This window comes from Cololabis saira, chromosome 4 (assembly GCF_033807715.1).
Source record: "Cololabis saira isolate AMF1-May2022 chromosome 4, fColSai1.1, whole genome shotgun sequence".
Classification (NCBI taxonomy): Eukaryota; Metazoa; Chordata; class Actinopteri; order Beloniformes; family Belonidae; genus Cololabis; species Cololabis saira.
Window position 1 is genome coordinate 52,654,924 of NC_084590.1, and position 135,000 is coordinate 52,789,923.

The 135,000-nt window shown below is 43.5% G+C and overlaps 3 protein-coding genes and 1 long non-coding RNA gene across 6 annotated transcripts in view; 2 read left to right on the forward strand and 2 right to left on the reverse strand.

Annotated features, from left to right (window-relative positions):
• LOC133442613 (SH3KBP1-binding protein 1-like) overlaps positions 1-1,356 on the forward strand; it is a 28,241-nt gene extending 26,885 nt beyond the window's left edge. The window contains exons 13-17 of the mRNA XM_061720620.1: positions 735-743; positions 1,006-1,014; positions 1,069-1,077; positions 1,161-1,238; positions 1,343-1,356. Coding sequence (XP_061576604.1) covers positions 735-743; positions 1,006-1,014; positions 1,069-1,077; positions 1,161-1,238; positions 1,343-1,356 — 119 coding nt within the window. The remainder of the gene's footprint in view (positions 1-734; positions 744-1,005; positions 1,015-1,068; positions 1,078-1,160; positions 1,239-1,342) is intronic.
• Positions 1,357-11,198: 9,842 nt separating this feature from the next.
• On the forward strand, positions 11,199-61,698 carry LOC133442481 (secretory phospholipase A2 receptor-like). 3 transcript variants are annotated; one of them, XM_061720490.1, is made up of 6 exons: positions 11,199-11,237; positions 11,359-11,748; positions 11,825-12,175; positions 59,608-59,705; positions 60,557-60,689; positions 61,190-61,698. In XM_061720490.1, exons 1-5 carry the CDS (start codon positions 11,201-11,203, stop codon positions 60,653-60,655), a joined length of 975 nt encoding a protein of 324 aa, XP_061576474.1. In that variant the 5' UTR covers positions 11,199-11,200; the 3' UTR covers positions 60,656-60,689; positions 61,190-61,698. The 3 variants fall into 3 exon arrangements, with proteins under 3 accessions (XP_061576474.1, XP_061576473.1, XP_061576475.1); XM_061720489.1 differs by lacking the exon at positions 61,190-61,698 and having other exon boundaries at positions 60,557-60,869; XM_061720491.1 differs by lacking the exons at positions 59,608-59,705; positions 60,557-60,689; positions 61,190-61,698 and adding exons at positions 12,293-12,390; positions 12,487-12,692.
• On the reverse strand, positions 21,264-22,244 carry LOC133442480 (uncharacterized). The gene is made up of 3 exons (XR_009782558.1): positions 22,175-22,244; positions 21,558-22,048; positions 21,264-21,378 (listed from the first exon to the last, which is right to left on the reverse strand). It is a non-coding gene; the product is annotated as an uncharacterized LOC133442480 (long non-coding RNA).
• Positions 61,699-105,834: 44,136 nt separating the features above from the next.
• On the reverse strand, positions 105,835-134,459 carry LOC133442482 (NACHT, LRR and PYD domains-containing protein 12-like; the record flags this gene model as incomplete). Its single annotated transcript, XM_061720492.1, has 12 exons — positions 134,227-134,459; positions 133,467-133,586; positions 131,009-131,070; positions 116,732-118,523; positions 115,569-115,742; positions 109,656-109,726; positions 109,484-109,589; positions 109,164-109,337; positions 106,790-106,966; positions 106,470-106,643; positions 106,150-106,323; positions 105,835-106,003 (listed from the first exon to the last, which is right to left on the reverse strand). Coding segments are annotated over exons 1-12 (3,342 nt in total), but the record flags the coding sequence as incomplete, so codon positions are not given.
• Positions 134,460-135,000: the final 541 nt, after the last annotated feature.

Sequence of the window (135,000 nt, forward strand, 5' to 3'; positions counted from 1 at the left end):
GCGTCCCCCTGAAACCCGTCCCAGACCGGTGAGAACACTCCCACACACATCCACAAAGTCCTGATGTTTGTCTGTTGGTTGGTTTTATTGGTTTCACTCGTAAAAAGGAACATTACACAGACGAGAAAAGATGAGCAGGAGAGTCATAAAAACCTGACGGGCTTATAAGTGACTTCTCCCTCCTAAAAACAACAAAAAATAAAAAAACAATAATTTACAAAACCATATCAGCACAAGCCATAGGCCTAGGAGTTATACGATACTTCAGAGTACAATTAAATAGCTTAAAAATATATTTGAATAATACGGAAGAGTGTTAGGACCAGGCAGGAGAAAATAAAAAAAAATTTAGAGGAGAAAGATATTTTTTATCATGCACATCGGGAAAAAAGTCGAAATGTCAAGAAAAAAGTCGAAAAGTCGCGAAAAAGTCTAAATGTATTTCATCTTTATTCCTGAAATTTCGACTTTATTCATGAACTTTCGACTTTATTCTTGCATGGCCCTAATACTTCCGTAAAATTGTGAGGAAGGGACTAAATCAGCGTTCTGCTTCCTCCTGTTCCCTCTACAACACATTATTTTGCTGTTGTTCTTTATTTCTGGATGAGACTGTTACATTGTTTTGCTTTTTTGACATTTTGAAGCTTTAGGTTCGCAGGTTTAATCAGGATTCCTGAATAATCCCTGTCCCTTGTCTGCAGGTTCTTTAATCCCTGTCCCTTGTCTTGCAGGTTTCTCAGGTGCTTTAATCCCTGTCCCTTGTCTTGGAGTTTAATTAAACCCTGTCCCTTGTCTTGCAGGTTTCCCGGTGTAATCCCTGTCCCTTGTCTGCAGGTTCATTAATCCCTGTCCCTTGTCTTGCAGGTTTCCCTGTCTAATCCCTGTCCCTTGTCTTGCAGGTTTTCCTGTCTAAACCCTGTCCCTTGTCTTGCAGGTTTGCCGGGTTATTTAATCCCTGTCCCTTGTCTGCAAATTCCTTAATCCCTGTCCCTTGTCTTGCAGGTTTCCGGTGTAATCCCTGTCCCCTGTCTGCAGGTTCATTAATCCCTGTCCTTTGTCTTGCAGGTTCCCGGTGTAATCCCTGTCCCTTGTCTGCAGGTTCCTTAATCCCTGTCCCTTGTCTGCATGTTCTTTAATCCCTGTCCCTTGTCTTGCAGGTTTCCGGGATTCTTTAATCCCTGTCCCTTGTCTTGCAGGTTTCCCGGGTTCTTTAATCCCTGTCCCTTGTCTTGCAGGTTTCCCGGGTTCTTTAACCCCTGTCCCTTGTCTTGCTGGTTACCCGGGTGTAATCCCTGTCCCTTGTCTGCAGGTTCCTTAATCCCTGTCCCTTGTCTTGCAGGTTTCCCAGTGTAATCCCTGTCCCTTGTCTTGCAGGTTTCCCAGTGTAATCCCTGTACCTTGTCTTTCAGGTTTCCCAGGTTCTTTAATCCCTGTCCCTTGTCTGCAGGTTCTTTAACCCCTGTCCCTTGTCTTGCTGGTTTCCCGGTGTAATCCCTGTCCCTTGTCTGCAGGTTCCTTAATCCCTGTCCCTTGTCTTGCAGGTTCCCCGGGTACCTGTACAACCAGACTCTGTGGTGGGGTGTGTGTCTGGAACCCGGGTCGGTGGTTCTGTGGAACCTGGTTCTGTTCAGTGTGATGGGGACGGCCGGGTTCCTGCAGACCGTCCTGTGTGGGTCCAACGTCCTGAACGCCCTGCTGGGCCTGGTCTTGGGCCGGGGGTTCTGCCAGAACCAGGTCAGTGGATCCGGGTCAGGCCCCTTACTCTGGACCACGTTCGTGCGTTTTTTCGTGCGTGCGTTTTGCGTTTTTTCGTGCGTTTTTGCGTGCGTGCGTTCGTTTTGCGTGCGTTTTTTTCGTGCATTTTTGCGTGCGTGCGTTTTGCGTGCGTGCGTTTTGCGTTTTGTCGTGCGTTTTTTCGTGCGTTCGTGCATTTTTGCGTGCGTGCGTTCGTTTTTGCGTGCGTTTTTTCATGCGTTCATGCGTTTTTTCGTGCGTGCGTGCGTGCGTGCGTGCTTGCGTTCGTTTTGCGTGCATTTTGTGTGTGTTTTTTCGTACGTGCGTGCGTTTTGTGTGCGTTCGTGCGTTTTTTCGTGCGTTTTTTCCGTGCGTTCGTGAGTTTCTGTGTGCGTGCGTTTGGCATGCGTTTTGTGTGCGAGCGTGCGTTTTTTTCGTGCGTTCGTTCTTTCGTGCGTTTTCGACATTTCCACTTTTTTCTCAAAATTTCAATTATTTCCTTCCGTCCTTACTCTGGACTACGTCCTTACTCTGGACCACGTCCCCTTACTCTGGACCACGTCCTTACTCTGGACGACGCCCCTTACTGCACTGAGTGGTAAAAACAGCTGCAACTAGTGTGTTGGACGGGATAACAGACGATTATGGGCTTAAATTAGCGTCAGTTGGACTTGACAGTGACCCGTACAGTTACCCCAAGAACCAGTGGTCCATAGACATTAATATTTGGTACAGTTACCAAGAACCAGTGGTCCATGGACATTAATATTTGGTACAGTTACCAAGAACCAGTGGTCCATGGATATTAATATTTGGTACAGTTACCAAGAACCAGTGGTCCATGGACATTAATATTTGGTACAGTTACCAAGAACCAGTGGTCCATGGACATTAATATTTGGTACAGTTACCAAGAACCAGTGGTCCATGGATATTAATATTTGGTACAGTTACCCCAAGAACCAGTGGTCCATGGACATTAATATTTGGTACAGTTACCCCAAGAACCAGTGGTCCATGGACATTAATATTTGGTACAGTTACCAAGAACCAGTGGTCCATGGACATTAATATTTGGTACAGTTACCCCAAGAACCAGTGGTCCATGGACATTAATATTTGGTACAGTTACCCCAAGAACCAGTGGTCCATGGACATTAATATTTGGTACAGTTACAAAGAACCAGTGGTCCATGGACATTAATATTTGGTACAGTTACCAAGAACCAGTGGTCCATGGACATTATATTTGGTACAGTTACCCCAAGAACCAGTGGTCCATGGACATTAATATTTGGTACAGTTACCCCAAGAACCAGTGGTCCATGGACATTTATATTTGGTACAGTTACCAAGAACCAGTGGTCCATGGACATTAATATTTGGTACAGTTACCAAGAACCAGTGGTCCATGGACATTAATATTTGGTACAGTTACCCCAAGAACCAGTGGTCCATGGACATTAATATTTGGTACAGTTACCAAGAACCAGTGGTCCATGGACATTAATATTTGGTACAGTTACCAAGAACCAGTGGTCCATGGACATTAATATTGGTACAGTTACCAAGAACCAGTGGTCCATGGACATTAATATTTGGTACAGTTACCAAGAACCAGTGGTCCATGGATATTAATATTTGGTACAGTTACCAAGAACCAGTGGTCCATGGACATATATATTTGGTACAGTTACCAAGAACCAGTGGTCCATGGACATTAATATTTGGTACAGTTACCAAGAACCAGTGGTCCATGGACATTAATATTTGGTACAGTTACCAAGAACCAGTGGTCCATGGACATTAATATTTGGTACAGTTACCAAGAACCAGTGGTCCATGGACATTAATATTTGGTACAGTTACCAAGAACCAGTGGTCCATGGACATTAATATTTGGTACAGTTACCAAGAACCAGTGGTCCATGGACATTAATATTTGGACACCAATCCAGTTTCCTGATATTTATATGAACTTAATTTCTACGCCGGGGAAATACACAAAGCAAAGCTTGAAGGCTTACAAAAGTCTTGACGCTTGGTTCTACTTCAAGGCAGGATTTGTTGGTGAAATTAAAGTGATGAGGACACCGAACTTTATGATTTGACCGTTTAACGTTAGCTACACAAAAATCCAACATTACCTGATACAAAATGGGAACCACAAATCCACGTTTATGTCCTGGAATCCAGTTGTTTCTGTGAATTGCAACGATCCATTTGTCTCTCTTAAGCTTATTTTTCGGCAGTCTGTAAAACGATAACTCCGATTTCTTGCTAAATCTATGAGTTCAGTCGATCCCACAACAGCTCTTTCCCATTTTAGATGTTTTCCAGTTGCTCAAACTGAAAGTTAACGCTGACACTCAGTCTTTCTGTCACTCAGTCTTTCTGCCACTCAGTCTTTCTGTCACTCAGTCTTTCTGTCACTCAGTCTTTCTGCCACTCAGTGGATTAACCCGCTGTAACGTCATGCACGTTCCCTCTGTTGCAGGTTCATCCAGAGTCTCGGTGAAACCAGCAGTTCTGGTTCCCAGAAACCACCTGGGAGGATTCAGAAGGAAGGAAGGGAAGAAGGCTCTCAGGATTCAGAAGGAAGGAAGGGAAGAAGACTCAGGAAACTTCAGCTCGTCAAAGACTTTCAGACCAACTGGACTCACCTGAGGCTGCTAAACTGCTAAACTGCTAAACTGCTAATCGGTTCACATCCATCCATCCAAGAGTTTGATGGGTTCTTTGTTTACATCAATGCAGAACCTGACCTAAGCGTAGATTTAAAGGTTCTCATTCATTTTCATTTTCCATCCGTCTAAAATCCTTCCAGCTCCAGCTCCAGCTCCAGCAGTGTAACCACCAGACCTGTCAAGTTTAGCTTGAAACTACCGTGTTTGAACCCTAACCTCTTTCCTGACATCCTCCTCTATTAGTATTTTACCATAAATTTCCCCTTTTGTAATATAATAATTTCTAAAAAGCATTCATGTGCTTCAGGAATCCAGACTCAAAACTTCTCTGTTTCAAACTGCACACAATTTATAACCTCTTCATTTTATTTATATATTGTTCTCTGTCTGTTTTTATTTATTTTTTATGTTCTCATTTAGCTGTAAAGTGTCTTTGAGTACCTTGTAAGACAATGTTAAATAAAATGTGTTATTGATATTGGTATTGCATCAACTACAATCATTTATGGATTTAAACCCTCCCTAGAGGTTTCGTGCGTGCGTGCGTTTTTTAGTGCGAGCATGCGTTTTTTCATGTGGTGCGTGCGTTTTTTGCGTGCGAGCATGCGTTTTTTCATGTGTGCGTGCGTTTTTTGCGTACGAGCGTGCGTTTCGGCGTGCGAGCGTGTGTTTTTGCGTGCGAGCGTGTGTTTTTTCCTGCGAGCGTGTGTTTTTTCGTGCGAGCGTGCGTTTTTGCGTGCGAGCGTGCGTTTTTTCGTGTGTGCGTGCGTTTTTTCGTGCATGCATGTGTTTCTGCGTGCGAGCGTGCGTTTTTTAGTGCGAGCGTGCGTTTTTTCGTGCATGCGTGCGTTTTTGTGTGCTAGCGTGCGTTTTTGCGTGCGAGCGTGCATTTTTTCGTGCGTGCATGCGTTTTTGCATGCGAGCGTGCGTTTTTTCGTGCGAGCGTGCGTTTTTTTTGTGCGTGCGTGCGTTTTTGCATGCGTTTTTGCGTGCAAGCGTGCGTTTTTGCGTGCGAGCGTGCGTTTTTTCGTGCGTGCATGCGTCTTTGCGTGCAAGCGTGCGTTTTTTCGTGCGTCCATGCGTTTTTGCATGCGAGCGTGTGTTTTTTCGTGCATGCGTGCGTTTTTGCATGCGTTTTTGCGTGCGAGCGTGCGTTTTTTCGTGCAAGCGTGCGTTTTTGCGTGCGAGCATGCGTTTTTTCGTGTGTGCGTGCGTTTTTTGCGTACGAGCGTGCGTTTCGGCGTGCGAGCGTGTGTTTTTTCGTGCGTGCATGCGTTTTTGCATGCGAGCGTGCGTTTTTTCGTGCATGCGTGCGTTTTTGCGTGCGTTTTTGCGTGCGAGCGTGCGTTTTTTCATGCGAGCGTGCGTTTTTGCGTGCGAGGGTTGGCACTTAACGATGACGTCAGTGCTGCTTCTGCTCCACCCTGGAGGTTTGTGGTCCTCCATAAACCATTCAACCATAAACATGTGGTTTTCAGCATTTACACATCATGCCGATGTTTGTCTTACAAGAAAAAAGAGTAGACGAGATAACATGAGACCAGGTTGGAATGTATATGTCAAAGAACAGCATGCCGAGGCTAAATAAGCTTTTAAATGTTGGGTATTAGTAGGAAAGCCTAGGCCTGGCCCTGAGTGTGAACGCAAGAAGGCTGCAAATTCTAGATATAAGTACGCTCTGCGGTATATTAAAAGAGATGAACAAGCCATGAGGGCGAACTCTATGGCTGAAAAGCTACAGAAAAACAATGTTGTTGAGTTCTGGAAGATGCCGATGGGAAAAGACCCCCGGGAGCCTGAAGCCGATGGCCGCATAAACAATCCCTCTTAGACGGTCGGAGTTTATTCCCCAATTTAAATATAATTACTCTCTCAAATTTGTTTAATCGACGATGGAAGGGGAAAAGCAGACGAAAGGCAGGAGTAAACAGTCCGGGAAAGTGGAGAGGAGCGATGAACTAACCCTATATATAAGTTTATAGAAAATATAAATATTACATAAATATTATATCAATATATAGAAAATACAAATATTATATAAATCTATATAAATATACACGATATAAACTACATAAATATCACTATAAATATATATATATATATATATATATATATATGCTACATACATAATACATTTATTACATAATTATAACTATCCCTCTCAACATATAATATAAACATAAACTGTTAGTACAAAAGGGGAAAGTTAAGAAGCATGGACAACTACAGACCAATTCCCCTGGCGAGCATTATGTTCAAGGTACTGGAGGGAATTCTTATGGACAGGCTCAAAGAGTAGACAGCAACCACCCACAACCAATTTGGTTTCCAGAAAACATGGCACGGACCTATGTATTTATACACTTTAATGTGTTGTCTGTGTCTGTCTGTGCTGCAGCTTTGTGGCCTCTACTCCGAGACCAAGTAAACCTTGACCTTGACACTTAAGGAAATTGTCAGCCAGTACAGGAGTCATAATAGTACAATATTTATGTGTTTTCTGGATGCCTCACGTGCCTTTGATCATATTCACCACGGTAAACTGTTCTTAAAACTAAAAGAGAGAGGTTTCCCCTCATATCTTATAAGGATCCTACAGTTTTGGTATTCTCACAGACTCTGCAGGCTGGGTGGGGAAGGAGAACACCCACACCCTTTCTGGTGTCCAAGGGCGTGCACTGGGGGGGATTTTATCACCTTTATTATTTAATTTATACATGGATGATTTATCCAAACAGCTCAGTGAGTGTAAAACAGGTTGAATGGTGGGCAACCTTATCAATCATAGATCTATACAGATGATCTAGTGGTATTGTCTCCGTACAGCGCTGGCCTATCAACCTTATCAATCATAGATCTATACAGATGATCTAGTGGTATTGTCTCCGTACAGCGCTGGCCAATCAACCTTATCAATCACAGATCTATACAGATGATCTAGTGGTATTGTCTCCGTACAGCGCTGGCCAATCAACCTTATCAATCATAGATCTATACAGATGATCTAGTGCTATTGTCTCCGTACAGCGCTGGCCAATCAACCTTATCAATCATAGATCTATACAGATGATCTAGTGGTATTGTCTCCGTACAGCGCTGGCCAATCAACCTTATCAATCATAGATCTATACAGATGATCTAGTGGTATTGTCTCCGTACAGCGCTGGCCAATCAACCTTATCAATCATAGATCTATACAGATGATCTAGTGGTATTGTCTCCGTACAGCGCTGGCCTATCAACCTTATCAATCATAGATCTATACAGATGATCTAGTGGTATTGTCTCCGTACAGCGCTGGCCAATCAACCTTATCAACCTTATCAATCACAGATCTATAAAGATGATCTAGTGGTATTGTCTCCGTACAGCGCTGGCCTATCAACCTTATCAACCTTATCAATCACAGATCTATACAGATGATCTAGTGGTATTGTCTCCGTACAGCGCTGGCCTATCAACCTTATCAACCTTATCAATCATAGATCTATACAGATGATCTAGTGGTATTGTCTCCGTACAGCGCTGGCCAATCAACCTTATCAACCTTATCAATCATAGATCTATACAGATGATCTAGTGGTATTGTCTCCGTACAGCGCTGGCCAATCAACCTTATCAATCATAGATCTATACAGGTGATCTAGTGGTATTGTCTCCGTACAGCGCTGGCCTGCAGCAGCTGCTACGGGTCTGGACTAAACATGGTTTTTATTTTGATTTATTGTTCAATTCTAAAAAGAGTGTTGTCATGATCTGCAAAACAAAGTACGATCAGAAGCTTATACCTTTCCCTCTCTTTCTTTGGCAGGAGTATTAGAGGTTGTAAAGAAGTTTTAAATACCTGGGCCACATAATCAGGGAGGATTTCAGTGACGATGATGATTTGCAGCGTCAGAGCTGTAAACTATACGGCCAAGTTAAAATGCTGTAAGTTTCACATGTACGGATAATGTTAAAACAGCACTGTTTAAAACATATTACACTCCGCTATACACCGCTCACTTGTGCTGCCGTTATACCAGAGCTAAAATGAAAAAGCTACAGGGGACAGACAACGATGCCCTTAGAATGTTTCTAAAACTCACTAGACCAGCGGTCGGCAACACAAAATGTTTTAGAGCCTTATTGGACCAAAAACACAAAAAACAAATGTGTCTGGAGCTGCAAAAAATGAAAAGTCTTGTATCAGAATTAGAATGAAGAAACACATGCTGCATGTTTCTATATTAGTTAGAACTGGGGGAGATTTATTTTTCAAAATGTCGAGATTAATGTTGAAGTACAATCTTGAGAAAAAAGTTGAAATGTCGAGAAAAAAGTCGAAATGTCGAGAAAAAAGTCAAAATTTAAACTCGGGAGAGGTGTTTTAAAGTTAAATAATTATAATAGAATAACATTTAAACTAGGTGGAAGTGTCTGGAAGTAAAGTAATTAAAATAAAATCAAATGTAACTGAGGTAGAGATCTCTGAAGGTTCATCTCTACCTCATTTCAATCTCATGAACGCCCCAGTGAGTCATCAACACCGTAAACCAGAGTTTCTAAGAGTTGGTGTTTGATTCAGCTGAAATTATGCAAATGTTGCTGTTTCTGGATTCTGAGGCACAAATGCAAAAGAGTTCTCGGTCAGATAAGCCAAAAGTATTTTGGAAGGTTTTTGCATAGGTTTACTTCCTTGAGGCATCAAACGCAAGTGATACAATAATCTTAGTTTATAGTTATAGTTTTTATTTTGAACGATATCCAAATAAAAGTTAGTGTTGCACATGTGAAGAAAATATGTCGTTTACTGCAGTACCGGTATCAAGGTGTCAGGAGGTCAGAGATGGATGGACTCACATCCAGACCTGGGGCCGACCGGGCCGACCGGTGAGACAGTTCGGGGGGTGGGGGGCCGCCCTCGGGGCCGACCGGAGAGACAGTTCCGGGGGGGGGGGGGGGGGGGGGGGTTCGCCCTCGGGGCCGACCGGTGAGAAAGTTGGGGGGGGGGGGGGGGGGGGGGGGGGTCGGCCTCGGGGCCGACCGGTGAGACAGTTCGGGGGGGGGGGGGGGTCGCCCTCGGGGCCGACCGGTGAGACAGTTCGGGGGGGGGGGGTCGCCCTCGGGGCCGACCGGTGAGACAGTTCGGGGGGGGGGGGGTCGGCCTCGGGGCCGACCGGTGAGAAAGTTCAGGGGGGGGGGGGGGTCGCCCTCGGGGCCGACCGGTGAGACAGTTCGGGGGGTTCAGCTATTCTCCTACTTTAACATGAGCTTGTAGGGAAAAAGGTTCCTAACATGTTTACAATTACATGCATTGATAGTTCACAATCAATAAAAAGATGTGACTTATAAAAATGACTAAAAAAAGAACTAATATTTATTTCATTTTCTTCTTCTTATACATTTGCTCACATCCTGTCACAAAGTTGTGCAGGGACAACAATCATCCTGTCATTCCCATGAACGCTCCCGTGAGTCAACGTTTCATGACAGAACAGTTAACCCAGAATTGTTTTGGAAGGTTTTTGCATAGTTTACTTCCTTGAGGCATGGCACGCAGCTGATACAATAATCTTAGTTGATAGTTTTAGTTGTGGGGGGGGGTGGAACAATATTCAAATAAAAGTTAGTGTTGCACATGGGGATATGTTGTTTACTGCAGTATCGGTATCACACTGAAAAAACTCAGAATCTTTCCAGGAATATTTGTCTTATTTCTAGTTCAAATGTCTCACTTTTAGTCAAAAAAATCTCATTGGACTTAAAACAAGAGTCATTACCAGATAAATAACTTGTTATTTGACAATTTTCCAGTGGAACAAGATTTATCTTCTCATTACAAGCAAAAAAATCTTGTTCCACTGGCAGATTTTTCTACTTATTTTAAGTGGAAATCTACTTGAAACAGGTGGAAATTGTTGTTCTTTTTCCAGTTTTCCACATTTTAACTAGAAATAAGACAAATATTCTTGTTAAGATTTTGAGTTTTTGCAGTGCAGAAGGTCAGAGATGGATGGAGTCACATCCACATCCAGACCTACTGATACAGAGATGGATGGAGTCACATCCACATCCAGACCTACTGATACAGAGATGGATGGAGTCACATCCACATCCAGACCTACTGATACAGAGATGGATGGAGTCACATCCACATCCAGACCTACTGATACAGAGATGGATGGAGTCACATCCACATCCAGACCTACTGATACAGAGATGGATGGAGTCACATCCAGACCTACTGATACAGAGATGGATGGAGTCACATCCACATCCAGACCTACTGATACAGAGATGGATGGAGTCACATCCACATCCAGACCTACTGATACAGAGATGGATGGAGTCACATCCCGGGGAGACATTTCGGGGGGGGGGGGGTCAGGGGGTCGGTCTCGGGGACGGGTCGACCGGTGAGACTGTTCAGGGGAAACTCCCCCAAAACTGGGGGAAATGTCAGACCCTAACACACCGGTCCGCACAGACCACCAGCGTCTTCATCAGTGCTCTGTTGAAAGTGCCCTCGTATACTCAGTTAGTGCATGATACGTGACGGTTACACAAGATAACACAAGATAACAACACATGCAGACAGGTTAAACAACAGGTTTATGTAATGACGGCCAACATGAAACATTTTGCATAAAGATGCAAAAATGAAGGTTTTATTAAAAAGCCTGGAGGCTACTGGAACTTCTGACTGGAACCTCCCACTGAAACCTCCCACTGGAACCTCCCACAAGCGTTGATGATAAAACTTCTCCTTTCACCGTCCAACGAGCATCATCACCATGGAGAAGATCTTGTTGGGTCTCTTATTTCTCTCAGGTCAGTTATTCCTTTATTATTATCTGATGGTGTTTTAAAATTGTGTTATAATAATGGCGGTAGGTAACAATGTTAGTTTAAAGCGACTGTAATTAACAAAGGAGTTGATATTTTCTCTCAGAGTGCTTGGTCCTCTCCACCTGCCTCGTCCGTCGCTACCACTTCGTTGGTCAGAAGTTGACTTGGACCGAAGCTCAGAAATACTGCAGAGAGAAACACACGGACCTGGCCACCATGCAGAACCATGAGGAACAGAACCAACTCAGGAACACACTTTCATCTGCTGGTTCCAGCTCTGACGTCTGGATCGGTCTGAGGCATGAAGTCGACTGGAAGTGGTCTGATGGGTTCAACGGTACCGGAGCTGACTACACGGACTGGAGAAGTGGCTTTCCAATCTTTCACTCATGCCGATGGTTCTGTGTATACATCGTATGGTCATCATCAAGCTATTCATCATCATGGGGGGACTATCCTTGCCAGTCAAGAATACGCTTCTTGTGTTACAAAGGTAAGACTATGGAGCATGTTAGGGTTTTAAGCTGTTTTGAACCCAACTAACCTCCTCTTTATCACTTTATCTGCAGGATCACAGCAGAATCCTGAATATGTTTATGTGAACGAGGCGATGAACTGGTCCAGTGCTCAGAGTTACTGCAGGGAGAACTTCATAGACCTGGCCATTATGAGGAACGATGCAGAGAGAGAGGCGGCCCAGAGGGAAATACCTGATGCATACGGGGTTTGGATGGGCCTGTATAGAGATCCAACCTTTAACTGGTCTGATGGGAGCACCTTCCTCTTTGAAAACTGCGAGGCTGCTGATAATCCCTTGAACTCGATGAGAGTTATTTGTGGTGTTTCTTCAAGCAGCTCAGGACAATGGAAGTTTCGGTCCTGTGAAACCAGATTACCGTTTGTCTGCTACAGTTATGACAGTGAGTGTTTTAGGGAGTAAACATAGAACAACATATACAATTAATGTAGGAAGTAAATATGTACTGATATTTTCTGTTTTCAATAGAAAACCATGTTTTATTTCTCTTCCCATTCAGCACCAGTCGTGAAGAAGACGGTGGTGAAGGTGAAAGTGAAGGTGGACGACTCTGTGGACCTGAATGACCCGGCGGTGCAAGAACAACTCCTGAAACAGGCAAGTGTGGGACGGAAACGCTGTCAATTTATAACAATAAAACAACCACCGTAGGTTGAGTTTGTGTTTGAAAGTGTGTCCTGTTTGTGTCTCCAGCTCCAGGACAAACTGAAGGAGGACGGAGTGGACGGAGTCACCCTGAAGTGGAGAGAGCAGCTGGATGGAGAAGTTTTCCACAAGGAGGACGAGTTGTGAGATAGTTGTGAGATAGAAACACAGATCCAGTGATGAGTGACGGAGGTTTAGTGTAGTTGGAGATAGAAACCCAGATCCAGTGATGAGTGACGGAGGTTTAGTGTAGTTGGAGATAGAAACCCAGATCCAGTGATGAGTGACGGAGGTTTAGTGTAGTTGGAGATATAAACCCAGATCCAGTGATGAGTGACGGAGGTTTAGTGTAGTTGGAGATAGAAACCCAGATCCAGTGATGAGTGACGGAGGTTTAGTGTAGTTAGAGATAGAAACCCAGATCCAGTGATGAGTGACGGAGGTTTAGTGTAGTTAGAGATAGAAACCCAGATCCAGTGATGAGTGACGGAGGTTTAGTGTAGTTGGAGATAGAAACCCAGATCCAGTGATGAGTGACGGAGGTTTAGTGTAGTTGGAGATAGAAACCCAGATCCAGTGATGAGTGACGGAGGTTTAGTGTAGTTGGAGATAGAAACCCAGATCCAGTGATGAGTGCCGGAGGTTTAGTGTAGTTGGAGATAGAAACCCAGATCCAGTGATGAGTGACGGATGTTTAGTGTAGTTAGAGATAGAAACCCAGATCCAGTGATGAGTGATGGAGGTTTAGTGTAGTTGGAGATAGAAACCCAGATCCAGTGATGAGTGACGGAGGTTTAGTGTAGTTGGAGATAGAAACCCAGATCCAGTGATGAGTGACGGAGGTTTAGTGTAGTTGGAGATAGAAACCCAGATCCAGTGATGAGTGACGGAGGTTTAGTGTAGTTGGAGATAGAAACCCAGATCCAGTGATGAGTGACGGATGTTTAGTGTAGTTGGAGATAGAAACCCAGATCTAGTGATGAGTGACGGAGGTTTAGGCCCAATCCCAATACTCCCCCTACTTTCTATCTCTAGCCCTCCCTCACTACCACTAGCCCTCCCTCACTACCACTAGCCCTCCCTCACCACCACTAGCCCTCCCTCACTACCACTAGCCCTCCTCACTACCACTAGCCCTCCCTCACTACCACTAGCCCTCCCTCACTACCACTAGCCCTAAAAAAGAAGGGACAGATTTTAGGGACTCTAAATCTTCCCAGGTTTCTGTCCCAATACTCCCACTACTCCTACTTTCATCACCAGCCCTAAAATCAGGAAGCTGAGAGCCAAAAGCTGTTTTAATTTCTGCTGTAGCGCTGTTAATATGCCACTTTATTAAGTTTTAATATGTTTTCAGGTGTAAAAGTAACCGTTAAGATCCCCAACCTGGACTCAGTTTATCCAAATAACGCCTGTTAAGAGATTTGCTCCGATGTTTTGGGAGATGAGAAGAGCCGCCGGCCCCGGGGAGCAGCAGCAGCAGCTGTTACCATGGTAACAGCAGCAGCAGCAGCAGCAGCTGTTACCATGGTAACAGCAGCTGCAGCAGCAGCAGCTGCAGCAGCAGCAGCTGCAGCAGCAGCCGGAGGAGAAACTGAGAACTGGTGAAAATATTTCCTCGTTCCGAACACTCATCTCATTTTTAGTAAAAAAAAATCTCATTACACTTAAAACAAGAGTCATTACCCAAAAAATAACCTATTTGACAATTTTCACCTGTTTCAAGTAAATGTTCACTTGAAATAAGTAGAAAAATCTGCCAGTGGGACAAGATTTATCTTCTCATTACAAGCAAAAGACATCTTGTTCCACTGGCAGATTTTTCTACTTATTTTAAGTGAAAATCTACTTGAAACAGGTGAAAATTGTTGTTTTTTTCAGTGATGACTCTTGTTTTAAGTGTAATGAGATTATTTTTGACTTAAAATGAGACATTTTAACTAGAAATAAGACAAATATTCTTGTTAAAATTCTGAGTTTTTGCAGTGTGTGTGTGATTTATCCTGATTAAATAGACCGAGCTAATTGATGGTATCACTGCTCCCCCTAGTGGACAGATCCATAAACACATTTGATACAATAACACAAATGGCTCTTACATTTAGTTCATTACTGAAGTTTAGTTCATAAAATCTACACGACTTTATTATATAATCATTAACTGTAACCTGTTGTGATGAATGTTTTTATGTGTCATCTTTAATGTCACTATTTGAAATGTACACATTATAATTGTTTTAACACAAGGAGCATTTCTTAAATATGGTGTGTGAAGTAAAGTAGCAGTTATATATCAGTGTGTCTTTTCATTGTCCGAATATGTTGTACATTTATATATATATATATATATATATATATATATATATATATATATATATATATATATATATATATATATAGGCCTTTTAACGTTACGTTTATGCATAAAAGGAAGAAGACTGGACTATCAACAAGAACGCAGTGATTTGTACATTTGGTAAAAAAAAGAATGTTCCTCTCTGTTCTGCCCTGTGTTCAGGTGCATTTATAAATTATAATATAATAGTAGATTTTGTACAACAGCGCCCCCGTGTGGCCCCCTAGCAGCATTAACTGTAGAGTAATTTCCTCAGAATGAACCAGGCCCAGAAGAGAGCACATGCTGCTGTTTCTCCTGCTGCAGTTTATCTTTAACATTGTTGCCTTGGACACTATTTGTCCGTGAGTATTTTGTTTTGTTGATTTTTAGATATGACTTGCATATTATATTTGCTGAAAGTTTGTTTTGCTGCAAATTCAATCTAAGAGTGACTTAATTGATGGCTAGCATAGCTTTGCCCTATTACTCAACATTTTTTTAGCTTAGTTACATTTCTTAGTCATGTCAGTGAATATTGTTTAGATTCTGATTTGTGTTTGTGTTTTGTTCCTTATTACAGTTTTACTGTAAATTGTGGATCTTCAATAAACGTGCGAGAAAAGTTACGCCTTGTTTTTATTGGAGGACTTCAATTCAATTCAATTCGATTTTATTTATATAGCGTCTAATACAACAGATGTCTCTAGACGCTTTCCAGAGATCCAGAACATGAACATAAACCTCAGAGCAGGGCCGCCGCAAGGGGTGTGCGAACCGTGCGATAAAGGATAAAGGATAAAGGAACGTTGCGTGCAAATCTGCGTGCAAATGATTTTATTGATCCGGATTTTTTTTTGCGCCCGGCATTTTCGGCTTTTGAGTGTACGTGCACTTTTAGTATTGTGGCGTTACGAGGGGCTACTGTTATTTTATAAAGGGCAAAATCTACAAAATTGGAGGACCAACAACGCCACCCTGGGAGTTTCACCCAGGGAATTCTAAATGGCTAAATCTAATAAAGACACACAGGTAAATTATACAAAGGTAATACTAGAGACGTGGTTCACCATTCAACAGGCCATAGACCATTTATTTGTATATTAAACAGATTAAAATTGTAACAAAAGGGCCAACAAAAATAACACCAAGTTGTATTAATAGCTGAGGCTTACCGATGGTGAGGGGGGGCAGGGGTGAGGAATCCAAAATTAAAAAGGAGCACCCCACTCACACACACGCACAGCAAAAGGTGAGGTGCACAAAAACCAAACTCAAGACCACAGCACACGAAGGGAAACCACCACCGGGGATACCACCACCACCACCGGCTCTCAGCAGCTGCACAACAAAAGAAAAACAGTTAGACACAATAACTAATAAACAACTCCTTCAAAAGAAAATATGAAATACTGTTAACACAATAAACAAAAGCTGTTATAGGTACAAAAAGAACTAAAGCAAAAATAATGAGCAATTTATACCAATGGTGTAAAAGAAATAAAGAAAGAGGGGTCTCTGGCCAGAGTTACCAACTCAACACAAAATAAACATGAAACATAAAGATCCAGTTTAATCTCAAAACAAACAAAACAGCCCTATACTAAAAACTCACTCACTCTCATCCACACTGTTGCAGCAACTGCTACAAACTTCTGCCACAAACACCCACACACGCGGCCCAGACAGGGAGACTACAGCCCGGGCCTGCGGATCGGGGAAGAAGTCTGGGACCAGGACTAGAACACCCAGCTCCCGCCAGCAATATGCTCACAGCGGCGTCGGAGTTAAGCCGGGACCGACAGGCAAAGCAAAAAAAGGAAACAGAGCACGGCAAATAAAGTCCACAGCAAACAAATCACACAGATAAAAGAAGGGCATGCGAAGCAGCAGTGTCCCCTGTCCTTATCTTGAGCTCAGTCAGTGGCCACGGGTCTTTTTCTGCAGTTGTCCTCCGGTTATGAGAACCGAGGAGGCTTTACACAGCTCCGTGTTATGGTGCGCTGGCGATGCGTTCAGGAAGCACTTGTCTTTTCAAAGCTTGTGACACACATAGAGAGGATCGCCACCATCCACTAGACCACTATGGACCACTGCACTGAACGCTGCGAAGGAACGCCGGGAAACCGGAAGAGCTTGGAACCAGGAAGTGAGAGGGCGAGGGGAGGGAACAACCGCCTTTTATTCCCTCACCCTCCGTGCTAATAGGCTGAGGCCTGAAATTGAGTGCAGAGCAGCTCACTCGCCTGTTTTCAGTCACAGCAGGACATCATACTGCCACAGTATGACTCCTACGCAGTCCATTTTAAATGAGGCCCCAGGTGTCCTGCTTTTATGTCGGCGCAGATAGCATGTAAGCTAGCTTGTAGGGCGTCCATGGGAGCAGGCACGTTAGCTGCACCTGAATCAACTTCTTCTGTGGCCATATGCTCGTTTTCCTCACCGTTTGGACTCGTTGTGGTCTTAGCATTTCTCAGTTGGTATTTCCCCATAGGAGTTCACAGGTATAAACTCGGTGGGTTCTCTATAACAGGGGAAACGTCGGACCGTTCTGGGAGCTCTCTGACTACACCACCGACCAGCTCGCCGCCATAACCGGAAGTCATTTCTATTTCTATTTCTGAAACAAACATCAGCACACTTGATTGTAATTAATGGTCGTCAGCAGCTTTTCATGGACGTCTGACATTCATTTGTATCACGTGTTCTGAAACAGAAAAACATGCAGGACATGGAGCCCTAAGCACAGGGTTGGTGTTCTTAATGGATATAATGCTTTTATGCCAGCCATGTTATATATAAATAAAGTTTGGTGAAAATAAATATTTAAAAAAACTGCTGTGATTGGACCTTTTTGAACTGTAAATGTTTAATTTCCCAAGGGTTTGTAACTGTAAAACATTCTGGACTGTTCTGCTAATTTCAGAAAGTTCTGTACCAAGCAGAATCAGAATCAGAATCAGAATCAGAAAAAGCTTTATTGCCAAGTCAGACATTATTCAGACAAGAGAACTTGACTCCGGTTCACACCGATGGCTCCATTAATACGGACACCACTTCTTAGAGGAAGGATGACACTGGGATGGAGGGGGGGTCCCGGCACAGTTCATCCAAGTGAAGGCTGCGGCCTTCGTGGAGCTGGAACCCGGAGACTGTTGGGGGGCTGATAAGAGGGGGGGCGGGAAGGAGTTCAAGATTAGCGGGGTGTGGTTATCAGTAAGTGTGTGTGTGAGCGATAAGTCTGTGAAACTTCGCCCCAGAGCTGCTCCTTAGCCAATGTCCTGGGGCCTCATTTGTAAAGCTTGCTTGCGCACAAAACAGGGCTTGAAAAATGTGCAAGCACCTTCTACGTAAAGGTTGGGATTTAAAAAGAAAAAACTAACCGAAAAAATGTGCGTATCTCTACGGCAACCCTGACCGTCCCGTAGGAACTTAAGACACAGGGAACTGGAGACGCAGGCTGTGAGGTGGTGAAATGAAGCTGGTGCTGGTACTGGTACTGGTGCTGGTGCTGGTGCTGGTGCTGGTGCTGGTACTGGTGCTGGTACTGGTACTGGTACTGGTACTGGTGCTGGTACTGGTACTGGTGCTGGTACTGGTACTGGTGTTGGTACTGGTACTGGTGCTGGTGCTGGTACTGGTACTGGTGCTGGTGCTGGTACTGGTGCTGGTGCTGGTACTGGTACTGGTGCTGGTGCTGGTGCTGGTGCTGGTACTGGTACTGGTGCTGGTACTGGTGCTGGTACTGGTACTGGTACTGGTACTGGTGCTGGTGCTGGTACTGGTGCTGGTACTGGTACTGGTGCTGGTACTGGTGCTGGTACTGGTACTGGTGCTGGTACTGGTGCTGGTCCTGGTGCTGGTGCTGGTACTGGTACTGGTACTGGTGCTGGTGCTGGTGCTGGTACTGGTACTGGTGCTGGTACTGGTACTGGTACTGGTGCTGGTGCTGGTACTGGTACTGGTGCTGGTGCTGGTGCTGCTGCTGGTACTGGTACTGGTGCTGGTGCTGGTGTGCAAACTTGACATCACCCGCAAACCAAAGTGCGAGCTGATCTACTAACAGCGTGCAAAGAGGACTGCGTTTCTCAAATGAGCAAAATAGCACACGCTGTTCATTTAGTACTTTTGCCCTGATGAATAATCAATATGGGGCGTACCCGGCAGAAATCCTAAATACTGGGAGGGGAAAATCCAAATTGGTCCATTTACCACACGCAATGAGATTTACCAAGCCTGAAAGTTTTTGCGGGGATTGTGATTGCGTCTGTATTTAATACGTTGGAAAGGAAGGTGCTAATCTCCACATGCAAAAGGAGAAATATTTTATTTGAATGTTAAATCGAGTATTATTCAGCAAAAGGTTGCCACAGGAGGCACATTCATTTGTTTTATTTGTGATAATAAATAAATCACATGTTTTCATGGAGAAAAAAGTGTTTCTCATTGTGCGCCTATACTTGTTCTTTTTTTTTTTTTATTTTGGATCCCCATTAGCGGACGCAAAGCGCCAACTAGTCTTCCTGGGGTCCATTAAAATTGAAATACATTCATATAAAAGCACAATTATACATATACTTAACTAAATACATAAGTAATTACAATTACATCACTCCATTAACCCCCCCCACATCCCACCCACATCATTACACCAGCTACATCACTGTAGTGGTAATCATCACAACCTGCAACTACATTGCAGTATTTTCCACACAATAAATCACAAAATGAATATCACAAAATGTATATCTTCTGCAGTTGTCATACCCCGGTGTTGTGCCGTATTCAGCACCCCTGCCGTGAAAAGCACCCCCTCGTCTGACAAAAATGATATTCTCATTCCGTGTCACGTTCTGTTTAGCGTCCAGTTTTGTGTTAATGATTCATGTTTAAATGCGCTCATGGATTCCACAATAGTCATACTTTCCCACAATCACAGTCACAGATAACAAAAATCAGGTAAATGGTTATTGATGTCATTAATTAATAGCCTGCTTACTGTGTTGTCTTCCATAATATTTGTAAATATATATATATATTATAAACTCCTAAGTATGTGTTTGTGTGAGTGTGTATATATAAATATATTGAAGTGTCAGTGTGTTGTTTTTTTTCTTGGTCTACTTATCATTGAATATACGAGGGGGTGCTTTTCACGGCAGGGGTGCTGAATACGGCACAACAATTTGCCTCTTCCACTAATATCTCTAACTCCAACTCGTCTAATTTCATTTTGTGATTGAGATTCTGTTCAAGAATCACATCCAGCTTACGGCTTTGCTCCCCCAGCGTTAAAGTCTGAGTGTTGATCACCTTGCTTGATCCTTCAGCCACGTCCGGCAGCTCTGAAAGAGCCAGAACAGCTGTCGACGACTTACGCGTTTGTCGATAGGCCAGGAAAATCCCCACTCCAATTAGAAGAAATCCTGCTATCATAAATCCAATTATGAAGCATCTTCAACGTCCTCGACAGACAGAATCACCAAACACAACGGTTTCCAGTGTTTCCAGGAATCCATTGTGTATCCAGTAAAAACATCCCATGGGGGCAGGAGGGCTCCCTTACCCCCTGACTTCTGGTTGTGCTGAGAGACCAGTTAATCAATTTCATGATTGTAGAGTTTGGGAGGAGTGAAAAGAAGAGACTCTGAAGACGGGACAGGACAAAAGCAGCAGCAGGACAGATAGATAAGGGAGAGGAGCAGAAAAACGTCTGCCTTCGCCGAGAGCCGGAAGAAGGTTATATGTCAAATATGTCATTCATTAATTATTTAACCTTCTCCACTGTCCATGACACTATCAGGTGCCCCCTACACACCCAGCTACACCCCGTCTTAGACCCCCTCCTCCTTTCCCCTGAGCCAACCCCAACCCTCCGCCTAAATCCCCCTGTCATTTACAAGATAACGCTTGGTCACAGACTGGTACACAAACATGCTTTTCATATTTGCTTTATTTCATTGCAGTCTTAGCAAACATTTGCTCATCCATTATGCTCAGACTTTTGAAAGAAAATAAAAAAATCAAACATTTAGTCCAAAAGATGCTCTCCAAGTAAAACCTAAAACCCCAAATATTAACTTGTATCATATGGTTGTATACATCAGAACTGTCTGATAATGGCAGAAAACAACCAAAACACAGAGATTAAGTAAAGTGCAGAAAACTAAATTCAGGTTATTAATTAACCCTTTAAAGCCTGACATATGACAGAACACCTCAAAAAATATTTTTTCACAGAAAAAAAGGTCCCAGAAATTAATGTTTCAAATATGAGTTACTCCAAAGTGCCTGATAAATACAGTCTTCTTACTTTCTTGGAGTTACATTTTTGCCGTTCTCTACCACAGTGGCAAGGCTTGAGCTGTTCCAATTTTGCGATTGAGCTCCTTCATGTCATCCTGTGTCACTGGAAAACTAGCCAGCTGCTGAAACTTGTCCTTGTTTTCAAATATGAACTTAATCAGGTCACTGAAGCTTTGGTGAAAAGCTTCAGCAGCGGTGAGGAACTGCGTTATATCTCCTGCGTTCGGGAGCTTCGGCTGCACTTTCCCACCAATCTTGGTCTGAAACCTCTCTGCAATATCGAAAGCTTCCTCAACAGCCTAAATAATCAAAGTAAAAAAGTACATCAGGACTTCAGTGATTAGATTAAAATATTATCTTGAGTAGAGAAATCAGCATGAAAGACTTTGACTGCATTGAGAGTACGTTGAGCAACAAATCAGATGTATATCTCTTGGGTTGAGTGGGATCCAGTACGCCCCGGCACGCCCAGACTCACCTTTGATACTGGAGTCAGATATTTGGCCATGATGGATTCCAGAGGCACGGGATAGGTTTCCAGGGTAATCATGTCATCCTGGTGATCCTTGGTCCAACTCAGCGTCTTCTTGCTTAGGTCAGTTTCACTGTTGATCACACACTTGAGAGCACTAATGATAGTACGTTTCGTTTCCTTTTCTTTAGGAGTTGCATACTTGAGCAGTCTGGTCAGACCAGTACTTACTCCCCAAAAGATGGCACCAATAGCTATATTTCTTGCCAACCATTTTGTTATTGGCCCTATGGCTGATTTTAAATTCTGAAGGATTTCTTTGAAACTCTTTAATTGTTCTGAAAGCTCAGAAAGTGCATTTTTTGCTTCAGCGACTTCCCTTTCTAGTTCTGCCTTTTCTTCTTCTGTCAAGTCTTCTGCAGCCTCGTCTGCCCCGTCAACATAATCTTCAAAAGCCTCAAAAATTCCTTCAATTTCTTCCATTTCTTATGAGGGTTCTGTTGTTAAGAGAAATATTTTGACAAATTAGAATTAGTACAGCAGTAGACTGTTGAATGTTACGTATCTAGATTAAAAACACCATGACATCAGGCTGAGACAACAAGTGATATACAAATACTCACAATGTGAATAGGACAGATAAAGTTGGAGAGGAAGGAAGCAGCAAGAGTCTACGATCAAACTGAAGACAAATAGTTGAACTTCTTCTTTTATAGTCAAAACAGGAGGAGCAAGAAGTACGGAGGAGACACACACACACACACACACACACACACACACACACACACACACACACACACACACACACACACACACACACACACACACACACACACACACTCACTCTGTCAGAGAGAGTGTATTTCCTTCCCCAAACCGCTTGAAAGTTTACATGAAAGAACAGGAAAGAAAAGGCAAGACAGAAGAGAGTCATGGTGGCGAATCTTTATTTCGAACACAAGCACAAAAAAAAAAAAAAATAAAACAGCAAAACAATGAATCAATAAGATAAAAAGAACAACAATAATCACTAAATGATAAATGTACCTTTGTAAACAAAGTTAATGACAAATTAATAAATATAAATTTTAAATGCATTCAGTCTCATGCTCGAAAAGGAGTAGAAAGAAGTAAAAAATGCATTAAATCATACCCCTAGTATATATGCATTTACACAGACACACACACATACACACACACACTATATATATATATATATATATATATATATATATATATATACAAACACGTATACACGTATACATACAAATACATATACGCACATACATACATACATGCTTACACAATACGCACACACCTCTTTCCTTGTTTCCTTCTTCCATTTTTCCTTCCCTATTTCTTTGATATATAAATCTAACCTTTTTGAAGTATATCTATCAATATCAAAAATATACGACAAATACAAGAAAGAGGGAAAAGGAAAACAAACAAAAACAAAAACCTATCCATTTTGGCAAAGCCATTACACCCAAAGCACCCAGATTCTCAACTGATACTCCTGATATAAGCCTGTTTTTTCTTATATTAAAAGAGAACAATAAGGGGTTACATTTAATGGAGGGGGGACTGATATAAATGTATCAAGTACTGTACAGTATTGTGTATCGTATTGTGATGGTCTGATCATGATTGGGAACACCTGAGCCCTGTAAAGAAACCACACGGGGAGCCAATGCAGCGATTCTAAAACTGGTGTAATGTGGGGCCGCCTTCTGGTCTTAGGGTTATGGTTATGGTTAGGGTTAGGGTTAGGGTTATGGTTATGGTTATGGTTAGGGTTAGGGTTATGGTTATGGTTATGGTTAGGGTTAGGGTTAGGGTTAGGGCTAACCCTAACCCTAAGACCAGAAGGGTTACAGTTAGGGTTAACCCTAACCCTTCTGGTCTTAGGGTTAGGGCTAACCCTAACTGTAACCCTTCTGGTCTTAGGGTTAGGGTTAGGGCTAACCCTAAGACCAGAAGGGTTAGGGTTAGGGTTATGGTTAGGGTTAGGGTTAGGGTTAGCCCTAAACCTAACCCTAACCCTTCTGGTCTTCATCAGCACACATGCAGCTGAGTTTTGTAGTAATTGGAGACTAGAGGTCCTCTTTTTGGGAAGACCAGAAAGCAGGGCGTTACAATAATCAATACGACTGGAAATGACATGGTAATTGTTAAAGAAGTTATTGACCAAATTGTAAGCTCTCTGACCTATATATGCAATCTGTCTTTCCAAAAGGGTGTTTCAATAACATGAAAATAGCAAAGGTTATACTAGTATTCAAACATGGAGATAAGCATTGCATTGATAATTATAGACCAGTGTCCCTTCTCCCCCAATTCTCAAAAATATTAGAGAAATTATTTGTTAAACAAATTGATTTTTTTATAGATAAATATAAAATATTGAGCGAACATCAATATGGTTTTAGGGAGAATAGAAATACAGGTGGAGATGGTAGAAGAAATAGCAACAGCAATTGAAAATGATGAATCTTCTGTTGGTATTTATATTGATCTACAGAAGGCATTTGACACTATAGATTATAGTATATTATTACTAAAACTAGAGAAGTCTGGGTTTAGAGGTGTGGCTTATTCTTGGCTTAAGAGCTATTTGGAAAATAGACAGCAATGTGTAAAAATCAATAACACTATGTCACAATTCAGGGAGGTCACCTGTGGCGTACCCCAGGGATCTGTGATTGGTCCAAAACTTTTTTTACTTTATATAAATGATATTTGTAATGTTACTGAATTGTTAAAATGTATTATTTTTGCAGATGATACAAATATGTTACTGTTCTGGGAAAAATTTAAAGGCACTTCTGTCCTCAATTGAAAGGGAATAAAAAAATGTTAAAACTTGGTTTGACGTCAATAAGTTGTCACTTAACATTAAAAAGACAAAATGTATGGTTTTTGGAAACCGAAAACAAATTTATGGGGATATTACATTAAAAATATGTGATTCTGAAATTGAAAGAGTATCTGCTATAAAATTCTTATGGGTTGTTATTGATTGTAAATTAACATGGAAACAACATATTAGATACATAAAAGGAAAGATTACAAAGTCAATAGCAATCCTGTATAAGTCCAGAAATATATTAAATCATAAAGCACTACATTTAATTTATTGTTCACTAATATTACCTTATATATGGTATTGTGTGGGAGTTTGGGGCTCCACGTATAAGACATCAGTAAATGCTATAGTCCTCTATGCGTATTTTTAATATTATTATTATTATTAATAGGGTAGGATATTATGAACATACGAATCCATTGTTTATAAAATCCCATGTTATGACACTTTATGATTTGGTTTATTATAAAATAATGCAAATAATGTATAAAGTTAGATTAAATTTACTCCCTGTCTGTGTACAACGGTTTTTCTAAATACGTGAGTCAAAATATAATTTGCGTGATGTTGGTAAATTTGTAATATAAAAAGCTAGAAAAGAGACTAAAAGGAGATGTATATCCAGTGAGAGTTAAACTATGGAATGGCACTAACCTAGAATTACAAATGTGCAGCTCATTTTCAGTTTACAAAAAAAGATTTGTAGAGCAATCTTTACAAACTACAAAAGTTCATATTTATTTGTTTTTGTTTGTTGCTGTTCTCTCATATTTATATATAGAAAATAGAAAAAAAATGTCTTTCCTATTATCATTTTCCTATTATCAGATCATCCTTTCTTCCATCTTGATCGTCTCTGATCTATAACCTGCAAGTTTTTTCTCTCCCTCCAGCAGCTTCTCTCCTATTGGACACCGCCGAGATGTCGTCACGCACGGTGAGATTAAAAAATGTTCAATTCCCAGCAGCAACTTGCGCTGTCTTGCGCTGTCTTGCGCAGTCTTGCGCAGTCGTGTCTTCTTGCGCCCTTGCTGCCGCGGTAACCCCGGGGCAACCCGGCGGCGTGCGGCCTGTTGTGTGCCACCGACCTCGGTGAAAAGCCCTGCGCCCTTGTGCAGCGGCAGCACATACACAATCAATGGGAAAACGGCGCCAGACCGGAAAAACGTTTTTCCGGTCGCCAAGCAACTTGCAACGAATATGCGCGCTGCTCTGCGCCGAGTCTGCGCCCACTCGCCGCCGACTCTGCGCCACCCCGGCGGTGTTGCCGCGTTCTATGTGAAAGTAGCTTAACCCACCTTCAAATCGCATCTCAAAACTTAATGTGTGATTTGTTTCTAATCGTTTATCGTATCTTTTATCTCATGTTTTTTTTTACCCTGTGGTTTTAATTTTTAATTTTCTTGATCTCTATGTTTTATCTTTGTGTCTTTTGCACCAAGCCAGGCCTGGCGATAAATTTGATATTTCATGGTTTGCATTAATGGGCGTGGCCTAACGGCTCAACAGCGCCCCCTAGAAAACTTTTCTCTGCTATAACTTTTGAATGGTTTGACATAAAGAGTCGTGGGTGGTGTCATGGGACTCGATATTGAGTCCTTTACCATAATTGGGGAAAATTAGCCCCGCCCCTTCTTCTGATTGGTTGTCCCTTTTTTCTGCTATAACTTTTGAATGGTTTGACATAGGAAGTCGTGGGTGGTGTCATTTCTGATATGCTTATGGGGGCGGTGGCTGTGAGTGCGAGGGCCCGTTCATCGCTGCTTGCAGCTTTAATTATTATTATTATTTTATGTGACTGGTGACAATAATGTGTTTTGTTTGTTGGAGAGATGTGTCAGGAGATCGGTTCACATGTAAGGCATTAAACATCCCACCGCACATCCACTTTCATCAAACCAATTGATCAGGATGAACAATGAATAAAATGACCTTTTCTAGTCTGAGTTAGTGTTTTAATTGTAATTTTCAAATCAAACTTGATTTGTAAAGCCTTTTCATACAACTTGTGCAACACAAAGTGCTTTACATAACTAAAAGACAAAAAACATTCAAGTATACACCTGACAGACGTGCACAGTAAATACTTTTTATTTAAGTATAGATTTATGATAAAAACATTAACAATAAAATCCCAATGCCCAACAATTGGAGAAATGAGAAACAATTAACATTTAGACGTTGGCAAAAAGTCACAGGCCATTGTAGACCATTACAAAAGGAAAGAAAGGAATATACTCTCAAATTAAAACAGGAAAAAAAACTAAAACACAAGTAAATTTAAAACAGCACAAGTAAAGCAAGGCCCAAACCAAACTCAGATAAACCAGTTATCAAAATCTAGACCCTGATACCCCTAACTTTATTCTCACAATGTTTCAAAGTTTCTGTAGAGCCAAGGGGGGTTGCTGATGATGATTACATATTTTTAAGACAGCCGGCAGCTGGGCTCTTATTTTACTGAGGACAGGCTTACTTATAGTTGTGATGCTTTAGAAGGGAGAGAACTTTGTCTCCTTCACAACCGAGATCCCCCATCCATTTCTGAACTTCTTTTTCGCTGATTGGAAGAGACATCAATACAGGCACCTTTCCACCATGTTGTTTGCCGTATTCAGCCAGCGACTGGAGTGTTGTCACCACACGGATGATGCCTCTGTGCAGCATCGTCAGCTGTGTGTCTGTCATTGCACGCTTGTTCAAGTTCTGTTTAGAGACGTGCTCTGACAGTCTCTGCAAGGTTGCAATAGCCTGAAAAAGAGTTCAAGGAGAATGTGAGACCACAAATACGCACAGTTTGTTCTCATACATTTTTGAATCTGTTATATATTTTATTCTCGTGGTTAAATTGTTTAATAGATTCACATTTTTTTTTCATGATCTCAATTTGGCCTTGCAATATGAACAGTATTAATGATGAAAGTTTTACCTTCAGCAGTGGTTTCATGAAGCTGCTAAGTACGCCTGATTCCAGAGGGATGTCATAGTTGTCCAGTTTCACAGTGTCTTCTTTATGGTCCTCCAGCCAGTTCATCAACTCCTTCATCTTACTGGTTAGGACTAATAATAAGCTAAGAGATTTATGCAGTCGGTTCCATTTTTCAGCAGCTTCAGGGTCCTGACGGAGAGACTCTAAAACAGCTCTTGCAGCTTTGAAAACAGCATCAATTTCACAAAATTCTTTAATCATTTTGCTGAATTTGGCAACATTTCTCAAAACCCAAGCTGTGGTTTCAGCAGCCGTGTTTCCGGCCTCTGCCGCCTCTGCAGCCGCCTCTGCCGCCCCTTCAGTTGCTGCATCCACTGCTTCTTCTACAACTCCTTCCATTGCAGCGTCTGCAGCCGCCTCTGTAGCCGCCTCTGCAGCTGCCATCACCGCTGACACTGCCACATCCACTACGATTCCAAGAACTATCCCCATGATGTCGGGTGCAGATAGAACAGACACAAGGGAGATGGGGTTGGATGGTTGGATGGTTTTCTCTGTCAGCGGCCGGATGATAGAGGATGCGAGGGCGCTGCCCTGGTTAAAATCATGAAGAGAAAAACTATCAAGCAATATACAAGAAAGTGCCTGTACGTATCATTTAAATGCGTTCCAGTTAAAATTCAATAAATAGGTTGTTGGCACGAGCCTAGCCCTTCAGTTCACCACAAACTGATTCACATTCTAAATCAATTTTCTAAATAACATGCAAACACTGGTAATTGCTGGAACCGATCAGAGGTCTGAAAAATAAATCTGCTTTAGTGGCAGGACGTTCCAAAAAAACTGATAAGTCGCTGTGCTGAGAACGCTGAGATAAGGACTGAACAAGGAGAACAAAGTCAGAGAGAAACTGCAGTGTCATCATCATCATCATCATCATCATCATCATCATCATCATCATCATCATCATCATCATCACCCTCACCCCCCCAGAGCCCACCCAGCACTCCAGGGAGTCAGGAGTCCCCACTTCTGGAATTTACTGACAGGATGAAAAGCCTGGTGAATATTGGATTACAACTAACACCGTGCCAAAATCCTTTATCTAACCCCCCACATCACCCAACCCCTCCCAAACCACCACCCCGGAAACAGCGGCTGACCAAAAGTCACCGCCCCCCCCTCACCTCCTCTGAACTACCGTATCAGTGATCTCTGATATGGGCCGGGTCCAGGTTGTGATGTCAATGTTAACATTGTTCTGTCCCAGGAAAAGTCTGGGCCTCATGGAGTTAAATCAGCTTTCTCTATCCCTGTGATGATAGGTAACATAAAACGTATCAAACTGGTGAGAAATGAAAAAAGTTCAGTTAAATCTGCTAATCTGTTGAGTATAGCATGTCATCCTCGAATCTCACCAGTGTCTCCTGTTAAGGATTTACATTTAGCCCTTTTAAATATCAGGTCTCTGGTTGGCAAATCTTTCTTAATCAATGATTTTATTAACGAGCACAACATTGATTTTATATTTTTAACTGAAACTCGGTTAAGTCAGGATAATAGTGCAGCAGTTCTTATTGAGTCAACGCCGCAGAATTTTTGTTTCTTTAGTGAAGCAAGAATACATAGGAGAGGAGGCGGAGTTGCTTTCAATGCAAGAAAATGTCTTACGGTCAATTTGATTCCTTTGAATATGTTGCCTTTCAGTTAAAATCCCCCTGTCGAGCAATCTTAGTGACCATCTACAGACCACCCAAATATGATGCAAGGTTTTTTGATGAGTTTGACAAACTACTGTCAATTGTGTGCATGGATTTTGATTGTGTTGTTTTAGTGGGTGATTTTAACATTCATGTTGATAATCCCAAAGATGGATGTGCTAAGGAACTTTTAAATATTCTGGATAATTTTGGGCTTTCCCAACATGTCACAGATTCAACGCATAACCGAGGACATGTTTTAGATTTAATTATTTCCAAAGGTCTTAATATCTCAGAGGTTGTGGTGAACGATGTTGCTCTGTCTGATCACTACTGTGTTTTGTTTAAAATGACCACTGTTGCCAACCCTATGAAAGGTGAAGCAGAGGTAATCAGAAAGCGTTATATAAATGATAACACCTGTTCACCCAGGGTTTTACACCATCACCAACCCTTCCCTCAGTTCTAGTTGATGACCTTGTTAACAGTTTCAGTTCCAATGTTATGACTGTTATTGATTCTATCGCCCCAATTAAGACCAAAGTTCTGTCCGGGAGGAAAAAGTCACCCTGGAGAAACGCCACACTGGTTAAAGCACAGAGAAGGATATGTAGACAAGCAGAACGCAAGTGGCGCAAAAACAAACTTCAGGTATATTACAACACTTATAAAGAGAGTCTTCGCAACTATAACCAGAAACTGAATAATGCAAGGCAATCGTATTTTTCAGAGATTATCAATAGAAAAAGTAATAATACTCGCGCACTGTTTTCTGTGGTTGAAAGACTGACAAACCCTGCAGCCTCAAACCCCCTGAACTGATGTCTAAAAAGTCCTGTAATGACTTTGTTGACTTTTTCACAAACAAAATATTACAGATAAGACAAGCAATGTGCAGCTCCCCCTCAGGAATGATAACACTCTGGCCTTCCTATCCTTTAGTAAAGCTGGGACAGTTCAGCGTTTTAAATTACAAAACCCTAACGGAAACAGTTTCAAAATTAAAGCCCACAACATGCTGTCTTGATATTCTGCCTTCAAACTTTTTTAAAACAGTTTTTAACTGCATAGCACCGGATGTATTGCAGATAATAAATAATTCTCTTCAAACAGGCCAGTTTCCCCAGGCGTTGAAAACTGCAGTAATAAAACCTCTTCTAAAAAAATCAAATCTGGATGCTACAACACTTAGTAACTATAGGCCAATATCAAATGTGGCATTTTTAGGGAAAATCATTGAAAAGGTCGTTTTCCAGCAAATCCATGCTTTTATGATGCAAAACAACCTTTTTAACGCATTTCAGTCTGATTTTTCAGCCACACCACAGCACTGAGACTGTACTCATCAAAGTCCTAAATGATATTCATCTGAATAATGATGCAGGCAAATCCTCTGTTCTGGTATTACTGGATCTCAGTGCTGCATTCGACACAGTTGATCATAACATTCTTCTCAGCAGACTGGAAAAGTGGGTGGGACTTACCGGCACTGTGCTTCAATGGTTTAAATCTTACTTACAAGATAGGGCCTTTTTTGTGTCAATAGGAAACCAAGAGTCTAAGAGAACCAAGATCACATGTGGGGTTCCTCAAGGGTCCATTCTCGGACCGCTTCTATTCAACATCTATATGCTACCCCTAGCTCAGATCACAACATTTCCTACCATAATTATGCGGATGACACACAGCTTTATATTTCAGTGTCACCACATGACTACAGTCCCCTACTCTCATTGAGTAACTGTATTCACCAAATCAATGAGTGGATGTGCCAGAATTTTCTCCAGCTAAATGCAGAAAGACAAAGGTGATCATTTTTGGCGCTAAAAATGAAAGGGAAAAGATCAGCGCTCACCTTGGTTCCATGTCATTGACAGCTACAAATCAAGCAAGAAATATGGGTGTAATTATTGACTCAGACCTGAACTTCAACAGCCATCTAAAGTTTATCATTAAATCTGCCTATTACCACCTAAAAAAACATTGCTAGAATTAAGGGGATTCTGTCTAAACAAGACATGGAAAAACTTATTCATGCATTCATTTTCAGTAGGTTGGATTATTGCAATGGCATCTTTACAGGCCTTAACAAGAAATCTATCAGGCAGCTGCAGCTGATCCAGAACGATCCGCCAGAGTCCTTACAAACACCAGGAAACTGGACCACATTACACCAGGAAACTGGACCACATTACACCAGGAAACTGGACCATATTACACCAGGAAACTGGACCATATTACACCAGGAAACTGGACCATATTACACCAGGAAACTGGACCACATTACACCAGGAAACTGGACCACATTACACCAGGAAACTGGACCACATTACACCAGGAAACTGGACCACATTACACCAGGAAACTGGACCATATTACAACAGGAAACTGGACCATATTACACCAGGAAACTGGACCACATTACACCAGGAAACTGGACCACATTACACCAGGAAACTGGACCATATTACACCAGGAAACTGGACCAGGAAACTGGACCATATTACACCAGGAAACTGGACCACATTACACCAGGAAACTGGACCATATTACACCAGGAAACTGGACCATATTACACCAGGAAACTGGACCACATTACACGAGGAAACTGGAACATATTACACCAGGAAACTGGACCACATTACACCAGGAAACTGGACCAGAAAACTGGACCACATTACACCAGGAAACTGGACCATATTACACCAGGAAACTGGACCATAATACACCAGGAAACTGGACCAGGAAACTGGACCACATTACACCAGGAAACTGGACCATATTACACCAGGAAACTGGACCAGGAAACTGGACCACATTACACCAGGAAACTGGACCATATTACACCAGGAAACTGGACCATATTACACCAGGAAACTGGACCATATTACACCAGGAAACTGGACCATATTACACCAGGAAACTGGACTATATTACACCAGGAAACTGGACCACATTACACCAGGAAACTGGACCATATTACACCAGGAAACTGGACTATATTACACCAGGAAACTGGACCACATTACACCAGGAAACTGGACCACATTACACCAGGAAACTGGACCATATTACACCAGGAAACTAGACCATATTACACCAGGAAACTGGACCAGGAAACTGGACCATATTACACAAGGAAACTGGACCATATTACACCAGGAAACTGGACCATATTACACCAGGAAACTGGACCATAATACACCAGGAAACTGGACCATATTACACCAGGAAACTGGACCATAATACACCAGGAAACTGGACCAGGAAACTGGACCACATTACACCAGGAAACTGGACCATATTACACCAGGAAACTGGACCAGGAAACTGGACCACATTACACCAGGAAACTGGACCATATTACACCAGGAAACTGGACCATATTACACCAGGAAACTGGACCATATTACACCAGGAAACTGGACCATATTACACCAGGAAACTGGACTATATTACACCAGGAAACTGGACCACATTACACCAGGAAACTGGACCATATTACACCAGGAAACTGGACTATATTACACCAGGAAACTGGACCACATTACACCAGGAAACTGGACCACATTACACCAGGAAACTGGACCATATTACACCAGGAAACTAGACCATATTACACCAGGAAACTGGACCAGGAAACTGGACCATATTACACAAGGAAACTGGACCATATTACACCAGGAAACTGGACCATATTACACCAGGAAACTGGACTATATTACACCAGGAAACTGGACCACATTACACCAGGAAACTGGACTATATTACACCAGGAAACTGGACCATGTTACACCAGGAAACTGGACCACATTACACCAGGAAACTGGACCATATTACACCAGGAAACTGGACCAGGAAACTGGACCAGGAAACTGGACCATATTACACCAGGAAACTGGACCATATTACACCAGGAAACTGGACTATATTACACCAGGAAACTGGACCACATTACACCAGGAAACTGGACTATATTACACCAGGAAACTGGACCATGTTACACCAGGAAACTGGACCACATTACACCAGGAAACTGGACCATATTACACCAGGAAACTGGACCAGGAAACTGGACCAGGAAACTGGACCAGGATGCTGCACCATATTACACCAGGAAACTGGACCATATTACACCAGGAAACTGGACCATATTACACCAGGAAACTGGACCATATTACACCAGGAAACTGGACCGTATTACACCAGGAAACTGGACCATATTACACCAGGAAACTGGACCACATTACACCAGGAAACTGGACCATATTACACCAGGAAACTGGACCATATTACACCAGGAAACTGGACCATATTACACCAGGAAACTGGACCACATTACACCAGGAAACTGGACCATATTACACCAGGAAACTGGACCACATTACACCAGGAAACTGGACCATATTACACCAGGAAACTGGACCATATTACACCAGGAAACTGGACCATATTACACCAGGAAACTGGACCACATTACACCAGGAAACTGGACCATATTACACCAGGAAACTGGACCATATTACACCAGGAAACTGGACCATATTACACCAGGAAACTGGACCACATTACACCAGGAAACTGGACCATATTACACCAGGAAACTGGACCACATTACACCAGGAAACTGGACCATGTTAGACCGGTCATGAAATCGCTACATTGGCTTCCAGTGAGTCAAAGGGTAGAGTTTAAAATCTTACTGCTGGTCTACAAAGCATTGAATGGTCTTGGACCAAAATACATGCTGGACCTGTTAGTTCCTATGAAGCTCCCAGACCCCTGAGGTTCATCTGGATCTGTTAGTTCCTATGAAGCTCCCAGACCCCTGAGGTTCATCTGGATCTGTTAGTTCCTATGAAGCTCCCAGACCCCTGAGGTTCATATGGATCTGTTAGTTCCCTATGAAGCTCCCAGACCCCTGAGGTTCATCTGGATCTGTTAGTTCCTATGAAGCTCCCAGACCCCTGAGGTTCATCTGGATCTGTTAGTTCCTATGAAGCTCCCAGACCCCTGAGGTTCATCTGGATCTGTTAGTTCCTATGAAGCTCCCAGACCCCTGAGCTTCATCTGGATCTGGTTTGTTGTGTGTCCAGAACCAGAACCAAGCAAGGTGAGGCAGCGTTCAGTTATTCTGCTCCTCACCGGTGGAACAAACTTCCTGTAGACCTGAGGTCTGCTCCAACTGTAGATCCTTTAAATCAGGATAAAAACATTACTGTTTACTGAAGCGTACTCCTAAATTAAACTTACCTGCTGTACTCTACTGCCCTTTTTTTAACAGCTTGTGCTTTTTATTATTTTACTTCTTTTCTTATTCTTACCTATTTGTTATTATGTCTTGCTGCTTTTAATGTCAATGTAAAGCACTTTGAATTACCTTGTGTTGAATTGTGCTATAAAAATAAATTTGCCTTGCCTTGCCTTTAGTGTGTTCACCAAATGTATGTTTTGGAGAGATGGCAGCCAACTAACTTTCATTTCTAGAAGTCTGGACACTTAACCACCTAAAGCCTGAGCACTGAGACAGGAACAGTTACAGTCTAAAGTTCCTCTCTGCATCGGCCTGTCTATAAGTTTGTGTTTGTGCAGATTAAAGAAACAATCAATGAAAGACAAACACATCATGACAGCCTAAAAAGCAAACAAAAAAAAACAACTAAAACAACTGCAGAAAAAACCTGCAAATAATAAATGTGTCTTGTAGACTCTCATGTCTCAAAAAAAGTGGGCTCATGTCAAATTTAGAAATGACTAACAGTGTTCAGTTAAACCAGTTTCAGAAACTAGCTCGTACTTGGAATATGTTACCATGGTAACGGTGAGTATTCTTTAAATAATAGGTCTTTAGCATCTTGTTTTTTTGTTTTATTGGTTATAAGAAATTATTGAACTTTCTGTATCTTTCCGCTCACAACTTTGAAAGTAAAACAGGAAATGAGGCAAAAGTACAAGTGATGTAAAAATAAAACCAGGACAATATTCCAATATTCTGTCTTCTGCAGAGTGACAGGCAATATAAAGACTAGCTCTGAGACAACAAGTGATATACAAATACTCACAATGTGAATAGGACAGATAAAGTTGGAGAGGAAGGAAGCAGCAAGAGTCTACGATCAAACTGAAGACAAATAGTTGAACCTCTTCTTTTATAGTTAAAACAGGAGGAGCAAGAAGTACGGAGGGCATGAGGAAACACACACACACATAAGGAGACACACACAGATACACGCGCCGACATATACGTCATCGTACTAATTTACGTTACCATGGTAACAGCAGCAGCAAAATTGTTGTTTTTTCCAGTGATGAGTCTTGTTTTAAGTGTAATGAGATTATTTTTGACTAAAAATGAGGCATTTTAACTAGAAATAAGACAAATATTCTTGTTAAGATTCTGAGTTTCTGCAGTGTGTGTGTGATTAACCCTGATTAAATAGACCGAGCTAATTGATGGTATCACTGCTCCCCCTAGTGGACAGATCCATAAACACATTTGATACAATAACACAAATGGCTCTTACATTTAGTTCATTACTGAAGTTTAGTTCATAAAATCTACACGACTTTATTATATAATCATTAACTGTAACCTGTTGTGATGAATGTTTTTATGTGTCATCTTTAATGTCACTATTTGAAATGTACACATTATAATTGTTTTAACACAAGGAGCATTTCTTAAATATGGTGTGTGAAGTAAAGTAGCAGTTATATATCAGTGTGTGTTTTCATTGTCTGAATATGGTGTACATATATATATATATATATATATATATATATATATATATATATATATATATATATATATATATATATATATATATATATATATATATATATACAGGGCTGCACATAAGTGGGCCGCCAGAGCACATGCGCCGTCAAAATCCACAGTGCGCTGTCAATCCTGTGCTGCGAAGCGCTTTTGCGCACCAACAGCTGGGGCTCATATTATTGGGTGTGGGCAGACCAGAATACTAATATTAGGCAAGGCAAGGCAAGGCAAGGCAAGGCAAATTTATTTGTATAGCACAATTCAACACAAGGTAATTCAAAGTGCTTTACATTGACATTAAAAGCGGCAAGACATAATGAGACAGTATTAAAACATCTATTGGGAGAGCTTTTCCCCAGAACTGCCACTCAAAGTTGGTACTGGCCAATCACAGCACGTCCTTACTCCCCCTCCATGCTCGTTGGGCAGGAAGAGAGGTAAGGATCAGCTTTACTGAACAAACCCCGACACGTCTCGTCCAAATGTCCAAGAAGCAAGCGCCATTAAGTAATTATTTTGGCGTTCCACCACCACCAACTACAAAGAGACGCCAAACTGAACCAATACCCGAACAGAAAACGTGTGTTCGCCGAGAAGTGGCTGCATGATGTTACGCGGCGACGCGCACCGTACGTTCGCGTTCCCGTGTATCCTACCCCGTAAGCTCTGTGTTGGTGCAACGCGGAACCATAAATCAGCCAGTGTCCGTCACTGCGTGCAGCAGTTTCCTGCAGCAAGACGCTGCTCTCTGATTATGGATCACAGTTTATGAAAACCCCAAATAAAAAATAAATTAGAGAATATTTTATGAAATCAATAAACAATTCCATCATCAAAATTGTAACAAATAAAGGTTCAACATATCTTGCTTTGCATGTAATAAGACTAGGTAATATATTAGTTTCACCTTTTAAGTTGAATTATTGAAATAGATTAACTTTTACACCATATTCTAGTTGAATTATTGAAATAAATGAACTTTTACACCATATTCTAGTTGAATTATTGAAATAGATTAACTTTTACACCATATTCTAGTTGAATTATTGAAATAAGTTAATTTTACACCAAATTCTAGTTGAATTATTGAAATAAGTTAACTTTTACACCAAATTCTAGTTGAATTATTGAAATAAGTTAACTTTTACACCATATTCTTCACCTGAAGCAATATTCTACACCTTGGCTGATGTGGACATACAGAGCATAGGAGGATATTTCAGCTGCTATATGGTTGTCTGTCTGTACAGTCATGCAAGTTCAATGCTATTAAAGAACACGTTTTCTTCATATAAATAAACACATTTTTATGCAGTTTAGAAGTTTTGGGGCTTTTTTTTGGCTCCTGTGCTGCTGAAATCAGGGCGTCCTTCATTTCTATGTGCAAAATATGCCGTGAGCATCCCAATCTGGCCGATAAAAACTGTAACTTTTATACTGACTCTACAGACTAACACGCACCATCATTTGTTAATTCATCTTTATAAGTGAATAAATATCGTTTTGCCTATAACTTATTCCTGCATCCCTCTTTTATCGATCCGGCGAGACGGGTCACCGCGTTTTTGGAGCCCCAAGTCACTTATCCAGGGGCTCCTCTGAGCACCAGACCAAAATAATTATGTGCAGCCCTGTATATATAGATATATATATATATATATATATATCTATATATATATATATATATATATATATATATATATATATATATATATATATATATATATATATATATATATATATAGGCCTTTTAACGTTAAGTTTATGCATAAAAGGAAGAAGACTGGACTATCAACAAGAACGCAGTGATTTGTAGATTTGGTAAAAAAAGAATGTTCCTCTCTGTTCTGCCCTGTGTTCAGGTGCATTTATAAATTATAATATAATAGTAGATTTTGTACAACAGCGCCCCCGTGTGGCCCCCTAGCAGCATTAACTGTAGAGTAATTTCCTCAGAATGAACGAGGCCCAGAAGAGAGCACATGGTGCTGTTTCTCCTGCTGCAGTTTATCTTTAACATTGTTGCCTTGGACACTATTTGTCCGTGAGTATTTTGTTTTGTTGATTTTTAGATATGACTTGCATATTATATTTGCTGAAAATTTGTTTTGCTGCAAATTCAGTCTAAGAGTGACTTAATTGATGGCTAGCATAGCTTTGCCCTATGACTCAACATTTTTTTAGCTTAGTTACATTTCTTAGTCATGTCAGTGAATACTGTTTAGACTCTGATTTGTGTTTGTGTTTTGTTCTTTATTACAGTTTTACAGTAAATTGTGGATCTTCAATAAATGTGCAAGAGGACTTCAATTCAATTCAATTCAATTTTATTTATATAGCGTCTAATACAACAGATGTCTCTAGACGCTTTCCAGAGATCCAGAACATGAACATAAACATAAACATAAACATGAACCCCCGAGCAGTTATTATATAAACAATGGCAGGTAAAAACTCCCTTAGTGGGAGAAAAACCTTAAGCCAAACAGTGGCAAGAAAAACTCTCCTTTAGGAGGGAAGAAACCTTGAGCAGGACCAGGCTCATAAGGGGGGACCCTCCTGCCGAGGGCCAGACTGGGGGTCAGGGACGGCAACAGCACAGCAGGCAGGTGGAAGCAGCAACGGGATGACCAGGGGTGGGGACCGCAGGCCAGCACACAGCTCCCGAAGCTCCGGCCCAATCATCAGTCCCAGGTTGGGTTGCAGGGTCGGGGAAAGGTTGAGAAGGGGCAGGGCCAGGGAGAGGAGTCTTGACGGACAAACCTCTCCCCCGCCCAAAAGGGGCCGTTACCCTGCCCCCCTTACTCCCACACTGCAGGATCCGGTGTTTTGCATTCAGAGATGCTCTTCGCCACCGACAGAGGATGCTGCACCAAGAAAAAAGAGAAGAAAAAAGGGGGTGGGGGGCAGCACAAGAAACTACAGGAGCGACTCTAACACACTAGAGTTTACACTACCTAGAGATTTACCAACACCAGCTAGAGGTTTACTAAACACTAACTATAGGCTTTACTAAACACTGAAGGGGATGGATCCTCCAATATGATAGGGTGGACAATATGACAAGGTGGATGATATGACAGGGTGGACGATATGACAGGGTGGACAATATGACAGGGTGGACAATATGACAGGGTGGACACTATTTTAAGGGACGCACATAAACTCTTCTTTTTTATTAAATATAAATAAGATTTTTATTACCAAATGATCAAAACACTTAAGATGAGTAATATCTTATTTAACAACATAATAATATGAAAACGAAATGAGATATTTTATGATTTGACTTTATTTTACCCACATTGAAATTGAACGAGCAAAATAGCATCCTCTTATAAAAACCTGAAGAAAATCTAGAAAATGTATCTAAAGAGCCGAGTAATGCTTTTTTAGGAATATAAAAACTTATCCCAATATTAAGTTAACATGACACATGAATTATGTATGTACAGGACACCAAAAGGCCCTTCAGTGATATTGACCTATATATATATATATATATATATATATATATATATATATATATATATATATATATATATATATATATATATATATATATATATATATATATAAAGTCGTGTAGATTTTATGAACTAAACTTCAGTAATGAACTAAATGTAAGAGCCATTTGTGTTATTGTATCAAATGTGTTTATGGATCTGTCCACTAGGGGGAGCAGTGATACCATCAATTAGCTCGGTCTATTTAATCAGAGTTAATCACACACACACTGCAAAAACTCAGAATCTTAACAAGAATATTTGTCTTATTTCCAGTTAAAATGTCTCATTTTTAGTCAAAAATAATCTAATTACACTTAGAACAAGACTCGCTGGAAAAAACAACAATTTTCATACAATTTTCGTACAGCACTGGCCAATCAACCTTATCAATCTTATCAATCATAGATCTATACAGATGATCTAGTGGTATTGTCTCCGTACAGCGCTGGCCAATCAACCTTATCAACCTTATCAATCATAGATCTATACAGATGATCTAGTGGTATTGTCTCCGTACAGCGCTGGCCAATCAACCTTATCAATCGTAGATCCATACAGATGATCTAGTGGTATTGTCTCCGTACAGTGCTGGCCAATCAACCTTATCAACCTTATCAATCATAGATCTATACAGATGATCTAGTGGTATTGTCTCCGTACAGCACTGGCCAATCAACCTTTCTTTGGCAGGAGAAGTATTAGAGGTTGTAAAGAAGTTTAAATACCTGGGCCACATAATCAGGGAGGATTTCAGTGACGATGATGATTTGCAGCATCAGAGCTGTAAACTATATGGCCAAGTTAAAATGCTATAAGTTTCACATGTACGGATAATGTTAAAACAGCACTGTTTAAAACATATTACACTCCGCTATACACCGCTCACTTGTGCTGCCGTTATACCAGTGCTAAAATGAAAAAGCTACAGGGGACAGACAACGATGCCCTTAGAATGTTTCTAAAACTCTCTAGACCAGCGGTCGGCAACACAAAATGTTTTAGAGCCATATTGGACCAAAAACACAAAAAACAAATGTGTCTGGAGCTGCAAAAAATGAAAAGTCTTGTATCAGAATTAGAATGAAGAAACACATGCTGCATGTTTCTATATTAGTTAGAACTGGGGGAGATTTATTTTTCAAAATGTCGAGATTAATGTTGAAGTACAATCTTTAGAAAAAAGTTGAAATGTCGAGAAAAAAGTCAAAACTTCGAGAAAAAAGTCGAAATGTCAAGATTAATGTTGAAGTACAATCTTGAGAAAAAAGTCGAAATGTTGAGAAAAAAGTCAAAATGTTGAGAAAAAAGTCAAAATTTCGTGAAAAAAGTCGAAAAGTTGAGAAAAAAGTCTAAATGTTATTCTATTATAATTATTTAACTTTAAAACACCTCCACCCAGTTTAAATGTTATTCTATTATAATTATTTAACTTTAAAACACCTCTACCTAGTTTAAAGGTTATATTATTATAAATATTTAACTTTAAAACACCTCTACCTAGTTTAAATGTTATCTTATCATAATTATTTAACTTTAAAACACCTCTCCCTAGGGCCCTCCCGGGGTTCGTAGAGGATGGCAATGCCCAGGACTGTCACTTAGGTAGGAGCACGGGGTGGTAAAATAGGAAAAAACCGGGATAAAAATATTTAAAAAAAAATAAACTAGGTAGAGGTGTTTTAAAGTTAAATAATTATAATAATACAACCTTTAAACTAGGTAGAGGTGTTTTAAAGTTAAATAATTATAATAGAATAACATTTAAACTAGGTGGAAGTGTGTGGAAGTAAAGTAATTAAAATAAAATCAAATGTAACTGAGGTAGAGAGGTCTGAAGGTTCATCTCTACCTCATTTCATTCTCATGAACGCCTCAGTGAGTCATCAACGCCGTAAAGTTTCTAAGAGTTGGTGTTTGATTCAGATGAAATTATGCAAATGTTGCTGTTTCTTATGCTTGTGCACCCACACGTGCACAAGCACAGCATCACTCAGCCGCTTCAGCTTCAGTCTGACCCTTATAAGGCTGGCAGGGTGGAGAGGCTGACGGGCCACACCTGGCTGCAGCTCCTCCACCCTGCCACATTTACATTCAACTGGCCTTTATATATTCTTTTATTTCTTTTCAATATGGTGTTCGAATCTCTGTATTTGTATGTTACACTTGTTCTTAATTTATTTAATTGTATTTAAATATTTAAAAAAATGCAATAATATCCACTTTAGAGGGGTTTTAAAGTTAAATAAATATAATGATATAACCTTTAAATGGTTCTAAAGTTAAATAAATATAATAATATAACCTTTAAACTGTTAAAAAGTTAAATAAATATAATAATATAACCTTTAAACTGATAAAAGGTTCAATAAATATAATAATATAAACTTTAAACGGTTCAAAAGTTAAATAAATATAATAATATAAACTTTAAACTGATAAAAAGTTAAATAAATATAATACAAAACCCAATGAAACATTCGTTATTTGAGCAGGAAATGAAACAAAGTACTAACATAAATCTGTTTAAAAAGAGATTATTCATAAAGAGGTAAATGGAAGAGGAAATGGGTTAACGTGGAGTGTGATAAACAAATAAAACAGAGAAAAATGGTATATTATCCTCGCTTAAGATATGTTTAGATATTTATGTGGATATTTATGTAGAATATATTATATGTTGAGAGGGATAGTTATAATTATGTAATATATGTTATATATTTATTATGTATGTAGCATATATTTATATATATATATTTATGTAGTTTATATTATATGTTGAGAGTGATAGTTATAATTATGTAATAAATGTATTATGTATGTAGCATATATATATTTATAGGCATATTTATGTAGTTTATATCGTGTATATTCATATAGATTTATATAATATTTGTATTTTCTAGATATTGATATAATATTTAGGTAATATTTATATTTTCTATAAACTTGGATAATGTTGTAATAATAGGCATGTTTATGTGGTATTTATATAGACTATATTTATATGATATTGTGTAGATATAATAAAAGCAATAATGTAAATTCATAGAGTTATAAAGGGGGAGGAACCAGGAACAAGTGTAAACTTCTTCTTCTCCTTTTCCAACCTATTTGCATTTGTTACTTATTAAAGGAGCTCAAACATCGACTCCATAAAAGAACAGAATAAAATAATAAACTTTATTATCAGTGTACCTGGGACAGTGAGACTTAAAGCAGCATCACCTCTCTAGTGCAAGACAAATAATCAGAATCAGAATCAGAATCAGAATCAGAAAGGGGTTTATTGCCAAGTTTTCACACGAGGAATATGTTATGGAGATTGGTGCAACACAATACAAATATAAAAACAAATATATAAGAGATAGAATAAAATAGAATGAAATGTATAAACAATAAAAAGTATAAACAGTAAAATAATAAAATAAAATGTACAAAATGAGGTTTTAAAGTGCCGGGTGAGTCTGTACAAAAGTGACTTAGAAACTTAGGATAGGTAAAAAGTATAAACAGAAATGTACAATGAGGTTTGTAAAGTGCCGGATATGAGTCTGTACAAATGTTACGGGGTTGGAATATTTACGTTAATGTAACGTAGAGTGGGATGGGGGGGCAGTCCTTGGTAGTCGGGGGGGGGGGGGCCTTGTTGATGAGGAAGGCTGCAGACGGGAAAAAACTGTTCTTGTGGCGTGAGGTTTTGGTCCTGATGGAGCGCAGCCTCCTGCCAGAGGGAAGAGTCTGGAACAGTTTGTGTCCGGGGTGGGAGGGGTCTGCTGCAATCTTTCCTGCACGCTTCAGGGTCCTGGAGGCGTGCAGGTCCTGGAGAGATGGAAGATTGCAGCCAATCACCTTCTCTGCAGAGCGGATGATACGCTGCAGCCTGCTCCTGTCTTTCACAGTGGCAGCAGCGTACCAGATGGTGATGGAGGAGGTGAGGATGGACTCAATGATGGCCGTGTAAAACTGCACCATCATTGTCTTTGGCAGGTTGAATTTCTTCAGCTGCCGCAGGAAGTACATCCTCTGCTGGGCTTTTTTGGTGAGGGAGGTGATGTTCAGCTCCCACTTGAGGTCCTGGGATATGATGGTCCCCAGGAAGCGGTAGGACTCCACAGAGTCTGCTGGGGAGTCACACAGGGTGAGGGGGGCAGGTGGGGCTGCGTTCCTCCGGTAGTCCACTATCATCTCCACTGTCTTTAGAGCGTTGAGCTCTAGGTTGTTCTGACCGCACCAGGTCACCAGCTGGTCCACCTCCCACCTGTAGGCGCACTCATCACCATCAGAGATGAGTCCAATGAGGGTGGTGTCGTCCGCAAACTTCAGGAGCTTGACGGACTGATGACTGGAGGTGCAGCTGTTTGTGTACAGGGAGAAGAGTAGAGGAGAGAGAACGCAGCCTTGAGGGGATCCGGTGCTGATGGTCCGAGGGTCAGAGACATGTTTCCCCAGCTTCACCCACTGCTTCCTGTCAGACAGGAAGTCAGTGATCCACCTGCAGGTGGAGTCAGGCACGTTCAGCTGGGAGAGCTTGTCCTGGAGCAGAGATGGGATGATGGTGTTAAAAGCAGAGCTGAAGTCCACGAACAGGATCCTGGCGTAGGTTCCTGTGGAGTCCAGGTGCTGGAGGATGAAGTGCAGGGCCATGTTTACAGCATCGTCTACAGACCTGTTGGCTCTGTAGGCGAACTGCAGGGGATCCAGTAGTGGGTCGGTGATGTTTTTGAGGTGTGGCAGCACAAGGCGCTCAAAAGACTTCATGACCACAGAGGTCAAGGCGACGGGTCTGTAGTCGTTAAGTCCTGTGGTCCTTGGTTTTTTGGGGACAGGTATGATGGTGGAGGTTTTGAGGCAGGCTGGCACATGGCATGTCTCCAGGGAGGTGTTAAAGATGTCTGTGAACACCGGAGACAGCTGATCGGCACAGTGCTTCAGGGTGGATGGGGAGACAGAGTCCGGTCCTGCTGCTTTGCGGGGGTTCAGTTTTTTGAATATTTTATTGACGTCCCTCTCCAGGATAGAGAGGGGCGTCGCAGTGGTGTGGGGGGTGGAGGATGGGGCCTCTGGGGTGTGAAGTGGTGGAGAGGCTCCAGCCCTTGCTGGGGAGGGGGGGGTGCTGTTGGAGGAATGGAACTGGGGAATGTGAGTGCAGTCCGGGGGGATGGTGTCAGGACTGTCCCTTTGTCTTTCAAAGCGACAGTAGAACTGGTTCAGGTCGTTGGCTAGGCGTCGGTCGTTGATGGAGGGGGGGGCTCTGGGTTTGTAGTTAGTAATCTGTCTCAGTCCCTTCCAGACTGAGCTGGCATCGTTATCTGAGAACTGTTGGCGTAGTTTCTCAGAGTACAGACGTTTAGCTGCTCTCACCTCCTTGCTAAACGTGTACTTTGCCTTTTTGAGCCTGTCCTTGTCGCCACTCCTGAACGCTTCCTCCTTCTGCAGCCGCAACCTTTTGAGCTTAGAAGAGCTGCGCGTCTCTGTCGGCTCTGAAAAGTTGGAAGCCTGCCAGCTGCAGCGCAGAGTCCGGGATGAGACCACACAGCCACGTCTCCGTGAAGCAGAGAACGGAGGATGAGGAGAGGTCTCTGTTCTTCCCCACTAGTAGTTGAAGTTCATCCATTTTATTGCAAAGTGATCGCACATTGGAGAGAAATATGCCAGGTAAAGGTGTGCGGCGTCCGCGCCGGCGGAGACGCACGAGCGCGCCTGCCCGTTTACCTCTCCTCCTGCGCTTCACCGCGTGAACAAAGGTGATCGCACCTTTGACTAGAATGTCCAATAATTCCACTGATGGAAGGAGAAAAGTGGGAAATAAATCCGCTGGAGTTGTTCTTCTGATGTTCATCAGCTCTTCTCTGGTGAAAGAGCATCGGGAGTCGTAGCAGAAAGCTGCATTATTAAATAAAAAAAGACAAAGTAACACGCACCAAATCACCGCGGCTGCCATCCTCTCCGGCGCCGGAAATCTCCTATGAAAAAAAAGAAACAATAGTGCAAACAATAAGAAATATAAGAATATAAGAGATATAAATAATATCAAAAATATAAAAAAAACAAATGAAAAACAAACTTTAAACTTTCTCTTAATCAAAAGGCGATCAAAACTATTAATATCTGTGCTCATTTTAAAGTTTTCTTGTAAATTCGTAACCCTCTTCATGTTTTTGTGAAATAAAGTTAAAAAAAAAGAACTTAGGTAATTTATATTTTACATTTTACTTATTCACTCATTTTTGTGTCATTCTTCCTACTTCTGTTAATCTTTACTGGACATGTATATTTTGTTACATATGTATTGGAGCAATTGTCTGATGTTCTTTGTATAAACTTCTTCTCAATAAAACAATTAAACTGCTGCTCCGGTTAAATTACACCGAGAAAACTTACAGAGCACGAACGTTTAACTGAATATTCATTCACGACAAGAGTTTCAATTCAATTCAATTCAATTCAATTCAATTTTATTTATATAGCGTCTAATACAACAGAGTTGTCTCTAGACGCTTTACAGAGACCCATACCCAGAACATGACCCCCGAGTTTGAAAAGTCAGTAACAGCAATGTAGACACTGCACATTCAACACTTAATAAATACATTTGACAAGGACACGTAGTTCGGGAGGGGGGGGGGGTCGGTGTCAATCGATACTTGGCCCTCCCCCTCCCTGTTTTTATGGCATTAATCACATGCACTCAACACCAGGGGCGGGAGGGGGTCCCACATCACCCGCGTTCCCTCGCCGCCCTGGGATAGGTGGGTCGGGATACCCGGGCCTGGCGGGGCTCGCTGTGCAGCCTGGGGTGCCTTCTGGCGGTGCTGGACCCCCCCGGGGAGGGAAACGGTGCTGGACCCCCCGGGGAGGGAAACGGTGCTGGACCCCCCGGGGAGGGAAACGGTGCTGGACCCCCCGGGGAGGAGGAAACGGTGCTGGATCCCCCGGGGAGGGAAACGGTGCTGGACCCCCCGGGGAGGGGGAAACGGTGCTGGACCCCCCGGGGAGGGAAACAGTGCTGGACCCCCCGGGGAGGGAAACGGTGCTGGATCCCCCGGGGAGGGAAACGGTGCTGGACCCCCCGGGGAGGGAAACGGTGCTGGATCCCCCGGGGAAAGAAACGGTGCTGGAACCCCCGGGGAGGGGGAAACGGTGCTGGACCCCCCGGGGAGGGAAACGGTGCTGGACCCCCCGGGGAGGAGGAAACGGTGCTGGATCCCCCGGGGAGGAGGAAACGGTGCTGGATCCCCCGGGGAGGAGGAAACGGTGCTGGACCCCCCGGGGAGGGAAACAGTGCTGGACCCCCCGGGGAGGGAAACGGTGCTGGATCCCCCGGGGTGGGAAACGGTGCTGGACCCCCCGGGGAGGGAAACAGTGCTGGATCCCCCGGGGAAAGAAACGGTGCTGGAACCCCCGGGGAGGGGGAAACGGTGCTGGACCCCCCGGGGAGGGAAACGGTGCTGGACCCCCCGGGGAGGAGGAAACGGTGCTGGACCCCCCGGGGAGGGAAACGGTGCTGGACCCCCCGGGGAGGAGGAAACGGTGCTGGACCCCCCGGGGAGGAGGAAACGGTGCTGGACCCCCCGGGGAGGGAAACGGTGCTGGACCCCCCGGGGAGGAGGAAACGGTGCTGGACCCCCCGGGGAGGGAAACGGTGCTGGACCCCCCGGGGAGGAGGAAACGGTGCTGGACCCCCCGGGGAGGGAAACGGTGCTGGACCCCCCGGGGAGGAGGAAACGATGCTGGACCCCCCCGGGGAGGGAAACGGTGCTGGACCCCCCCGGGGAGGGAAACGGTGCTGGACCCCCCGGGGAGGGAAACGGTGGTGGACCCCCCCGGGGAGGGGGAAACGGTGCTGGACCCCCCGGGGAGGGAAACGGTGCTGGACCCCCCGGGGAGGGAAACGGTGCTGGACCCCCCGGGGAGGGAAACGGTGCTGGACCCCCCGGGGAGGGAAACGGTGCGTGATTGTGTGTCTGTGTCGGTGAGAAAGCGGTATGGAAGGGTCCTGCCATGGAGGATTTGAGCCTCCATTGGCAGGACAACAAAACTTAATAATTTATCAATATTATATCATACAAAGATGGTTATTATTATTATTATTATTATTATTATTATTATTATTATTATTATTATTAGTATTATTAGTATTATGTTTAGTATATCATATTATTATTAGTATAGATATCGGATAGTTGAATGGATGAATGAATGGGATGTCTGGGTCTGGGGTCCTCCGTTGTCGGGCCTGCGCGAGTGTCGCCCTGTTGGGGGGGTTCCCTCTCTCCGGGCCCGTCTCCGGTCCCCCCCGCTGCCTCTGCGGCGGGGCGCCCCTCTGGTCTTGGAGGGCCACTTTCGTGGGGAGCGGGTGCGCCTGCTCGCGCCGGGGCGGCTCTGTCTCTCCGGGCCGGCCTGCCCCCTGCCGGGTGGCGGTCTTTGGCCTGGAGTGTGAGGGCCTCCTGGCCGCGTGTCCGGCCCGGACCGGGTGGCCGGGGATTGCCTGGGTCGCGGTCCGCCGCCGTGGGATCCCTGGCTGCTTCTTCTCGTGCCGTGGGGCCCCCTCGGCCGCCGCCGGGGGGGGGTTTGGGGGGCCTCGCAGGCGGTGGGTTGCCTCCCTCCTACTTCTCCCCTCTGTGGGGTTGCTGGTGGCCTGGGTTCCGGGCTCTTCCGTGTCGGCCTCTGGTCTCGCGGGTGGCGGGGTTGCTCCCCCCCCTCCCCCACTATAGATACACTTCAGGTGGAACTTTGTTTGGTTTATTACACACACGTACGCATACACACACACACACACACACACACACACACACACACACACACACACACACACACACACACACACACACACACACACACACACACACACACACACACACGCATGATCATATACATACTCGCATACACACACATAGACATACACACTGGCTTGTTCACCTGCATGCTGGCTCTCTAAAAGCCCCCCCTGTCTAACGCCATTACTTGTCCCAAATGTAGCAGAGACAGCATTTCCCCATTTGATCTGCATGCTCTGGTTAGAGTACCAATAGGACAGGATCCTTATAAAAGTGCCAGGCACTCTGATGTAACTTTAAAAACAATTTAAAATGATTTATGCGACCAAATGCCTTTGATGCATCTATGAAACCAATGAGTACAGTAGAATTATGTCTTCTGTAATTTTCCACCACCTCCTTCAGAGCATAAATACATAAATCAGTACTATGTTTAGCCTTAAAGCCAAACTGGTTAGCAGAGGTGGATAGATATACAGATAGTCTGTCAAGTAATATTCTCTCAAAAACCTTGGACAACACACTGGCTAGAGCAATTGGCCGATAATTATCCATACACCCCACCCGGCCCACTTTATCCTTGATGATAGGTACCAAGGTAACGGACAACATGGAGTCTGGTAATACACCATGACACATAAAGCCTGTAAAACAAATAGCAAGGAGAACTGCTGCCGTCGGGCTTGCTAATTTAAAATGCTCTGCAGACATTTCATCTGGACCACAAGCCTTAGCATCAGCTAGCTCTGAGATGGCATGAAACACTTCCTTAGCTGTGATTTGCATAGTGTCTGAATTTACAATCTCACCTACTATGTAGGGGTCTCTCTTAAGACAATTAAATAGAGTAGAGTAATGTTTCGTCCACAGTTCAGCTATGTTATCACAACCAGAGACCCCCTCTACGGTGCTTGGTAGAGTTGTGGTGTTTGTGTTCAGAGCTCTCACCTCCTTCCAGAAACCAGTGACATCTTTATCAACGAGCTTTTCTGCCATAGAATCCGCTCTGATTTGTTGTGCATGCTTATTAACATAACGAATTGCATATTTATAATTAGAATTGGTGAACTTTTTCAAGTCAAGGGCAGGCCCCTCTCTGGGCCTTCCTGCATGGACCCAGCCACTAAAGGCATTCTTGGCTTCAGCATGATAATGAGCCCAGGCCCGGGTCTACGAGGGTGCAAAAGCATGCATTGCACCCTCAGTTTATGTGTTTGCTGCTCAGTTGAAAATACGAAAAGAAAACTGACAAATGCGCGCGCGTCAGCCTGATTTATGGTTCCGCGTTAAATAGAATAGAATAGAATAGAATAGAATATCCTTTATTTTCTCCCTCAGTGGGGAAACTTATTTGTTGCAGCACACATATACACACATATAGGGGAGGGGTAAAAGGACTGAAAAGTCAGAAATAAAAAATATATAAAAAATACAAAAGATACGTATAAAATATGTATAAAATATGTATAAACAGGATATGAACAGTATATACAGATAAACAGTGCAGAAAAAAAAGCAGGTGGAGTGTGAGGTAGATTGGCAGATATTGCACATCTTAAGTTATTGCACGTATTATTGTCTGTTGGCTACTGAGAGCAGTCCTGGTTATATAGTCTGATGGTAGCGGGGAGGAAGGACCTGCGATGCCTCTCGGTGGAGCATCGTGGGTGACGAAGCCGGTCACTGATGGAGCTCTCCAGGGCTCTGACAGTCTCATGAAGGGGGTGGGAGACATTGTCCATGATGGAGGACAGTTTAGCCACCATCCTCCTCTCCCCCACCACCTCCACCCGGTCCAGACTGCAGCCCAGGACAGAGCCGGCTTTCTTCACCACCTTGTCCAGTCTCTTCCTCTCTGCTGCAGTGATGCTGCTGCTCCAGCAGACCACCCCATAGAAGATGGCCGACGCCACCACAGAGTCATAGAAGGTCCTCAAGAGGCCGTCCCTCACTCCAAAGGTCCTCAGGAGGCCGTCCCTCACTCCGAAGGACCTCAGTCTGCGCAGCAGGTGGAGTCGGCTTTGGCCCTTTTTGTATAGGGCCTGAGTGTTAACAGTCCAATCCAGTTTATTGTTTAGGTGAACACCCAGGTACTTATAAGAGTCCACAGTCTCTATGTCCGTTCCCTGGATGTTCACCGGCGAGGGGGGGACTTTGCGCCGGCGGAAGTCCGCCACCAGCTCCTTCGTTTTTCCAGAGTTAATCTGGAGGCGGTTCCGCTGGCACCAGTCCACGAATCTGTTGTTAAGTTCTCGGTACTCCGTCTCGTCTCCGTTGTTGATGAGACCGACGATGGCGGAGTCATCCGAGAACTTCTGGAGGTGGCAGGTTGATGTGTGGTGGGTGAAGTCAGCTGTGTACACGGTGAAGAGGAGGGGGGCCAGGACGGTCCCCTGTGGAGCTCCTGTGCTGCAGACCACCGTGTCAGACACACGGCCTCCTGTCCTCACAAACTGTGGTCTGTTAGTGAGGAAGTCCAGGACCCATGATGTCAGCCGCTGGCAGACTCCAGCATGGTGTAGTTTGTCCCCCAGCAGTTCTGGCTGGATGGTGTTGAAGGCACTGGAGAAATCATAAAACATGATCCTCACAGTGCTTCCAGCCCGCTCCAGGTGGGCCAGGGACCTCTGCATCAGGAAGATGACGGCGTCCTCAACTCCGATGCTCGGCCGGTAGGCGAACTGCAGGGGGTCGGCGGTGGAGCTCACCAGGGGGCGCAGGTGGTGGAGGACCAGCCTCTCCAGAGTCTTCGCCAGGTGGGATGTTAGGGCCACCGGCCGGTAGTGGCTGAAGTCGCTGGGTCGAGACGACTTGGGCACCGGTACCACGCAGGACGTCTTCCACAGCTGTGGTACCTTGTGCAGCCTCAGGCTCATGTTGAAGATGTGCTCCACGATCCTGCACAGTTGCCTTGAGCAGGATCTGAGCAGCCTGGAGGTGATGCCGTCCGGACCCGTTGCTTTCCTCGCCTTGAGCCTGGCCAGTCCTCTCTCCACCTGGGCTGTGGAGAGCACCACGCTGGGCGGGGGGGTGGTGAGTGGGCTGGGCGGGGGGGTGGTGGTTGGGCTGGGCGGGGGGGTGGTGAGTGGGCTGGGTGGGGGGGTGGTGAGTGGGCTGGGCGGGGTTGCAGGGAGGGGGGTTGGTAGGTTCGGTGGAGTTGAGAGTGGGCTGGGGGGTTGTGGAGGGGGAGTAGCAGGGAGGGGGGTTGAGGTGAGAGTCCTTGGAGCAGAAGAGGCTCCAGTCGGGGGAAGTTGCAGCAGGGCTGGGTGGGTGGTGGGAGGGGTGTCTGGTTGTTCAAACCGGTTGAAGAACCGGTTCAGGTCATCCACCCACTCCTGGTCCCTGTCCAGCGCGGGTCTGGAGTTGCTACGTCCTGAGATGGTGTTCAGGCTCCTCCAGACCCCGCTGATGTCGTCCCGCTGCAGCTGGTCTTCCATCCTCCTCCTGTAGCTGCTCTTTCCCTCCCTGATCTTCTTCCTCAGGTCCCTCTGCACCGTCTTCAGCAGGTCCCTGTCTCCTGATTTGAAGACCCTCCTTTTGTCCCTGAGCAGGTCTTTAATCTCAGGGGTGATCCAAGGTTTGCTGTTTGCAAACACTCTAACTGTCTTGGTGGGTATGGTGGATTCTACACAAAAGTTGATGTAGTCCGTGACACAGCTGATGAGACTGTCAATGTCGTCCCCGTAGTCCTCACAGAACACATCCCACACCGTAGTCTCAAAACAGTCCTGAAGAGTCTCCAGGGACTGTTCAGACCAGGGGCCTCATTTAAAATGGACTGCGTAGGATTCATACTAAAAGTGCACGTACGCTCAAAAGCCGAAAATGCCGGGCGCAAAAAAAAATCCGGATCTATAAAACCGCGTGCACGCAGACTTCCACGTAAGGTTCTCTTTATAAATCACAGTCCAGCTGGAAGGCTGCGCACGTGAATCCGCCTGGTGTCCCGCCCTCAACACGCCCACTTTCTACCGAAAATGGAATCATTTTGCATATGAATGAGCCTGCTGAGCATGAGCAGTGGCTTCCTGCAACCTGTTTGGCTTCAGAATGAATGAATGAACGTGTCGAGCCACCGTGCCACTGAATTTCACTGAGATCTGAGATCTAGATGTTGTTGATGAGGAGGAGGACAGGAAAACCACATTATTTTCTGGTCACAGTAAAAGTAGAAAAATAAATAGTAAATAAAGCGAGTGAGTGGCAGCACGCCGTTGCTGCGCGGAACGCCGTGAGTTCCCCGGTGCAACAGGGGGACACACGTCCCCCCGTCTTTTCAAAATCATGTTTATTTTCCCCTTACTTTTTACAGTTTAAAAACTAACGGTAGGCTCAGCCTTAAATTGCAAATTATCAAGACACTGTATGAAAGCGATACGAGAGCAGCCCCGCTTCACCCCCCCGCTCTCCCTCCTCCTCCCTCCCCTCAGAGCTGCTCAGGGCGGGTTTATGGTTCTGCGTTCCTTTAACGCAGAGCCTACGGCGTAGGTGCGCGTCGCCGCGTACCTTACGCCGTAGGCTCTGCGTCGTTTTAACACGGGACCCTAATTTAGGCACCATACACCTGCATGTAAAGGTTTCACGCGCGCGTAAAACTCATATGAAAACAAATCTGAGTCCCTTTAGGGAAGAAATGAGGGGCTCCGTGGGGCTCCCTAAACGCAGCCCCTCATTTGTTCTGTCCTAAAGCGGTGAAGGAGGTTCCCGGCGTGTCCTGCACCGCGGCTGCAGCTCCAGCAGCACCAGAGTCCTGACTGACTGAGCTTCACACACAGAGGAACACGATCAGCGCTATATTATTTTATTTTATTATTTTATTATTTTAAGTCTTATATATTTTGTGATATGTGATGACATTATTAAGAGTATGACATGAATCTGGCTTAATTTCACCACCTCAAACCCTGCGTCGCCAGTTCCCCGTGTCTTAAGTAAATTCTTACGGGAGGGTCCTAGTTGCCGTAAAGATAAGCAGATTTTTCGGTTAGTTTTTTCTTTTTAGATCCGAGGATTTGCGTAGAAGGTGGCTTCCGCAACTTTCAGGCGCTTTTTCTGCGCAAGCAAGCTTTATAGATGAGGCCCCTGATCTGTCTGGTGTGGGTGACTGCTGTTGTCTTTGCACCAGAGGCTGATACAGGGGGAGAAGGTGGATCAGATCATGATCAGATCTTCCAAGCGGGGGCAGGGGGGATGATGTATATTCCTCTTTGAGGTTGGCATAAAAAAGGTCCAGTGTTTTATTTCCCCTGGTGCTGCAGGTGACGTACTGGGTGAAGGTTGGAAGTGTGGATGAGGGAGGGGCATGATTAAAATCCCCGGTAATGAGGAGGAGGGCATGTGGGTGCTGTGTTTGCAGCCTGCTCACACTGCTGTGCAGGACATCGCGGGCTGCGTCGGCATTAGCAGAGGGCGGGACATACGCAGTTATCGCGATAACATGCGAGAGTTCCCGCGGCAGGTAGTGTGGCCTCATGCTAACGGCTAACAGCTCAATGTCCGAAATCAACGGTGTAGCCTACAGCGTAGGATACGCGGCGACGCGCACCATACGTTCGCGTCACCGCGTATCCTACGCCGTAAATTCTGCGTTGGGGCAACGCGGGACCATAAATCAGCCTTTAGTGTCCGTCACTGATCTGTCCAGCAGTTTCCTGCACCAGCAAGACGCTGCTCTCTGCTGCTCCGTTAACACAAAGTAACGATGGATATTCAGAAGTGGTTCAAGCACAACGACACAAGCAAGTTTACAGGACTGTCTCAGAAAATTAGAATATTGTGAGAAAATCCTTTATTTTTCTGTAATGCAATTAAAAAAAAAATACATTCTGGATTCATTACAAATCAACTGAAATATTGCAAGCCTTTTATTATTTTAATATTGCTGATTATGGCTTACAGTTTAAGATTAAGATTCCCAGAATATTCTAATTTTTTGAGATAGGATATTTGAGTTTTCTTAAGCTGTAAGCCATGATCAGAAATATTAAAATAATAAAAGGCTTGCAATATTTCAGTTGATTTGTAATGAATCCAGAATGGATGACATTTTTGCATTACAGAAAATAAAGGACTTTATCACAATATTCTAATTTTCTGAGACAGTCTTGTATATTTATGGTTACATTTATTTTTGTTGTTGTTTTATTTTCTGTTGCTAGATTGTCTGATGGGTGAGGTAGTCCAGACTAAATGTAGCATTTTCTTTGTTCTGCAGCGATATTGCTGCAAAAATGCTCTTGAAATACACTTCAAATATTCTAATATTGCTATTATTCCACGTGAAATTATGGGAAAATGCATAATTTAGTGTTGAATAACGTGCCAGGCATGTGCACCCCCTCTGATCTGAAATGCGCCCCTAGTCATCATTTTCTAGAACCGGCCCTGAATGAGCCACATACTTGCTCCACCCTGGCCTTACCCTGGATTTTTTATCAGCATAGGTATAGAGCGGTATGCTAGCCTCATATATAGCTCCCACAATATGTTCATACAAGGCACAAAGATCCTCACGGTGAGAGCTTTCATGACAGTTCACATCAGGACATAAAATAGCATCAATTGGCAAATGAACTTTACGCAACAGGGTATCAGGTCTTCCATAATATAATAGCTTGTTCACATTTGTAAGTTTAGACCAATCTAGTTTGTTCTCGCAAGTAAATTTCACCTCCTGAGATAGTTCGGGAAGACTGTCAAAATCTAATGTCATTATAAATGGAATATGGTCAGATATTGATGCCTCATAGACAATCTCTATAGAGCTTAGAATGTCATGGGCATCAGCTAGACCCTCCAGGAATCCGCGATTCCGTGATCGCGGAATTTTTTGCGGATTTCACGGCTGTCCGTGGATTTACAGACCTTCCGTGGATTTCAATGTCTGGTGCAGAAAAATCACTTTTACTGGGGTTAATATTGCATATGTCCGCGCTGAATATGCGAATTATGCGGGCCTCGCTTGATTTCACCGCATCATCGCCGCACATTTTCGCATAAAGTTTGGAAAAAGGGGGGGTGTTGTGAGTGACATGTCGGGACGCCCGGTCTCGACGTGCGGGACACGCCCGGGGACCTCCGCACCGCTCGCAGAAACCGCCACCCCCCAAACAGCAGCTCTCACCCGCGGGGGGAGAGGAAAAAGAGAGTGCCGTCTCCGCGGCTGCTGGGGGACTCTGGATCCGCGCTGACCGTGTACCACTGCGCCTGCGAGGGCCGGCGGAGGCGGAGCTCCCATCCACTTGGGGATCTTGACGGCGGACGCGTGGGGTGACGGAGCTCCGGCTCGTCCCCCTCGTCGCGCTGGTGCGCCCGGCAATCACCCGAGCACTGAGCCGCGGGCTGGAGGGAGAGAGACGGCCGCCCCCGCCCCTCTCCTCTCCTCTCCACCCGCGCTCTCCTTTTTTTTTCCGCCTACGACCTCAGATCAGACGAGACATCCCGCTGAATTTAAGAGGGAAGAGCTCAGCGCCGAATCCGCAACTTCCTGCATATTTCGCATATTTTGCAACTTTCCGCATATTCCGCAATTTCACCGCATAAAAGCACATAAAAAACCTGCACATTTAATCGCATAATCAATGATTTTAGCCCGCAGAATCAATGATTTTAGCGCGCAGAATCAAGGATTTTAGCCCGCAGAATCAATGATTTTAGCCCGCAGAATCAAGGATTTTAGCCCGCAGAATCAAGGATTTTAGCCCGCAGAATCAATGATTTTAGCCCGCAGAATCAATGATTTTAGCCCGCAGAATCAATGATTTTAGCCCGCAGAATCAATGATTTTAGCCCGCAGAATCAATGATTTTAGCCCGCAGAATCAATGATTTTAGCCCGCAGAATCAATGATTTTAGCCCGCAGAATCAATGATTTTAGCCCGCAGAATCAATGATTTTAGCCCGCAGAATCAATGATTTTAGCCCGCAGAATCAATGATTTTAGCCCGCAGAATCAAGGATTTTAGCCCGCGTTTTTCTGGAGGGTCTAATCAGCGGTACTGATACAGTGGTCAAGCCATGATGTTGTATACCAGGCCTCGCTAACATATGTAAAGCTATCTGCCGGTAATAGCATTTGAGAAGATAAAAAGAAATTGTTATCATCACAAAATTGTAACAAAAATTTGGCAAATAAGGACTTTTTGTCAGATATGTCAGCATTCAAGTCACCCACTACATGAACACTGGTAGTGTGATTCTCTGAGATAAAAGAGTTGATAAAAGCAAGCCTATTCAGGTAATCATCCTCATTTTCTAGTGACTCATAAGGTGTATATACATTAAGGATAAGGATAAGGATATTTATTTTATTTTATTCTTTTTTACCTTTGCTGCCTCGTCCTGTCACAAAGTTCTGCAGGGACAACGTTCATCCTGTCATTCCCATGAACACTCCAGTGAGTCATAAACGTTTCCTGACGGAACAAACGAGTGTTTCTAAGAGTTTTTTTCTTTGATTCAGCTGAAATTATGCAAATGTTGCAGTTTCTGGATTCTGAGGAACAAAGGCAAAAGAGTTCAGATAACCCAGAGGTATTGTGGAAGGTTTTTGCATAGGTTTACTTCCTTGAGGCATCGCACGCAGCTGATACAATAGTCTTAGTTGATACTTATAGTTGGGGGGACAAAACAATATCCAAATAAAAGTTAGTGTTGCACATGGGAAGGAAATATGTGGTTTACTGCAGTATCGGTATCAGGGGGTCAGGAGGTCAGAGATGGATGGAGTCACATCCAGACCTGGGGCCTCAGTTAGTGCCTGATACATGACGGTTACACAAGCAGATAACAACATATGCAGGTTAATCAGTAGGTTTATGTAAAGACGGTCAACATGAAACATTTTGCATAAAGATGCAACAATGAAGGTTTTATTACAAGCCTGGAGGCTACTGGAACTTCCCACTGGAACATCGCACAAGCATTCATGATAAAACTCTACTCTCCTTTCACCGTCCAAGGAGCAGCATTACCATGGAGAAGATGTTGTTCGGTCTCTTGTTTCTCTCAGGTCAGTCATTCCTTTATTATTATCTGATGGTGTTTTATAATTGTGTTATAATAATGGAGGTAGGCAGTACTCGAGTTGAGGGGGGTGAGGGGGGATGAGGGGGGACGGCATCCCCCCCTGAAATAAAAACGGTCCAAATCATCCCTCCTGTAAAACTGCTGTAAACTCCTGTAAAACTAATCCCTCCTTTCCATCCCTTATGTCATTTCATCAATGAATGTGGTTTTACTTCTATTTCAACATTTAGAGTCATCACCAGAAAAATAACTTATTTGACAATTTTCACCTGTTTCAAGTAGATTTTCACTTGAAATAAGTAGAAAAATCTGCCAGTGGAACAAGATTTACCTTCTTATTACAAGCAAAAAAATCTTGTTCCACTGGCAGATTTTTCTACTTATTTAAAGTGAAAATCTACTTGAAACAGGTGAAAATTGTCAAATAAGTTATTTTTCTGGTAATGACTCTTGTTTTAAGTGTAATGAGATTATTTTTGACTAAAAATGAGACATTTTAACTAGAAATGAGACAAATATTCTTGTTAATATTCTGAGTTTTTGCAGTGTGTGTGATTAATCCTGATTAAATAGACCGAGCTAATTGATGGTATCACTGCTCCCCCTAGTGGACAGATCCATAAACACATTTGATACAATAACACAAATGGCTCTTACATTTAGTTCATTACTGAAGTTTAGTTCATAAAATCTACACGACTTTATTATATAATCATTAACTGTAACCTGTTGTGATGAATGTTTTTATGTGTCATCTTTAATGTCACTATTTGAAATGTAAACATTATAATTGTTTTAACACAAGGAGCATTTCTTAAATATGGTGTGGGAAGTGAAGTAGCAGTTATATATCCATGTGTGTTTTCATTGTACATGTCCATATATACATATATACTATATATATATATATATATATATATATATATATATATATATATATATATATATATATATATATATATATATATATATAGTATATATGTAATGGGAAATTTTGGTGTAACATATATTTTGCTTTAAGACTAATGCAATAGTGCAATGCAATAATAATCTGGGCTGGGCTGATGTGGACGTACATTACAGTTTTAAGTGTAATGAGATTTTTTTACTAAAATAAGACATTTTAACTAGAAATAAGACAAATATTCTTGTTAAGATTGTGAGTTTTTGCAGTGATCCATGTTACTTATCCTGTGAAGGACAGAGTCATATTGATAAGTTCAGAAAAGTGTTTTTTATTGTTGTGTTTTGATGTATTTGATGTAAGCCCAGTGGATATTTAAAGCTTATAGAAGGCTGCATTTAACTGCTGCTATGTCATTCCTGCAGTATTTCTGCAGGTGTTTTGGTCACTGCTATTATTTGTAATATATTATATTATTTGTAATCAGCAAAAATTATCTGTCCCCATATGATAAAATCCTCCACCCCCCAGATTGTTTTTTACAACTCTAGTTCTGGAGGTAGATAACAGTGTTAGTTTAAAGCGACTGTAATTAACAAAGGAGTTGATATTCTCCCTCAGAGTGCTTGGTCCTCTCCACCTGCCTCGTCCGTCGCTACCACTTCGTTGGTCAGACATTGACTTGGACCGAAGCTCAGAAATACTGCAGAGAGAAACACACGGACCTGGCCACCATGCAGAACCCTGAGGAACAGAACCAACTCTGGAACACACTTTCATCTGCTGGTTCCAGCTCTGACGTCTGGATCGGTCTGAGGAATGAAGTCGACTGGAAGTGGTCTGATGGGTTCAACGGTACCGGGGCTGACTACAGGGACTGGATGAGTGGCGAACCAAACTTTTACTCATGCCAAGATTTCTGTGTATTCATGTATAAGTCTTCATCAAGCCCTTCATCATGGGTGGACCATGGTTGCCAGACAAACCTTACCTTCTTGTGTTACAAAGGTAAGACTGTGGAGCAGGTTACGGTTTTAAGCTGTTTTGAACCCAACTGACCTCCTTTTTATCACTTTATCTGCAGGATCACAGCAGAATCCTGAATATGTTTATGTGAACCAGGAGATGACCTGGTCCAGCGCTCAGAGTTACTGCAGGGAGAACTTCATAGACCTGGCCATTATGAGGAACAATGCAGAGAACCAGGCGGCCCTGAGGGAAATACCTGATGGACAGTCGCCTTGGATGGGCCTGTATAGAGATCCAACCTTTAACTGGTCTGATGGGAGCAGCTTCTCTCCTCAGCTCCTCTTTAAAAACTGTGATAATGTTGTAAATCAGTTGAACTCGATGAGAGTTATTTGTGGTGTTTCTTCAAGCAGCTCAGGAAAATGGAAGTTTCTGCCCTGTGAAACCACATTACCGTTTGTCTGCTACAGTTATGACAGTGAGTGTTTTAGGGAGTAAACATAGAACAACATATACAATTAATGTAGGAAGTAAATGTGTACTGATATTTCTGTTTTCAATAGAAAACCATGTTCTATTTCTCTTCCCATTCAGCACCAGGCGTGAAGAAGACGGTGGTGAAGGTGAAAGTGAAGGTGGACGGCTCTGTGGACCTGAAGGACCCGGCGGTGCAAGAACAACTCCTGAAACAGGCAAGTGTGGGACGGAAACGCTGTCATTTCTGGAAGTTTTAATGACAATTAAAGCTGCAAGCAGCGATGAACGGATGAACGGCCTCCACCCTGGTGCAGGTTCAGGCTGCAGTGGAAGCTTGTAGGACTTCATGTAGATTCTTCAGAACTGGACATTTAGCGGATGAAACACCACGACTCTCTATATCAAACCATTCAAAAGTTATGGCAGAAAGTAGGAACTATCAAATATGAACCAATCAGATGAAGGGTGGGTGCGCTTTTTGGCATCTAGCGTCGCCACGGTAACATTTTTGACTGAGAAAAGTAATGCTCGTCGTCACAGGATGGAGACGCACATTTTGATGTATAACACACCTGGTTGCACGTTACGGTTCGGGCCGTATTAACTGCCAAATGATTGGCATAAATTTCGCCAAAATGACACGACTAATTCAAAATGTTCAAAATGGCCGACTTCCTGTTCGGTTTCGGCCATGGCGCCAAGAGACTTTTCTTTAAGTTGTGACATGATACAGGTGTGTAGTGATTTTCGTGCATGTACGTCAAACCGTATCGTGGGGCTTGAGGAACAAAGTTTTCTAGGGGGCGCTGTTGAGCCGTTAGGCCACGGCCATTAATGCAAACCATTAAATATCACACTTTTCACCAGGCCTGGCTTGGTGTAAAATTTGGTGATTTTTGGGGCACGTTTAGGGGAAAAAGACCCTCATTTTGTTGGAAAAATAAAGAAGAAAGAAGATTTCCTCCAGATACAATAGGGCCCTAGCACTGTCAGTGCTCGGGCCCTAATAAAACAACCACCATAGGTTGAGTTTGTGTTTGAAAGTGTGTTCTGTTTATGTCTCCAGCTCCAGGACAAACTGAAGAAGGACGGAGTGGACGGAGTCACCCTGAAGTGGAAAAAGCAGAAGGATGGAGAAGTTTTCCACAAGGAGGACGAGTTGTGAGATAGAAACCCAGATCCAGTGATGAGTGACGGAGGTTTAGTGTAGTTGGAGATACAAACCCAGATCCAGTGATGAGTGACGGAGGTTTAGTGTAGTTGGAGATAGAAACCCAGATCCAGTGATGAGTGACGGAGGTTTAGTGTAGTTGGAGATAGAAACCCAGATCCAGTGATGAGTGACGGAGGTTTAGTGTAGTTAGAGATAGAAACCCAGATCCAGTGATGAGTGATGGAGGTTTAGTGTAGTTGGAGATAGAAACCCAGATCCAGTGATGAGGGACGGAGGTTTAGTGTAGTTGGAGATAGAAACCCAGATCCAGTGATGAGTGACGGAGGTTTAGTGTAGTTAGAGATAGAAACCCAGATCCAGTGATGAGTGACGGAGGTTTAGTGTAGTTAGAGATAGAAACCCAGATCCAGTGATGAGTGATGGAGGTTTAGTGTAGTTGGAGATAGAAACCCAGATCCAGTGATGAGTGATGGAGGTTTAGTGTAGTTGGAGATAGAAACCCAGATCCAGTGATGAGTGACGGAGGTTTAGTGTAGTTGGAGATAGAAACCCAGATCCAGTGATGAGTGACGGAGGTTTAGGCCCAATCCCAATACTCCCCCTACTTTCTACCACTAGCCCTCCCTCACTACCACTAGCCCTCCCTCACTACCACTAGCCCTCCCTCACTACCACTAGCCCTCCCTCACTACCACTAGCCCTCCCTCACTACCACTAGCCCTCCCTCACTACCACTAGCCCTCCCTCACCACCACTAGCCCTCCCTCACTACCACTAGCCCTCCCTCACTACCACTAGCCCTCCCTCACCACCACTAGCCCTCCCTCACTACCACTAGCCCTCCTCACTACCACTAGCCCTCCCTCACTACCACTAGCCCTCCCTCACTACCACTAGCCCTCCCTCACTACCACTAGCCCTCCTCACTACCACTAGCCCTCCCTCACTACCACTAGCCCTCCCTCACTACCACTAGCCCTAAAAAAGAAGGGACAGATTTTAGGGACTCTAAATCTTCCCAGGTCTGTCCCAATACTCCCCCTGCTTTTCTTCACTAGCCCTCCCTCACTACCACTAGCCCTCCCTCACTACCACTAGCCCTCCCTCACTACCACTAGCCCTCCCTCACCACCACTAGCCCTCCCTCACTACCACTAGCCCTCCCTCACTACCACTAGCCCTCCCTCACCACCACTAGCCCTCCCTCACTACCACTAGCCCTCCTCACTACCACTAGCCCTCCCTCACTACCACTAGCCCTCCCTCACTACCACTAGCCCTAAAAAAGAAGGGACAGATTTTAGGGACTCTAAATCTTCCCAGGTCTGTCCCAATACTCCCCCTGCTTTTCTTCACTAGCCCTCCCTCACTACCACTAGCCCTCCCTCACTCTCACTAGCCCTCACTCACTACCACTAGCCCTCCCTCACCACCACTAGCCCTCCCTCACTACCACTAGCCCTCCCTCACTACCACTAGCCCTAAAAAAGAAGGGACAGATTTTAGGGACTCTAAATCCCTAAATATCTGAGCAGTGATACCATCAATTAGCTCGGTCTATTTAATCAGGGTTAATCACACACACACTGCAAAAACTCAGAATCTTAACAAGAATATTCGTCTTATTTCTGGTTAAAATGTCTCATTTTTAGTCAAAAATAATCTCATTACACTTAAAACAAGACTCATCACTGGAAAAAACAACAATTTTCATACAATTTTCGTACAGCACTGGCCAATCAACCTTATCAATCATAGATCTATACAGATGATCCAGTGGTATTGTCTCCGTACAGCACTGGCCAATCAACCTTATCAATCGTAGATCTATACAGATGATCTAGTGGTATTGTCTCCGTACAGCGCTGGCCAATCAACCTTATCAATCATAGATCTATACAGATGATCTAGTGGTATTGTCTCCGTACAGCGCTGGCCAATCAACCTTATCAATCATAGATCTATACAGATGATCTAGTGGTATTGTCTCCGTACAGCGCTGGCCAATCAACCTTATCAACCTTATCAATCACAGATCTATACAGATGATCTAGTGGTATTGTCTCCGTACAGCGCTGGCCAATCAACCTGATCAATCATAGATCTATACAGATGATCTAGTGGTATTGTCTCCGTACAGCGCTGGCCAATCAACCTGATCAATCACAGATCTATACAGATGATCTAGTGGTATTGTCTCCGTACAGCGCTGGCCAATCAACCTTATCAACCTTATCAATCATAGATCTATACAGATGATCTAGTGGTATTGTCTCCGTACAGCACTGGCCAATCAACCTGATCAATCATAGATCTATACAGATGATCTAGTGGTATTGTCTCCGTACAGCGCTGGTCAATCAACCTTATCAATCATAGATCTATACAGATGATCTAGTGGTATTGTCTCTGTACAGCGCTGACCAATCAACCTTATCAATCATAGATCTATGCAGATGATCTAGTGGTATTGTCTCCGTACAGCGCTGGCCAATCAACCTTATCAACCTTATCAATCATAGATCTATACAGGTGATCTAGTGGTATTGTCTCCGTACAGCGCTGGCCTGCAGCAGCTGCTACGGGTCTGGACTAAACATGGTTTTAATTTTGATTTATTGTTCAATTCTAAAAAGAGTGTTGTCATGATCTGCAAACCAAAGGACGATCAGAAGCTTATACCTTTCCCTCTCTTTCTTTGGCAGGAGAAGTATTAGAGGTTGTAAAGAAGTTTAAATACCTGGGCCACATAATCAGGGAGGATTTCAGTGACGATGATGATTTGCAGCATCAGAGCTGTAAACTATATGGCCAAGTTAAAATGCTATAAGTTTCACATGTACGGATAATGTTAAAACAGCACTGTTTAAAACATATTACACTCCGCTATACACCGCTCACTTGTGCTGCCGTTATACCAGTGCTAAAGTGAAAAAGCTACAGGTGACAGACAACGATGCTTTTAGAATGTTTCTAAAACTCACTAGACCAGCGGTCGGCAACACAAAATGTTTTAGATCCATATTGGACCAAAAACACAAAAAACAAATGTGTCTGGAGCTGCAAAAAATGAAAAGTCTTGTATCAGAATTAGAATGAAGAAACACATGCTGCATGTTTCTATATTAGTTAGAACTGGGGGGAGATTTATTTTTCAAAATGTCGAGATTAATGTTGTTGAAGTACAATCTTTAGAAAAAAGTTGAAATGTCGAGAAAAAAGTCAAAACTTCGAGAAAAAAGTCAAAATGTCAAGATTAGGGTGTTTTTTTGTTTTTTGTGTGTGTTTTTTTTTTGTTTTTTTTTTCTTCTTTTCCTTTTTTTTCTTTTTTTTCTTTTTTTTTGGGGGGGGGGGGTATGCTATATATGGTCTTTATTCTATATCTGTCCCATTAAGTTAGTAATTATAATATTAATGCCCAGAACTTTGAACTATTTTTTATTTTTATTATGCTCTAAATAAGGGATCTATGGTTTTCCTTATATATTGTCATGTCATTTGAATATGGCAGGAAGATTGACTTGTATATCAATGAATGTCAGAGGAATTAATTCCCCAATTAAGAGAAAGAAAGTCTTAACATATGTGAAAAAACACTCTGTCGATATTGCTTTTATCCAAGAGACTCATCTCACCAATCTGGAGCATATGAAGCTACGAAGGGACTGGGTAGGCCATGTTTTCTACTCTTCATTTTCTTCACAGTCAAGGGGAGTGGCACTGCTCATAAATAAGAACCTTCAATTTCAGTTGAACTCAACAGAGAAAGATGAGAGTGGTCGATTTGTTCTCATAGATTGTGTTATAAATTTAAATAAGATAACCCTTGTGTGTATATACAAACATAGATGACCCGACATTCTTTAATGAATTAACTTTAAGGCTTGCTGCAACTAACGGCCAGTGCATTGTTGGGGGTGACCTAAACCTGGTTTTAAATCCATCAATGGACCGTTCTTCCCCCAAATCATTATCACTGTCCAAAGCAGCCATAGCCCTAAGTCAAGGGATTATGCGATGTTTGGAGATTACACCACCCAAATCAAAAAGATTATTCATTTTATTCTACTGTTCACAATACTTATTCAAGAATAGATATGTTTTTGGCTTCACATAAGACTTTGTCTAGAGTTAAAGCTTGCTCCTATCTAGCTGCCACACTCTCTGACCACAATCCCATTAGGATGGAAATGGAGCTAGGTCTACCTGAGTCTACCCCACACAAATGGAGATTTAGGAGTTATCTATTGAAAGACCCAGAATTCATTACCTTTATGAATACTCATATTGATGTATTCCTGGAAGCTAACCTGAACTCTTCTACTCACTCTAATATCTGGGAAGCCCTTAAGGCATACATGAGAGGGCAAATCATGTCATATGGGGCACATAAAAGTAAAATAAGGAGAGAAACATTTAAGCAACTAGAAAACGAAATTAGGCTATTGGAACAAGAACATTCGTTAACACAAAACCCTGCTACCCTTAATACTATTACTCAAAAACGGATTCTATATGACAACTTATGTACTAGTAAAGCTGAGGCCGCTATGACTAGAACAAAGTTGACTTATCAACACATAATTTGTTTAAGTATTTTCAAATAAGAGACTGGATCAAAAATCAATCGCTTGACACATTCCCCAATAAACCTGTAACATCTCCATTGCAAAAGCAGTTGTTTGATAACAAAATCACATCTATAAAAGGACTAACATCTGTAATCTATAATATCCTTATCAATAATCTACCACTATATCACAGACCTCCAATGAAACAAAAATGGGAAGCAGACCTGGAATGTTCATATGAGGACAAAGATTGGTAGACTCTTTTACAAAAAACACACACTATGCTAATATCCACCAAACACAGACAAATTCAATTCAATATTTTACATCAAATTTACTACACTCCCTACAAATTAAATACATTTAATAGTGCGGTCTCTGCCATGTGCCAAAGATGCAAAATAAATACTGGAAATCTGCTCCATATGCTCTGGAACTGTCCTGTTATAGATGCTTTCTGGAAATACGTCATCAAAACAATTTCTGACATTTTTAAATCCCATATTCTTGATCCTAAAGTTTGGATACTGGGAGATATTAGTTCATTAAATATGACTTATCATAAAAAGTATTTCATTCTGCTTGCAGGCACCGCAGCAAAAAACTGTATTTTAAAAAACTGGAAATCGGAAAACCCCCCAGCACCCAAACAGTGGATCAATGAACTTGGATTATATTGTACACCAGAAAAAATATTGTATTCCGTTAGGAAAAAAACTAGAGACTTTGACCTTATTTGGGGACCTTTTTTGGATTTTTTGCTTTCAATGGACTAATGATCTGAATCATCTACTATGTTAATGAATTTGTTTACACAGGACTTGATTATTTAATTAATTATTCATTTTTGTTCTAGTATTGATAGACATATGTTAAATTATTTTGAATGATGTAATCTATTGACCATATGAGGGAGCGAAGGGGAGAGGGGTGTGTTGTTGTTTTTTATTTTTATTTACATTTATTTACATTTTTTATTTTTTTTTATTTATTTTTTTATTATTATTATTATTTATTTATTTTGGTTTAATTAATGTTATGAAAAGTTAAAAAAAGGGGGAGAAATATTGATAATTATATTGTTATTGTAAATATTATTTCTTTTTTTATGTCCTCAATAAAGATATCTATACAAAAAAAAAATGTCAAGATTAATGTTGAAGTACAATGTTGAGAAAAAAGTCAAAATGTCGAGAAAAAAGTCAAAATGTTGAGAAAAAAGTCAAAATGTTGAGAAAAAAGTCGAAATGTTGAGAAAAAAGTCAAAATTTCGTGAAAAAAGTCGAAATGTGGAGAAAAAAGTCTAAATTTTGAGAAAAAAGTCAAAATGTCGAGATTAAAAAGGAAAGGAAAAAGGAAGAAAAAAATAAGAAAAAAAGAAGAGAAAAAGGAAAAAAGAAAAAAAAGAAAAAAAGGAAAAAAAAGGTCAAACATTTTTGAAAAAGCTCCAAGAGCCAGTAGGGCGGCGCTAAAGAGCCGTGGGTTGTCGACCCCTGAACTAGGTGGACGACCAGTGATGTTCCCACTTTCCTGCTGTACCGAGGTATTTATGTTTAGATTAATGTGTAGACTGAAGGAGTTAAAAAGAATGTTTTAATTATGGCCTTAACAGAGACGACACAGAGATACAAGGTTCTCCTGTTTCTGGAAACACTGGAGGAAATGTTTCTTTTTAACTAATTTGAACGGCACAAGGAAATGTTTGTATGTTTTTAACTAATTTGAACGGCACAAGGAAATGTTTGTTTGTTTTTAACTAATTTGAACGGCACAAGGAAATGTTTGGATGTTTTTAACTAATTTGAACGGCACAAGGAAATGTTTGTTTGTTTTTAACTAATTTGAACGGCACAAGGAAATGTTTGGATGTTTTTAACTAATTTCAACGGCACAAGTGAATCTCTTTCTCTTTGTTTTTAATGTCTGTATATTTGTATCTTGTTTTGTATTCTGGACCCAGTGTCTGCAAATAAAGGTTATATAATATTTATCTAAGAAGGATATAGACGTTAATTGTTATTTTTGCCAAAAGCATCCTGAGACATATTCCCACTTATTTTGGTCGTGTGAATTCAGTTATAAATTCTGGAGTGACTTCCACAAGTATATTGTTGATTCTGTCTTTTCTGATGTTCATCTTTATTTTAAGAATGTTATTTTTTGGTTTTCATAATTTTAATCACAAAGATAGGGACGCTTTCTTTTTTATTAATCTGTTTTTATTTTGAGCTAAATTCCACATACACAAGTCCAAATTCATCCACAGAAAACCTGAACTCCTTGTACTAAAAAAAGAACTTGATCAATATATAAGGACAATTTACTCATCAAAAAACACAAAGGCACAAAAAACCATCGGCATCTGTAAATCGCTCAATTTGAAAGTTTTCATGCAGAACCCTTTAATTAATTATTAATCCACCGGAAACTCACACCCAGGACACACGTGCACAAGCACCACGAGCAGCAGCCGCTCCTCCGTCCCTGCAGCTTCTCTGTCTCTCCCTTATAAGGCTGGCAGGGTGGAGAGGCTGACGGGCCACACCTGTGTCCCGTCAGCCTCTCCACCCTGCCACACACCCCCATCGTCAAACTCAGGCCGGGGTCCGTCCGGCCGAGCCTACTCCCCCCCCGCCCCCCTCGGAACGGGAGAGGAAGCCCAGAACCGCCGTCTGCGCCCCCGGGCCTTCCTGGGTCGGGAGGCCGTCCTCGGCGCCGGGCCGACCGCCGAGAAAGCCGCTTTCGGGACCGGGCCCATGGTGGCCTCGGGCCAGACGGCATAATCTTTACTGGAAATATATGTTTATATTTTGTTACATATGTATTGGAGCAATTGTCTGATGTTCTTTGTACACAACTTCTTCTCAATAAAACAATTAAACTGCTGCTCCGGTTAAATTACACCGTGAAAACTTACAGAGCACCAACGTTTAACTGAATATTCATTTATGACAAAAGAGTTTGAAAAGTCAGTAACAGTTATCTGAACATATTACAATAAAACTAATTTGAAAATAAAAAAAACAATGCAATAGTATAAACTGTAAACTGGGTAAACTGGTTTTAAAGTTAAATATTTATAATAAAATAACCTTTAAACTAGGTAGAGGTGTTTTAAAGTTAAATAATTATAATAGAATAACATTTAAACTAGGTAAAGGTGTTTTAAAGTTAAATAATTATAATACAATAACATTTAAACTAGGTAGAGGTGTTTTAAAGTTAAATAATTATAATAGAATAACATTTAAACTAGGTAGAGGTGTTTTAAAGTTAAATAATTATAATAGAATAACATTTAAACTAGGTAGAGGTGTTTTAAAGTTAAATAATTATAATAGAATAACATTTAAACTAGGTAAAGGTGTTTTAAAGTTAAATAATTATAATAGAATAACATTTAAACTAGGTAGAGGTGTTTTAAAGTTAAATAATTATAATAGAATAACATTTAAACTAGGTAAAGGTGTTTTAAAGTTAAATAATTATAATACAATAACATTTAAACTAGGTGGAAGTGTCTGGAAGTAAAGTAATTAAAATAAAATCAAATGTAACTGAGGTAGAGATCTCTGAAGGTTCATCTCTACCTCATTTAATTCTCATGAACGCCTCAGTGAGTCATCAACGCCGTAAAGTTTCTAAGAGTTGGTGTTTGATTCAGCTGAAATTATGCAAATGTTGCTGTTTCTTATGCTTGTGCACCCACACGTGCACAAGCACAGCATCACTCAGTCGCTTCAGCTTCAGTCTGACCCTTATAAGGCTGGCAGGGTGGAGAGGCTGACGGGCCACACCTGGCTGCAGCTCCTCCACCCTGCCACATTTACATTCAACTGTCCTTTATATATTCTTTTATTTCTTTTCAATATGGTGTTCGAATCTCTGTATTTGTATGTTTCCCTTGTTCTTAATTTCTTTCATTGTATTTAAAGATTTAAAAAAATGCAATAATATCCACTTTAGAGGGGTTTTACAGTTAAATGAATATATTAATATAACCTTTAAACGGTTCAAAAGTTAAATAAATATAATAATATAACCTTTAAACTGTTAAAAAGTTAAATACATATAATAATATAACCTTTAAACTGATAAAAAGTTAAAGAAATACAATAATATAATCTTTAAACTGTTGAAAAGTTAAATAAATATAATACAAAACCCAATGAAACATTCATTACTGGAGCAGGAAATGAAACAAAGTACTAACATAAATCTGTTTAAAAAGAGATTATTTATAAAGAGGTAAATGGAAGAGGAAATGGGTTAACGTGGAGTGTGATAAACAAATAAAACAGAGAAAAATGGTATATTATCCTCGCTTAAGATATGTTTAGATATTTATGTGGATATTTATGTAGAATATATTATATGTTGAGAGGGATAGTTATAATTATGTAATATATGTTATATATTTATTATGTATGTAGCATATATTTATATTTATATATTTATGTAGTTTATATTATATGTTGAGAGTGATAGTTATAATTATGTAATAAATGTATTATGTATGTAGCATATATATATTTATAGGCATATTTATGTAGTTTATATTGTGTATATTCATATAGATTTATATAATATTTGTATTTTCTAGATATTGATATAATATTTAGGTAATATTTATATTTTCTATAATCTTATATGGATAATGTTGTAATAATAGGTATGTTTATGTGGTATTTATATAGACTATATTTATATGATATTGTGTAGATATAATAAAAGCAATAATGTAAATTCATAGAGTTATAAAGGGGGAGGAACCAGGAACAAGTGTAAACTCCTTCTTCTCCTTTTCCAACCTATTTGCATTTGTTACTTATTAAAGGAGCTCAAACATCGACTCCATTATAGAACAGAATAAAATAATAAACTTTATTATCAGTGTACCTGGGACAGTGAGACTTAAAGCAGCATCACCTCTCTAGTGCAAGACAAATAAGAAACAATAGTGCAAACAATAAGAAATATAAGAATATAAGAGATATAAATAATATCAAAAATATAAAAAAACAAATGAAAAACAAACTTTAAACTTTCTCTTAATCAAGAGGCGATCAAAACTATTAATATCTGTGCTCATTTTAAAGTTTTCTTGTAAACTCTTATCCCTCTTCATGTTTTTGTGAAATAAAGTTAAAAAAAAGAACTTAAGTAATTTATATTTTACATTTTACTTCTTCACTCATTTTTGTGTCATTCTTCCTACTTCTGTTAATCTTTACTGGACATGTATATTTATATTTTGTTACATATGTATTGGAGCAATTGTCTGATGTTCTTTGTATAAACTTCTTCTCAATAAAACAATTAAACTGCTGCTCCGGTTAAATTACACCGTGAAAACTTACAGAGCACGAACGTTTAACTGAATATTCATTTACGACAAGAGTTTGAAAAGTAAGTAACAGCAATGTAGACACTGCACATTCAACACTTAATAAATACATTTGACAAGGACACGTAGTTCGGGAGGGGGGGGTCGGTGTCAAATCGATACTTGGCCCTCCCCCTCCCTGTTTTTATGGCATTAATCACATGCACTCACCACCAGGGGCGGGGGGGGGTCCCACATCACCCGCGTTCCCTCGCCGGCCTGGGACAGGTGGGTCGGGATACCCGGGCCTGGCGGGGCCTGGGGTGCCTTCTGGCGGTGCTGGACCCCCCGGGGAGGGGGAAACGGTGCTGGACCCCCCGGGGAGGGAAACGGTGCTGGACCCCCCGGGGAGGGAAACGGTGCTGGACCCCCCGGGGAGGGAAACGGTGCTGGATCCCCCGGGGAAAGAAACGGTGCTGGAACCCCCGGGGAGGGAAACGGTGCTGGACCCCCCGGGGAGGGAAAGGGTGCTGGACCCCCCCGGGGAGGGGGAAACGGTGCTGGACCCCCCCGGGGAGGGGGAAACGGTGCTGGACCCCCCGGGGAGGGAAACGGTGCTGGACCCCCCCGGGGAGGGAAACGGTGCTGGACCCCCCGGGGAGGAGGAAACGGTGGTGGACCCCCCGGGGAGGGAAACGGTGCTGGACCCCCCCGGGGAGGGGGAAACGGTGCTGGATCCCCCGGGGAGGGAAAGGGTGCTGGACCCCCCCGGGGAGGAGGAAACGGTGCTGGACCCCCCGGGGAGGGGGAAACGGTGCTGGATCCCCCGGGGAGGGAAAGGGTGCTGGACCCCCCCGGGGAGGAGGAAACGGTGCTGGACCCCCCCGGGGAGGGGGAAACGGTGCTGGACCCCCCGGGGAGGGAAACGGTGCTGGACCCCCCGGGGAGGGGGAAACGGTGCTGGATCCCCCGGGGAGGGAAACGGTGCTGGACCCCCCCGGGGAGGGGGAAACGGTGCTGGACCCCCCGGGGAGGGGGAAACGGTGCTGGACCCCCCGGGGAGGGAAACGGTGCTGGACCCCCCGGGGAGGGGGAAACGGTGCTGGACCCCCCGGGGAGGGGGAAACGGTGCTGGATCCCCCGGGGAGGGAAACGGTGCTGGACCCCCCGGGGAGGGAAAGGGTGCTGGACCCCCCGGGGAGGGAAACGGTGCTGGACCCCCCCGGGGGGGGAGAAACGGTGCGTGACTGTGTGTCTGTGTCGGTGAGAATGCGGTGTGGGTGGGTTGCCTCCCTCCTACTTCTCCTCTCTGTGGGGTTGCTGGTGGCCTGGGTTCCAGATTCTCCTCCTCTGTGGGGTTGCTGGTGGTCTGGGTTCCAGGTTCTCCTCTGTGGGGTTGCTGGTGGCCTGGGTTCCAGGTTCTCCTCTGTGGGGTTGCTGGTGGTCTGGGTTCCAGGTTCTCCTCTGTGGGGTTGCTGGTGGCCTGGGTTCCAGGTTATCCTCTGTGGGGTTGCTGGTGGCCTGGGTTCCAGGTTCTTCTCCTCTGTGGGGTTGCTGGTGGCCTGGGTTCCAGGTTCTCCTCTGTGGGGTTGCTGGTGGCCTGGGTTCCGGGTTCTTCCGTGTCGGCCACTGGTCTCGCGGGAGGCGGGGTTGCTCCCCCCCTCCCCCCCCTCCCCCCCCACTATAGATACACTTCAGGTGGAGCTTTGTTTGTATTATTACACACACACACACACACACACACACACACACACATATATACACACACACACACACACACACGCATACATACACATAGCTACATAGACATATACACACTCACGCACACCACACACACACATAGCCACAAAGACATGTACACACGTGTGCACACATACACGCACACACACACAAACACACACACACACACACAAACACACACACACACACACACACACACACACACACACACACACACACACATAGCCACAAAGACATGTACACACACACACACACACACACACACACACACACACACACACACACACACATATAGCCACTCAGTCACATACATATACCAACCTGATCTCACAAAAATCCGTGAAATGCCCACGACCTCTCACCACTATTTTCCGTGGTACCAACACGGAAAGTGCTATAATTCCGTGTGGGCACCACGGATATTGTACCATGCAAAGTCAAGGGGATCCGTGGTCGTGATATATACACGGATTATGACATTATTATTATTTATATATTATTTTTGTTATAGTGGCTAAATTTTGCGTTTTTGTCGCGCAAGGTACTGTTTTTTACTGTCAGTTTGTAAAAGCATGTTTTTAACGCTGTTTTAAACTTAAACTTAAACTTTACTTATTTATATAGCATAAAAAAAAACAATCTCCCTTGATACTTATAGTTGGGGGGACAAAACAATATCCAAATAAAAGTTAGTGTCTGGTTCAGGTCTAGAGGGTTCTGGTTCAGGTCTAGAGGGTTCTGGTTCAGGTCTAGAGGGTTCTGGTTCAGGTCTAGAGGGTTCTGGTTCAGGTCTAGAGGGTTCTGGTTCAGGTCTAGAGGGTTCTGGTTCAGGTCTGGGTTAATGGAGGTGAAAAAAGAAGGAAAAAAAGGTGAAAAAATAGTGAAAATAGGCCAAAAAAGGGGGAAAAAGAGGAAGAAAAAGGGAAAAGGCAACAAAGGCGAAAAAAGAGGGGAAAAGTTGAAAAAAGAAGGAAAAAGAGAATAAAAGAGGGGAAAAAAGTGAAAAAAGAGGGAAAAAGCAAAAAAAAAGAGAAAAAAAGGTCAGGTCTAAAAGTGCACATGGGAAGGAAATATGTGGTTTACTGCAGTATCGGTATCAGGGGGTCAGGAGGTCAGAGATGGATGGAGTCACATCCAGACCTCGTATACTCAGTTAGTGTCTGATACGTGACGGTTACACAAGCAGATAACAACATATGCAGGTTAATCAGTAGGTTTATGTAAAGACGGCCAACATGAAACATTTTGCATAAAGATGCAACAATGAAGGTTTTATTAAAAAGCATGGAGGCTACTGGAACTTCCCACTGGAACATCCCACTGGAACATCCCACAAGCGTTGATGATAAAACTCTACTCTACTCTAGTCTATTCTCACCGTCCAACGAGCAGCATCACCATGGAGAAGATCTTGTTCGGTGTCGTGTTTCTCTCAGGTCAGTTATTACTTTATTATTATCTGATGGGGTTTTAAAATTGTGTTATAATAATGGAGGTAGGCAGTACTGGAGTTGAGGGGGGGTGAGGGGGGAAATAAAAATGGTCCAAATCATCCCTCCTTTCCATCCCTTATGTCATTTCATCAATGAATGTGGTTTCACTGCTATTTCAACATTTAGAGTCATCACCAGAAAAATAACAGCAGAAAAATAACTTATTCGACAATTTTTACCTGTTTCAAGTAAATTTTCACTTGAAATAAGTAGAAAAATCTGCCAGTGGGACAAGATTTATCTTCTTATTACAAGCAAAAAAAATCTTGTTCCACTGGCAGATTTTTCTACTTATTTCAAGTGGAAATCTACTTGAATTCAATTCAATTCAATTCAATTTTATTTATATAGCGTCTAATACAACAAAGTTGTCTCTAGACGCTTTCCAGAGACCCATACCCAGAACATGACCCCCGAGCAGTTATTACATAAACAATGGCAGGTAAAAACTCCCCTAGTGGGAGAAAAACCTTAAGCCAAACAGTGGCAAGGAAAAACTCCCCTTTAGGAGGGAAGAAACCTTGAGCAGGACCAGGCTCATCAGGGGGGACCCTCCTGCCGAGGGCCAGACTGGTGGGTCAGGGACGGCAACAGCACAGCAGGCAGGTGGAAGCAGCAACGGGATGACCAGAGGTGGGGACCGCAGGCCAGCATGCAGCTCCCGAAGCTCCGGCCCAATCAGCAAGTCCCAGGTTGGGGTGCAGTGTCAGGAAAAGACTTGTGCTCCGTAATGCAAGCTACAAGCCACCCACGACCACCTGCAGGTTCCGGTGTCCGGCAAAGGATGCTGCAAAAACTTGAAACAGGTGAAAACTCTTGTTTTAAGAAGATAAGATAAGAAATCCTTTAATAGTCCCACAGAGGGGAAATTTGCATGTTTCTTCCAGTGATGAGTCTTGTTTTAAGTGTAATGAGATTTTATTTTACTAAAAATGAGACATTTTAACTAGAAATTAGACAAATATTCTTGTTAAGATTCTGAGTTTTTGCAGTGTGTGTGTGTGTGTGTGTGTGTGTGTGTGTGTGTGTGTGTGTGTGTGTGTGTGTGTGTGTGTGTGTGATTAATCCTGATTAAATAGACCGAGCTAATTGATGGTATCACTGCTCCCCCTAGTGGACAGATCCATAAACACATTTGATACAATAACACAAATGGCTCTTACATTTAGTTCATTACTGAAGTTTAGTTCATAAAATCTACACGACTTTATTATATAATCATTAACTGTAACCTGTTGTGATGAATGTTTTTATGTGTCATCTTTAATGTCACTATTTGAAATGTACACATTATAATTGTGTTAACACAAGGAGCATTTCTTAAATATGGTGCGTGAAGTAAAGTAGCAGTTATATATCAGTTTGTGTTATATATATATATATATATATATATATATCTATATATATATATATATATATATATATATATATATATATATATTTGATATAAGACAGAATACTGTATATTCTCTCTTGTATGCTTTAAGACTAATGCAATAGTGCAATGCAATAATAATGTATTAGTTTTGCCTTTTAAGTTTAATTATTGAAATCAATTAACTTTCATACCATATTGTAATTTTCCGACCTTCACCATATTTATATTTACTTGCATGAACATCTGGGCTGATGTGGACGTACATTACAGTTTTAAGTGTAATGAGATTTTTTTTACTAAAATGAGACATTTGAACTAGAAATAAGACAAATATTCTTGTTAAGATTTAGAGTTTTTGCAGTGATCCATGTTACTTATCCTGTGAAGGACAGAGTCATATTGATAAGTTCAGAAAAGTGTTTTTTATTGTTGTGTTTTGATGTATTTGATGTAAGCCCAGTGGATATTTAAAGCTTATAGAAGGCTGCATTTAACTGCTGCTATGTCATTCCTGCAGTATTTCTGGACCGTTTTTATTTCAGGGGGGGATGATTTGGACCGTTTTTATTTCAGGGGGGGATGATTTGGACCGTTTTTATTTCAGGGGGGATGATTTGGACCGTTTTTATTTCAGGGGGGATGATTTGGACCGTTTTTATTTCAGGGGGGGATGCCATCCCCCCTCATCCCACCCCCCCCTCAACTCCAGTACTGGTCCCCATATGATAAAATCCTCCACCCCCCTGATTGTTTTTTACAACTCGAGTTCTGGAGGTAGATAACAGTGTTAGTTTAAAGTGACTGTAATTAACAAAGGAGTTGATATTTTCCCTCAGAGTGCTTGGTCCTCTCCACCTGCCTCATCCGTCGCTACCACTTCGTTGGTCAGAACTTGACTTGGACCGAAGCTCAGAAATACTGCAGAGAGAAACACACGGACCTGGCCACCATGCACAACTCTTCGGAACAGAACCAACTCTGGAACACACTTTCATCTGCTGGTTCCAGCTCTGACGTCTGGATCGGTCTGAGGAATGAAGTCGACTGGAAGTGGTCTGATGGGTTCAACGGTACCGGGGCTGACTACAGGAACTGGGGAAGTGGCGAACCAAACTTTTACTCATGCCGAGAGTTCTGTGTATTCATGTATAAGTCTTTATCAAGCTCTTCATCATGGGGGGACAATCCTTGCCAGGAAAGCCGACCTTTCTTGTGTTACAGAGGTAAGACTATGGAGCATGTTATGGTTTTAAGCTGTTTTGAACCCAACTAACCTCCTCTTTTATCACTTTATCTGCAGGATCACAGCAGAATCCTGAATATGTTCATGTGACCGAGAGGATGAACTGGTCCAGCGCTCAGAGTTACTGCAGGGAGAACTTCATAGACCTGGCCATTATGAGGAACGATGCAGAGAGACAGGCGGCCCAGAGGGAAATATCTGATTCATTCGCGGTTTGGGTGGGCCTGTATAGAGATCCAACCTTTAACTGGTCTGATGGGAGCAGCTTTTCTCCTCAGCTCCTCTTTAAAAACTGCGAGGATGAGTATATCCACTTTAACTCAACGAGAGTTATTTGTGGTGTTTCTTCAGGCAGCTCAGGACAATGGAAGTTTCGGCCGTGTGAAAACAGATTACCGTTTGTCTGCTACAGTTATGACAGTGAGTGTTTTAGGGAGTAAACATAGAACAACATATACAATTAATGTAGGAAGTAAATATGTACTGATATTTCTGTTTTCAGTAGAAAACCATGTTTTATTTCTCTTCCCATTCAGCACCAGTCGTGAAGAAGACGATGGTGAAGGTGAAAGTGAAGGTGGACGGCTCTGTGGACCTGAAGGACCCGGCGGTGCAAGAACAACTCCTGAAACAGGCAAGTGTGGGACGGAAACGCTGTCCTTTCTGGAAGTTTTAATGACAACTAAAGCTGCAAGCAGCGATGAACGGATGAACGGGCCTCCACCCTGGTGCAGGTTCAGGCTGCAGTGGAAGCTTGTAGGACTTCATGTAGATTCTTCAGAACTGGACATTTAGCAGATGACACCACCACGACTCTCTGTATCAAACCATTCAAAAGTTTGATGTATAACACACCTGGGTGCACGTTACGGTTCGGACCGCATTAACTGCCCAAGAAATGGCATAAATTGCGCCAAAATGACACGATTAATTCAAAGTATCCGACTTCCTGTTGGGTTTTCGTTCATGTACGTCAAACCGTATTGTGGGGCTTGAGGCACAAAGTTTTCTAGGGGGCGCTGTTGAGCCGTTAGGCCACGCCCGTTAATGTAAACCACTAAATATCACATTTATCACCAGGCCTGGCTTGGTGATACATTTGGTGACTTTTGGGGCACGTTTAGGGGGAAAAAAGACCCTCATTTCGTTGGAAAAATAAATAAGAAAGAAGATTTCCTCCAGATACATTAGGGCCCGAGCACTGTCAGTGCTCGGGCCCTAATTAAACAACCACCATAGGTTGAGTTTGTGTTTGAAAGTGTGTCCTGTTTGTGTCTCCAGCTCCAGGACAAGCTGAAGGAGGACGGAGTGGACGGAGTCACCCTGAAGTGGAAAAAGCAGAAGGATGGAGAAGTTTTCCACAAGGAGGACGAGTTGTGAGATAGAAGGGTTAGACAGATTTTAGGGACTCTAAATCTTCCCAGGTTTCTGTCCCAATACTCCCACTACTCCTACTTTCAGCACCAGCCCTAAAATCAGGAAGCTGAGAGCAAAAAGCTGTTTTAATTTCCGCTGTAGCGCTGTTAATATGCCACTTTATTAAGTTTTAATATGTTTTCAGGGGTAAAAGTAACCGTTAAGATCCCCAACCTGGGCTCAGTTTATCCAAATAACGCCCGTTAAGAGATTTGTTGCTGCTGTTACCATGGTTAACCCTGATTAAATAGACCGAGCTAATTGATGGTATCACTGCTCCCCCTAGTGGACAGATCCATAAACACATTTGATACAATAACACAAATGGCTCTTACATTTAGTTCATTACTGAAGTTTAGTTCATAAAATCTACACGACTTTATTATATAATCATTAACTGTAACCTGTTGTGATGAATGTTTTTATGTGTCATCTTTAATGTCACTATTTGAAATGTAAACATTATAATTGTGTTGACACAAGGAGCATTTCTTAAATATGGTGTGTGAAGTAAAGTAGCAGTTATATATCAGTGTGTGTTTTCATTGTACATGTCTATATATATATCTATATATATCTATATATATATATATAGAGGCCTTTTAACGACAAGTTTATGCATAAAAGGAAGAAGACTGGACTATCAACAAGAACACTGTGACTTGTATATTTGGTAAAAAACAATGTTCCTCTCTGTTCTGCCCTGTGTTCAGGTGCATTTATAAATTATAATATAATAGTAGATTTTGTACCACAGCGCCCCCGTGTGGCCCCTAGCAGCATTAACTGTAGAGTAATTTCCTCAGAATTAACGAGGCCCAGAAGAGAGCACATGGTGCTGTTTCTCCTGCTGCAGTTTATCTTTAACATTGTTGCCTTGGACACTATTTGTCCGTTAGTGTTTTGTTTTGTTGATTTTTAGATATGACTTGCATATTATATTTGCTGAAAGTTTGTTTTGCTGCAAATTCAGTCTAAGTGTGACTTAATTGATGGCTAGTGTAGCTTTGTCCTATGACTCAACATTTTTTAACCTCAGTTACATTTCTTAGTCATGTCAGTGAATATTGTTTAGATTCTGATTTGTGTTTGCATTTTGTTCTTTATTACATCTTTACTGTTTTACTGTTTTACTTTTTTTTTTTTTTGGGGGGGGGGGGGGGGGTGACGACATCCACTGCCAATCCAGGAAGCAGGAACACACGGAAACACACGTCAAGCACTGGAAATCTGCAACAACAAACCACAAACAAAGCACGAAACCGGCACGGAGCCAACCAAAACAATAACAGCAATCGACCTAAATCTTGAGATCTGATCGCAGTCTGAGCTAAGCTATCGCTACCGCTACCTAAACCCAAAAACTAGAGAGCCAGCATGCAGGTGAACAAGCCAGTGTGTATGTCTATGTGTGTGTGTGTGTGTGTACGTATATGATCATGTGTGTGTGTGTACGTATATGATCATGTGTGTGTGTGTGTGTGTGTGTGTATGTGTGTGTGTATGCATGTGACTAAGTGACTATATTGGTGTATGTGTGTGTGTGTGTGTGTGTGTGTGTGTGTGTGTGTGTGTGTGTGTGTGTGTGTGTGTGTGTGTGTGTGTAATAAACCAAACAAAGCTCTACCTGAAGTGTATCTATAGTGGGGGAGGGGGGGAGCAACCCCGCCACCCGCGAGACCAGAGGCCGACACGGGAGAGCCCGGAACCCAGGCCACCGGCAACCCCACAGAGGGGAGAAGTAGGAGGGAGGCAACCCACCGCCTGCAAGGCCCCCCCTCCCCCGGCGGCGGCCGAGGGGGCCCGCGGGCAGGGCCCCCACGGCGCGGGAAGAAGCAGCCAGGGATCCCGCGGCGGCGGACCACGACCCAGGCAATCCCTGGCCACCCGGTCCGGGCCGGACACGCGGCCAGGAGGCCCTCACCCTTCAGGCCAACGACCCCCACCCGGCAGGGGGCCAGCCTGCCCGGAGAGACAGAGCCGCCCCGGCCGCCGACGCGGGCAGGCGCACCCGCCCCCACGAAAGTGGCCCTCCAAGACCAGAGGGGCACCCCGCCGCAGAGGCAGCGGGGGGGACCGGAAACGGGCCCGGAGAGAGGGAACCCCCCAACAGGGCGACACCCCTGCAGGCCCGACAACGGAGGGCCCCAGACCCAGGCATCCCATTCATTCATCCATTAACCTATCCGATACCTATACTAATAATAATATAATATACTATACATAATAATAATACTAATAATACTAATAATACTAATAATAATAATAATAATAATAATAATAATAATAATAATAATAACCATCTTTGTATAATATAATATTGATACATTATTAAGTTTTGATGTCCTGCCAATGGAGGCCCAAATCCTCCATGGCAGGACCCTTCCATACCGCATTCTCACCGACACAGACATACAATCACGCACCGTTTCCCCCTCCCCGGGGGGTTCCAGCACCGCCAGAAGGCACCCCAGGCTGCACGGCGAGCCCCGCCAGGCCCGGGATAGTGAAGATCGTGAGTTCTGGAGGAAGAGGAGTACGTCATCCGCATAAAGACTTATTTTGTGCTCTAATATTTTGCATTGTATACCTTTAATATTTTGATTTTGTCTAATAGCTGCTGCTAAAGGTTCAATAAATATTGCAAATAATGAGGGAGAGAGAGGGCAACCCTGTCTAGTGCCTCTTTGCAAGGTAAAACTTGTAGAGATTTGATCATTTGTCCATACACGTGCTTTGGGAGAGCTGTATAATATTTTTATCCAGTCAATGAAAGATTCACCAAATCCAAATTTATGTAAAGTTGCCAATAGAAACTTTCATTTTACCTTATCGAATACTTTTTCCGCGTCTAAGGATATAAAAGTAGTTTCCTGTTTATTGATACTCGAATAATCTATAATATTTAATAATCTACGAGTATTAGTAGCAGACTGTCTACCATTAAAGAAACCTGTTTGATCCGGATGTCTAATAGAAGGGGTGACTCTTTTCAGACGTTCAGTAAGGGCCTTGCTAGTTATTTTAAGGTCTACATTTATCAATGAAATTGGGCGGTAGCTCGATGGGAGCAAGGGATCTTTGTCCGGTTTTAATAAAAGACTAATATTAGCAGAGTTCATATTTAAAGGTAAGCTTTTATTCTCCCTAACATTTAAAATCATTTTATAAAATGTTGGTGCTAATATGCTCCAGAATTCCTTATAAAATTCAGCTGGGAAACCATCTGGGCCCGGAGCTCTATTATTGGGCATATGTTGAAGAGCTTCATGAAGTTCTCCTATTGAGAGTGGTGAGTCTAAATTCGTAACCTGTTCGTGATGTAACTTCGGCAGATTAATTTCTCCAAGAAACTCAGTAATGGATTGATCATATGGTTCAATTTGTGACGAGTATAATTTATAGTAAAAGTCCCTAAAGACTGAATTTATTAAACAGGGATCATGTGTAACTTCCCCTGACTGGTCCTTAATGGATGTTATGGTTTTTTTTTCTTTGTTTATTTTTAATTAATTGGCTAAATATTTCCCCGATCTGTTAGCGTGTGCAAAGTTTTTCAGGCGAAGCCTTTGTACTAGAAACTGCATTTTTGCGTCAATTATTTTATTTAATTTTATTTTAGTTTTCCTTATTCTATTAAGGATATGTTCATCTGCAGAGGTCTGGAATAGAATAGAATCGAATATCCTTTATTTTCTCCCTCAGTGGGGAAACTTATTTGTTGCAGCACACACATATAGGGGAGGGGTAAAAGGACTGAAAAGTCAGAAATAAAAAATATATAAAAAATACAAAAGATACGTATAAAATATGTATAAAATATGTATAAACAGGATATGAACAGTATATACAGATGAACAGTGCAGAAAAAAAAGCAGGTGGAGTGTGAGGTAGATTGGCAGATATTGCACATCTTATGTTATTGCACATATTATTGTCATATTGTCTGTGGGCTACTGAGAGCAGGCGTGGTTATATAGTCTGATAGCAGCGGGGAGGAAGGACCTGCGATGCCTCTCGGTGGTGCATCGTGGGTGACAAAGCCGGTCACTGATGGATCTCTCCAGGGCTCTGATGGATCTCCAGGGCTCTGACAGTCTCATGAAGGGGGTGGGAGACATTGTCCATGATGGAGGACAGTTTAGCCACCATCCTCCTCTCCCCCACCACCTCCACCCGGTCCAGACTGCAGCCCAGGACAGAGCCGGCTTTCCTCACCACCCTGTCCAGTCTCTTCCTCTCTGCTGCTGTGATGCTGCTGCTCCAGCAGACCACCCCATAGAAGATGGCCGACGCCACCACAGAGTCATAAAAGGTCCTCAGGAGGCCGTCCCTCACTCCGAAGGACCTCAGTCTGCGCAGCAGGTGGAGTCGGCTTGGCCCTTTTTGTATAGGGCCTGAGTGTTAACAGTCCAATCCAGTTTATTGTTTAGGTGAACACCCAGGTACTTATAAGAGTCCACAATCTCTATGTCCGTTCCCTGGATGTTCACCGGCGAGGGGGGGACTTTGCGCCGGCGGAAGTCCGCTACCAGCTCCTTCGTTTTTCCAGAGTTAATCTGGAGGCGGTTCCGCTGGCACCAGTCCACGAATCTGTTGTTCAGTTCTCGGTACTCCGTCTCGTCTCCGTTGTTGATGAGACCGACGATGGCGGAGTCATCCGAGAACTTCTGGAGGTGGCAGGTTGATGTGTGGTGGGTGAAGTCAGCTGTGTACACGGTGAAGAGGAGGGGGGCCAGGACGGTCCCCTGTGGAGCTCCTGTGCTGCAGACCACCGTGTCAGACACACGGCCTCCTGTCCTCACAAACTGTGGTCTGTTAGTGAGGAAGTCCAGGACCCATGATGTCAGCCGCTGGCAGACTCCAGCATGGTGTAGTTTGTCCCCCAGCAGTTCTGGCTGGATGGTGTTGAAGGCACTGGAGAAATCATAAAACATGATCCTCACAGTGCTTCCAGCCCGCTCCAGGTGGGCCAGGGACCTCTGCATCAGGAAGATGACGGCGTCCTCAACTCCGATGCTCGGCCGGTAGGCGAACTGCAGGGGGTCGGCGGTGGAGCTCACCAGGGGGCGCAGGTGGTGGAGGACCAGTCTCTCCAGGGTCTTCGCCAGGTGGGAAGTCAGGGCCACCGGCCGGTAGTGGCTGAAGTCGCTGGGTCGAGACGACTTGGGCACCGGTACCACGCAGGACGTCTTCCACAGCTGTGGTACCTTGTGCAGCCTCAGGCTCATGTTGAAGATGTGCTCCACGATCCTGCACAGTTGCCTTGAGCAGGATCTGAGCAGCCTGGAGGTGATGCCATCAGGACCCGTTGCTTTCCTCGCCTTGAGCCTGGCCAGTCCTCTCTCCACCTGGGCTGTGGAGAGCACCACGCTGGGCGGGGGGGTGGGGAGTGGGCTGGGCGGGGGGGGTGGTGGGTGGGCTGTGCGGGGGGGTGGTGAGTGGGCTGGGCGGGGGGGTGGTGAGTGGGCTGGGCGGGGTTGCAGGGAGGGGGGTTGGTAGGTTCGGTGGAGTTGAGAGTGGGCTGGGGGGTTGTGGAGGGGGAGTAGCAGGGACGGGGGTTGAGGTGAGAGTCCTTGGAGCAGAAGAGGCTCCAGTCGGGGGAAGTTGCAGCAGGGCTGGGTGGGTGGTGGGAGGGGTGTCTGGTTGTTCAAACCGGTTGAAGAACCGGTTCAGGTCATTCACCCACTCCTGGTCCCTGTCCAGCGCGGGTCTGGAGTTGTTACGTCCTGAGATGGTGTTCAGGCTCCTCCAGACCCCGCTGATGTCGTCCCGCTGCAGCTGGTCTTCCATCCTCCTCCTGTAGCTGCTCTTTCCCTCCCTGATCTTCTTCCTCAGGTCCCTCTGCACCGTCTTCAGCAGGTCCCTGTCTCCTGATTTGAAGACCCTCCTTTTGTCCCTGAGCAGGCCTTTAATTTCAGGGGTGATCCAAGGTTTGCTGTTTGCAAACACTTTAACTTTCTTGGTGGGTATGGTGGATTCTACACAAAAGTTGATGTAGTCCGTGACACAGCTGGTGAGACTGTCGATGTCGTCCCCGTGGTCCTCACAGAACACATCCCACACCGTAGTCTCAAAACAGTCCTGAAGAGTCTCCAGAGTCTGTTCAGACCAGATCTGTCTGGTGTGGGTGACTGCCGGTTGTCTTTGCACCAGAGGCTGATACAGGGGGAGAAGGTGGATCAGATCATGATCAGATCTTCCAAGCGGGGGCAGGGGGGATGATGTATATGCCTCTTTGAGGTTGGCATAAAAAAGGTCCAGTGTTTTATTTCCCCTGGTGCTGCAGGTGACGTACTGGGTGAAGGTTGGAAGTGTGGATGAGGGAGGGGCATGATTAAAATCCCCGGTAATGAGGAGGAGGGCATGTGGGTGCGGTGTTTGCAGCCTGCTCACACTGCTGTGCAGGACATCGCGGGCTGCGTCGGCATTAGCAGAGGGCGGGACATACGCAGTTATCGCGATAACATGCGAGAGTTCCCGCGGCAGGTAGTGTGCCTTCATGCTAACGGCTAACAGCTCAATGTCCGCGCTGCAGAGTTGCTCTTTGATAGAGATGTTCCCAGGGTTACACCATCTATTGTTCACAAACACAGCAAGCCCCCCTCCTTTCCTCTTACCGCTCTCCCGTGTCCTGTCTGCCCTTATGAGGTTAAATCCGTCCAGAGCGACGGCGGAGTCCGGTGTTTGCTCCGTTAGCCAGGTCTCTGTGAACAGCATCAGGCTGCATTCCCGGTATTCCCGCTGGTGCCGTGCCAGCGCCGCTAGCTCATCCATCTTATTACAGATGGATCTCACATTCCCGGTGATGATGGTGGGGAGTGTGGGCTTGAAGCGGCGTTTCTTTTTCCGGCACATAACACCCGAGCGTTGTCCTCTTTTCCTCCTCTTCAGCTCGGGGGGAACATCGGGCTTGCAGCCGGTTAGCTTCCCCTGGCTACGGAGGGCTAACAGCTGGTCGCGGGTGTAAACAATGGAGCGTTTACTTCCTGTTTCGGCGGTTGCTGGGGTGATGAACCAGGTGAAAAATAGTATAAATAAAGGCCTCCTCTAGCGTTTTAATTTTGCATTCTAATTCTTCTGTTTTTAAGTTATCTTTCCTTTTTTTATTCAAGGAGAAGGAGATTATTATACCTCGCATTACTGCTTTTCCTGCTTCCCATAGAACATTTGCTGATATTTCCGGCTGATCATTATTTTGCAAGAATATGTCCCATTCTTTCTTAAAAAAAATTAATAAAGTCGGGGTTTTTAAGCAAAGATGTGTTAAATCTCCAATTTTTGGAGGATGATACGCTCCCCCTCTTCCCCAGAGTGAAAGAAACTGGTGCGTGATCACTAATAATGATTGGGTGGATTTAGGATTCTGAGATATCTCTCATCAGAGAGCTACTGACTAAAAAATAAACTAACCTAGAGTATGAGTGATGAACAGCTGAGAAAAAAGTGTAGTCCCTTAGAGTTGGGTGAAGAGAGCGCCATGTATCGCAAAGACCCAGATCATTCATATATTGCTTAACAATACTTCCTGACTGCCAACTCCTGTGTCCGCCTGCATTACTGAGCCTGTCCACTCCAGGGTCCAGAACCATGTTGAGGTCTCCTCCGATGATCACTGTGTTGTCTAGGTGAGCAGAAAGTGAGGTGAAAAAAGAGTGAAAAAACGAGGAGTCGTCAACATTTGTACCATATTTATTGGAGATACATAAATTCATGCTTTGAATTTGCAAGACTAATATTAAATATCTACCCTCTGAGTCAATGTGTGTGTCCTTTACAGTAAAATGTACTCTCTTATTAATGAGAATCGCTACCCCTCTTTGTCTGGAGTTGTAACAGGCTGAGAAAAAAACATGCGGGAACTGTTACGTGGCAAGTGTTTCTGCTGAAGCTTTAAACCTCTTCCAGTGAGGGGGCCCGCCCTCGGGCCGATTTGACCTAATTTACATAACTAGGTCATTTACACAGTTCATATGTTAAGTGAGATACTCATGCAATATACTTTTGGAAAGCTAAGACTCTTGTGATTCCATTCATATAAACCATTTCAGGATATAATCAAAGCAGCTGGTACATATCGACACCACAAACAAACAAACAAAGATTTGTGCAAATGATGCAACTCACCTTTTAGTCTTCATATAAATCATATGTTGAAAAATAATCCCACAAAAACGGTCTTGTTACATTCAGGAAGGTTCCGTATATCCAATCCATTAAAATATTTAGTCCAAAATACATCATTATAACTGTAAATAGCCACAAACAGCCGCTGCATCATTAGAAATTAGCCGCTCCATATACAACTTTTCCAAATTTAATTCATTGTATTCCTTGTTTACGGGGCTTTCCTGTAGAAATTCTTTTCTCAAGATGGAGTCGGGGCCGTGTCCTATTGATTGACACCGATTTGGACCAATCAGACCATTCTTCTGGCCGTCCACAGCCATCAACAGCCAATGACCGTCTGTGTTGGAAATAGGCTCATGCCCCCCTTTTGTCATGAAAAAAATGAGCCAATTGCAGCCAATCATGCTGATGACAGGCACATTCTATAGCCAATGAGATCCTGAATACAATGACGTATGACACCACGGGGTCTCTATAAAAACCTGCAGCCTGAGCGCTGAGTGCAGTCTAAAAACTTTCAGTGAGCAAAACTGAGCGTCTCCAAATGGACATTTTTGGAAACGCCTAGAAATAGTCTGACAAAAACAAGTGTACAATACTCTTTTTCTGTGCTATTTTTATCAAATTTGATGTTGCACTAGATAAGGCTTCAGGCTTTGGTCCCATTGTGTTTTCCAGCTAATAAGTAACAGATTCACTCATCTGCAGACATCTGATTACAAAAATAATTTCCGGCTGAAATAAAAACCTTCTATTTCAGTGTGTTCAAAGTTAGATTATTCAATTATAGTAGCAGTTACAGTGATTCTGACAGGTGGAGAAAAAACTTCAGAGTGTTACCTTTCAAAAGAGACCAGAACCATCCATGTACTTCAAACGGTTCAAGAATAGCTTTCAATTTACTTTGGGTACGCCTTGGATAGGCGTTTTTGGCAACTTTTACAAGTGTGGAAGTGCGTTGCTTGTAGTAAGACAATGTCTGCCTGCAGGGTTTTCATCTGATTATAGAGTTTTAGTCTCCTCTCTCTATTTCCGGTTCCGTTTACATTCCAGGATAGAAACTTTAATTTGTCCATAATCCAATCATTGGAAGTAATATTATATGTAAATGGTTATGTTGTATGAGTTCATGTAAATTACTAATGATTTATTGTCACATATGTGCGTGCCATGTTATTCTATGTGTGTGGCATGTGCAAGCAAAATCTAAGAAAGGAATGGGAAAAGGGGGTGAGGTGAGGGGTTGGGAAATAATTCTAATCTTAAAAAAAAGAAAAGAAAGGAACGATCACCAGTGTGTGCTTGTGACTTACTGAGACAAACAGTGCAATCATTATTAATAATTTAATATGAGCCGAAAGTGTTTATGAAGCTATATCTAATCTAACCACCAATTAGTGAGAAAGAAAAAAAAAGGGAAATTTGTACTCATCCGTTTAGAAGAGCCAGGGAATGGTGTCCCGGTTGCGGTACAGTTGACCGTTCACGTACATTTTATCCACAGTGATGATGGCCCGTGCTCCCTCCGCCATGAGCTTCCTGCGGATCGGGAACAGGACCCGGCGACAGTCCAGGATCACCCGGGGGAACTGGTCGTTAATGGAAAACGGTAGTCCACATAGCTGGGGTCCCCGGCTCCTCACCTGCTCCTTCTGCTTAAAGTGTTCGAATTTTGCAACAATGGGTCTTGGCCTTTGGCTCTCTGAATTCCAGGGATCTCTGCAGTGCCTGTATTTCCTTGTGGATAATCTCAAGGAGGGACAGACGGGACTCGAAGGCTGTCGATGGACAGAAGGACGTCCGCGGTGGTGTTACCTGGAGGGGAGATGGCTCCAGGTGAGGCGTTCTTGGTGGCTTGTTTTTTTTTCCCATGACAATCCGGTTGAAATTCTCTTCCATATACTCCTCTAGTGAGTCCAAGATTTTATTTTTCTCCAGATTATTTGTATTTATATAACCTTTTTGTAAAATACGTTTTTGTTAATTTATTCTTAGTTAATTTTGCTAAAGTATTTGTTGAGAACAGAAATGTTTTTTCAGCTCATCATTGAATGCTGCTGCCTTGTGGTTTTCCTTGCGATCCTACCACATCTCGCGAGATCTCACCCAAGGTTCTGATGGAGCTCTCCAGTTATAGTACCAGTTATAGTACCAGTTGTAGTACCAGTAGTACCAGTTATAGTACCAGTTATTACCAGTTATAGTACCAGTAGTACCAGTTATGGTACCACTAGTAACAGTTGTAGTACCAATAGTACCAGTTATAGTACCAGTAGTACCAGTTATAGTACCAGTTATAGTACCAGTAGTACCAGTTGTAATACCAGTAGCACCATGTGTAGTACCAGTTATAGTAACAGTTATAGTACCAGTAGTACCAGTTAAAGTACCAGTAGTACCAGTTATAGTACGAGTGGTACCAGTTATAGAACCAGTAGTGCCAGTTTTAGTACCAGTAGTACCAGTTGTAGTACCAATAGTACCAGTTAAAGTAACAGTAGTACCAGTTGTAGTACCAGCAGTACCAGTTAAAGTACCAGTAGTACCAGTTATAGTACCAGTTATAAATCTACATATAGTACCAGTTATAGTACCAGTTGTAGTACCAGTTATAGTACCAGTTATAGTACCAGTTATAGTACCAGTTGTAGTACCAGTTATAGAACTAGTTAAAGTACCAGTAGTACCAGTTGTAGTACCAGTAGTACCAGTTATAGTACCAGTAGTACCAGTTAAAGTACCAGTAGTACCAGTTATAGTAAAAATTATAGTACAAGTAGTACCAGTTGTAGTACCAGTTATAGTACTAGTTGTAGTACCAGTAGTACCAGTTATAGTACCAGTTATAGTACTAGTTATAGTACCAGTAGTACCAGTTGTAGTACCAGTTATAGTACTAATTATAGTACCAGTAGTACCAGTTATAGTACCAGTAGTACCAGTTGTAGGACCAATAGTACCAGTTAAAGTACCAGTTATAGTACCAGTTATAGTACCAGTTATAGAACTAGTTATAGTACCAGTAGTACCAGTTATAGTACCAGTTAAAGTACCAGGAGTACCAGTTGTAGTACCAGTTATAGAACTAGTTATAGTACCAGTAGTACCAGTTGTAGTACCAGTAGTACCAGTTATACTACCAGTTATAGTACCAGTTGTAGTACCAGTAGTACCAGTTGTAGTACCAGTAGTACCAGTTATAGTACAAGTTATAGTACAAGTAGTACCAGTTGTAGTACCAGTTATAGTACTAGTTGTAGTACCAGTAGTACCAGTTGTAGTACCTGTACCTAGTACATGTGTCTAACCGATTTTCCCCACTCAGCGACACACCCGTTGAGAAGCCGACCCTGGTGATTGGCGACTCCATAGTCAGACATGTGAAGCCGACTCCAGAGACCATAGTTAGGTGTATCCCGGGGGCCAGAGCGGGCGACATTGAAGAAAATTTGAAGCTACTGGCAAAGGGTAATCGTAAATATGGTAAAGTTATCATCCATGTCGGAGCTAATGACTCCCGTCTTCGCCAGTCGGAAGTGACCAGAATGAATATTGTCTCGGTGTGTAACTACGCCAAAACCATGTCGGACTCCGTAGGTTTCTCTGGTCCCCTCCCCAATCTGACCAGCGATGACATGTTTAGTCGCATGCTCTCGCTCCGTCGCTGGTTGTATCGTGGTGTTCAGAAAACGATGTGGCCTTTATTGACAATTGGGAAACGTTCTGGGGAAAGCCCGGTCTGATTAGAAGAGACGGCATTCATCCAACCCGGGCTGGTTCTGCTCTTGTCTCTAGTAATTTGGCCAATTTTATTAGACCCTCTCCCTGACATCGCAGGGTCCAGGCCAGGATGCAGAGCTGTAGTTTAACACACTTCTCTGCTGCTTCTCGAGGACCAACGCCTGCCAATCAAACTGTAGGATTGCATGATGTAATTGGCGACTCTAAAACTATAAGATTACAGGATGTAACTGGCAACTCTAACCAGGTGCCTAGCAAAATAGAAGTGGTTGCAGATCCCCGCCCTGCACAAGTTCACCAGGTGCGGCGTTATAGAGGCGTTAACCAAAATAATCTTGTAAAAATTAAAACCAATGCACATTTGGTACCAATAAGAGACCGAAAAATTAGATGCAGACTACTAAATATACGATCCTTAAGCTCCAAGTCTCTGTTAGTAAAATATATAATTACAGAGAATAGGAGTGATGTTTTCTGCTTAACAGAAACATGGTTACAGGAGGAAGAGTATGTTAGTTTGAATGAATCAACTCCGCCCGGCTACTTTAATCATCACATTCCTAGAAATACGGGCCGAGGCGGAGGAGTCGCAGCAATTTATAACTCCAGTCTCCAAACAAAATCTGAACCTAAGTGCAATTATAATACATTTGAAAGCCTCACGCTTAGTCTGAAATTTCCGAGCTGGAAATCAGAGAAGCCAGTTGTGTTAGTGGTAGTGTACCGGCCCCCTGCTGGTGCTTATCTAGAGTTTCTGTCTGAATTTTCAGATTTCCTTCCTGGATTATGGATCAGTAGAGATAAATTCATCATAGTGGGTGACTTTAATATTCATATGGATGTTGAAAGCGATAATCTTAAATTAGCTTTCAATTATCTTCTAGAATCAATGGGTATCTCACAAAAAGTGGACAAACCGAGGCACTGTTTTAATCATACTCTCGATCTCGTTCTCACCTACAGTGTTGAAACTGATGATCTGTTGGTGTCACCTGTAAACTCCCTTTTATCCGACCATTATTTAATAACTTTTGAATTTAATATTGTTGATGTTGAAGTGCAGGGCAGGAGGTATTACTTTAGCAGATGTTTGTCTGATGAAACTATTGCTAAATTTAAGGAGGCCATTGCTCATCTTGCGACAGTGGAAAATAGTGAAGCAGTAGAGGCCAGTGACCTGGGTTCTACCTCTGATGTTGATTTTCTTGCTAGTAACACTGCTGATTTGTTGCACTCAGCTTTAGATGAAGTTGCTCCTTTGAAAAGGAGGGTTTCTAGCCACAGGAGCTTAACTCCCTGGTATAATTCAGATATCCGCATGTTGAAAAAAAACGTGCGTAAAATGGAAAGGAAGTGGTACTCTTGTAAGTCTGTAGACTCCTATCGTGAATGGAAATATATGCTAATAGTATATAAAAAAGCAATTCGTAAAGCCAGAACAGCTTATTATTCAACGTTGATAGAGGATAACAAAAGTAACCCACGTTTTCTGTTCAGCACTGTAGCCAGGCTGACAAAGAGTCACAACTCTGTTGAGCCGTGCATTCCTGCAGCTCTCAGTAGTGAGGACTTTATGAGCTTCTTCAACAGTAAAATCACGAGAATTAGAGAAGAAATCAACCAGCCGGTTGTGGGCGTTTCTTCAGCTTTAGCGACTTCCCTAGGCTCTGACTTGACTCTAGACTGTTTTGATCCTATAGACCTCCCTGAGCTGACCTCACTCGTTAATAGAGCTAAGTTAACCACATGTATGTTAGACCCCATCCCGACTCGACTATTCAAACATATTTTTTCTCTTATTGGTACGACAATACTGGACCAAATTAACCTATCCCTAAGTTTAGGATATGTACCACAGGTTTTCAAAGTGGCAGTAATTAAACCTTTACTTAAAAAAACCTTCTCTTGACCCAGACACCTTAGCTAATTATAGACCAATTTCCAACCTTCCATTTGTATCTAAAATTCTGGAAAAGGCAGTTTCAAGCCAGTTATGTGACTATTTGTATAGAAATGATCTGTTTGAAGTCTTTCAGTCAGGGTTCAGAATGCATCATAGCACAGAGATAGCATTGGTTCGAGTCACGAATGACCTCCTTATGGCCTCAGATAAGGGATTAGTTTCCATACTGGTTCTACTGGACCTGAGATAAGGGATTAGTGTCCATACTGGTTCTACTGGACCTCAGATAAGGGACTAGTTTCCATACTGGTTCTACTGGACCTCAGATAAGGGATTAGTGTCCATACTGGTTCTACTGGACCTCAGATAAGGGATTAGTGTCCATACTGGCTCTACTGGACCTCAGATAAGGGATTAGTGTCCATACTGATTCTACTGGACCTCAGATAAGGGATTATTGTCCATACTGGTTCTACTGGACCTCAGATAAGGGATTAGTGTCCATACTGGTTCTACTGGACCTCAGATAAGGGATTAGTGTCCATACTGGTTCTACTGGACCTCAATGCTGCTTTTGACACTATAGATCATGGCATTTTACTGCACAGGTTAGAGCATGTTGTTGGGATTAAAGGGACAGCTCTATGTTGGTTTAAATCATATCTATCTAACAGGTTCCAGTTTGTTCATGTACATGGGGTTTCTTCAGAACAGTCAAGGGTCTGTTATGGTGTTCCGCAGGGTTCAATGCTAGGGCCAATCTTGTTCAGTTTATACATGCAGCCATTGGGAAGTATAATCCAGAATCACGGCATACACTTTCATTGTTATGCTGATGATACGCAGCTCTACTTGTCTATGAAGCCGGATGAAAAAGAACCGTTAGTTAAACTTCAGGCATGTCTTAGGGACATCAAGGACTGGATGTCCAGAAATTTCTTGCTTCTAAATTCAGATAAAACAGAGGTTATCATTCTTGGTCCAGAGCACCTTAGGAAGGGATTAGATGGTGTTGCGATGGCTTCCAGTGCAACTGTGAGAAACCTTGGTGTTATTTTCGATCAGGATTTGTCGTTTAAACCATATGTCAATCAGGTTTGTAAAATAGCGTTTTTCCATCTCCATAATATTGCAAAGATTAGGAAAATCCTCTCGCAGAGTGATGCAGAAAAACTAGTTCATGCGTTTGTATCTTCTAGACTAGATTACTGTAATGTGTTGTTAGCAGGATGTCCAAGTAATTTGCTGAATAGGCTCCAGCTGATCCAAAATGCAGCAGCACGAGTACTGACAGGAATTAGCAGGAGAGACCACGTCTCTCCAGTGTTAGCGTCGCTCCATTGGTTACCCGTAAAATTCAGAATCTAATTTAAAATTGTATTACTTGCGTATAAAGCCCAAAACGGCTTAGCTCCGCATTATTTGCAAGACCTGATAGTGCCTTATGTTCCTGTCAGAGCTCTCCGTTCTCAGAGTGCAGGTTTACTCGTAGTTCCTAGAGTATCTAAATGTAGATTTGGAGGGCGGACGTTCTGCTATCAGGCACCGCTACTATGGAACCAACTTCCAATCTGGGTTAAGGAGGCTGACACCACCTCCACCTTTAAAACTAAACTTAAAACATTTCTGTTTAGTAAAGCCTATAGTTAGTGTTTAGTAAACCTCTAGCTGGTGTTGGTAAATCTCTAGGTAGTGTAAACTTTAGTGTGTCAGAGTCGCTCCTGTAGTTTCTTGTGCTGGCCCCCCCTTCTCCTCCCTTTTCTCTCTTTTGTCCATGTTGCAGCATCCTTTGCCGGACACCGGAACCTGCAGGTGGTCGTGGGTGGCTTGTAGCTTGCATTACGGAGCACAAGTCTTTCCCTGACCCTTTCCCTTCAACCCTTCCCCGACCCTGCACCCCAACCTGGGACTTGCTGATTGGGCCGGAGCTTCGGGAGCTGCATGCTGGCCTGCGGTCCCCACCCCTGGTCATCCCGTTGCTGGCCCCCCCTTCTCCTCCCTTTTCTCTCTTTTGTCCTGCAGGTGGCCGTGGGTGGCTTGTAGCTTGCATTACGGAGCACAAGTCTTTTCCTGACCCTGCACCCCAACCTGGGACTTGCTGATTGGGCCGGAGCTTCGGGAGCTGTGTGCTGGCCTGCGGTCCCCACCCCCGGTCATCCCGTTGCTGCTTCCACCTGCCTGCTGTGCTGTTGCCGTCCCTGACCCACCAGTCTGGCCCTCGGCAGGAGGGTCCCCCCTTATGAGCCTGGTCCTGCTCAAGGTTTCTTCCCTCCTAAAGGGGAGTTTTTCCTTGCCACTGTTTGGCTTAAGGTTTTTCTCCCACTAGGGGAGTTTTTACCTGCCATTGTTTATGTAATAACTGCTCGGGGGTCATGTTCTGGGTATGGGTCTCTGGAAAGCGTCTAGAGACAACTCTGTTGTATTAGACGCTATATAAATAAAATTGAATTGAATTGAATTGAATTGCAATGATACAGGTGTGTACCGATTTTTGTGCATGTTCATCAAACCGTATTGTGGGGCTTGAGGCACAAAGTTTTCCGGGGGGCGCTGTTGAGCCATTTTGCCACGCCCATTAATGCAAACCATGAAATATTAAAGGAGCCGTCTGTAAGAAATGGCCAAAACTGGTACTGCAGTCACTTTCCAAATATTGTTGAGCGGCGTGTACCCTCCCCCTCCTCCCCCCGACCAGAGGTTGCCAGGTAGGCTGCAGAATGCAGCAGGAACGCAGGCTGCCATGGCTGCGATAATTAGAGCCGAGCTGGCAACCCGGATGCCGAAACATTACTGACTTGGTGATTGGGAGATAGGTGGAGGGTGGAGCTTCAGGCCAAAACAAAAAATGACAACATAAACATCAGTTGAGGGCTGCAACTCCTCTTTTTAAACTGGAATATCCTGGCTTGAGTGCTGTTGTCAGTGACATAAGTATTTGAAATGAACATGATTTTTAAATGTCTGTTGACATATTGGGGTCATTTTATGATTCGTTTTATTATTGCTCTTACATACAGCTCCTTTAAATTTATCGCCAGGCCTGTCTTGCGTGCCAAATTTGGTGCCTTTTGGGGAACTATCAAATATGGACCAATCAGATGAAGGGGGGTGTGCTTGTTGGCGTCTAGCGTCGCCACGGTAACACTTTTGAAAGAGAAAAGTAATGCGTGTAGTCGCAGGATGGAGACGCACATTTTGATGTATAACACACCTGGGTGCACGTTACGGTTCGGGCTGAATTAATTCTCGAAGGAATGGCATATATTGCTCCAAAATTACGCGATTAATTCAGAATGTTCAAAATGGCTGACTTCCTGTTTGGTTTCGGCCATGGCGCCAAGAGACTTTTCTTTAAGTTGCGACATGATACAGGTGTGTACCGATTTTCGTTCATGTACGTCAAAGCGTATTATGGGGCTTGAGGCGCAAAGTTTTTTCTGTCTGAACCAATCAGATGAAGGGTGGGCACGCTTTTTGGCGTCTAGCGTCACCACGGTAACGCTTTTGAAAGAGAAAAGTAATGCGTGGTGTCGGAGGATGGAGATGCACATTTTGATGTATAACACACTTGGGGGCACGTTACGGTTTGGGCCGTATTAACTGCCGAAGGAAGGCATAAATTTCGCCAAAATGACACAATTAATTCAAAATGGCCGACTTCCTGTTCGGTTTCTCAACATGACGCCCGGAGACTTTTCTTTAAGTTGCGCCATGATACAGGTGTGTACCGATTTTCGTGCATGTACGTCAAACCGTATCGTGGGGCTTGAGGCACAAAGTTTTCAAGGGGGCGCTGTTGAGCCATTTTGCCACGCCCATTTATACAAACCATGAAATATCACATTTTTCGCCAGGCCTGACTTGCATGCAAAATTTGGTGACTTTTTGGGCACGTTTAGGGGGGCAAAAAGGCCTTCCTTTTGTCAGAACAATAAGAAGAAGAAGAAGAAGAAGAAGAAGAAGAAGAAGAAGAAGAAGAAGAAGAAGAAGAAGAAGAAGAAGAAGAAGAAGAAGAAGATTTTTTTTTTTATTTTTAAATCAACTGTATTTCACACATGTACAGTTTTCAGTTAAGAGCACTATTTAAGAACAACACATTTAAATACACTTATTTTCACACATCTATTCAATAAATTAACTTTTTAAGAACCGAGTGAAATTTAAAATGTGGTTGTCTTCAACAGTGCATAAAATATTATCGTGACACCAAACATTTTTAAAAGTTTGCATATCACTGGACATTTTGTAAAACTCGAACTCCAGCCTCAGTCTACAGCGGAGGTTGCAGCGCCACAAAGAGACTGCGTCCTGACCTGGCCGCCCCTCAAGCTTGTTCCCCCTGGACACGTAAATGGCCAGCCTTGCTGTGCCAGAAACAAAGTTGAGGAGCTGCCACTTCTTTTTGTTTACGTTTCTCTCTCTGTGTCCATAAATAAAAACTTTTTCTGAAAACTGTACATTAAAAGAGCTAAAAACCTGAGCTAAAAGAGTGTGGAAGTTCGAAAGTCTCTCACACTCAATAAAAAAATGAAAAATCGTTTCAGGGTGACCACAAAACGGGCAGGCATTTGACACAGCTGGATTAATAACAGAGACCACAGCATTGCAGGCAATAGCACCATGTAACACCCTCCATTGCAGGTCTGCAGTCTACTTTTTGATTGGGGGGGTATAAAGGATCTCCCAGCATGGAGCTTCTCCATCTCCAATCCTCCTGCTCCATGCGCACACAGTCCTTTTGTCCAACTCCTTCCTGCACAACACTTTGACACAGTTATTGTACAGTGTCTTCTTGCTGTTGTTGTGTAGACACTGTTGTCGCCCTCTCCAGCAACGGGCCAGATGTTTCTCCCAGCTGGGGGGTCAGTTGGAGGTCTGGAAAAGGGTCCCCTTGTACGGGCTCTGTGCCTCTGCCATACTTCTCGAGGAGGACTTTTTCCTTGTTGTCCAGTCTCTCTCTCCAGAATTGAAGGGCCCTCATCATGAGCCGGGTAGACCGGACCCCCAGCTGTGCGGCCAAGGCCTCTGCTCCCTGTAGATCGGGTCCAGCTGCATCCACCAGGTGCCTCAGCTGCAGCGTCCCGGAGCGGAGCAGGGCTGCCGTCAGGCCCGGCATGGCCTCCAAGGAGATGTCCAGTCTGGCACCATGAATCACCGGTTGTTGTAAAAGCCAGAACAGAGAGTTAGAGCTTCCACCTGAACAGCTTTTAAAAAGGCCCCATGCTTTAAAAACACTTTTATAAAATGGAGGAACCCCATTAAACGTTATCAATTTAAGATCAGTTAAAAACAGAGCAGCATCTAGGCCCAAATCACCCACTCGTCTAAACATGCAGCTGGCCACGTCTTTCCACATAAGATCTGTCGCACCTGTTAAAAACCTTTGAACAAACTGAATTCTAAAGGTGGCAGTTCTACTGGTCAAGTGGATGAGGCCCTGTCCCCCCTCCTCTCTCGTCAAAGATAAAACCCCCCTAGACACCCAGTGTTTTTTGTCCCAGAAGAACTCTACCAGTAAACTCTGGATCTTGTCCAGTAGTCCTGGTGGCAGCTCCAGGCACATTAACCTGTGCCATAGTGTACAAGCTATTATGTTGTTTGCCACCAGGACACGACCTCTGAAAGACATTTGAGGATGTAACCATTTCCATTTTTTTATCTTCTATCTATCAATTTTTGATGGTACGTCCTCCCAGTTCTTCTGGACTGTGCTTTGCCCTCCCAGATACACCCCTAAATATTTTATACCGGATTTTTTCCATGAAAGGTTCTGGGGTAGTACTGGGAGGCTCCCACTCCACTGGCCGACAGAGAGGGCTTCACTTTTGTGCCAATTGACTTTTGCCGCTGATAAAACATGAAAAGAATCAATAAGAGTATTTAAAATGTCAACATCCTCTTGAGTTCTTATCATCACAATGACATCATCGACATAAGCGGATAAAACAATTTTCCTATTAAAACCAGGTAAAATCAAACCGTCAATGCTTGAGCGTATTTTGCAGAGGAGGGGTTCGAGGGCGAGTGTATAGAGCATGCCGGACATAGCACAGCCCTGCCGGACGCCTCTAGACACCCTGAAGGGAGCACACAGACTGCCGTTCAGCTTCAGTATAGACTCAATGCCTCCGTACAATGCCTGGATCTTGGCAATAAAACTCATGCGGAACCCAAACTTCTCCATAGTTTTCCAGAGGAAGCAGTGTTCAACACGGTCAAATGCCTTTTCCTGGTCCAGTGAAATCAAACCAGTGTTAAGTCCCAAAAGGTTGGAGATGTCCAAAACGTCTCGAATTAAGTGGACATTGTCCACCATGGACCTACCGGGTACACAGTAGGTCTGGTCACAGTGGATGACCTCCTCCAGCGCCTCCCCCAGCCTGGTAGCCAGCACTTTGGATAGAATCTTATAATCTGTACAGAGGAGTGACACGGGGCGCCAGTTTTTAATGTCCTGGGGATCACCTTTTTTTGGCAAGAGGGTCACCACCGCTCTCCCACAGGACACTGGCATTGAGCCTTCGGCCAAGCTCTCCTTAAACACCTCCAGCATATCAGCTGATATAATGTCCCAGAAGGCCTTATAAAACTCAACAGTCAGGCCGTCCAGGCGTGGAGCCCGCCGTCCCTGCATCTTAGTCAGGGCGGCGCAAAGCTCCGGCTCTTGGAGCGGCCTGTCAAGGAGGTTGTTCGTTGCCTCTGAGACCTGAGGCAGCTTGCCACAGAAATCGTCCAGCAGTTCCCCCCTCTCCTCATATTCGCTAGAATAGAGCTTGGAGTAGAACTCTGTGGCATGTTTCCTGAGCTGGCCCGGCTCTGTTATCTCCTGCCCCGTGTCACTCAAAAACGAGTGTATGTGTTTGCTCTGCGCATTCTGCTTTTCCAGACTGAAGAAGAAACTGGAGGGGGCATCCATCTCCGTTATGTTCTGGATCTGTGACCTGACCAATGCGCCCTGTACCTTAGTACCCAGCAGGTCTCTTAAGGCCATTTTTTTGGACTTGAGGATTTCAACATATCCTCGATTTGACACACTTAATGTTTCCAAGTCCACGATCTCATTCTCCAGCTCTCTAATAGATCTGCATGCATCGCGTGTGACATTGAGCGTATACTGTTGGCATAGAAGTTTGATTAAAGTCTTGCCATGGTCCCACCACTGTCTAAGACATTTAAAATCGTTTTTCCTAAGTCTAAAACCTTTCCAGAAAAAATAAAAGCCTCTCTAAAACCCTTATCAAATGTTAAAACAGAGTTAAAATGCCAATAAGCACTTTTAGGTAAAACATATAAAAATATTACATAAAACTAGAGCATGATCTGTAAAACCGGCTGGCACAATGCGACAACCTTTGCATGCGTTAAAATGATTCTTAAAAACATAAAACCGATCAAGTCTAGCCATAGAGATGATCCCCTCCCCTAGGTGAGACCATGTATACTGACGGCAGTCTGTGTGCGTCCGCCTTCACACATCCACGAGACCATGAGAGTGGACCAGCTGCCTCAGTGCATGTTGGGATCCCAGATGGGGCTCTGTGTGGTTTCTGTCCATCAAACCATTTTCTGTACAGTTAAAATCCCCACCCAAAATTAAAAAATCCTCCACTGAACAGCTGTTCAGTTTTTCACTTACTTTTTCTAAGAAGCTCTTCCTCTCTGCTCCATTATTCGGGGCATAAATATTGATAAAAACCAGTGTTCTATCTTCAAAAAGTGCCTTAACTACAAGACATCTCCCTGGTTCCACGTGCTCCACTTCAAGTGAAGAAGGAGTGAAGGACCGGGACAGCAGGAGTCCTACCCCCCCACTTGCAGACCTATGGTGGCTCAGAACCACCTGTCCCTCCCATTCCCTCTCCCAGTCAGGTGCATTGCCTACATCGCTGTGTGTCTCTTGCAGTAACAATACATCCACCTTCTTCCTCCTTGCTGTGTCAAAGACCAAAGCCCGCTTCTCTGCCACCCTGGCGCCGTTTACGTTCAGCGTCCCCACTTTAAAAGAATCCATTCTGGATAGGCTAAAAAAACAACTGTAAAAAAGATAAAAAGACAGTATTAAAGCAGACATGTTACTAAAAATCAAGCTCTTTTTTCACTTTAACCATGAGTTTTTTCAGTCTAAACACCTCCTGATTTGTTAAAACAGTGGTGGCCTTGTTCTTAATAACATATTTTGCTGACTTCAAAAATAGTAGCTTATCTGGGAAATGTTTTTCAATATTTATTCCTCTTATACCTTTTATTTGCTCCAGATAATTTTTCACCATTTTTTCTGGATACAATATTGTTTCCTGACTTGCAGTGACGCTGGAAACGCCACTGCAGTCAGACAGGTATGCCTCAGCATCACTGTCGCTGTCTGCTGTGGTGGCTGCCGGGGGCTCCATCCGCCCGGCCTTACAGCCTCCCTCCTCAGACAGCGAGCTCTGCCTCTTGCTGCGTCTCTGCGCAGGAAAGCGTGCACTCTCACACACACTTCCTGACGCACCGGCGTTGTGGGACTCGCCCATTCTGTCCCCAGAAAAATCATCTTTTTCTTGTTTGTCCAACACTTTCTCCCCGCCTACCATCACCACAGTTTCCCTCTTCTCTCTCCTCCTCCAACCTTTCTGCTTCACCTGTCACATTCTTTTTTGCTCCTAAATCTAAAATCTGACCTGCCGCTGTTTCACCTTCCACCACGCCTTTCTCTCCCTCCACCTCATTTTTTTTACTCCTCTCCTCACTTTTTTTACTCCTCTCCTCGCTTTTTTTACCCCTCTCCTCGCTATTTTTACCCTCCACCTCTCTTGCCTCCACCTCATCCCCCTTTTTCCCACCACTCTCTTCATCTTTCTCACCTCCCACCTTACCTGTCTCGTCCCCCACCTTACCTGTCTCATCCCTCACCTCAGCTGTCTCTCCCACCACCTCACCCGTGCCGCCTCTCTCCTCAGCCCCACGCCTCCCCTCCCCACTCCCCTCCGTGTGTCTGCTCTGCTCCTCAATCAATCATCAAGGAAAAGGATATGAAAATCCATGATATGGAGAAAAGAATTGAAGATCTGGAACAATATACATGAATGGATGATGTGGTTATTTCAGGCCTGGAAACAAAGCATCAAACATATGCAGAGCGGCGGAAACCGCAAACAAAGGAGAGGATGCGCCGGACCATTGGAGCAACAAGTTACACAGTTCTTTGACAGCAGGAACATTTCCATTGCAAGGAATAACATCTCGGCATGTCACACACTACCCAGAAAGGACAGCAGAACAAAGCCTGTTATCATAATTCGCTTTGCCAATAGGAAAAGCAAAATTGATCTATTAAAATGGGGCAAGAAGCTGATTGGCACAGGTGTCTATGTGAACGAGCACCTCACTAAAAAGAATGCGGAGATTGCAAGGGAGGCACGCATCCTAAGAAAAATAATAAAATACAAGCAACATGGACGAGGAACTGCAAGATCTTGATACGACTGAACGGACCTCGTGAAAGTGCAAAGGTGGTGACGGTGAGAGAATTAAAAGATCTGGAAAAGTACAAATAAACACGACCCTTGCGCAGAACAGGAGCCACAAGAATGTGTGTGCATCTTTTTCTGTTTTCTATTTTGTTTTGTTGACTCTTGTTCACTTTAAAGTAAAGTAACAAGCTGAAATGGTTAAACATACGGACATTAACACATTGGAGAGGGATTATCTCTTTCCATTTGATGGATTACATGATGATGAACTTGGAATTGAGGAGTCTGAAAAATCGGGATTAAGAAACAGTCTGGATGACAATTGTGCTGCAATGAATAATGAGGAACTGAACCTGAAAACATTCACTTTTCACTAAAACTCCTGTATCAATCTTTAATAAAACCATATATAACATACTGTATAGAAGTATGGGGACACACATTTAAGACAATCACGAAACCAATATTTTTCCTCCAAAAAAAAGCAATGTGACTCATAAACAAAGTTGGATACAAACACCCAACCAACCAATTATTTATAGATTCAAATGAGCTTAAATTCAATGAACTGGCGACTTCAAAACTGCACAGCTCATGTTCAAAATCAACAATAACATGCTGCCAGACTGTATTCAAAATATGTTCAATTTAAGACAAAGCCATTACAACCTCAGAGATACAGGAAATCAACAATCAGAACCAACACTAAACTGAGATGCTACAGTGGCAGCGGTGGATGATGGAATAAATTAGATAGGGATTTGAAATTATGTAGAACCTTAACCTTATTTAAAAAAAACATTGAAAAGAAGGATGATGTCCTTATATTAAATTAATGAGTGGTGATGCTGCTATGTTGATTTGGGTATTTATTTAATTGGTGATTTTCTTGAATTTTTTAAGGATGAAGGTAACATGTAGACTGCACCTTTATTTTAAAAATCTTTTTTATTTCATGAGGAATTTTTGTTATCCCGATGGAGGCAATTTGTTTTACTGGCAGTCTTTCTCTTACTTCTTACTTTTATTTCATTAATTGAATTAATCTTTTTGAGGGTAGGCAAATAATAAACTTTGCTTCAGCCTACACCTTTTTCGGTCTAGATGTTATTTGTTTATTTGCATGTTGGAAACTTTTTTGTAATGTTTTCTTTGAACAGTGTATTCGTTTTCTTGTTGTCATTTTTATTCTTTGTTTTGTTTTTTGTGTCATGACCGAAAATGAACTAAACTAAACTAAACTTAACTAAACTAGACAAAGTGCTTGAGGAACAATGTTGAACGAAACTCAAGTTCAAATCAAAGGTTAACTTTTGATGTACTGGTTTTTAACAATAACATAATAACAATAAAGATGTTTTGACTTAACATGAAATAAATGAATATATCAGAAGTTTGTAAAACTCTGGAATCCAGAAACTATGTACATCTTCATCTTCATCTTCATCTTCATCTTCATCATCATCACGGTCCAGTCAGAGTTTGTCCACACAAACTGGTTCTGCTTCAACTCTGAGGACGATCAGGACACGACTCGTCCGTCCTGGACACTCTCATCATCTCTTCACCTGTAGAGGAAGAAAAAAGAAGAGAGCAGATAAAGGAATGTTTGCAGAGATCCCTCCATCAGCTGTAGAGGAAGAAGAAATCATGCGTTTGTATCTTCTAGACTAGATTACTGTAATGTGTTGTTAGCAGGATGTCCAAGTAATTTGCTGAATAGGCTCCAGCTGATCCAGAATGCAGCAGCACGAGTGCTGACAGGAATCAGCAGGAGAGACCACGTCTCTCCAGTGTTAGCGTCGCTCCATTGGTTACCCGTAAAATTCAGAATCCAATTTAAAATTTTATTACTTGCATATAAAGCCCAAAACGGCTTAGCTCCGCATTATTTGCAAGACCTGATAGTGCCTTATGTTCCTGTCAGAGCTCTCTGCTCCCAGAGTGCAGGTTTACTCGTAGTTCCTAGAGTATCCAAATGTAGATTTGGAGGGCGGGCGTTCTGCTATCAGGCACCATTACTATGGAACCAACTTCCAATCTGGGTTAAGGAGGCTGACACCACCTCCACCTTTAAAACTAAACTTAAAACATTTCTGTTTAGTAAAGCCTATAGTTAGTGTTTAGTAAACCTCTAGCTGGTGTTGGTAAATCTCTAGGTAGTGTAAACTCTAGTTTGTCAGAGTCGCTCCTGTAGTTTCTTGTGCTGGCCCCCCCTTCTCCTCCCTTTTCTCTCTTTTGTCCATGTTGCAGCACCCTTTGCCGGACACCGGAACCTGCAGCGTGGGAGTGAGAGGGGCAGGGTAACGGCCCGGGCAGGCGGGGGAGAGGTTTGTCCGTCAAGACTCCTCTTCCTGGCCCTGCCCCTTCTAAACCTTTCCCCGACCCTGCACCCCAACCTGGGACCTGATGATTGGACCGGAGCTTCGGGAGCTGCATGCTGGCCTGTGGTCCCCACCCCTGGTCATCCCGTTGCTGCTTCCACCTGCCTGCTGTGCTGTTGCCGTCCCTGACCCACCAGTCTGGCCCTCGGCAGGAGGGTCCCCCCTTATGAGCCTGGTCCTGCTCAAGGTTTCTTCCCTCCTAAAGGGGAGTTTTTCCTTGCCACTGTTTGGCTTAAGGTTTTTCTCTCACTAGGGGAGTTTTTACCTGCCATTGTTTATGAAACTGTCCGTCCTGGACACTCTCATTCAAACTGCTCTTTTAAGAGTGTTCAACGATCTGGTTTTAACTGTTGATTCTGGTTGTGCTGCTATTCTGGTGACCTTAGATTTGACCGCTGCCTTTGATACCGTTGATCATAGGACCTTGTTGTCACGCTTGGAGAACTCTGTGGGTATCAAAGGTGCAGCTCTCATGCTGCTTCAGTCATACTTGACTGACAGGTCTTTTTCTGTCCACTTGGGTGATTTCTCCTCCAATGTGGCCCCTCTTACTTGTGGGGTGCCCCAAGGCTCCATTTTAGTTCCATTATTATTTTCTTTATATATGCTCCCTCTGGGCTCTGTTCTCCGAAAGCATGACGTTTCTTTTCATTGTTTTGCTGATGATGTCCAAATCTACCTTCCTTTAAAGTTAAAGTGCAAGGACTCTCTGCAGCCTCTACTAGCTTGCCTTAAAGACATAAGGTTTGGATGGCACAAAATTTCTTGAATCTAAATGAAAATAAAACTGAGGTTATTGTGTTTGGGCATCCGGCTGTTTTTAACGACTCTGTTGATGCTCTGGGCCGCCTTGGTTCCAAAATGAATTCTTTTATTAAAAGCCTTGGTGTCATTTTTGATAGTGATTTTAAATTCGATAGACAGATTGGGTCTGTAGTTAAAGGTGCTTTCTTTCAGCTAAGGCTCCTGGCCAAAGTAAAGCCCTACCTATCTCCTAAAGACTTGGAGAGGGTCATTCACGCTTTTATTTCATCACGGCTAGACTATTGCAACTCCTTGTACGTGGGCTTAGACCAGCGTTCTGTGCGACGCCTGCAGCTGGTGCAGAATGCTGCTGCACGACTCCTGACTGGAAGTAGAAAGCGTGACCACATTACTGGTTCTGGCCTCCCTGCACTGGCTTCCTGTTCATTACAGAATTGATTTTAAGATTCTGCTGCTTGTTTTTAAATCACTGAATGGCTTGGCTCCCCAATACCTTAATGAACTTCTCCACTCTCACACACCAGCCAGAGCTCTGAGGTCGTCAAATCAGTTGCTTTTAGACGTCCCGAAATCCAGGCTCAAAACTAGAGGTGACAGAGCTTTTGCGGTGGCCGGCCCTAAGCTGTGGAATAGTTTGCCACTAACTGTTAGATCTGCCCAGACCCTAGTGGTTTTTAAGTCTTCTTTGAAAACGTATTTATTTTCTTTGGCTTTTAGTGTGTGACAACTTAGTTCCCCACATCTGTGTGAAGTGATTGTTTTTTATTGTATTTTATTACTATTTTATTGATCATTTTAGTATGTTAGTGATTTTATTGTTTCTACACTGGGTACTGTGTTTTTCTTTTGGTATTGTTTTATTCTCTTTTATGCTGTACAGCACTTTGGTCGACCTCGGCCGTTTTTAAATGTGCTTTATAAATAACATTGACATTGACATTGACATTGTAATAACTGCTCGGGGGTCATGTTCTGGGTATGGGTCTCTGGAAAGCGTCTAGAGACAACTTTTGTTGTATTAGACGCTATATAAATAAAATTGAATTGAATTGAAAGAAAGAAGAGAGCAGATAAAGGAGTGTTAGCAGAGATCCCTCTATCAGCTGTAGAGGAAGAAGAAATAAGAGAGCAGATAAAGGAGTGTTAGCAGAGATCCCTCTATCAGCTGTAGAGGAAGAAGAAATAAGAGAGCAGATAAAGGAGTGTTAGCAGAGATCCCTCCATCAGCTGTAGAGGAAGAAGAAAGAAGAGAGCAGATAAAGGAGTGTTTGCAGAGATCCCTCCATCAGCACATCCAGGACTTCAGAGTTCAGAGCTGCAGTGGAGCAGCTGTTTGTCTGAACATCCTGGAAGGCCGTCAGCTGGAATACTCCTTTATTTCTGGACATGTGAACACCAGCACAACACTGGTCTACAGCAAACATCTGGACCCTCTGATTGGCCGACTGCTGTCTCTGTGTTTCTGTCCAATCCTGCAGCCTGTCATCGTCCTCCTCTCACAGCTTCATGAGGAAAGCAGCTGCTGAGAAGCTGCAGCTTTACTGGAAACACTGATCTTTGATACCAACTGGTTTTAGTAGAAAACTGCTGGAAGCAGCAGAACCCAGTCCAACCTCCACTGACCTGAGATCCTGCAGCTGGTAGTCTGGACTCTCCACCAGATCAGAAAGCTGCTTCAGATCTGAATCCTGCAGGTCGTTCCCTGTCAGGTCCAGATGTTCCAGATGGGAGGGGTTGGACTTCAGAGCTGAGACCAGAGAAGAACAGCTGATCTCTGACAAACTGCAGTACATCAACCTGAACAAAGACACCAGAGAAGAAGAACTCCGAGCAGTTAGATGGTCAGTGTGGATCAGTAGATGATCAGCCTGATTTATGCAGTTTACTGTCAACACAACTTTCACATCAGATTCATCTGAACACACAACTAAAACATGTCTGACCTCAGAGTCTCCAGTCTGCAGTCTGGACTCTCCAGAAATCCACTCAGATGTTTCACTCCTGAATCCGGCAGCTCGTTCCGACTCAGGTCCAGATGTTTCAGATGGGAGGGGTTGGACTTCAGAGCTGAGACCAGAGAAGAACAGCTGATCTCTGACAAACCGCAGCTCCACAACCTGAATAAAGACACCAGAGAAGAAGAACTCAGAGCAGTCAGATGGTCAGTGTGGATCAGTAGAAGATCAGCCTGATGTCTGCAGGTTAGTGTCAACACAACTTTCACATCAGATTCATCTGAACACACAACTAAAACATGTCTGACCTCAGAGTCTCCAGTCTGCAGTCTGGACTCTCCAGAAATCCACTCAGATGTTTCACTCCTGAATCCTGCAGGTCGTTCACACTCAGGTCCAGATGTTTCAGATGGGAGGGGTTGGACTTCAGAGCTGAGACCAGAGAAGAACAGCTGATCTCTGACAAACTGCAGTCCTCCAACCTGAATAAAGACACCAGAGAAGAAGAACTCAGAGCAGTCAGATGGTCAGTGTGGATCGGTAGAAGATCAGCCTGATGTCTGCAGTTTAGTGTCAACACAACTTTCACATCAGATTCATCTGAACACAAAACTAAAACATGTCTGACCTCAGAGTCTCCAGTCTGCAGTCTGGACTCTCCAGAAATCCACTCAGATGTTTCACTCCTGAATCCTGCAGGTTCTGGTTCCCAGTCAGGTCCAGAAGTTTCAGATGGGAGGGGTTGGACTTCAGAGCTGAGACCAGAGAAGAACAGCTGATCTCTGACAAACTGCAGTCCTCCAACCTGAATAAAGACACCAGAGAAGAAGAACTCAGAGCAGTCAGATGGTCAGTTTGGATCAGTAGAAGATCAGCCTGATGTCTGCAGGTTAGTGTCAACACAACTTTCACATCACGTTAGGCGGCGGTGCAGGCAAGCAGAACGAAAATGGAAAAAGGACAAACTACATGTGTCTCTGGAGATTCTAAGGGACTGTCTTGCTGAGTATCAGAGAGTTGTGAGGGAGGCAAAATTTCAGTTTCTCTCTGATATCATCTCCAGAAGTGGCCACTGTCCCAGGGTGTTGTTTAGTACAATCAACTCTGTTATAACCCCACCTACCTCTCCTGTGACTGATTTCTCAACCGCTACTTGCGAGAAGTTTCTCCGCTTTTTTATTGATAAAGTAAACTCTGTCAGGCAGGCTACCAGCAATTATTCGGGCACGGATTTATCTGCTTCCCCGGCCCATTCCGCTGTATTGGACCACTTTCAACTGGTTTCTCTCTCCTCCCTTGCTGACATCATGAAGTCTTTGAAGCCTACTAACTGTCCTCTGGATGTTATTGCGGCCAAAATTTTAAAGAGTTCTTTTGATACTGTTGGGCCTAGTCTTGTGATGCTTATCAATGCCTGTCTTAATTTAGGAGCAGTCCCAGCTGCCTTTAAACATGCCGTGGTTAGGCCCCTTTTAAAGAAAACGCATCTTGACTCCTCAGTTTTGTCAAATTTTAGACCAGTCTCTCATTTGCCTTTTCTGTCTAAGGTTTTAGAAAAAGTTGTTTTTACCCAGTTAAGATAATTTCTGGAGAACAACTCTGTTTTTGAAAAGTTTCAGTCTGGGTTCAGGTCTCGTCACAGCACTGAGTCTGCCTTGTTAAAGGTGCACAATGATATTGCCCTGTCTGTTGATGTCAAGTGCCCTGTTGTCTTAGTGCTGCTAGATCTCACAGCGGCTTTTGATACAGTCGACCACACAGTCCTTCTGTCACGCCTGAAACAATATGTTGGCCTTCACAGCACTGTACTCAAGTGGTTTACGTCATATCTGTCAGATAGAACCTTCTCTGTTATGCTTGGTGATTCCTGCTCCTCCTGTGCCTCCCTCTCATGCGGTGTCCCGCAAGGTTCTATTCTAGGCCCACTCCTTTTTTCATTATATATGTTGCCACTTGGGTCCATCATAGCCAGACATAAGTTATAATTTCATTGTTATGCAGATGACCTACAGATTTATCTGCCACTGAAGCCTAAAGTCACTAGTGCACAAAGCTCCCTGCTGGAATGCATTGCTGACATCAAGCAGTGGTTGGCACGCAATTTTTTACATTTAAATGAGGACAAAACAGAGTGCATTTTGTTTGGTGACACCGTGACGGCTGACTTTGGCTCTTTGTCCGGATCTTTTAGTCCCAAACCTGGGAGTTATTTTTGATAGCTTTTTAAAATTTGACCGACAAGTGGACAATGTCGTGAAGACAAGTTTTTATCAATTGCGTCTTTTAACCAAAGTCAAAACATTTTTGAGCCGTCACGATATGGAGAGAGCTATCCATGCTCTAGTCAGCTACAGATTGGACTACTGCAATGCACTTTATGTTGGCAATGCCCAATCCTCTTTTAGCCGTCTTCAGCTGGTACAAAATGCAGCTGCCCGTCTTTTAACGAACACACCCAGACGAGAGCACATCACCCCGGTCCTCTATTCCCTTCACTGGCTGCCTGTTCGTTTTAGAGTTGATTTTAAACTTTTAATGTTTGTTTTTAAAGCTCTTAACGGCCTTGCCCCTCCTTATTTATCGGAGATTTTAACAGTGCGTGAGCCTGGTAGAGCTCTGAGATCCTCCAACCAACGTTTGTTGGAAGTGCCCAGGTCAAAGCAGAAGCGCTGGGGCGACCGAGCTTTTTCAGTTGCCGGCCCCAGGCTCTGGAATCAGCTCCCCTGTGAGTTACGCACCATCTCTGACCTGGGCCTTTTTAAATCTAAAATTAAAACTTATTTATTCAGGGTGGCTTTTAATACCCAGTAGTGTGGCGACACTTTTTATACTTGATGTTTTTATATGTTCATATGTTTTATTCTTGTTTTATTTTGTTGTATGTTATGTAAAGCACTTTGGTTCACCTTGAGGTTGATGTAAGGTGCTATACAAATAAAGTAAAGTTACATTTACATTTTTACATCAGATTCATCTGAACACACAACTAAAACATGTCTGACCTCAGATCCTCCAGTCTGCAGTCTGGACTCCCCAGAAATCCACACAGATGTTTCACTCCTGAATCCTGCAGGTTGTTGTGACTCAGGTCCAGATTTTTCAGATGGGAGGGGTTGGACTTCAGAGCTGAGACCAGAGGAGAACAGCTGATCTCTGACAAACTGCAGCGCTGCAACCTGAATAAAGACACCAGAGAAGAAGAACTCAGAGCAGTCAGATGGTCAGTGTGGATCAGTAGAAGATCAGCCTGATGTCTGCAGGTTAGTGTCAACACAACTTTCACATCAGATTCATCTGAACACACAACTAAAACATGTCTGACCCCAGAGTCTCCAGTCTGCAGTCTGGACTCTCCAGAAATCCACTCAGATGTTTCACTCCTGAATCCTGCATGTTGTGGTTCCAGCTCAGGTCCAGATGTTTCAGATGTTTCAGAGGTTTCCCTCCTGAATCCGGCAGGTTCTCGTTCCCAGTCAGGTCCAGATGTTTAAGATGGGAGGGGTTGGACTTCAGAGCGGAGACCAGGGAAGAACAGCTGATCTCTGACAAACTGCACCACTTCAACCTGAACAGAAAGTAAAACATGTTCCAGTCTCATCAGAGAAGTGTTTCTTCAAATATCAACTTTGTCATCAGGTCCATGTGGGTCACCACCGTATCTGGACTTTATAAAACAGGTTTTACAGTTTTGTTACATCCATGATGTGGGTTCCTGGTTGTTCCTCTGACATGTTCACCTTTACTGAACATCCTGAGCTTTTCTGGTCCAAGTCTGACACTAGATTAAGATGAGAACACCAACATACACACCGATCATTTTGATTAGTGTTGATGTTCAAATATTGTTCAAAGCAGCAGTTTAGAGATCAGAAGCTGATCTAGCAACAATTATTAACACCAGAATGGATCTGTGGAGAACTGCTGGACTTTATATCATGTGTCCAGTTTTATATCATTTATGCAGGATTCCTGAGGTTTTTATCATAATGATCCTTGTATGTTATAAAGAGTTAAAATGATGTTTTCTGAGAGCAAAAGGTGTTAAAATACTTTACTTTTAGCAATGTGTCATTTATAATTTGACTTAACTTGCAATCACCTAATAATTCTGATACATCTGAGTTTATCAGTTAATATCTTACTTTTAGTTAAAGATAAGAATGATTTAATTCTTTATATTTCTCAGACTAATTCAACAAATTCTGAAGTCTGTGTGAAACTAAACATCAGGTTCTGTATCGCTTGCACTTGAAAAGTCTTTGCTTGAACAACTAATGATCTGCTTGATTAAAGGACATTTCTGAATTAAACCCACACGGGAGGATCTAAGACACTTCCTGTCAGGACGATCACTTTGACGCTCCACCTGTAGCCGTCAGTCCAACCTGTCCAGGTCTGAGGCCTCGTTTACACGCAGCAACAACGCTGCTGTTTTCATGAGTTTTAGCCGTTCGTTTACACCAAAATGAAGCTCAAAGTCTCCAAAAACCATCATTTCTGAAAACTCTGGCCAAAGTGGAGATTTTTAAAACCTCCGTCTTCACGTTTGCTTGTAAACGGAGAGAAACGGACATTTAGGCTTCAGAACGTCTCATTATGGACAGAAACGTCACCAGCGTCATGAGTTTACGGTTTGTTTGTCCACTGTGATCATGATGGATGCTGTTAAAGTAGTGCAGGTTTTTACGTTTATGCAAACACTTTTCATCTGTTTCATTTTCATTCACAACTGCTGTATTATGTGGAGGAGCAGAGGAGAAGGAGTGCTCGGAGGTCTGCAACTTTACATCAACTTTATCTCCAACCAAGACAAAGGGTTGCCTGGCAATGGCGTCGGCGTCATGTTTGGATCCGACCAGGGCGAACCGCTTGCTGGTGAGAAAACTCTGAAAACGAAGGAGTTGTCCCGGAGGAATGGCGTGAGAACTTCAGGATGTCGCAGTCATCGCTACTGTCCCTTTAGGAGTTACTGCACCCACACATAGAAGGTCAGACGACTTTCATGCTCGGACAGTGTCATGAAAAAAGTAGCATCTTCATGGTTTCCACCTGTAACCAGACCCAACCCGAGCACCACCGTCCTCTAGGAAGGAACACAGAGTGGCTGTGATGGTGATACATTTGTTTTACCAGGTTATTCAGGTTAGGGTTAGGGTTAGGGTTAGGGTTTAGGGTTTAGGGTTAGTGTTAGTGTTAGTGTTAGGGTTAGGGCTGGTCAGGGTTAGGGTTTAGGGTTAGGGTTAGGGCTGTGATGGTTATGGTTAGGGTTTAGGGTCAGGGTTAGGGTTATGGCTGGTTAAGGTTAGGCTTAGGTTAGGGTTGGTTAGGGTTAGGGTTAGGTTTTTGTGGGTTTCAATATGGTGCATGAGCCTACTGTACTGAGGAAAAGGGATAGAGCAGTGGGAGCACGGTTGTCTTCCACACAAGTACCGAAGGTTCGAACCCCAAGCAGGACCAGAAGGACGGACAGAGGGGATCCATGGCAAAGGATCAAAAACCAACCAAAATAAAATAACCAAACAAGCCAAAATTGTATCTTTTTATTGAAAAACCAAGAGGGGGAAAAAAAAGGGCCAAGGATTAGTATAATATATTAAAAATAGGGGAATAGAAATAAATGCTAAAAAGGTAAGTGCTGTAAAAAGTGCTGCAATAAATAAGACAGGCAAGTTAGTAAGAAACATCAAAATCACACTATAGGCTGATTTTTCCCTATATGGCGACATCCCCAGGTTGTATATTTATAAGGGAGGAGAAAGGAAAAAAAGGAGGAAGAGAAAAAAAAGGGGCGGGGGGGAGAGAAAGAAATACGTGGAGGGGGAGGGGACCCGGACCCAGAAGACCAACAGGGGGCCACTGCCACGGGGGGCTGGGTTGAGCTTGTTGGTAAATCATTCATCATTTAAGCCCCCCGGTGCAGCAGTCCCCAGCCTATAGATCCAGATCCTCTCCGCCCTCCTCCTCTGTCCGTCCGTCCAATGGTCGTTATGTTCCAGACCTGTTATAGAAAGGTGGTTTGTGGGATGGGATAGAAAGTGCTGTACCAGATGGGTGTTCAGACGGCCCTTCCCAATGTTGTATAAATGTTGTGTGAGTTGTGTATGAATTGAATGTTTTGTCTCTCCAATGTATATTTTATTGCATAGTGTGCATGAGATGGCATAAACTGCGTTGGTGGTCTGATGGGAAGGGGAACCTAGAATGGGATATTTCTTATTTGTGTAGGGGTTGTAGATACATTTCCTTAGTTTGTAGAAGTGACTGTTGGGGAGAGGAGGGGTTGGTTTATTGTTGGAAAACCGTGATCGGACCAAGATATCTTGAAGGTTCCGGTTTTTCTTAAATGCAGATATGGGTCTGGTGTGGTTGAGGATGGGGTGGAGAGATTGTGTAATAAAAAAGTTGTGTTTGATAATCCTGTTTAATTGGGTGACTTGGTGAGAAAAGGTGGAAACAAACGGGGTGAGATGAGTTGGAGGGGGTTTAGGGTTAGGGGGGAGAGATGGGGAAGTGGGTAGACGGTTGGGGATAGGGTAGGGGTTAGGGTTAGGAGGGAGAGGGGGAGAAGGGGGTAGAAGGTTAGGGTTAGGATCAGGGTTAGGGTTAGGGTTAGGTTGGGGAAGTGGGGAAGGTTGTAGAGGGTTAGGGTAAGGGTTAGGGTTAGGATGGAGAGGGGGAGAAGGGGGTAGAGAGTTAGGGTTAGGATCAGGGTAAGGGTCGGGGTTAGGGTGGAAAGGTAGGGTTAGAGGGTTGGGGTTAGAGTGGGGGAGTGGGAAAGGGGATAAAGGGTTAGGGTTAGGGTTAGGGTTAGGGTAGGGGTAAGGGTTAGGGTTAGGATGGGGGGATGGGGAAGAGGGCAGAAGGTTAGGGTTAGGGTAAGGGTGGGGAGAAGGGTCAGGTTGGGGGGTAGGACAGGGGTCTGGTGAGGAAGGTCTGGAGACCTGGGCCGGAGAATAAACTGAGAAGGATGGGAGGGAAGGTGATGTGGGTGGGGGGTCAAGTGGGGGAGGAATGGAGCGACTGGGACGAAGGGAGGCCAGTGTGGAGTTTTTGATGTTTCGGAGGAACCTTTTAGAGTATCCTCTACACCGGAGGGCTTGAAAAATTGTTGATGTTGCTTGATGAAAATCGGAGATGTCGGAGCTGATGCGGTGAAACCGGATGAGTTGCAATTTTATTATTCCTTTAAATGTGTGTTTTGGATGGTAACTGGATTTATGGAGGAGGGCGTGAGTGTCTGTAGGTTTGAAAAAAACTTTGGTTTTAATTGATTTGAAAGTGGAGATGTGGGAAGCCTGCAGGAAAACCGTGGTGTCGAGGAAATTGATGTGAACCGGGTTGATTGTATGTTTGACTGTGATCAGTGGGTGATGGTTGTTGAGTGTGTCTATGAAGGTGGAAAACTGTTGAAGGGAGTGTGACCAGATGCCAAAGATGTTGTCCAGGTAACGGAGATATATAGATGGTTTTAGAGGGCATTTGTGAAGGGCCTCCCTTTCCCAGTCGCTCATGTATATGTTCGCATAGGAGGAGGCAAAGGAGGAGTTTAGGGTTATGGTGTTAGGTTAGTGATTACGGCCCCCTGCGGGGAACCAATACGCTTCTGCCTCCTATGCTCGTTAGCGATTCCAGAGATTGCTGAAGGTAATGTTGCACTCTTCATCGTACATCCTGTTTGAGATCCGTATGCACTAAAGTACTTTGTCAGTGGCGTATGGTGTGGTACCTCTGAATTAGTTTCAGAGTTTTGTTATGAGATGTGCTGTATGGTGCATTAGGATAACTGGGTACCCCTACTGAGTGCAGTCGGATTATGGAGGATCCGGTGTCTTCGTATGTGGCTAGTGGATGCATTTTGAGAAGACAGTTGTGAGTTTTAGAAGGGGAGAAGAGGCGGGGGTTGATAGTTCAGAGAGGAGAGATTAAGGTGAGGGGGGTTTTTAAGAGAGGTTTTTAGGATTTGGGGTTTTGGTTAAGGTTAGGATTTGGGATGAGGGTTGGGTTAAGTTTAGGGTTAGGGTTAGGGTTAGGGTTAGGGTAAGGGTTGTTATGGTGATACATTTGTTTCACCAGGTTCTTCAGGTTTGATATTTTGGTGACTTGTATCCTGTTTTATTTTGAATGTACATCCTTGTGTGTTTAGTTCTTTCTTTGACTCCCCTTGGTCCCGTCCATCCTGATTGTTTGCACCTGTGTCTCCTCAGTCCTTGAGAGGACATATGTCTCTTCCTGGCTGTTGGTCCACCTGTCTTCATTCCTGCTCTCTTTCAGTCCCATCTGTCACCTTTGGGTTTCCTGCATTTGGGTTCTGTAATATCAACTCATTACAAAACCTGCAGCTGTTTTAGTTCAGACTCAGGAAACTGCAGATTACACACACAAGAAAGTACAAAGTACTTATCAAACATGTATTTTAGCCTGATGTGCTGGGCTAATGCTAAGTAAACTTTTCAAGGTTTTTCTTTCTTTTAAACAGTTTTTTCTCCTGTTTACATCTAAAATAATTTTCTTTATATAATATATTTATATTATATATCTTATATATATATATTTATATATATATATATATATATATATATATATATATATATATATATATATATATATATATATATATATATAAATATATATATGTATATGTATATTCTTATATAACAATCTTCAGACTTTTATATACACAGAACCTTTCTAAAAAAACAAACATTTCTTCATAACAGATATTAAATATTTTATGAACATGTTTTGAATTAAAGTAGTAGCAACACATAGTGAACACAGCTGGGAAGATCATAGGTGCCCCACTCCCCTCCTTGAAGGACATTTACACCACCCGCCTCACCTGGAAAGCTATCGCGATTGCGAGCGACACCAGCCACCCCGCACACAGTCTGTTCAGCCTCCTACCCTCAGGTAGAAGGTACAGGAGCCTCCGTTGCCGAACCACCAGACTCAGTAACAGCTTCGCATACCAAGCTGTCAGGATGCTAAACTCTCTCCCCTCACTCCCCCCAGCCAGACCCTCCAGATCCTCCAGACTGAGAGGGAACTGAACTGAAACCCCCCCAAAAGCCCCCCCCCCCCTTGAACACTCAGGACTACGAAACAATTGCCTTTTAATATCACCACTGTGTGACTTTAAATTCACTTAATTTACTGCTCACTGTTTTTTTAACATATATTTATAAAACTGTTTTTACATACTGCACAAAAAATCTTATCTGTTGTGCCTGTGCCTGCGCACTTTATATGTTTTACCGAGGGAAGTGGGAAACGTCCTCTCGATTCCTTGTATGTCTGACATGTGAAGAAATAACAATAAAGTTACTTTGACTTTGACTTTGACTAGTTTTGTTACGTCTTTGGAGGATGATAAGTGGATAAATGTGTAAACATCTCCATGAACTGACCTCAGAGTCTCCAGTCTACAGTTTGGACTCTCCAGTCCACCAGACAGAACCTTCACTCCTGAATCCTGCAGGAGGTTATCACTCAGGTCCAGTTGTGTCAGATGGGAGGGGTTGGACTTCAGAGCAGATGCAACAACTTCACAGTGAGTCTTTGAGAGTCCACAATCAACAAATCTGTGATGAGAGAAAGTATTATGTCAGTTGTAACAAAGTGTGAGTTAAAGCCAGACTGAACATCTGTTAACATCTGCAGACTTTGTCTGGATCTGCAGGTGAAGGAGGGAACCGGCTTCGTTAACGTTTACGTCTGTCAGAGTCATCTGAAAACATCGGATTTAGGACATGAACTCATTTATTCTTGGACATTTTTCACTCTGAACATCTTGAATGAAAGTGAACAAGTGTGGAGCTGAACTTTTATCAAGTATCCAGATAAAAGATGTTCAAGCTTTTAAGCTATATTTAGTGTTTTTCTGACTCCTGGACTAGTTTTCTTGTATTTTGTGTTCAGGTTTGTTAAAGGAGACTTTGCTCTCACAGAGACTTCAGCATTGATCAGAGATTGATGAAGGAGACTGAATTGTGCTGTTCTGCTCTGATATCCAGACGTCAGTTCTCGTATGAAGCTGTAAACGTCTTCATGCTGCTCTCCTCTACAGCAACAACACAAACACCTGTCCCCTTCTGTCTCAGACAAACTTTCATTCATAATCAATGAAGCTGCACTCGTCACATTCAGAGCTTTTCCATCTAGAGTCTCGGTCTGGTACGACCAGCACTTTATGGAGGATCATGGGATTTCAAGCCTTCATATCTGTGTCGACTCTTGGATGAGGATGAAAAGTCTTCAGGAACCAATAACAAGTCCAACTGCTCTCCTCTTAAAGTGTGAGGAAAGTAACCCCCACCAGAGTTACAGGACGGTGCAGGAGATCACAGAACCAGAGTTACTAGAACTAAGGTCTCTTACCAAGTTCATGTGTCCACAAAACCCCCCAGTGGTTCTGATGTTTCATCTTTCTCCGTTACACAGATTCATCTCTGAGCAGCAGAAACATCATCACATCTCACTTCAGTTTTCATTTGAAGACCAAAACAAGATTTAAAGAACTAAACTGCTAATTTACACTAACTGATGGTGTTATTGATCCATCTGGACTCACCGAGCCTTTCTGCAGTTCCTCACAGCTGGAATCAGTCTCTGTCGACCCTTCCATGTTGTCCTGTACTTGCTCATGTCCAACTCATCCAGAACCTCCTCCGACATCTGCAGCATGTAGGCCAGAGCTGAACACTGGAACTCGGAGAGTTCCTGCTCTGATCTGTTCTCTGACTTCAGGAACTCTTGGATCTGCTGATGAACTGAGAGGTCGTTCATCTCCATCAGACACTGGAAGATGTTGATGCTTCTGTCAGGAGAGAATCTGTTAGTGTTCATCTCCTTCAGGTTGTTGATGACTGTCTGGATGGTTTCTGGACGGTTCTCCGTCTGGTTCAGCAGACCTCCTAACAGTCTCTGGTTGGACTCCACACAAAGACCATGAAGGAAGCGGACAAACAGGTCCAGGTGGCCATTTCTACTGTACAGGGATTTCTGCATGACTCTCCTCAGGAAGTTATCCAGAGATGAGTAGCTGTAGTTTCCTCCCAGGAAGTTCTTCAGCACATCTATGTTTCCGGTGGACCAACAGTGGAGCAGGTAGACTGCAGCCAGGAACTCCTGGATGCTCAGATGAACAAAGCAGTAGACGGGTTTCTGGAAGACCTCACACTCTCTCCTGAAGATCTGGGTACAAACTCCTGAGTACACCGAGGCCTCTGGGACATCCAGACCACACTGCTCCAGGTCTTCTTGGTAGAACATGATGTTTCCTTTCTCCAGATGTTCAAACGCCAGCCTCCCCAGCTTCAGGAGAAGGTCCCTGTCAGCCTCCGTCAGCTCCTGTGGACTCGTCTCATGTCCCTCCTGGTACTTGTTCCTCTTCCTCTTGGTCTGGACCAGCAGGAAGTGGGAGAACATGTCAGTCAGGGTCTTGGGCAGCTCTCCTCTCTGCTCTGTGGTCAACATGTGGTCCAGAACTGTAGCAGTGATCCAGCAGAAGACCGGGAGTTGACACATGATGTGGAGGGTTCTGGATGTCTTCATGTGGGAGACGATGCTGCTGGACCGCTCTTCATCCCTGAACCTCCTCCTGAAGTATTCCTCCTTCTGGCCGTCGGTGAAGCCTCGTACTTCTGTCACCCTGTCCACGTGTTTGTGAGGGATCTGATTGGCTGCTGCAGGTCTGGAAGTGATCCAGATGAGAGCTGAGGGAAGCAGGTTCCCCTGGATGAGGTTGGTCAGCAGCACGTTGACCGATGAGCTCCGTGTGACGTCAGACACCACCGGACCGTTGTTGAAGTCCAGGGAACGTCTGCTTTCATCCAGGCCGTCAAAGATGAACAAGGGTTTCCCGGCAGCCAGCTGCTCTGCTGTGAGCTTCTGCAACGATGGATGGAAAACCTGGATCAGCCTGAGGAGACTGAGCTGCTCATCTCTGATCAGGTGCAGCTCCCTGAACGAGAGCAGAATCACCACGGTGACGTCTTGGTTCTCCCAGCCCTCGGCCCAGTCCAGAGAGAACTTCTGAACCGAGAAGGTTTTCCCAGCGCCAGCGACGCCGTTGGTCAGAACCACTCTGATGGCTCTACGTTGGCCAGGTAAGGCTTTAAAGATGTCCTGGCACCTGATTGGAGCGTCATGGTGTCTCTTCATCCTGGGAGCTGTCTCCAGCTGCCTCACCTCATGTTGGGTATCAACCTCTTCACTCAGTCCCTCTGTGATGAAGAGTTCCGTGTAGATCCTGTTGAGGAGGGTTCTACTTCCTGGTTCATCAGTTCCTTCAGTCACATGTTCACATCTGCTCCTCAGACTGGTCTTATGTTCATCTAGGACCTGCTGCAGACCGGCATCTGCTGAAAAACAGAATGTAGAGGAGGTCAGAGAGATACAAACTCCTACTGCAGTCAGTGATGGGGGGCCTCCAGGAGCTAAACCAACCCGGGTTAGGAACCGGTTTGACCGCTCAGTCCACCGATGCCGGTGAAGGGTCAAGACCACCTCAGCTTCATCGCCCTGCAGACTGCAGGTACCGTTCAAGAATGTGGAAAACGTAAACACTGGTCACTGCCGGGACAACCATCTGAAACCCCCAAGACGAAGGTCACCACGGTTGTATCGGGTAACAGACATCGAACGGTGGAAAACATCGGTCGTTGATGAGAGGAACATTGTGAGAATCTTCAGGTTAAACCCTAAAACAAGCGTCAGTGACTTCAGCAACCTCCTCCAGAGGGCAGGAGTGAAGGCATCACCATCTACAGCTCACCGGAGAAGACTTCATGAACTAAAGTAGACGACCCATTAGTAAGAAGAATAGGAATACGACTGTTAGAATTTCATGAAAATGTTAAGAGTTTGAAGGGTTTCTTACACTGGTGGTTTTCTCTATATTTCCCCTCTGCCTCTTGCTGAGTGCAGACGCTTCGCTCTCCGCTCCCCCGCTTTTGTTTTTCTTCTTTCCTCTTCAATCTTTTCTTTTCTGCAAAACAATTTCTGGAAAGCAGGACCTGGATACCTTACCACCGGGAGCTATTTATAATAGTTATTCAAGTCTACCACTTTTATTTTAAACTGTTTTAGTACTCTGTGAGCGTAGCTTATCAGGAGCACAAGCCTGCGCTTTCATGACGGGGATTGAGGAACTCAGCTAGCAGCAGCTAGCAGAAGCTAACTAGCAGCAAGATGCCTCCCTTTTCCTTTTCCATGGATGATTACCACAAACTGATCCAGAAGATAGCAGTACTGGAAACGAAAATTCACAGGCTCGAAGTGAATGGAGAGATAAATGGAAAATATGGGAATGAATCTACTCTGCCGACTTCCCAAAACAGCAAAAGGTAGCAGGCTAACAGAAAGCTAACTAACACCACCAAGACGACATCAACAAGCCCTCCCTGGAACTCTCTTGGTGCAAAGCCAAAGCACTACAAATCGCCTCCCTCAGATCTGAGAAGACGGTTATCAGGCAGAACCAGCACCTGGTGACCTTGGACAACATAGAGTGGCCTGCACTACCATCGCACAGGAATGGCTATTCAACCCCAGTACCCGGCAACAGGAGGAAGGTTACAGCAACGGCTAAGAGCAAATCGCCTGAGGACACAGGGATTCTACTGGAGAACAGATTAACTCCACTCTCTCAAACTCCAGAATCCCTGAGAGAAGGCTCATCTTCCGGCTCCAGAGACAGGTATGAGGCTAAATCCATTGCTAAAGGGCTACAGGCAGAGCTAACGTCTGGGCCTCGTACGCTGATAGTGGGCGACGGAGCTGTCAATGAGATAAAATCATTCTGCAGCAAAAACTCAAAAGTACTGTGTTTTACCAACGACATGGTGTCTGATATCACAAAGAAGATCCGGAGCATTGCTGCAGAGCATCCGACAGCTAAAGCTGTTGTCATACACACAGGAGCCCTTGATGTTGTGAAGCAACAATCGGAGACATTAAAGCAAGACTTCACTGATCTGATGAGCACAGCTGCATGTTTAAATACAGAGGTTTTTTTCAGTGGACCTGTACCGACGGTTCGGCAGGGAGATGAGACATTCAGCAGGCTGATGGCGCTAAACAGATGGCTTAAAGATGCATGTGCTGCTCAATCAATTAACTTTATTGATAATTTCTTCATCTTTTGGGGTCGCAAGCATCTTTTTAAGGCAGGTGGCTCTCGTTTGAATAAGGCTGGTGGACAGTTATTTTGCAGCAACATTTTCTATCATCTACGTCACAAACAGGCCCCCACCAACAACAAGAGGCAGGACGTTCCAAAACAACTGATAAGGCGGCGCTGTGATGAGAACACTGAGACAAGGACTGACCATGGAAAACTGAGTCAGAGAGAAACTGCATCATCATCCTTATCCTCACCCCAACAGGGGGAGTCTCCCCCAGCCCCAACAGGAGACAGACCCTCACCCCCGAGAGCCCACCCAGCTTTCTGTCTCCAGGCAGTCAGGACATCCCACTCCTGGAATTCACTGACAGAATGAAAAGCCTGGTGAAGGGGGCACGGTGGCACAGCTGGTAGTGCAGCGGTCTCACAGCAAGAAGGTCCTGGGTTCGATTCCCGCCGGGGGACGCTGTGGGTGCTGAAGTGCGTGTTGGTTCCCCCATGACTTCGGTGCCCACACCATGGGTGGGGTTGGCGAAAGGATCTTTCTGTGTGGAGTTTGTATGTTCTCCCCGTGTTCCCCTGGGTAGTGTGAGCTACCCTCACAAAAACATGCACACAGTCCTGGGCTATACATGCCCCCTCTGGCCAACCGGGGCGCCAGATGGGATGGGGAGGATCCGGCCGGAATAACGTGATCCTTCCACGCGCTACGTTCGGCCGGAGAAACCCCACCCTGTCTGGTGAAAAGATGCGGCCTGCTCACTCCTCAGGTTAAGGAGGAGACCTGAGCTCAGTGCAGGGCCCTCCCGGGGTTGGTAGAGGATGGCAATGCCCAGGACTGTCACTTAGGTAGGAGCACGGGGTGGTAAAAATGGGAAAAAAACCGGGATAAAAATATTAAAAAAAAAAAAAAGAAAAGCCTGGTGAATATTGGATTACAACTAACACCATGCCAAAATCCTTTATCTAACCCCCCACATCGCCCAACCCCTCCCAAACCACAACCTCGGAAACAGCGGTCAACCAAAAGTCACCCCCCCCCCACCTCCTCTGAACTACCGTATCAGTGATGTCTGATATGGGCCGGGTCCAGGTTGTGATGTCAATGTTAACATTGTTCTGTCCCAGGAAAAGTCTGGGCCCCATGGAGTTAAATCAGCGTTCTCTATCCCTGTGATAATAGGTAACAGAAAACTGGTGAGAAATGAAAAAAGTTCAGTTAAATCTGCTAATCTGTTGAGTATAGCATGTCATCCTCGAATCTCACCAGTGTCTCCTGTTAAGGATTTACATGTACATTTAGCCCTTTTAAATATCAGGTCTCTGGTTGGCAAATCTTTCTTAATCAATGATTTTATTAACGAGCGCAACCTTGATTTTATGTTTTTAACTGAAACTTGGTTAAGTCAGGATAATAGTGCAGCAGTTCTTATTGAGTCAACACCCCAGAATTTTAGTTTCTTGAGTGAAGAAAGAATACATAGGAGAGGAGGCGGAGTTGCCACTCTGTTCAAGGACAGCTTTCAATGTAAGAAAATGTCTTATGGTAAATTTGATTCCTTTGAATATGTTGCCATTCAGTTAAAATCCCCCTGTCGAGCAATCTTAGTGACCATCTACAGACCCCCCAAATATGATGCAAGGTTTTTTGATGAGTTTGCCAAACTACTGTCAATTATGTGCATGGATTTTGATTGTGTTGTTTTAGTGGGTGATTTTAACATTCATGTTGATAATCCCAAAGATGGGTGTGCTAAGGAACTTTTAAATATTCTGGATAATTTTGGGCTTTCCCAACATGTCACAGATTCAACGCATAACCGAGGACATGTTTTAGATTTAATTATTTCCAAGGGTCTTAATATCTCAGAGGTTGTGGTGAACGATGTTGCTCTGTCTGATCACTACTGTGTTTTGTTTAAAATGACCACTCAGTTCTAGTTGATGACCTTGTTAACAGTTTCAGTTCCAATGTTATGACTGTTATTGATTCTATCGCCCCAATTAAGACCAAAGTTCTGTCCGGGAGGAAAAAGTCACCCTGGAGAAACGCCACACTAGTTAAAGAACAGGGAAGGATATGTAGACAAGCAGAACGCAAGTGGTGCAAAAACAAACTTCAGGTATATTACAACATTTATAAAGAGAGTCTTCGCAACTATAACCAGAAACTGAAGAATGCAAGGCAATCGTATTTTTCAGAGATTATCAGTAGAAACAGTAATAATGCTCGCACACTGTATTCTGTGGTAGAAAGAATGACAAACCCCGCAGCCTCAATCCCACTTGAACTGCTGTCAAAAAAGACCGGTAAAGACTTTGCTGACTTTTTCACAAACAAAATATTACAGATAAGACAAGCAATGTGCAGCTCCCCCTCAGGAATGATAACACTCTGGCCTTCCTATCCTTTAGTAAAGCTGGGACAGTTCAGCGTTTTAAATTACAAAACCCTAACGGAAACAGTTTCAAAATTAAAGCCCACAACATGCTGTCTTGATATTCTGCCTTCAAACTTTTTTAAAACAGTTTTTAACTGCATAGCGCCGGATGTATTGCAGATAATAAATACTTCTCTTCAAACAGGCCAGTTTCCCCAGGCCTTGAAAACTGCAGTAATAAAACCTCTTCTAAAAAAATCTAATCTGGTGCTACAACACTTAGTAACTATAGGCCAATATCAAATCTGCCATTTTTGGGGAAAATCATTGAAAAGGTCGTTTTCTAGCAAATCCATGCTTTTATGATGCAAAACAACCTCTTTAATGTATTTCAGTCTGGATTTCGGCCACACCACAGCACTGAGACTGTACTCATCAAAGTCCTAAATGATATTCATCTGAATAATGATGCAGGCAAATCATCTGTTCTGGTATTATTGGATCTGAGTGCTGCATTCGACACAGTTGATCATAACATTCTTCTCAGCAGACTGGAAAAGTGGGTGGGACTTACCGGCACTGTGCTTCAATGGTTTAAATCTTACTTGCATGATAGGGCCTTCTTTGTGCCAATAGGAAACCATGAGTCTAAGAGAACCAAGATCACATGTGGGGTTCCTCAAGGGTCCATTCTCGGACCGCTTCTATTCAACATCTATATGCTACCCCTAGCTCAGATTATGGAACATCACAACATTTCCTACCATACTTATGCTGATGACACACAGCTCTATATTTCAGTGTCACCACATGACTACAGTCCCCTGCTCTCATTGAGTAACCATGACTACAGTCCCCTACTCTCATTGAGTAACTGTATTCACCAAATCAATGAGTGGATGTGCCAGAATTTTCTCCAGCTAAATGCAGAAAAGACAGAGGTGATCATTTTTGGCCCTAAAAATGAAAGGGAAAAGATCAGCGCTCACCTTGGCTCAATGTCATTGACAGCTACGAATCAAGCCAGAAATCTTGGTGTAATTATTGACTCAGACCTGAACTTCAACAGCCATCTAAAGTTTATCACTAAATCTGCCTATTACCACCTAAAAAACATTGCTAGAATTAAGGGGATTCTGTCTAAACAAGACATGGAAAAACGTATTCATGCATTCATTTTCAGTAGGTTGGATTATTGCAATGGCATCTTTACAGGCCTTAACAAGAAATCTATCAGGCAGCTGCAGCTGATCCAGAACGCTGCCGCCAGAGTCCTTACAAACACCAGGAAACTGGACCATATTACACCAGGAAACTGGACCATATTGCACCAGGAAACTGGACCATATTACACCGGTCATGAAATCACTACACTGGCTTCCAGTTAGTCAAAGGATAGAGTTTAAAATCTTACTGCTGGTCTACAAAGACCTGAATGGTCTTGGACCAAAGTACATGGTTGATCTGTTAGTTCCTATGAAGCTCCCAGACCCCTGAGGTTCATCTGGATCTGTTAGTTCCTATGAAGCTCCCAGACCCCTTAGGTCTTCTGGATCTGGTTTGTTGTGGTTCCAGAACCAGAACCAAGCAAGGTGAGACAGCGTTCAGTTATTCTGCTCCTCACCGGTGGAACAAACTTCCTGTAGACCTGAGGTCTGCTCCAACTGTAGATCCTTTAAATCAGGGTTAAAAACATTACTGTTTACTCAAGCGTACTCTTAAATTAAACTTACCTGCTGTACTCTACTGCCCTTATTTTTAACAGACTGTGCTTTTTATTATTTTACTTCTTTTCTTATCATCTTATTCAATCATATTTGTTATTTACTGTCTAATTATGTCGAATTATTTACTGTCTAATTATGTCTTGCCGCTTTTAATGTCAATGTAAAGCACTTTGAATTACCTTGTGTTGAATTGTGCTATACAAATACATTTGCCTTGCCTTGCCTTGCCTATATGCAAAGTTATATCCTATTCAGCAGTTCAGCTATAGGTCAGCTGTTTTTATCTAGTCACAGAGTCAGCCTCTGTTTATGGCTCGACTGTTTTCTTTAGATGCAGGGTTTGGATAGTTCAGATACATAACATTTGATAAGTGAAGACGTTGGGAGAAACAGATGTTTAGCATTGGGGGGGTCTGATCTGTGATCTGGGTTGACACCTCAGGTGGGAGACAATCAGAGGAGATGTGGGTGTGACATGTTCGGCTGTCTTTCACGCAGCTGCTCCACCAATGGGGTTCAGGTACTAAGGACATCTCCCTTTTAGTATAAATACGACTGGATTGATGACCACTGCGTGCATTTCTCTCCTGAGAATTGAACCTCCAGCCGGAAAACATTGTGCATGATATAATTAAAGCTTGTATTAACTTCTATTTCACTGGTTTTCTTATGGTGCACCAGACAAACAAACACGAGGATTTTACAATTTGGTGACCCCGACGTGATCTGGCTGTTTCCAGGAGGAGCCTGACTGTGGAATCACGGAAGAGGAGCGCTGGAAAATTCATGCAGACAACCAAATCTGAATAGTCAAATAAGGTAAGCAGAAACCGCTTGATGAATAGAAATCTGCACATTGGATTTATCAAATTAATATTGGTTGTCTGATTTTCTCAAGCTCATAAAGATTAAAAATAGATTTTGAGACATTTATTGTTTGTTACATAGATAGGTTAGACTTTTGGGTGTGTCATGCACAGTGTTTACATTTTTTTTTTACGTTTAATTGGAAAATCCGAGTTGGGCTCGGTCAGTCGTTTGACTGTTTCAGTTTAGATTAGTAGTCATAGAAAATCCAAGGTGGGCTTGGTTATTTACACGGGTTAGAGTCCCTCAGGTGCAATCCTGTAAACGCCGTATTTTTCTGTTTTAGTATAGCAAAAGCAAACCTGCAGGTGAAGGTCAGGGACCTTTGGGGTCGGGGACCCCATTAGATAAGAGGTTTTAAATTGCCCGAGAAACTTAAATGGTGAGGGTGTGGCCGTGAAGATACTAAGATCCATGTTGACACGAGCCAAGAGCTGCCAAAGAAACATAGATGTTGATGGTGAGCATTTGAGGATAAGGAATAGGACTTTGATCGGCCTTTGTGACATTACATGTAACTCAGCAACTGCTGGCGCGCCTGCGATTGTGTGAGTGTGAACATGTACTGCTGTTTAATTTGGGTAGTTAGAAAAGCACTTAAAAATCCAGGTTGAATTCGGTCAGCTGTTAGTAGTTTAGTAAAAGAAAGAAATAATTTTTGCGGGTGGCTTTTTACTCCGATTTAAATAGATGACCCATTAGCAGAGGTGTCAAAAGTATTCACATTCATTACTCAGGTAGAAGTATAGATACTAGAATTTAAAAATACTCCTGTAGAAGTTGAAGTACCAACTCAAGATTTTTACTCAAATAAAAGTATAAAACTACTGGTTTCAAAACTACTTAAAGTATAAAAGTACTGGTTTCAAAACTACTTAAAGTATAAAAGTAGAAGTAATGTTAGGGGGAAAATTAAGGACAAAAGCCATTGAAAATGAATGTATCTTAGTATAATGCAGGAAGTGATGTGTTGTGAGATGGCGCCGCCTATGGCTGCTGTGTTGGTTCTGTGTACTGCGCTCTGTTTGTTTTGTGTTTGTGTTGTACCTGTTACCTGCTTTACCTCTTACACTAAAGAGGAGCTCTGGCTCATCGGGTGTTCAACCCCATCGGACATTTTTCCCACTTTACTCACCCGTTCCACGGATCTCTCGGATATTCTGGTGAAGGGAACCGCGTTTTTCGCCAGGGTTGTGCGTTGGACTAGGCGGCAACAGGGGGAGCGAGGTGGCTGCCTGGTTCGCCTCCGCCGGCGGGGATTACGTCCACCGCTTCCTGGAATATTCCCTGGAAACGTGAACTCTATTCCTAATAAAATGGATGAACTCCGGTGGCTGGTTGCCAGGAGCAGTGAGTTCCGATCCACGGCTATTTTTGCTTTTGTAGAGACCCATCTGACGCCATCGATTCCTGAAGGGGCATTGGAGCTGGATGGCTTTTTTAGCTGGATGGCTTTGGAGCTGGATGGCTTTTCCGCGTTCCGCGCCGACAGGGACTTCGAAGCGGTAGGCAAGACGCGTGGCGGTGGACAGATGTTTTTTGTAAACAACCGCTGGTGTTCTGACGTGACAGTGCTTCACCAACACTGTTCCATGGACATTGAATCCCTCTTCATCCTCTGTCGCCCATTCTACTCCCCCCGTGAGTTCACCTCGTTCATACTCGTGTGTGTTTACATTCCACCGGACGCTGACGTCACCGCAGCGGTAGACACACTGGCAGACCAGCTGTCGAGCACTGAACGCAGCCACCCGGACAGTTTTGCTGTAGTTTTGGGAGACTTTAACCAGGCTCATCTCAGCCGGGCTCTCCCCAAATACAGGCAGCAAATTACATGCCCAACTCGGGGTGTGAACACTCTTGATCACTGCTATTGTACCATTCACCAGGCTGACCACTCTGTCCCCCGTGCCGCTCTGGGCTCATCCACCTGATCCCTCGCTATGGGCAGAGACTAAAGCTCTCCAAACCTGTAGTGCGGCATTTCAGAGTGTGGTCCAGTGAGGCCTGTGAGAGTCTCCGCGCCTGGCTGGAGAGGGCAGGCTGTGACCAGGAGTTTGTCCAGTGGGCGGGGCCTGAGGCTGGGAACAACTTGGATGAATACACGGACACTGTGACATTATTCATCAGCCTTGGCGAAGAGATGTGCGTTCCCCTCCGCTCCAGAAAGACCTTCAATAACGACAAGCCCTGGTTTTCTGCCCACCTCAGGCGGCTGAAGTCGGAGAAGGAGGCGGCCAGGCGTAGTGGGGATGCGGATCGGTTCAGACAGGCCAAGTACGGGTTCGCTAAGGCAGTGAGGGCAGCAGCTTTCTGAGGGGAACTCCTCCTCTGTCTGGAAAGGCCTGAAGAATAACGAACTGTAAACCAAAGCCCCTCAGACGTCTAACAACCTCCCCCTGGCAAATAAGCTCAACAAGTTTTACTGCAGGTTTGAGTGTGAGAAGTTCCCCCCGCCCTCTCCCTCCACCCCCAGTGGAGGGAGTCCATCACAGATCCTGTGCTGGACCCGATGCACTACGCACTCGATCATCTGGATACTGCAGGCAACTATGTCAGGTTCTTGTTTGTGGACTTCAGCAGCGCCTTCAACACCATCCTCCCATCCATCCTGGAGAACCAGCTCTCCCTGCTGCAGGTCCCAGTCCCCACTAGGAGGTGGATCACAGACTTCCTCACCAACAGGACCCAGCCAGTGAAGCTGGGGAAGTGCATCTCCAGCCCCAGGTCCACCAGTACCGGCTCCCCGCAGGGCTGCGTTCTGTCCCCTCTCCTATTCTCCCTTTACACCAACAGCTGCGTTTCCCTCCACCCCTCGGTCAAGCTCCTGAAGTTCGCTGACGACACCACCCTGGTGGCCTCATCTCCAGGTGACACCACCCTGGTGGCCTCATCTCCAGGTGACACCACCCTGGTGGTCTCATCTCCAGGTGTGACGAGTCGGCCTACAGGAGGGAGATGGAGCGGTTGCTGAGTTGGTGCTGTCACAACAACTTGGAGATTAACACCCGCAAGACAGTGGAGATGGTGGTGGACTTCAGGAGGAACGCAGCCCCTCCCCTTCCCATCGTGCTGGGAGACACACAGGTGGACTCTGTGGACTCTTTCCGCTTTCTGGGAATCAACATCACCAGGGACTTGAAGTGGGAACTGAATTCCACGGCCCTTCTGAAAAAAGCCCAGAAAAGACTGTTTTTCCTCTGACAGCTGAGGAAATTCAGGCTGCCAAGGTCCATGATGGCCCAGTTTTACACAGCCATCATTGAATCCATTCTCACCCACTCCCTCATTCACCTGGTTCCCCGCTACAGCAGCAAGGGACCTCCACAAGCTGCAGCGATTGATACGCTCTGCAGAGAGAGTGATTGGCTGCCCCTTGCCCTCCCTGAAGTCCCTGTACGACTCCAGGGCATTTAGGAGGGCTAGGAAGATCATGGCCGATCCCTCTCACCCTGGCCATGGCCTCTTCACCGTCCTCCCCTCTGGTAGGAGGCTGAGGCTACCTGAGGCTACCTAAGGCTGTGAAAGCCACAGACTCAGCCTCTTCCCTTCAGCTGCCAGGCTCATCAATGACTCAGGTTCCCTCGCCCCTCTCGCTTCTTAGTGACAAAAAAAAATCAAAAACTGGACTACAACTTATTGTATTCCTGCACTTTATTTTTACTTTATTCCTTCACTGTGGTGTCTGTGATTTATTTATTTATATGTGAAAATAATATTCCGAGTGTGCACACTGTTACCACCATGACAATTTCCTATGTGTTTAACACAAATGGCAAATAAAAGCAATCTGAATCTGAATCTGAATCTGAATCTGCAAATATATTAAAGAAGCATATATGTGTACTATTGAGCATTAACATGTGTTTCAGAGAGCAGGAGATATGATGACTAGTTGTCTATAAGTATTGTAATGGTGCAAAAAGTCAAACTTCAGAGGCATGTTATCATTTATCCTAACCTTTATTGGAATGTACATCCAAGTTTAGTTGCAGGAATCTGATGTAAGAACAAAACTGGACATGAACATCTGAAACAACCACAACTAAATTCACTCTATCCGGACGGAGCAATTTAACTGGATAGTTTTTATTAAAGGCCGAAATGAAATAGAGTAACAAGGATGTTTTTAAAATGTAAAGAATAAAAAGTATAGATAATTGCGTCAAAATGTAAGGAGTAAAAGTAAAAAGTCGTCTGAAAAATAATTACTCCAGTGAAGTATAGATAACCAAAATTTCTACTTAAGTAAGGTAACAAAGTATTTGTACTTCGTTACTTGACACCTCTGCCCATTAGTAAAAAGAATAGGAATATGTCCCACAAACAAACCACTCAAGGAGGTTGGATCGCCTGGAAAAGTTTCAGACGAGATCTGAACCGTACGAGGAGAAACGCTTATAATTCCAGAAACAGGGACACTGAGGAGGACGTCCTCAGATGAGCAGAATCACAGGAATCTTCAGGTGAACTCATAATCCCACAAATCCATCCCAGGAGGAGCTTGGAAACGCTTCAAGACAGAGGAACAACCTCCCCAGAACCGGGCCAGGGCGGTTCTGGGGAGGATTTAACCATGTGGGTCATTTTTGTGAGCAGAGCACCATGTGCTGTCAGACCAGCCTTTGACCTTGAGTGGAAGATGGAAACTCTCAGTCTTCTGTCCAGCTTCATGCTTTTTACATGTCTCCATGGAAACAGAATTGTTATGTGTAAGAGGTGATATCAAATAGAATAAGCACCGAGGCAGAACTCCTTTCAACTGCTTTATTAGCAACCCGGCTCTCACACAGACTATACGCAGCTTAACGTGGTGTCTTCTCCTGAACACTTCTACAGACCACTAGGGTCCAGATCCAGACCTGCAGGTCCTCTACAGACCACTAGGGTCCAGATCCAGACCTGCAGGTCCTCTACAGACCACTAGGGTCCAGATCCAGACCTGCAGGTCCTCTACAGACCACTAGGGTCCAGATCCAGACCTGCAGGTCCTCTACAGACCACTAGGGTCCAGATCCAGACCTGCAGGTCCTCTACAGACCACTAGGGTCCAGATCCAGACCTGGACGCCATAAACCAACGTACGTCCGGAACCACAAAGGATGATGGTCCATGTTTGAACAACTGGACACAGAAATGACAAACCGAGCGTACGTTCCGATGCATCAGAGGTTTTAAAAACCTCTGATGCATCGGCACGGCTGTGAGGTTAATCAACCCTTTTGAATTAAGTTGTCCTTATGAAACTATCAAAATCAAGTCAAGTCAGAGAGCTGACTGTGTTTTAGACATGCTTATCACATGTTACCAGTTACAACAGCCCCTCCCTAAACTACTCAGGGGTTTGGGCTGGTCCACAACTGTCTCATGGTCAGTTGAACAATTCTGTTGGAACACCCTCAACAGAAAGGATGTCTGTTTGCTCTGCATAACACAGATTAGTTGTTCTTCAACTGAAATGTCCTGTTTATCTGTTTGTTTCCTCCCATTGTCCATCCACTGTCTACCATTGGTTGTCTTAACATAGCCGACGCCTGTCAGTTTTTCAATAAATACCTGATGCAAAAAGGGAGCCGGCAAGCATTTCGTCTAGAGCCAGAGGGCGATGTTGCTCAGCAGGGCTCCGACTATGCTTCCCTTCTGCAGAAAGCCTGACAATAATTTCTAACAGTTTCTGTGTCTTTCCTAAGTTATTAATTTATGTATGTTGATTTAGGAACCTAACAACGACAGATGGACGGTCTCACCTTGTGGAGAGCTTGCTCTGGATCCCAGATATTCTGATGAAGTCGACTGGTCTGAGCTCCGTCTGCAGAACCAGCGTCCATACAGAGTTTATTGGAAAAAACATCTCACATTTAATATCCACAATAACTGAACTGAACTATGGGTCAGAAAATCCATATTTCTACTTTATCGTTCACATTTTAAAACTGAATAAGTCTTTACAATCTGTCCAAATGCCTTCAGAAACAAAGCAGCAGGAGACTTCATGGCCTCAGCTTCTAACACTGACCTATCTATCTATTCTAGTATTGATCAAGTCCTGCACAAGCAGAGGGGATCAATCTCATCCTTTTGTCTTTATTGACTGTAGTTTGTGCAACCTTTTGAAATAGATTGTACGCACCAATATCGTGGGAGCTGACAGATGGAGATTCTTGTACAGGCTGACGTTTTCTACAGACTTTTTTATGCACTTACAAAGCTAAGATTTACAGTTTGTTTGTAGAGACCCAATAATCCACAAGGTGTACTGACGATAAAGGACTATTCTATTATAGTCTATTCTAGGTGTGTCCTTACAATTAATGTAAAAGGAAATCAGGATTAAAAATGCTGACCATAATTCTTATATCTGGATACATTTGACACATTTTTAAGGTTTCCCAAAAACCAGAGAGAGCAGGAGGAAGTGGGAACTTTCCCTACGAAGGGAGAGGTTTCTCCCTCTACAGGAAACTGCAGTGAGATTTCTACTTGGTGGTTTCAACAAGTTCCATGTCTTGATGGATATTTATCAAGGGAAATAAATGTAAATTAAAGCTGCAAGCAGCGATGAACGGGCCCTCGCACTCACGGCCACCGCCCCATAAGCATATCAGAAATGACACCACCCACGACTTCCTATGTCAAGCCATTCAAAAGATATAGCAGAAAAAAGGGACAACCAATCAGAAGAAGGGGCGGGGCTAATTCAGGCCAATGAAGGTCAAGGACTCCATACAGAATCTGATGACACCACCCACGACTCTCTATGTCAAACCATTCAAAAGTTATAGCAGAAAAAAGGGACAACCAATCAGAAGAAGGGGCGGGGCTAATTAAGGCCAACGAAGCTCAAGGACTCCATACAGAGTTCCATGACACCACCCACAACTTCCTATGTCAAACCATTCAAAAGTTATGGCAGAGAAAAGTATTCTAGGGGGCGCTGTTGAGCCGTTAGGCCACGCCCATTAATGCAAACCATGAAATATCTAATTTATCGCCAAGTCTGGCTTGCATGCAAAATTTGGTGACTTTTGGAGAACTATCAAATATGGACCAATCAGATTTCAAAAATGGCCGACTTCCTGTTCGGTTTCGGTCATGGCTCCAAGAGACTTTTCTTTAAGTTGTGACATGATACAGGTGTGTTTTGCGATTTGCGATTTTCGTGCATGTACATCAAACCGTATTGTGGGGCTTGAGGCACAAAGTTTTCCGGGGGGCGCTGTTGAGCCATTTTGCCACGCCCATTCATGCAAACCATGAAATATTAAATTTATCGCCAGGCCTGGCTTGCGTGCCAAATTTGGTGCCTTTTGGGGAACTATCAAATATGGACCAATCAGATGAAGGGGGGGTGCGCTTGTTGGCGTCTAGCGTCGCCACGGTAACACTTTTGAAAGAGAAAAGTAATGCGTGTAGTCGCAGGATGGAGACGCACATTTTGATGTATAACACACCTGGGTGCACGTTACGGTTCGGGCTGAATTAACTGCCGAAGGAATGGCATAAATTGCGCCAAAGTGACACGATTAATTCAAAATGGCCGACTTCCTGTTCGGTTTCGGGCATGACGCCAAGAGACTTTTCTTTAAGTTGTCCCATGATACAGGTGTGTACCGATTTTCGTGCGTGTACGACATACCGCATTCTGGGGCTTGAGGCACAAAGTTTTCAAGGGGGCGCTGTTGAGCCATTTTGGCACGCCCATTAATGCAAACCATTAAATATCAAATTTTTCGCCAGGCCTGACTTGCATGCAAAATTTGGTGACTTTTTGGGCACTTTTAGGGGGGCAAAAAGGCCCTCCTTTCGTCAGAAGAAAAAAGAAAGAAAAAAAAAAAATTCCTACAGATACAATAGGGCCTTCGCACTGAAGGTGCTCGGGCCCTAATAAATGTCAGTTTTATGTCCAACAAGTTACAGACATTGAAAAGAATAATGAGAGCAATTGTAAATTAATAATATATGTATTAATATTGTAAAAAATAACTTGAATTATTACATGTTTAACATATAATAATTCAATTTTATTATATTAGTGATATTCCCATATACATATATCCCCCCCCCCCACACACTCACACACACGCACACACACACATGCACACACACACACACACGCACACGCACACGCACACACACACACACACACACACACACACACACACACACACACACACACACATAATCAATTAACAACATTTGTCTTACCTTGTGTCTGAAGGTCCAGGTTCTTTACTGAAGACTATAGGATGCTGTTTAGACCGGTCACTCTTCAGAGACAGACAGGTGGATCCTGGAGACTCTGGTCTCTGACTGCAGTACCGACCTCTGCAAACACAAATTCACTCAGTCACTCGTAATATTGATGATGACCACTGAAGAAGATCTACACCAGGTTCTCCAACCCTGGTCCCCGAGAGCCCCGAGAGTCCTGCATGTTTTAATGTTTCCCTGCTTCAGCACAGCCTCATACACATGACTGATACAAATGACTGGTACAAATGACTGGTACAAATGACTGGTACAAATGACTGGTACACATGACTGGTACACATGACTGGTACAAATGACTGGTACAAATGACTGGTACAAATGACTGGTACACATGACTGGTACAAATGACTGATACGAATGACTGATACACATGACTGATACACATGACTGATACACATGACTGGTACACATGACTGGTACAAATGACTGGTACAAATGACTGGTACAAATGGCTGGTACAAATGACTGATACAAATGAATGATACACATGACTGGTACAAATGACTGATACACATGACTGATACACATGACTGGTACAAATGACTGATACACATGACTGATACACATGACTGATACAAATGACTGATCTAGATATTGATTTATTCTGTATATCTATTAAATAAACCACCACATACAGAAAATACTCAAAATACTCATGATGAGTCATATCATCAGTTACCATCAGTTGTCTTACTTTGTGTCTGAAGGTCCAGGTTCTTTACTGAAGTTTAGAGGTAAATCTCTGGCCCGGTCACTCTTCATAGACGGACTGATGGATCCTGGAGACTCTGGTCTCTCCTCCTCTTTCTCCACACAATCATCCATCTTCTGGACTTCAGTCATTCAGAGACATGAACCAGAAACACTCACCATCTTTGAATCTGTAGACAGAAACTTTATTAAAACACCACTAAGTCATGAAATACATTCTTTCACCCTCTTTTCCTGAAGGACTTTGTCAAAACTCCTGAGGTTGAAGAAAGAGGTTTTACTGATACTGACGATAAGAGAGAATTGAAACTGAGTCGCCTCTAATTTGATTCCAATCTGTGAAGCCGAGTATTCACCTGGACCTCAGTGTAATAGTGGATGTGTGATGTAGGGTGTTGAGAGGAAACGTAGACCAACCTGTGAGTGTGTCATGTGATCAGAGCCAGAATACTCGTTAAACATCCCAGACAGAATTCAAACACGTGATCATGAAAATGAGTGAATGAACTTGTGTCATGGTGAGCTACAGTCCTGCTGGAATGTTAGGAGACTGGAATCGTTAATTGTTCTGTTTTATTTGAAGTACTAATTTCTCGTCTACACCAAAACTTATTTAATATCAGGGTATATTTAATGTCAAGTATTCTGATGATTCTGATCCATCCAGTTTTATAGCTGGTTAATCCTGTACAGGGTCACAGGGGTCTGATGGAGACTCTCCCGCTCATTACAGCTGAAAGACAGGATTTATTGATTT

Excerpts from the sequence above, each read along its gene's own strand:
- LOC133442481 (XM_061720490.1), top strand. The coding sequence starts at position 11,201 with ATGGAGAAGATCTTGTTGGGTCTCTTATTTCTCTCAG. Across the intron at positions 11,238-11,358 it reads GGGTCTCTTATTTCTCTCAG|AGTGCTTGGTCCTCTCCACC; the intron begins GTCAGTTATTCC and ends ATTTTCTCTCAG. Across the intron at positions 12,176-59,607 it reads TGTCTGCTACAGTTATGACA|CACCAGGCGTGAAGAAGACG; the intron begins GTGAGTGTTTTA and ends CTTCCCATTCAG.